This window comes from Ostrinia furnacalis, unplaced genomic scaffold, assembly GCF_004193835.3.
Source record: "Ostrinia furnacalis isolate ACB-3 unplaced genomic scaffold, ASM419383v2 OfSCF7348, whole genome shotgun sequence".
Classification (NCBI taxonomy): domain Eukaryota; kingdom Metazoa; phylum Arthropoda; class Insecta; order Lepidoptera; family Crambidae; genus Ostrinia; species Ostrinia furnacalis.
Window position 1 is genome coordinate 23,788 of NW_021137587.1, and position 120,930 is coordinate 144,717.

A 120,930-nucleotide genomic window follows, 5' to 3' on the forward strand; every position below is an offset into this window, starting at 1 on the left:
ATATACCGCTTAGTTTAAAAGTTATTACGTTTTCTTTACAATAAGTAATTTGAAGAAAAAATATTCTATAAAAAATTAAAAAAAAATCTCAAAAATTTTTTTACCTCTTTTTTGTCGATAAAAATAGGTCTAGTTTAATCTATTTTCATATGTACACTTTAACGTGACTCACACTGTATTATCATAGAACTAGCTTTCCGCCCGCGGCTTCGCCCGCGTGGATTTTTGTCTGTCACAGAAAAACTTTATCGCGCGCGTCCCTGTTTCAAAAACCGGGATAAAAACTATCCTATGTTCTTTCCCGGGACTCAAACTATCTCTATGCCAAATTTCATCAAAATCGGTTGCGAGGTTTAAGCGGGAAAGCGTAACAGACAGACAGACAGACAGACAGACAGACAGACAGACAGACAAAAAAACCATTCAAGATAAATTTCGAGCTGAAATGGGATTGCTCGTGGACGTGGTTAAACAAGGTGCAGGGAATTCCAATGACGGGAACACTGCGAGAAGGTTTTTTGCAAATCCTGGGGCAACTGCACAAATTACGGGAGTGGATGAGGAACTTATAAAGAGATTTGGTGTGATTCTTCAAGTAATATCTTGTGGAGAGTATGTTGATGTGGAAAAGTTCCGTGAATATTGTGCTACAACAGCTCGAAGATATGTCGAGCTCTATGCTTGGTATTATATGCCGGCAAGCGTGCATAAATTACTCCTGCATGGTGCTGAAATAATTGAGCACAACAATTTTATTCCAATCGGCAAACTCTCTGAAGAGGCATCTGAAGCACGGAACAAAGATTTTAAGAAATTCAGAACCTTCCACTCTCGTAAGACCAGTAGGATTGCTACAAATGAGGATATCATCCATAATTTATTAATATCTTCTGACCCATACCTGTCTAGTTTTAGACCTAAGATGAGTCAGATTCGTAATAAACCTCTTTCAGATGAAGCCAAATTGTTATTAAATCATAGTGTAACTAAGGCAAATATTGAATTTGTAGATATAGGAAACCTGTCTGACTGTGACACTGATTAATTTATTGTTTTTTCGATTTTTCATTATGTTATTTGTGAAACTTGATATCTTTTTAATTACAGCAATTTTCAAGTGTACTCTATTTTTTTCTTATCGATAGATGATTTTCCTTAAAATTAAAATACAAACACAAGGTACAAACACACGTACATAAATATAAACACACACACAATATTTAAGTTTTTAAAACATTCACATCCAAATATGGATGTTAAGTTTTGATTCATAACTTCTGATCGGGACCGTTCGGGATCGAGGTAAAATATCACATAGCTTTGTTAAGGACTCGGTAACAATACCTGAAAGTTTCAGCCTGACCGAGCAAGACCGGAAAAAGTTATAAGGTAATTAGTTTTCATTTTCATACATTTGAAACACAAAATGACACATTACGTGGTGTACAAGACGAGACGAGGCCCGTGAATACTATTTAATTTAATGTTATAATGTATTCAAAACACCTGCATACTTTAAAGTGCTAAAAACTAAATTTTTTTAAAAAAAAATCCTATGAAAGGGGAGGTCGATTTCTGGCCCACCGTGCGGCGGGGCCCTACAAACCCCCCAGGATGTACCTACCTACTTATACTGTATGTATACTAAACTAAACTATTAATGGACTTGTTTATATTTTATGGCCTCAAAGTACTTAGGTCTGCCAAAAAAAAACCCGTGCTCTAAGTTAATTATAATCGAAGGTGATTTTCCAAAGCTCATCCTGATCATCATCATAGTCATTATTTCAGCCATCGAGCAAGTAGGTACTTACCTAAATTTCCTAATCGTTCTACGCTATGTTTGTCTTTCGTGAGCCCCATATTGATACAAAAAGTTGTACTACCCGTTCGCGCTAAGTTTGCCGGTCCGTGGAATGCGCGTCCCCTCTCCCAACCGCGATTAAACGCAATTAGTTAGTGATTAAACGAAATTAATGTGTCTTATTTTACGCAAATACACATTTTTTATCAATATTATAATAAATAAAAAATATTTTTAAATAGTTTGCTATAGTTAAGTAAAGACGCTTCACTTCGAGTGACGTCATATCGCCAGCGGCAAACTTATCGCAAACGGATATGGTCAAAATCAAATATTGTTATACTCGTATTAATTCAAGCGAACTAAATATTGAGGCTACAATCGAAATCGAATCATACACGTATTATGATTTTGTTATCTGGTTATGGTCACGTAACCAGATCTAAACTGATCAATATCGTCTCCATTTCTCACGAAGCTATGAAATCTTTTTAAAAAGATGATATTGGTAGTTTTTGTGCAAACAATTTTAAATTAATGAACGCATCCTAACCATTAGTAGAAAATGATTTTTTGATCATGGCAACAATTCTAAGTCTGGCAACATCGAAATTTGTAATGTCAAATTTTTATTGTCGCAAAAATTTCAGTCATTATTTTCGTATTTTATTACGTGATTACAAATAGCCCGTAAAAAAAACAAAATTGGTCTAAAATACAGTCCGGGGGTGAACGCCGGCCGTCCGTCGTTTCGGCTGTGGTCATCAAATTGTGTGTGCTAACGTGTGCAAAGGGTAGCATAAATGAATTATGTCGTTGAGGTCGAAGGCGCTGGCTCTAGTGGAGGTGCTTCTGCGAGTGCCGCCTCTGTTTGTGGTGGATGAGTTCCTGAAGATCAGCCTGGGGCTGCCGGTGACGAGCGGCGAGGAGGTGTCGATCCTGAGCAACATCACGGTGGACCACATCGACCTGCTGAACGATGTTGACGGGACGTATTACGATTCGAACTTCTACAACGCTTTCTTCTTCACATTCCTCAAGTTCCTCATCTGCTGCCTAGGTACGTACCCGCTTACATTGCGACATATCGCTCGGCAGATTGACATTTAGTTGCCCAACGCGGTTTCGACACGGATCTCTGCATTGCCCTAAACCGAAAATAATCACGTATTTCGTTCTGTTAGAATTCAATTTTCAATCTTGCTGGTGTCCTGGTTAGAATTTGACATTGCTTTTAAAGGGGTTCATTTCAAAATAGATGTGAAAGTTTCATGAAGCAGTTCATATTCATAGAAGTCACACTTTCATAAAACAAATTATTTACTTCTGACAATGACATTGTAAGATTCACAGCCAATATTGATACTATTTCTTTCTTATCGAAATAATGAATTCATTGTACTGAAAATTTAAGTTAGTTTCAGTGCATTTGCACTGTAATCGGTATTTAAATATGCCTGCTCTGACCTCAAAACATTCTTAAAAATGTTTATTCAGAATAGGTAATTATTTTAATCGGTTTTAGTCGAATGCTAATAGCAAACACATAGGTCAATGTTTGCTAGACACACGGTTATTATTCTTGTGTTAAATAAATGAGGATGTATTTTTTGAAGTATTATTTTAGCTGATTATCGTCACTTATTTAACACTTAACCCTTTATATGGTGGTAGGAATATAGTTCCCACCATATTTTAAACTTTGTTCCCTTGTCTTGAGGTCCAAAAACAACGCAAAAAATTGTATTTGTTCTGGCCATTAAAGGCATCCATAGTCTTGCTTGAATGAACAGTTCTCTACAAAGAATAAAAGCCCTTGCCTTTCATTGACACTATTATGTTACATGTTACTTTGTAATATTTATGATAACCAACTGATTAACATGTAAGGGATATGGGTCAATAACCCAAAATCATTTTATAAAAGCTCTTTTATAACATTGTTACAATCGAACTTGCCTACATACTTATCTCCTCTCAAAATTGCAGTCCCCATATTTTTTACGTAATTTTAGGTAGTTATTTGATAAATTTTTAATCATACAATGACCTCATCTTGTGAGTTATCGACAAAAAATACCAAACATCTACTTCTTTGCTCCACCTATTCAAAAATTTGAATTTGGTAATATTTCTGTTGACCTTTATTTTTGATTTAAATTTTGAAGGTGTGTTTAACCTTCATTTAAGTATCAGTGATTGTAAAAACAAGTGGAGTGAGCCAACCTTTTAGTTTGTTTTGTTTGTTGATGTTAAATAGAAAATATTTAGCCACCAAGGTTAATATTTGACGTTTTTAATGCTTATTATGAACTTTTTAAAAGCAATAATAAAGTTTCAATCTAAAATCATTAGCAGGTGAATTTTTGAAGTAGAAAATTGTCTGTAACTTTTGACTGAGTGTTAATTTTTACCAAATATTTAGGCTGGGTTACACTAGATCTTACTTTGACTATAACAAACATCAAAAATCTGTCAAACTCCATACAAAAATCACTGGTTATCGTTATAATTACGGTCAAAGTTTGGTGCAACTCAGCCTTATTGTTAGTTTTACAAGGATAAATCCAAAGATTTATAATGTCTTATTTATTTTTCATGGAAGAAAACAAATCATTCACAACTGATAAAGATCCATTCACATGTTTATAGCACTCATTTATCCTGTAATCAATTTGTAGATTGTTGGTAACTAACTAGCATTACTTTAGATTTTAGATTATTCTTTGTTGAATCATGATGATTTTATTTTCTAAATTGTTGTGAAACAAATTATGTGAATATAGCTACGGTGCCAGATTATAAATCATCACAACCCGTGAGTAAATCAATTTGTCACAAATATTATTTTACGGTCAGCTGCTGGTACAGGTGCACACCTATTAATATCCCAGATTACGCAAGCCAGGCTACGATCTTATATCCATTTTTCATACAAACAAATATTTTATACTATCTTTCCGTCCGCGGCTTCGCCCGCGTGGAATTTTGTCTGTCACAGAAAAACTTTATCGCGCGCGTCCCTGTTTCAAAAACCGGGTTAAAAACTATCCTTTGTCCTTTCCCGAGACTCTAACTATCTCTATGCCAAATTTCATCAAAATCGGTTCAGTGGTTTAGGCGTGAAAGAGAGACAGACAGACAGAGCTACTTTCGCATTTATAATATTAGTATAGATTATTATTGTAATTTTAATCGGAAACCAGTTAATTATCTGCAATCGGCATCCAATAGGAAAGCTACACTACACATATTTGGGTATTTAAATTAATGTTATAACCAATTACAGTTATTAACAAAATCTTTTTATCAATATAAACCACAGCTATTTAGTGACACAATATAGTTTCCTCCAGATAAAATTTTTGGTTACCTATACCACCCACCACCACTTTGTAAAATTTAAAAATACATGCTTACTTACTACTTATCAGCTCATAAATAGTAGTAGGTAAGTGTGTATTTGAAAAGTAATTGCTTCTACTTTTAATTAAAGCAACCATTAAGATTGGGGTGATGATAAGTTGACCTCTAGCCACGGTCATATTAATGTTGTGGTTCCGATTTTCAGTAGTGATGGTGGTACACGCCGCACAGTGGTCAATTTTAAGAATTTAGGGGTAGGGTCATTCCATCGTTTCGGGTGTTACGTTCGTACACACATATTCAACAATTTCTTGTATTTTGAAATAGTATTTTAATAATATTAGTGCCTTAATCTGTCCGTTTTTAGTTGTTTTATCTAAATAATAAAGTTTGTGCAGCTTAGAATGTAGGATAACGAAAATATGAGTCGAAAAGTGTGCGTTTCGGGCGTTACGAGATTTTGCCTCTATGTTCTGACTGTTGCTGCATTTACTCGAAATTTAGCGAATTTTCTTAAGGAATCATACCTAAAACTTACAGGACTTCTAAAGTATGAAATTTGCAAACCATGTAACATACAATCACTGTTACATAAAACGTTTTACTATTTTTTTATAATTTTTTTCTTTGTTTCGGGTGTTACAATGGTTCTGTTTCGGGTGTTACGAGTACGAAAATGCAACGCGTTTTATCGATAAAATCGGTGTTTTATTAGTCTCTAGGTACTACAAAATAAGGAGTACAACAAATAAACACAAATAGAGCGAATTGCTTCATCGGAGGATTTTTTGATAATAATTCAAATAATTCCATGTTTTTGATAGCACTTCCATTGCCTAAAAAATTGAAAAAATCCAATGAAACTGCAAATTTCTGCAAATAAAACTGATATTTTTGAATAGGTAACACTTCAGCCTATGACCAAATAACAAAAGTTTTTATTTCTAATTAGTTCCTAAAAACGTATGTTCCTTTTTGTCTGCTAAATATGTATAAAAACGGTAGTCAAATTCCCTATTTATTTATGATATGAAAATCTGCCCGATTTTAAATTGTTAATATGAAAATAGAATATACTGACCTTCACTAATTATCACCATTTTTTACTAAACTCACTATTGGATAGGTATTTAGCAAATAACAAAAAAAAACTCGCACAAATCCGTCTATCTTAAAATGGAAATACTACAACACACAGATTATTAACTTTAAATTAATGAATCTTAGGAACCGATAAGAGTACACTGATGATATTTCTTTATAATGTAAACAACTAACCCTAAAATAGAAATAACGTTTATTTTTCGGATTACCTTCACATTGATAAAGTTGAATTTTCTACCGCTAAAGTTTGAAAATTGACCACAGTGCGCCGTAATATTTGGAGGTGGTTCTGGTGTTGACCGGACATGTTTGGCTTTTTAAGGTCGTATCTGGGCTAATATTCTGTCGTCCGTCTTTTTATGTGGTAACGTGTTGGGGGCCTTGGGGACACCAAAAAAAGCCCAAAAAAATTGCTAGCATATAGGCTTTTTAGTGTCACGCGGACTGTCAGGTTAGTGCGGATCGATCCGCACAGCCGATCTGTATGAACTGCTAGGGAGCGGAGCGGTTCCTCCGGACCGCATTACTCTAAAACGCTCCCTAGAAGTTCATACAGATTGGCCGTGCGGAGCGGGTCCGCACCGGACGGTCCGCGTGACACTAAAATCAGCCATAATGTTACGAATGATGTCCGGCTTTTAGGGTAAAATGTCCGGCCAAATTAGGCACTGAGTCTGGCTTTTGGGTTTTTGGAACTGGAAACCCTGGGTGGTCCCGATTTTCAGGGGTGAGATGGTATTGGTGACCAAGCCGTTTCTCCCTGGATCGTATTCCTAACACGACTTTTCACAAAAACTAAGAAATTACTGGTCTACTGACGGAGTTGATGCCTGAGGTGTGGGAGGGTGTTTTTTGTGACGTCAAACTTCAGCAAGACTTCAGATGTAATAATAATAAAAATAAGTTTATTTGAACTAATTGTTACATCTGGTATAATCACAAGGTACAAGGTGTTGGCGACATAATGATGAGATACGGTTGATCGTTAACGCCTGCTGTATAGATGACCCACGCTGAACTGTCCCACCAAACTCAATGACAGGGGGGCGCTACCATCGTTCAACTATATGGTTTCCAACGTGGCAAAAATCGGAACCAGTGATCCGGTATAGACGGTGGCGCCCCACTGTCAATGTCATGCATAGGACAGTTCAGTATTTTGGAACTATACTAGTTTTATTGAAAAACTGTATGACAGTCGTTAGAAGATGTGTTTCAGACTTAATGCTCTGCCACGTCATAATATGTCAATGTCAGCCTCCCGTGCCGCTCTTATACCTTAGGCCAGGGTTGGCAAACCAATGGCACGCGACATAATATTTTGGGCACGCCACCAATCACAAATTCAGTAATTCAATAGTAAATAATGTGTTTTGATTATGAGCTATCGTATTTGCCGTCATCAGTTAGTGCCACTGTAGAGTAGGTCGTGTCACTCTCCAGTGGTGCCACTTGATAGCATTAGGTGTTAATTTAATGGCACAGGTTCGCCATCCCTGCCTTAGGCACTGACTCAGGGAAGCACTAGGCCTATAGATCCGATAACTTTTGCTTCCGTCCTATAATTTAAAATGGACCTGGGCAAATGCTGGCCTGCAACCTACTTAGGTACCTGGAAAAAATACAACCATCGTTGACATTCAATATTATTTTAAGGTTCAAACAAGGCGATAATTTAAAGATTAGATTATTGCCTACGTGACTTGCATAATGTTTTGGCGGTTCAGTCTTCAGACCAAAGGTCTCTAACCTTTTTGGTCTCGTTTTTGTTATTAGGAGTTATTAGGTGAATCCCCTTCTTTTCGTGGGCAGAGCAAATAAAACTAAACTCATTCACATTGGCTGTCTGTCTAACGTCTGACTTAGGCTGGGTTGCACCATCTTACTTTAATTTTGACCAACGTCAAAAATCTGTCAAACACCATACAAAAAAACACCGGTTACCGTTATAGTTACGGTCAAAGTTAGGTGGTGCAACTTTGCCTTAGTGATGTATCATTCCATTCGATACGCATTCGAAACGCTTTTCGCGTACGAATATACATATTACGATGCATTTTAACCCTTTACGGCGCAAGAACGTATTTTATTATTTTTATATCAAAAACAGGTCGTATGAGGTATATAGAAGATGGGAAAAATAGTTAAAAAAAAAACACTTGAAAAAAAAGTATTTATTTTTGAAAAAAACATGGTGTTGCAGAAGTGCATCATGGTGTAAAATCGTACCAAAAAGTAGGGGGTAAGAGAGGTTTATGTGTCAATGTTTACTACGCAGTTTAATCTTATAATGTACCATTACGCGGTCCATCAGGTCCTCCCATGTGATGATAATATTCTGCTACTATAAAAGGCCCCCTCTACAGTAATGTTTCTTTTGTGACTTGTCAACTCTACTTTGCTACGGATGTGAGGTTCTTGCCAGCAATGCTGGATACCCGATTCACAATCTTATTAACTCTCCAAGCTACCAAGGATATACCAACGCCATCATAATTTGAAACCTGTTCAACTGATGTTCCTCTAGGTTATCCTTTTAGCTGCTTTCCTTTATGGGAGCTTACAGTTAAGAATGCGGTTTCACCTAACGTTTTCCAAGGCTAAAATCTCACGGCAGCTCTTGGATTTCATTAGCCAGGTCATAAGATCTTCTGAACCTTATCTGGTTTACACTAAGCTCTAAGTTTTCATTTTTCCATAGTGTATTTGCCTTTAGGAATAAGCGCGCTTCTTGATATGGTGGCAGAACTGGAACTAGGGGCAGGAACAGCTTGCAATGTATCACATGGCTGAGCTGTAGTGCTGCTATCAGCCTCAAAGTACGGCGGCAAGATGTTCTTGTCCTCTGGCTCCAGTACTTCTGGTTCCTCATCAGAGTTCTCTGTTCATTAGGTTCCAATGTGTATGATGGATCAGCTACATCATCGTTGTCTGAGAAATCTGAGCCATCATCACTATTTTCCCATTGGTCCAGAATATTCTCCAAGTCCTCAGTCGTCCAAGATTGGGTCCTGGTACCTGGATGTGGAAGCCTCGAAGTCATAATGGGTCTAGAAGAAAAGAGATAGATATTAGACACATAGTAAAAATGATAAATTTAAAGCGCAATGATGCATAACTGCATCATAAGAAAATTGTCCTCTAATTCTGTAAATACAATAAAAATCATTTCAAATATATCAAATTATTGAAAACCAATAACTTACCCTCACTCCACACCAATTTCAGATCAATATTTTCATTAACACCAGAAAAACAAAGAATCAAAATCACCACCGAACAAAACAAACCGGATTTTACAAGTTTCTCACTTTAGGTGATCACAAAAATAAAATAGCGCCATCTAGCACAAACAGAGTTAACTAACTCGTAAGGGTGCTTTGCTGCAGATATGCCGCACTACGTTATAAGGTATTTTTGTTACTGTTTGAAAGATTCTATGAGTTCAAGTGGTATGATGCAGAACTGCAATTGAGCGCCGTAAAGGGTTAAAGTAGCACTTGTTTCGAAATTATGCACGCGTTTTATCCACCAATTTACTAATGACCTTGTCAAAAAAAAACTTATTCCGATATGGAATAAACCGAGTAGGTAAGAATCATACGCCCGTATTCACAAACATTACTATGAGATCTCACGGTGCGCGTGAACATACAGGTGACATAGGTACGACGAACCAATCACAGAGCTCTAAACAACGCTGCTTCACTTAAGCAAGCGTCGTTTGTGAATACGAGCATTAATGTAGAATCGTATCGAAACTTGTTTGATTAAAAGGTACTTACCTACCTAGGCTAATAATAATACACAAAAGTAATAAGTCGTTTACATTAAGTTGTTATTATTACAGTTTATTGACACAACATTGTTCATTATGCGGCTGCTAGGTAATTAATTATTAATTTACTATCTATAGATGCATAAAATAATGTTATTTGAATTAATAATAATCGATATTTGTAAAATAAATTGCGTCTCTAAGCAATTCCACGTATTTTTATACAAAACTGAAAATATTTTAAGGCACAGGAGAAACGCACAAAAGTAACTTTTTGGTGCTTAAACCCATTTCACTTTCGCGAAGATTCGAATCCCAAACAAAACGGTCCGAATAATCGGCGATCTCTAAACCGGTACCTTGCGAAAGTTAAGTCGAATAAATAAACCAAAATCGACTTTGACTTTGACCCCGATTCGCTTTGGAGTTTGGAGTCGTGACCTTGTCTAGCCGAGGCCTCAAGACGAATGATATTATTTGTAGTTATTTGAAAATACTAATTTACTAGCGTGCGCACGCGACTCCGAACGCGTGGTTTGCACTAAACAGAACTTGTCCCACCACACTTTCTCACCGCAGGAATTCCTGTAAAGCCAGGATCTACAGCTTGATCTCCAATGAAACCTAACCAGTGAAGTTGAGTAATCCCAGGGAGTTCTAACTGTCTTGGAACCCGCAATTGGTTTGCACTACTTAACAATCAACTGGTGAAGGTCGCGGGAGGTGTCTTTGTCGAAATCCTTGGGGGTGGCCTTTGTCCAGCTGCGGACGTCATTCGGCTGAAACGAACGAACTTAACAATCGCGCAGCCCTTAGAAGCCATTATGCATAGGTTTATCTCGTTCGTTCGTCGTTCGTTTCAGCCAAATGACGTCCACTACTGAACAAAAGCCTCTTCCAAGGATTTCCACAACGAACGATCCTCCGCTGCCCGCATTCAGCTTTATTTATAGACATGAAAAGTAGCCCGAAAAGCTATAATCAATACTTTGAATGAAACTGAGATCAATACTTTGCTTGCATTCAATAGTTGCCCCTAGAGGGATTCGAAGCTGAAACCGCGATTGTATTGCATATACGGGCAAACAGACAAAGCGATCGTCCGACAACTTACCTAACTTACAAACATGTTTATTTACGAAGCAACATTTTTACTAATTGACGTAAACATGTTTTCAGCGTTGCTATGTAAATGTTTTTACAGCATGGTATTTTTTGGTTGTTGACTCTTAAACATTTTATTTTCATAATAATAAAAACTTGTTTTTTTTCTATGCTGAATATCGTCAAGAAAATACATAAAATTCCATATCAACAAATTTGCTGTTTAATGTCTTAAAATTTCTCCCTGCAGCTGGACAGGACCTAAATTTATCCACTAAAAGTTAAAACCAGAAAAAATCCCTATAACCTGATGCAAAGCTATGTTCATTACTCTACCACGCAAAAACTATAGAAATATACGCGGACGAATTCGCAGCAAAAGCTATAGTTAAGTAAATGGTAGGATGTGTAACCATAGGCGCTAATTTCATAGTTACACTCGTGTCACATAGAACTTGAGTGACTGCAACTGAGTAACCTTGCCGCCGCTTGCGCCAGTCAAACTGGTCCTTACACGCTTCCTAAGTTCTAACACTGTCTAGTCTAGCTATAGATCTACCTAGACCTATCTTATGAAATTGATTAACTTTGTCAAATAAATCTTTGGCTGAGATTGAATCGAGTTTCAAATATTTTACGGACCTTAAGGGCTATATTTCACCGGGACACCATGGCGGCGCAACCAGTCGACGCTACCAACAAAATGTATGTACACTGTACAGCTCTATAGAGAGTTACTCACCTGGTGTCTGTTTGGTTGCGCAAAGCTGTATACATTTTGTTGGTAGCGGCGACTGGTTGCGCCGCCATGGTGTCCCGGTGAAATATAGCCCTAAGAGCCCTTTCCACGGCAATCCAGTAATTCAAGATACCGCAAAATTGAACAGTAACTGAATGAGTCCTAAGCCCGGTTAAGAGAGACGTGTTTGAATGACCAATCAGATCTATGAACCAAAGCTGAGCGAAGAGATGATGTGGAAATAACGAAATCTGATTGGTTATCAAACACATAGAAAGAAAGAAAGATACATTTATTACAATGGACATCACATAAATACATAGACATGACAGTGGCACATAATAAAGGAAGAAAAAATAAAAACGAGTAAACTGAGCAGTGCCACCCATTCACAAACAATATGCCCACTGCAACGGGACCCCACTCAGCATATGCCGTTGCCCACGGTGACGAACTGACGAAGGCCACAGCGCTGGTTTTCAATGTGCCCCATGCCGAGTGAGGGTCACGGACCATTTATAAATAAAAAAAGTAAGTATAAAACAAGATTTTCAGAATATTATACTGAACTGAACAAACTTGCTAATGTAGTTGCATAGTAATTTTCATGCTTGGAAAGGCATAGTCACACGTTGTCAAAGTGCTACGGTAGGTAGGTATATGTAACGTGTGACTACGCCTTTCCAAACATGAAAATTACTATGCAACTACATTAGCAAGTTTGTTCAGTTCAGTATTCTGAAAATCTTGTTTTATACTTACTTTTTCAGCGTCGTTTTTTGTCGTAGTTGGGTTTTAGTTTTTTTACTTTTTATTTATTATTTGTACTATTTTGGTGTTAAAGTGTATTTGTGGCGCATAATATTAACAAAAATTAAATTGATGAACTAATAAGTAGTAAAGAAGCTATGAACGAAAAGATGTGAATTATATGCAATCAGCCCTTGAATACAGGTAAAGTCACAAGCAAATGCTAGTAATATATATATATTCAAAATGTACAAGTAAAGCGCTTTCAAATGATACCAAACACGGCATATTTATCTTAACTTTATTTTTTAACTCTGTATGTTTTGTCCGCTAGAGGGCGCCACATTAGATTTTGTGAAACCCCATATAGCCTATAACCAGCGGACAATTACGACGCTTCTAATGATATGTCATTTGTCGAATTCTGATAAGTAGTTTAGAAGTTACGAGGGAACACATGAACATACATACATACNTCGCCGGTGGTGTCGCGGAAGTCTAAGGCTACGGCCGGATACTCGCGACACCCCCACTTGGACGATGACGGAACGCCGCGGAGGTTTTAGTGGGTAGGTATACCCCGTCCTTTTCAGGACGGAGCAGTGCCCTTCTCAGGGTGCCGGGAGTCCCACACACCACCCTGTCCCCCGGCAGTAGTGACGGTGCGCAAAGCATTTCCTCCGCGACAAAAAAAAGGGGGGCCCGAAACGAGCTGTGCCTAGGGGCCCCGAGATGGTTAATCCGGCCCTGCGTGTCGTCACCAGCTCGCCAAGTCAATTGATATACTCGTGTCCGAGAGACGATGCTGGCAGCATTTCCTCTCGCTGGAAAGCTACTTAGCTTTATCGCAAGGAAAGAGCCAGCATAATATAGACTGGCTCCTGTATGACGCCGATTTTTCGGCGCTAACGGCTCATAGCTACATTTTGGCTGTCAGCGCCGTTCGGTTAGCGTGTACTTGTCAGTGCGATTCTAAAACTAGCCTTGTATTTTTAAGGGAAACAATCCGAAAGAGTAATTTTGCATTCTGTGTCCAAGACTCAAGGTTTCAATAAAAAAAACTAAGAAAATAACGTAAGTCTCATCAACAGTTTATTCGTCATCGTTGTCGGAGTGCAGGTAGCGCACCTCCGGGTCATGCGTCGCGCGGCCGCGCAGCGTGGCCAGCGCCGCCCGCCCCCGCGCGCCCCTCGCCCCCGCCGCTAGCCACGCCAGCCCCGCGCCGCATACCAGCACCGCCAGCGTGATCAGAACTCCCCTCCAGGCGCTAGATTTAGCTGGAAATAATGTTAAATCATCATCATCATCTCAGCCATAGGACGTCCACTGCTGAACATAGGCCTCCCCCAATGCTTTCCACGTTGATCGATTGGTAGCGGCCTGCGTCCAGCGCTTCCCTGCTATCTTTACAGTGTCGTCGGTCTATTGCCGCATAATGTTAAAATTCGTTAACTTGTGATTCTGGAAAGGGAAACGTATGAGAAAGAGGTCGACCCATAGACCTCGTAAAGGTATAGGAAGGCGCTGGATTTTGCTAAAAATAATTCCAAACTTACAGCTTGTAGTTGTGGCAAGCATAACGTAGGTGGTCCACCATAAGACGACATCTTAAAGGTATAGGATGGCCCTGGATGTAGGCCGCTACCGATCGGCCAATCGGGAAATCATTGTCTCTCATTGGCTTATCTTCAGGAGTGGTAAATGAAAGTTTAGTCCTACACTCCCTACGCTCTAACGTAGGAGATGGGTTTAGGAGGCCTTATGTTAGCATTATTCTCCCTAGTCACCTCTTACGATATCGAAAAGAGTCAGCATGGTCCTATACTCTACAGTCTACCGGAACCACACGGCTATTAATTATACTAAGGTATAATATTAACTGCTTACTTTAGGGATACATAGCGCTGTCTGGAATTGTCCAAAAATATGTATTTATTTAAAGTGTCTGTAGGTCACCATTCATCATCATCAGCACTCATTTCACACAATATTTCACATTCGACCTCATTTTCATAAAACAGCCGCAGAAAAAGAAACCGCTCAGAACGTCAAGTGTCAAGTGACTGACAGCAAGGAAAAACTGTACATTTTTGACTATTGTAATTTTTCATCAAAGTTTTAGGGTGTCTATCTTAAATTTCTGGATTGTAAATATTCTTCTCCTTCTTTTCCTTTTTGTATGAGTGCGTGTTTTAAACTGTAAATTCTGTAAATGGCTTCTGTTATTTCCGCGTGACACGTCATACAGGGTGGCTCCGGACCACCTCTAAATGTCTATTACTAAAACATGAAGCCTACCAATAAACGATCTAATGGCGTATAGACTAANGGGGATGTTGCCTGGGTCAAAAAGCAAGAGTTTTAATTAGTCCGTCAGTTAACTTATCAAAAAATACTCTACCCGTATTTTTCACTTTTTCAAACTAATGAAAATTTAAAGAGATAAAGCGCCCCAAAGTTCATAAGAAGAGGCCCGTGACGTCAACGCTTGCTTAAAAATGCCGCACGTTGTGACGTCGTGCGCAACTTCAACGCACCATAACTATGTAATTATTTGTTAGATTGACAAATAAAATTATACGTGTCCAATACTTTTTGATATTAAACATTACGGACTAAAAAAATTTTTTTAGGCAACTAGCCTATTGTTTTTATTGATATGACTAAAGAAGCGTGTTCTTGTATGAGTTATTAAATTATCTAAATCGTAGAAGAAAAACCGAAAAAACCGAAAAACCCGGATTTATAACTGACAAAAACCGAGTTCCAAATTGTGTCGGTTATCCGGTTTTTTCGGTTATCCGGTTAACCGGTTTGCATGCCCTAACATACATACAAACATACATACATACATACATAGCCTGTCAAAATCATAACCCTCCTTTGGCTTTGCCGTAGTCGGGTAAAAATAAATAATATCATATCTCCTCTCGCCTCCGAATTTGTGGAAACCAGGCCTAATCGATGCTGTCTAGGGTGATACATCTGCCTAGCAAATGCCTACTCACTATTGTCTTGTAAATGCCCAGGTCATATCCGAGAAGACATGTAAAAGAAACATGCTTGACATAAACAAAATTCCATTGTTGTTCTGTTATGCATATAATCCTAAGTCAATATTATTCAGGCTGACCTTGCTTCGGGCCGAAACAAACGTTTGACGTCAGGTATTGATTAGCCGGCTGGTGTTTCCCTCGGTCCTGTCGGCATCTGTACTTTTTTATAAAATCCTTTGCTTTACTTAAGGTTATGGTAAGGAGTTCGTAGAATTGTCTTTTCTTCTTAGGGTACCCCAGGGGTGCCAACAGGGTCCTGTACCATTACCCTCGTTATCTATCTCAGATTCTTCTGAACCGTAATAGTTAAGCAGTTGAAATTAACACTTTTTTATTATTCTTTTCACTTAACAACAAATACCGACTATCTGGTGAAGGTCGCGGTAAGAACCTGGATGCGGGCAACGCAGGACCGTTCATTGTGGAAAGCCTTGGAGGAGGCCTTTGTCCAGCAGTGGACGTCATTTGGCTGAAACGACGAACAACAAATAAAATAAGAAGAGCCCCATACAAGATATTCTGTCGATTCTTCTCTCTTCGTAACCTACCACTTTTAATTACTGATTGACATTAAAAATACATGCAAATTAACATAAAGGTACCTTAGGGTGAATGACCCTTCTAAGATCTTAACGGCATTTTTGGGAGTGTCCGATTTAAATATGACCTTAAATACGTCTGAGGTTAAAATGAAACAGACAAACGCTTTGCTGCATGACAACATCGATTTTGAATTAATTTAATTCAATATAAAAAAATGTGTATTAGCGGCCGCCCGCGACTTCATAGTTCATACGCGTGGATCCCGTTTTACTCCCTTAGGGGTTGAATTTTGCAAAATCCCGTCTTAGTGAGCACCTACGTCCCAAAAGGAACCCTCATGCAGTGACCTTTCGCTTGTATATTATGTACTAGCTTTCCGCCCGCGTGCAATTTTTTCTGTCTCAGTAAAACTTTATCGCGCGCGTCCCTGTTTCAAAAACCGGGATAAAAACTATCCTATGTCCTTTCCCGGGACTCAACTATATCTATGCCAAATTTCATCAAAATCGGTTCAGTGGTTTAGGCGTGAAAGCGAGACAGACAGACAGAGTTACTTTCACATTTATAGTATTAGTATAGATCTAGATTTAAAGTTTAAAACCCACATGGTTCCGGTTGCATTCTGGACTGGTTTCTTGCTGAGAAAAACTCAATTTGAATTTTAGACTATGTTTCTTTACTATTTCTATGTTGATGGTGGTCAGTAATGACCGTTGCACTATAGTAATGTGTGTTTAATGCCACAAAATTACTACGAGCAAACTGAAAAAGACATTGATGCGAGACAATATTTACAAATGATGATGATGGTTCTACCACTGCTTCGGGACAATAAATGGGCCAGTAAGAAAATAACAATTAAAATGCTCATTAGAACTATAATAATGCCTAGCCTACTAGAACTTAAATTCTTTTACAATTGTACAATTTCTTTTTAGAAATGCTCTTCAATTAGCATACAATGCATGTTTAATAAAACCGGCTTTTTCAAAATGAATGTATTTCAATGATAATGAGAAAAAAATCTGCTGCATCAGATAGAACAGCCAAAATAAATGCAAAAAATAAATATCCTATTAATTTGTTGTCGGTTTTTCTTTCAATGGGAGAGTATGCCGAGCCCATTGCCACTTCATTTGATTAATAATTATCGCAGCAAGTTCTAATTTCCCTAGGGCAGGAGGCCTGCGCCCTTTATGTCCTCCTCCCACATCTACTAAAACTAGAATAATATCCTATTAATTTAATAAATCGTAAGTTTTTTTTTTCTTTACTTTGCCAAATATTATTTTTTCGCAGAATTTAACCTTATAAGCCACAGGAAGGATGCCCTATCAGTTCCTGTCTAAAATAAGTTTATTAAAAATCATATTTAACGCACTTTTACGTCCATTTCTAAAATTCTCTTAATTTATTCTATTAATACAATTAAATTCCTTTCATAGCAAGTTTAGTATATTTCGTTGTGACTACATTAAAATTCATCTTCCAAGTACCTAGTTTCCTTCTTATGAGTTAGCTTACTACGCAGTTGGTCAGCAAAATGTCGAAAATATTTTAATTTGGTTCATTAAAGACGTGTCTGACCATGTTATTTTATTGCATGGTGTAGAACATTCGATGGTCCGAGGTTTCCTGATCCGAGTCCATAGCTAATAATAACTATTAAATAGTAGATATACGAATATTAATAATTTTAAATCTAGTTTTGAGGCTTGTTTTATAATTACCTCCCTCGCAGCTTCTACGTGAAGCGATTTCGAATTAGAATCTGTCACGAATGTTACATTGTCTACTGGAGGCGTTGACATAATTTCGAGACTTCTAGAGTATTCCCAAGATTGCTTATCACTATGAAGTATACAGCAATCAATCAGAACCGTCTGGGGTAGACAGAGAATGTTATCTCCAATTGAACCTAGGTCGTGGGTCTAACTAGTCGTGAACTTGTTATGCAACTGTCTGTCTGCAATCAGTTTCTATTTTAGAATACTTATCCTGACAATCCTGTGGGTAGCTGATATGTCTATTATATTAAATTTCCAACGAGAGGCATCATCATTTCAGCCGCAGGACGTCCTCTGCTGAACAAAGGCCTTTCCCAATGATTTCCACATCGCACTGTTGGTAACGGTTGGATGCAGGCCGCTACCAACCGAGAACTCTATAATTTCTGCTATTTATCTACCTCTATTGATTCCTTCTGGATCCAAGACAGTTAAGATCCCATCAAAAACNAACGGTTGGATGCAGGCCGCTACCAACCGAGAACTCTATAATTTCTGCTATTTATCTACCTCTATTGATTCCTTCTGGATCCAAGACAGTTAAGATCCCATCAAAAACAATACTTGTCAAAAAAACCAAGTCTCGCAACTCAGTTGTTCTACGGTAAAAAGTTGTGAGATCCATGTAATACCAAGTCCAGGCCAGGAAATCTTTAACGTTTTACATAAATATATTGACTTGGCCATCGCATGAAAACACGTGTAAATTAAATTATTTAGTGCGATGGCCAAGTCAATAATTTATGTAAAACGTTAAAGATTTCCTGGCCTGGACTTGGTATTACATGGATCTCACAACTTTTTACCGTAGTAAAACTGAGTTGCGAGACTTGGTTTTTTTGACAAGTATTGTTTTTGATGGGATCTTATTATCATATTCCAAATGTGCTGAAATGTAAAAAAATGGACAGATAATCTTACCTATCATATCGAGGCAGACTTCGAAGTAGTCGGGACAGCAGTTATAGCTGACGAGGCAGGTATACGCGCAGCTACACCCTATCAGGGCCAGGTTGCCACTTCCACATCTGCCCTCGCATGTGCTAGCTGAAAACATAATAACGTTAAGCCGACATGAAATTCAGTTACATACATTTTTCAATGAGTTCACAAGGTCAGCGGTTAGTCTGAAACAATTTTTTGTCTATTGTAACAATAATCTTAGCTACCAATATTATAAATGCGTTTGCATGGAGGATGTCAACATGTTTGTTACTCTTTCACGCAAAAACCACTGAACGGATTTTGATGAAACTTTACAGTATTATTCTTTATAACCCAGAATAACATTATAGGCTATAATTTATAACGATCTGTGACAAACTAAATTTCACGCGGGTGAAGCCGCGGGCGGCTAAAACTAGTCATTCAATAAAGTTACTTTTTTTATTTATTTTGGAGTTCTAGGTCTAATCGTGAAGGAAATGAATAGTCACTACAATATTATGAAGTCCCTAACTGATCTGTTTTGCCTGGTTGCTGGTAGAGAATGGCACATGGCATTAAGTTCGCCTTTTGTACCGCTTATTTTGTGTGTGCAATAAAGATTTTAATCTTTACTTATAATAAATCTGTAGACAGGTCAATTCTGTACATGAAATATATTTTCAAAATAACTATCAGGGGGTGATTAGTGATCGATACTGATGCCAAAAATGCAATCAGTAAAATTTTTGTCTGTCTGTCTGTCTGTCTGTCTGTATGTTCCTTATAGAAACAAAAACTACTCGACGGATTTTAACGAAACTTGGTACAATTATTCTTCATACTCCTGGTCAGGTTATAGTATACTTAGGAATTCCCACGGGAACGGGAATTAGCGGGAAAATCCTTTTGTATGAAAAATCTAAACCGTTCAAGTTATACGCTTGAAATTTGGCATGCAGGTACCTTAGTAAACTTAAAGCTTAGTTACAACAGGATATTGCTAAATTCCCACGGGAACGGGAGTTAGCGGGAAAAAACATTTGTATGGAAAAATCTAAACCGCGTAAGATAGATAAAGGGGGTAAAACGGGATCCACGCGTACGAAGTCGCGGGCGGTCGCTAGTCAATAAATAAATTACTCACGTAACATAGCTGGAGGTGGAGTGACCATGTTTCTCTTGGCTATAGTGCAGTTCTCCCCTTGCAGTATGGCGACATCGTCGATGGCTATGTCACTGGTGAATCTCTTGCCTCGAATGCCTTCCATCACTATCTGGAAGATAAATAGTTTTGTATGAAGACGACTTTAATAACACTGTGGTCTCATAAGTCATCGTCATAAAAAATCATAAAAACCATCATTGGACTTAACGAACATTGAAAAAAAAAAGAATTGGTAAAATTGGTCCAGGTGTTGTTCAGTTATGCGCTATACCAACACATAGTTTCTGAGATTTCGTGAAGAGTGACTCAGTCAGTCAATCTTTTGCTTTTATAAATTTTATAATTATGGATTTATTTTTATTGGCGTTTGTACAAGAAGCGCAAGTGATTATCCGAGACAGGATTTTTTTAGGGCTGTGTTTTTCAAATTCTTTTTTCACATCTGTAATTTCACTAAACCTATTTTGAAAAGGTCATAGAATCAAATCAAAGGTCAAAGATTGTTTTAGTTAAATAACATTTCTGATTTACCTGAAAATTATCATTGAAATCATGAAGCTGGGAGACCCCCCTATACCAAAAGTCCCCCTGGTCTCCCCATTGCTCAAACAATACGTATTTCTTCCTTGTTTCTTCTGGCAGCTTGAGCATGGTCTGAAGAGGAATGTTGTCTGGTTTCTGGTACACCCTCAAGCCTCCGAGGTACCTGAAAAACATTATTTTGTTCATAAATCTTAGGTGCCCATCAATCCCAAATAATTCGTGCATTAGAAAAACCCTTCATGCATGAGCATCTGGTTCTGGTACAACTAAAACTCCAAATACCAATGTTTTTATGTCCTAAAAGATATACCTATCCCCATTTGCTTTTAACCACTCAGTCCAAATTATTAAAGCTACAGACGGAGGTGGTTGGGCCTAGGTTGAATTTCCAAGAGGAACACAGAAAAAAAAATAACTTTATGTGACTTCCCTTTAGTCAGATCATTGGAGACGTGAGTCAAATTGTACAAACAAAAATCTGTAAGTTTTCGATTCGAATGATCCATGCTAGAAGCATATAAGAAGAAGAAGGTTCGTCAAGACGATGCCCACCTGCCAAACATGTGGTAGTAGAAGGAGAAGCACCCATCCTTAGCTATTTCCATGTCGTATATGGGTGAGATGAGACGCGCCGTCTCGTTCTCTAGTCGGGACGAGCTCTCTATGTACATGTAATACCCTGGAAAATAATAAAATAGCTTTTTAATGTGTCCCAAGTAACTGTGCTCAATACTTAGTAGTTTAGTAATTAGGCACTTCAGGATTTCAAATCTTCAGAATCAGAAAAGCAAAGATGCTTGGATCCTGAATTCGAACAACAAATCAGCGAGGAACCAAATATGTAGTCGATGATAAAATGTCAATTCGGGGTCCCATTAAGAGCATTTTCATGTAAAATGTTGCCAAGACGAACCGTGTGGCTCGCACTGTGAAAAAGTTGTCAGATCTCATTCTAACTCTACACGCCCTAACTGTACAGCTTTTTTTTTGCATAACAAGGCAGGTATTTGACCACAATCGCACCTGATGTTAAGTGGGATGTAGTCTAGGATGGTACATATCTGCCCTGTAGTGCCTATTCACTCTCGCTTTGAAAAGGCCCGGATTTAAGTCTTCGGGAAAGACAGCAGCAGGCAGCGAATTCCAGTCCCTAGCTGTTTGTATAAGAGTCAGCGAAACTCTTAGTGCGAGCTGGTGGAATGTCGACAATTTAGGGATGGTAAGCTAACCTGCGTCTGGTTCCCCGGTGATGGAAGGGGGCTGGTGGAATTAGCTCGTGTAAGCTTTAACTATACATATGTGACATGGCAGTAAATAACTGCCGAATTACCTGCTCCTCCTTTCCCAATGGTGTGGTCGAAGGAAGGTCCAGTGTTCATGAAGGAGCTCGGCGTCTTCCTGTTCAACCGCTCCCAGTCGAAGTCGTGGAGGCTGTCTTGGATCCAGCCGCACAGGTCTGGGTCTTCGAAGTCGCAGCTCGTCTTCGAAACCATTGCGGAATCTGAAGAAGACAGGTTCATCTGCTAAGTTTTCTATAGTTTATAACGTTTTCTAATTGACCTTTGATAGGTAGAGGATATTTCTGAAAGAAAACTGGGAAAGTAAGCCTTCAGATTAATTGGACGTAGTTTGTCACATGATACCAAAGAATCGACCAAAGAACGGTGAAACTTCAAGTCAGGTATCTTACGCTGACAACCAAACATTGAAAGAGAGGAGATCTTCTAGATTTGACCAAGCGTGAGAAGAACTCACACACGAAGTGTGTGCACATCATGTAATTTTGCTAATTTGAACAGCACACCAACAATGCCTAACCAACAGAATATTGTTAATACCTATTAATAAAGTTCCGTTGGTTTACAGGACTATTTACATCTCTCGTCCTCACCGCTGCAACTCCTGTGTAGCCAGGATCTACAGCTTGACCGCCAATAAAAACCCAACCAGTGAAGGTCAAGTTTGTCGGAAAAGTTAAACTGTCATTAGACCCGTAACGAAATTAATCAGAAGAGCATAGGAGGAGTTTGAAGTTAAGCTTTGACTTCCCTCCAGTGCAAAGCGGATCGCGGTCCCGTTGGTTTGCTTTAGGTACGGAACCTTAACAAAAGCACCTGAAAGTTTTCATAGAAGTCTCTTACCAACACAAGAAGGCATAGTAGTGTTCCACGACTTTCCATCGCAGTACATGGCAGTTGTCCCGACCAGCTTGAAGCCAGGCAGGCAGAAAAACACTAGGAAGGCGTCCGAGCGAGACGTGATGACCAGACCGTTCGTCAGCTGAGGCACTGGGCACCCTGGCTCTAGAAGTTTATGAATAAAAGTTATTTATTTTTTGCAATTAGGTAGGCTCTAAAAAACCGCTTCTACACTACACATTTATAGAACATAGTAAGGAGCGAATGTGAAGCTTTGATGATTTGTGTTGGAATAAGGATACCCGATTCGGAATACGACGCTAGCTGCGCTGTTCGCAAATCACAGCGCAAGTTTTTAGATGGGGAGAATGAAGTTTTTTTTTAGAGAACCAATGCCTTGGTGAAATTATTGGCTTATAATATGAAATAGGCAATAAATACATATTGTGAGAGCACTAGTCTGGATGCAATCAAAAAATTAGTATTGATACTTGTAGTTGAGTTGGAGATAAAAAATCTGCTCCAGTTTTGTGAGCTTTTGGGTTCGGCTTTTACCCGTGGTCCCCCCAACATGTCCCCCTGGTGGGTCCACGGGTATTTTTTTTTACCCGTTGTCCCACCGTTCTGAACTGTGTTTGCCAGTGGGTCTACGGGTAATTTATTTTAACCATGGTCCCACCGCACTAAGTGGCAAACATTGCATGTCACCTAGGTATCTATAATAAACTAATAATAAATAAACCCACATGTGTGATGTGAAGATATTATAAAAAATGTTCTTGCATTAATTTCGATGTATCCTTTATTCTCAAATAAATGTGAGCTATAATTATTTTCTATAATTAATTATAGATTTTTTAATAATATTATAGATAGGTACCTAGGTGACATGCAATGTTTGCCACTTTGTGCGGTGGGACCATGGTTAAAATAAATTACCCGTAGATAGACCCACTGGCAAACACTGTTCAGAGCGGTGGGACAACGGGTAAAAAAAAATACCCGTGGACCCACCAGGGGGACATGTTGGGGGGACCACGGGTAAAAGCCTATACGATATTTGCTTGGGTGATACGTACTGACACACGTCGGTTTAGGCGTGTCCCACTGCGCGTTCCGGCAGGTGGCGTACCGACTGCCGACCAGCTCGAACCCGTAGTTGCAGGAGAACCTGATGAGCTTGCTGCGACTGCGCCAGCGCAGTCTGCCGTTGGCCAGGCGAGGCACCACGCACTGGCCGGGGACCATTTCTGAAAGAATTCGCAAATAAAAATGAATTGATGTTCGTTAGTCTGTTTAAAACTCGAGAACGGCTGGGCCGATTGAGCTGATTTTGGTTTTAAAATGTTTGTCGTAGTTAGTCCAGGGTAGGTCTAAACGGTGAGCAAATACGCGCGCGATATTGTTTTTCTTTGACAGACAAAATTCCACGCGGGCGAAGCCGCGGGCGGAAAGCTAGTCGGAAATAATTATTATTGCTGTCGGGATTGCTACCATGTACCTTAATTTTGAGTTTCCGATATTTCGGCACTGTTGCAAGCGCCATGGTCACAGAGTAACTGACAAAACTTGCGGGTGAGATGTTATGGGCAGTGCTGAAATATCGGTAACTCAAAATTAAGGTACATGGTAGCAATCCCGTCAATAATATTTAATTATGTTAGTGACTATGAAAGTTTAAAACAATAAATCTGAAATCATTCCTACAAAAAATATGGCTTCATTTGTTGCCCATTAAGACTGTCCTAGGTTTTCTACTTCAGCGGAGTTGTGCTTAAGTGCAGGGCATCCAAAAGGGGCATTTTTGCGGTTTTACGGTTATATCGCGTAAAGGACTTACAGTATCGAAAACTGATCTTCATGACGGTTGAAGGGCATTTAATACTGCATTGAATAAGACCAAATTCATTTGTTTTGAACAAACCGTTCTCGTGCTTCAACAAACTAGGTAGAACAATATAATAATGACCCTCTCTACGTAGACACCTCCAATGACTCGTTACCCGCAGACTCCCAAGCCTTGTAAAGAGTCACCTTAACCAGCGTATCCCTGTCAAGGCTTGCGAGTTGGATTTGCCTATCCTTGTTCGTCCCAGCAGATTCTTACTACGCTTGCTGCACCTCTTCCTTGCACTCTCATGAACGACTCTGTGTTATCTACTGTGGCTGCCCCTCTTCCTTGCACCCTCCTGCACGACTGCGTTGTCCAAGGTTCAATACCTACTTTTCTACCCTATCGGCCATCACTTCACAAGCTATGTGCCCCGCCCACTGCCACTTTATAGCAATTCTGAGGGTTTGTCACTAGCGGGCTATGAGTTTGCCTAGTTTTAACTCTATTTCCGACCTCCTATGTATAAAAATAATATAATTTAGCTTGTTTTAAGTTTGTTTATGTTTAGACCAGCCACCTCCCACGCCCTCTAACGTCGGATGTTTCCCGCTGAATCCAGGAGTGCGTCCGGCCGATAACACAGCGGTCTGCTATCACTGATTTGCCACGGTTTTATAAAAACAAGTCAATAAAAAATATATGCGTCACACAATGCAGTTCTAGAGTATATATTATTTTATTTAAGCTAATTAATTATGCTTGTGTCACGAGTGGGCTCACTACCAATAGTCGAGCGTCAGCAGGGTTCGAACCCGCGTTCCGCGGATCGGCCAATCCGACTCCTTCACAACAGTGAAGAACGTTATTTTCCTAGATACGGAACACCGTATCTAGGAAAATAACTAGTTATAATTAATTTCATAGCTATCGAAAATCTATTTTTGTAATAATAATAATAATTGAGTTTTCAGAGCTTCGTTCGTTTCAGCCAAATGACGTCCACTGCTGGACAAAGGCCTCCCCCAAGGATTTCTATAACGACCGGTCCTGCACTGCCCGCATCCAGGCTCTTCCTGCGGCGGGCTTCGTCGGTCCACTTAGTGAGAGGTCTGCCCACGTTTTCAGAGCTTAAAGGATGTGTTTTTTAAATCCTCATACAACTTTGTGGCACGTGGTTTCCACCTGTCTCATATTGGTAGAGTCTGATACAACAAAATAATTCTCTAGTAATTGGAATGTACTATTCTTTAGGACAGAACTTGTCTATAAGTAGTATGCAATAGGCTGGTACAAGTATGTCCCACATGGTTACTGAAAAACATTTAAAAAGAGAGAGAACAGAGGGTTTATTTATTTATTTATCTTATTTTTGTCTTCAGTTTCAGTTACCTATTTGAAAATATCTTCATTTATTTATTATGTTGTTTTTTTATGTAAGACAAGGCAGGTTGACCGCAATCGTGCCTGGTGTTAAGTGAGATGTAGTCTAGGATGATACATAATCTGCCCTGTAAGTGCCTATTCACTCTCGCCTTAAAAAGGCACGGATACTTAGTGTTCAGGAAGTATATTATTTTGGACAGGATATTATTCGTTACCTAATTATAGAATAACTACCTACTACCACATAATATGTAATAGTACCTACTACTATTTGTACTTATTTAACGATTAATCCATACCCAAATAAATACGTTATTAATCATGGGTCTTACTTTGCTTTTGAACAAAATGTATGATGCGCAAACCAAAATATGCGCAGGCGGTTATCATTAGAGTGTTTTGGTATGTTTTTTTCCTCAAATTAATATGAGCGAAACCACGGGTACATTTAATGAATTAATAATATGAATTAATAATATGAATTTCGTGGTTAATATACAGCTAACGATCTCCCAAAGCTTCGACGCGCGCGTTCTTTATAAAAACTTTTTACCCAACTGAGGAGGGTTATGTTTTTTGCTCAAAAATTGAGAGGGCGAACTTAAACTTAGGGCATTCTCTCCCAGTAAGTAATCATTGAATCCAGCAGAGATGTTACATGATAGTTCATAGTAAAAATAAGAATAAACTTACCTACTTTATGGTTACTCTACTTTTCACGACTTCCAGGATTAAGTTAATTACGATTTCAATTTAAAAGATAAATTTCAAGAAAATAAATGTTCAATCGCTATTTCATTATCCAGAATTTTTAGTCTACCACTCGCAACCTTAGAATAATTATTTTAAGCTCGCAACATTTTGTAACATGTTAAAGTTGAATTAAAATACTTTTCATTTAATACTTAAACAGATGGTTGAAATTCGGATCTTAGATCAATAGGTATAAAAATTAGAGATGAAACGGATAGTTGTTTGGCCGGATACCGGATACCGGATATCCGGCCAGCTGCCAGGCCGGATAGCCGGATATCCGGCGGCCGGATAGTTGGCCCATTGTCTCGTTGCATGTCGTCACGAGTTTAGCACCGCACAGGTGCTTCGAACACGATCAGTGAGTCTATTAGTAGACTAGACTAGTCACACTTTTCTAAAATCGAATCCATCCGAATAGAATGTCAGATTTTGCCACTTGTCTAGGGGGCAGATCAATTCGGGCGATTTCGGTTTCTATCGTGAGTGTGTGATTGAATAGCGAAAATTAAATTACTTTACTTGCTGCGTAATCTGACTGAACTGCATGCATCATGTCATCAGACCATCAGTGAAAAAAAGGTCGCCCATTTTTATTTGGCAATATTTCGACGTTAACAGATATTTACTATTTATGTACATATTCGTCATTAGAGTGAATAGCCCAGTGGGTCTAGTCAAAATGCCATCGCAAACCAATAGGAAGTTTTCACTAATGTCAGTCGCCGCGTCACCAATAATTCGATTCGATCGGAAAATGGCAGCCAAAATGCACATTGAACCACCAACGACGCGGCGATATAAAAGTTCATTCAAAATCGAATAAAAGTTAAAAAATGTCTATGACTTTGCGATTGTTTTTACTTTTTTTAGCTTTTTTTTTTAATTTGTTTCTTCCTTCTTTCTGCTCTCTGTTTATTTATTTATATTATATTATATTTGACAAACGTCTAAAATCTGTCAAACTCCATACAAAAAACTCCGGTTTACGTCATAGTTACGGTCAAAGTTAGGTGGTACAACTCACCCTATTGGTTTTCGATCGAATCGAAGCTTATCACGTTTTAGTAATCGCAATGAAAATGGCGGGTGTTGCGATTCGATTCGATTTTGATTGAGTATTAAATGCATGTTGGCTAAGCCTTTGTATGGTAAATTTCAATCCATTCTTTCGATTATCGATAGGTAGGGCTTTGCGATTCGATTTTTTGCCGTTTGACTAAGCCTTTTTTGCTATCGACCTCTTTTGCGATTTGTTTATTTGTTTGCGACTGGTTTGCGATGGGTTTGCGATTTTAAAGTGCGTTTTGACTAGACCCGCTGAGAAATAAATTAGTTTTTTGAAAGGCCTTAATAATGGCTTTTTTGTAACTTTTTGAACTTTAAATAAAAGCCGTCATTATTATAAGCCATTTTATTGATATTTACCTCAAAGAATAATGTAATTCATTTTATTAATAGGAAATTGTCGTAGTTTTTTAATATCCGGTATCCGGCCGGATAGTGAGTTACTATCCGGCATCCGGCCGGATAGTAAATTTAGGCCGGATATCCGGCCTACCGGATAGTTGCCGGATATCCGTTTCATCTCTAATAAAAATCATCATGAAAATTGAAAATGTAACATAGTAACTACTCGTATTCGTAATAAAAGGTATACCTACCTAATTATGGGTAATAAAATTGTATTTCAATTGTGACGAGTAGAAGTAGGTAACTGCAAGCAAAAGGTCAGTCTAGGGCCGGGAGTGCTGGGAAGGTTGGGAAGTAATTTGCCCAGCTGTGGGACACAGTATAAAGCGCTTTTATAACACAGTCATCCAATCAACTATAACACCAATAATGACACGTTTATAATAATGTTTAAATCACAAACATATTTTTATCACTAAAAATAATTGAATTAGTTTGGTAAAATAAATAACAAAAATTTTAATACTTACGAGCATCTATGACGCTTAATACAGATAAAAACAAAATCCATTTAAACATGTTCACTTGTTACTATCACTAAATTAAAATAAAATGTAAAAATTTAATAAATTATCCGAAATAAAAACTGTTTGTTAACAACATGAGTATGTTCTGGTTACTGGGTAATGATCATTTTGCAAAGTGACTTTTAACTGGGTCAAAGATTAAACGAGCGGCAGAAACGTCACTCCATTTACTGAAACATTCGAGCTTCAGCACTACGAGGCAGAGCGCCCTCGTCCAGAAATTACTATACGTGTACGTCTCTTAATTTAAAGATTTATCCATATCTCTTTTCTCAACTTACTTTATGCCAGGCAGGATATCGTCGCAAATATTCCACTAGTAACGATAGTGTTTCTATGGTAAAATAAAAATAAAATATTATGCAATAAAATTTTTGAATTTGAATTTAAATACTTAAATACCAAGGATTTGCACTACTTTTGCTTCTTAAAATTGTCTGGATGTTTCACATGTTTCTTATTATAGTTACTTGCTGCTAGGATAATGGATTTTTAAACGTTTAATATTCGTATTATTTTTATGAGTATCATGTAGGTACTCGTGTTTATAAATACACAACAAGGGTTCCGATTAGCAAGCCGGGCTCACATTCGATGGTTGGCAGAAATTTCTTAGTACATTCAGGACTAAAACTCGATGTAGGCAGATAACTCCAAACGCTTTCAGGACGGTAGCCTTCTGCGTATGTATTTAATCTTTGCCCACACGGGATGCGCGCGCGCAGCTATCGGAGGAAGCTTCCGATATTCTGCTGAATGCTATCAACCGCTGACTGTATTTTTAACAAACAGATTACTACAAAGAATTTAATCAGTATCTTATCGCAAAATTCGGCATCCCCTATTGTTTCCAGTGAGTCATAGACAACAGGTCTATGGTTTTAATGGTTTTATCTTTCTATAGCATGCGTACTTGCTTTTTAAAATATATTTTATTATATTAGTATTTTTCTAATAAAAGTGCAATTAACTTTATATTTGAAAAATACCTACTGTCTACAAAGCACCCATGAATTTCGATGTTTCGTTATTTCATGAAATGTTTCTCTTCCTCGTACGCGCTATACAGGGTGTGGTTTTGTAAAACAACTTTTTACTAGTAAAAGTAAAGTAATAGTTAACATTTTATTTACATTTTTCTTGTAATTACTTTCATGTGTACTACCATGATGAGATTTTGGCACTAACTAAAAACTTTTCAAAAACTAGAAAAGTTAAGTTTGATTTTAAATGAAAAAGAAATGTAAAGGATGGGTGGGTTAATAATAAAGAAAGTTTTTAACTTGAACATCGTTTACTGACAAACGTTTTTGTGTAGTTTACTTAAGTTAAAAGTAGGTAAGTAATTAAATAAACAGTAGATTAATTACTTATTTGGTAACAAAAATAGTTTAATTTATAACTAAAACTCTATTTTGCCTATTCATCACACTGAAATCATCATTTCAAGGAAATCATTAATTGACTGAAACCATACTGAAACACTAGGCTGAGTTTCACCACCTAACTTTAACGGTAACCGGTGCTTTTTGTATGAAGTTTGTCAGATTGTTTACGTTTGTTAAAGTTATAGTACAGGTTATAGTAAGATGGTGCAACTCAGTTTTAGGTTATAAAGAGGGTTTCCTTTATAAGATTAGACCAGTTGGCGCCACTGCACTGGCGAGTGATAGATAGGACCTTCTGACAATGGAGCCAACTTCGTGATTGCAAATTAAAACCGCTTTAACGCTCACCGTGGCACTACTGCGTACCTAAGTCAAGTGACAGGACCTTAGTGGACCAGTGGCTCCAACTTGTGAAGCCCTCATTTAAAGCTGCCCCCTAGACCAGCGGTTCCCGAAAGGTGGTCCGCGGAACCCTAAGGTTCCGTAAAAAATATTATCCCACGTTTCGTGACCGACGTTGTTCGCGCGCACCGACTTGTTTACGCACAAGAGAGGGGCAGGGCGTGCGGGCGGAGTAGTACGGGGGTTCCGCTAGGAAAAGTATAATCAGTTAGGGTTCCTTGGAAAAAAAATTGGGAAACTCTGGCCTAGTCAAGTGTCAAAACGTGACAGTTGTTATAGATCGTGCCATCCACGAAGACGCGCCCCACCAATTTTTGGTCGAGGGAATCGCGGGGTGCGGGGAATTTGATCCGAGCAATCCGAGCGTCATTATTGTAGTGTGCGTGTGCACTCATGGATATTTTAGCGTGTACCGATAACACTCAAACATTAGCGTAAGAATGGTGTGGCGCGTTTTCGTGGATGGCATTATCTATCTTATATTTTGATTCACGTATACAAGTAGGTATCTACACACAAGGAAACGCCGGAGCGAAGGGATTTCAAAATTACAACTGTTACGTTTTGCCCCTTGTCTATCAGGGGGGCTGAAACGTTAAACGCTTTATTTCGAAGAGAATAATATAAAATGGCAGCGTTGCAATAGACAATGTTTTTCATTGATACTGACGGATACTCGGAAAAAATTGTATTTTAATTATTTTTTTCTTTAAAATAAGCACTTAGTCAAAATCACTAGCCTATCATTTCGAGCTTACCTAATTAAGTATGAAGTGGGTGAATATCAACAAACTCGTTTTTTGCCTAATTCCGGTGGCGAATTTTAATTTCCACTTTCCAAAACTTTTTTGTGGCAGAAATAATAGTAAATAACTTGTATTATTCAATGATATGGTAGAGATCAAAATATTATTAATACTTCTCGAGATATGTCAATTTGAAATTATCAAGAGCCACCGAAATTGTATTTGAGCCACCGGAATTAAGAACCAATCCACCGAAATTTATTTATACAGCGGACTTCGGAATGTTACGGATGATTGTCTCAAATTACTTATTTATTTGTAATCAATTAAGTATTATTATCCAGTAAAGATGTTTATAATTAAAAACAATATTCAGGCCTGTGTTGTGACCCTAAAAAAGCATCAAATCTTCCCACGTGAGTCGTAATAGCCGACTAAGGAATCAAAATACTGGAGGGTGGGCTGCAGCATCTTTCCGGGTATTATACTACCATACTGGAACTACCAACCAGCCTGCTAAGCATGGTGATAACGGCAAAATCCCTCCATAGAGAACAAATCCAAAACTTTCTGGCTCTAGCCGCCAACAGCCCCGTTATTCTAGAGTCATCACAAAGACATCATACATGACCCTCAAACCCAGAAACCAACTCTAGTCCCGGGAGGGCGACCAACTGCCCCAGGTTGGTGTTAGGTTTATCTTCCATAAGTAAAAATATTGGTCCAGGCTAGCCAAGTTTTCATGATGGTATCATACCTATCCTATACTCAGAATTACGCAACTAATTATTCGCTAAAGACCATGCGAACTGGAGATTAAGTATGAAGATATTTCTAGATCTATACCAGCTACTGAACTAACACATTACATATTTGTGACAGGGTAATTTAACGGAAAACTATGCAAACCTAGCGACAATGAGCTAGATGAAAGTAGTACAATTAAGAAACGGAGGACTAAATCCAGCCAGCCTCATAGAGAGAGAAGGCCTAGCAAAAGATGCCAGAACTGTAAAAGCGTACTGAGCTGCACCCTAATAGTACTGCAAAAATCAAAATGTAGTAATCATTTTTAGACGAACAGGCAATTTAATCACATTTGCATTCTCCGATCACCACACAGCTTATGACCGCAGTCTATGAAGGAACACTATCTGCGGTTGCGATCCTCATCAGTGAGGGACCGAGGAAGAAGAAGAAGTCATCACCGAAATAGAAGAATGCCGAATAAAAGATGCTCAAAAGCTGTCGACTGATGAAGCCTAAGCCACGACCAGTGCCAATCCAGCTCCAAAGCCCCACGAATTTTCATCTCGAGTGGCAGAATAGATTGCAACCTACGAGACTAGGGAAATTTTAGCTGTTTCAGGACTATTCTCATCTGTTTTTAAGATTCTGCTTAGTATCGATGTATAAATAGCTATCCAAGTCCTCACGCTGATACAAAGTGTATTATAGAGACGATTTTTTGTAATAAATCGAAAGTATGTATTTGCGAGGACCAAATTGAATATACCAACATGAATAACGAGGATAGCAGAACCATTTTGGTAAATGCCTAAGCTGCTAGGAGAGATTAAGAAGCACTACTAGTAATTAGGCTGAAGATCGAGATTATTCCGACACTTTAGCGAAGATATCCTAGACTTTAGCTTGAGTGAGATTAGAATGCCCTATTAAAAACAACAAGGTATGTACCAGGAGATAATGAAATCACAACTGAGCTTATGAAATCAGATGGAATGCTAGTACTAAAGTTCTCTTAAATACCACCATGTTTATTGGTCGATAAACCAAAAAATAAGACATGGTGGTGGTGCTAGAGACTGGAATGGAATGGACGTTGGCGATGGTCCAGAGTCAGGTGAGGCAGCTTTTTCCTGAAACATGACACTCTCGCTATCCAACATCCAGTCTCCCAGACAACCTCATTTTCGAAAAGACGTTCGTAATACTACGTATACATATTTAATGCTGCATCAAATTATGCAGAAGACTGAGGACTATAATCAGTCATTATTATTGGCCTTTTTGTACCTTCTTCGATTCGGTCAAGACCTTGGCTGTGCTACAGTCTCTTTAATGGCGTCAAATTGACTGTCGATACATGTAACTTCTGAATTTTGTATGAAATTTGTATGAAAACTTCATCATATCAGCCCTCCCCCAAGATCAGAACTCGAAACTTACCTGATTGCTGCGAGGGTTCAGAGTTGGAGACACGATAATCTCTTAAAGTCTTCACTACCTCCCACTTAGAGGTTTTCAAGCTTCTGAGCTAGACCGAGCTCAGTATCAAGATACGGCGAGTACATCACACAACTTCGATTCACTGACGATATTGTAGTTATGACTGAGACCTTAGTAGACCTAGGTACAATGCTCCAGAGCCAATAAGACCAATTCCGGCAATAGATTCGCCACCGGAGCCACCGAAATTGCGCCACCGGAATTGAAAAACTGTTACAAAATTCAAATTATAAAGAAAACTATAATTCAGATCAATAATTTCTGTATGCAGATACAACAAAACACCAAACTTTAATCATGTTAAAGAATCGTTTAGCATCTAAGTATGTAGCTTTCACTCATACACTTGCCAGCGAAATTGAAAAATTTTGTATTCCTGTGCCGCTGATACAAATATTTACGAGTCTGCTGGAAAAACAATACCACAAGTCGCAAGTCTTTATAGCCCGATCAGGAGGACACAGTTGAGTGATGCAGGGAAGAAGAACTCTACGTCTCTCAAAGCTTCTTTGGAGAAGTAAGAGAGTGTCAAAATTGAGCCACTGTAATTGCTTTTTTTCGTGGGACAGTTTTGAAAGGCTATTTAAAACACTTAAAATATGAAATATCACATTTCTTTCATATCATTTGGAAGTCTTATTTAATGTATTTTATGGCTATACTATTTTTAAATTACTAGAATCCCCGAGAAAGAAGGAATAACACAATTTATGAGTAGAAATAGAGTGAGGACGCGCCACCGCTATTAGATTTTGGGTCTTTGAAATTTTTTTTAGTACATAAAATAACTACCTATTGTCCTGAAGACTTTGCTATCGTGTAAAACGCTGTATAAACTATATACAGAAAAAAAATCATCGCTCTAGTTACATTTCTCCCATCGATTCTCAGCTCCGCCGCGTAAAAAACGTGTTTGGGATATTCACCCAAGTAAACATATTTACAGTCTTAAAGTTAGGAAGCTCATTTTTCTCACTCACTTAGAAGTCACAATATCATCTGATCGAAATTTTGGAAAAAACAATATTGGCAATTTTTCAATTAAATAAACATTGACACCGATTTAAATAAAATACCAAATAGGTATGTATTGCAAAAAAAGCACCTAGGGTCATAGGATAGTAAAAGGCCGTACTTTTCTTATAAAAAACAATTCTCAAAACTCGACTAGGTAAATCTCACCCATAGATATTTAAATCAAAAAATCAACCATTAAAAGTCACCATTTGCTTTAAATTGAATCGACTTTAGAGCTCACTTAAGACTGGTTTGATGCTATTTTTATCTTAATCTAAACAAAACCGTCGATTTCTTTTGGCGCGGTTCACATGAGTCATAGCACAACACAAATGGAGTGAACGATATTACGCCCGTATTCACAAACATTACTATGAGGTCTCACAGTGCGCGTGGACGCACAGGGTGATACACAAACCAATCACAGAGCTCTGTTCAACTGCTTTATTTAAACAAGCATCGTTTGTGAATACGGGAGACAGACTGATACAACACAACCAAATAGAGATTGAATTTATTGAAAAGCGTACTAAATTCTCTCAAGCTAAAACATACAATAATCCAGTGAAGCACTGTGTAGCTAGGATCTACAGGAACTGCTATCTTTATAACTTACATTCTAATGCCTAGTTCTACATTAAGTATCTTATACATAAAAGTAGTATTACCTACCTACATACAGGGTACATAATAATGTGTTTCTATTATGGCCAGCCATATTCATAGTCACTATAGTCAGTCAAAACGTTTTATTTTTGCAGCCTCACTTAACTCTTCAACCACACACGTAATCACAGAAAATAATCCAGCAATTCACACTTAGTGGAGGAGGATTATGTCCTCCAGCAATCGTCATCAGGTCATTTATTGTCCTGTAGGCCTAAGATGCGCGCCGTGATAACTTTTATCGACGTCAAAATGTATGGGCAAAATCGATAAAACGGCGTGATAACCGCTTATCGCGGCGCGCATCTTAGACCTACAGGTCTCCACTGCAGAAACACGACTCTCCAATTTACCAGAGGTAAATGATGGATTTGACCGACACTCCCCACACTGACCAGACGGGTTGAGGAGGCTTGATTTTCACATGTTTCTCCCTTAGTCACCTCTTACAGGCGCGGATCCACCGTTGTGGGCACTGTGTGCATGCCCACAACCCTAATTTGCTTGTTTTAATTATGATCTATTGATAAGATCGATAGGCATGTATGTATGTCCGGGCATGTAGTGATTCAACTCTCACTTTGCTAATTTTTGGTGGCTGTGCCCACAACCTTTTTTGAGGGCTGGATTCGCTCTTACAACATCCGAGGAAAGAGTGGGTGTGGTATCTCCAATTCATCAGACAAATTGAGGATTTGGCATACACTCCCCTGAACAACGGATAGTGGACACCTGATCTTCACATGTTGTCGTCTGTTACGACATCCATGGGAAGAGTGGAGGTGGTCTATTCTATTCTGCCAAAACCACACTGTCTCCAGCAATGTTTAAACTTAAGGTTTATTTAGCCTACCCTCCCCACACTGACCAGACAGGTTTGGGAGGTCTGATGTTCACAAATTCTACCCTCAGTCAGCTCTTAAATCCATGGGAAGAGAGGGCGTGGTCCTACTCTGCCGAAGCACTAGACTCCCCAAAATGACCAGACGGATTGAAGAGACTTGATGTTAGCATAGTTCTCCCTGAGTCACCTCTTAGACATTCGAGGGATAAAATGAAATAGGTGTGGTCCATAGAAATATAGAGAGATGTCAACTAATGCGCTGAGTTCGAAACTCGTCGCATTAGAAATTCGCACACACAAAGTAATCCAAATATTATTATGTGCTCATTATCCACTGCGGTATCAGTACTCAACGTTTGAATAATCTTTAGTACTACGCAAGCAATGTAAACTGTTTACATTGATGTCATTGCTGTCACGAGCAATGTGTTCTGTTTTTGGGCATATTGCTGCGACACCAGCCCCGCCCCCTTTTCACATTGCCCTTTAGTTTCTGTGACCTATGGTGTGGTCCTATTCATGCCGGGACCACACGGCTATCCTCTACCAATGTCCACATCACTCTTCATCATCGTTCCTAATCACCAAGTACTGCACTTCATAGTCCCTGCATGGCATGTTGGCTTGCCGTCTCATTCGCTGCCACCACACTCGGCCTCGCTCGCTCCTCAGGGATCTCCTCACGAAGAGCACCAAACAACTGCCGAGGATCACCACGGCTGCGGTGATGAGGACCGGCTTCCATTTTGGAATACCTGGAAAGAAAAATATTGGAATTTATCAAAAACTCAATTTGAAGTCTGCCTTACCAGAACTAACGAGTCTTTTTGTTTTTTGTCTTGTCTAGTTTGCCTACAAAACTGCGACAAGTAAATTATACATAATTATTATCGTTTATATCGGGGCTTCCCCTGGGCCCGTCAATCGAAAATAAACGTAGATAGTGGCAATCAGTACACAACCTACTTCAAGTAGGCTACTTGCTTTTTTTAGCATAACTTTTTTAAGTCATTGAAATGGGCCCAATTTTAGAACTTGACAAGCACCTTGTTATTTTGAAATTTTCTTGAAAAATGAGAATGTTTGTATTCTCTTTGTAGGTTTCTTATCGTAAGTTACTTCAAAATGTTTTATTTAACTCCTAATACCTATCTTCATACTTATAATTTTTAGTCACCATCCTGCAGTAAACCCGCGTACAACTACTAGTGTTCTCAAGAGTTCATGGTCTAAGATTACGCAATCGGCATGCGACAATCTCAAGATAATGCTTGACCTCTCACATTCGGAATACAACAACGAACGTATTGAATGGAGATTCCTTTGCATTAGTAATTCCTAATTAATCATGCATGCATTCAGTGAAGTCCTCGATGAACTGTGTGTATTATGAAATCCAAAATTAACTCAAGAATAGATTCGACTTATTATTGATCCAATCCAAATTACAGACATTATTTTGTGGATGAGAAAGTTCAGGCAAACTCAGATATTATTATTTAATTAAATCTATTATCTATAAAAGCGAAAGGTCACTGATTGACTGACTCACTCACTCAGACACTACAAGCGCTAGGAGTCTCGAATTTTGAATGGGGTTTCTTTTAGAACGTAGGTGCTCACTAAGACGGGATTTTGCAAAACTATCGCGGGCGGCCGCTAGTTCAACATAAATTATGGTACTTACCATCATTAACAACTTGCGGCTGCTTTATTTCACTTGATTCACTTTTCGCATTTTTATTTTCATTTGTTCCACCTGGAATTAAAAACAAAATATTAGTAGGTATCTAAAGTGTCTGAATTATAAAATATTCTCAAAAGAGGTACCTATCAATGAAAGATTTTTTATAGTCATCGCTTCCCCTGGGCTTCCCAGTCCGTCAATCGAAAATAAACGTAGATAGTGGCAGGCAATCAGTACACAACCTACCTCAAGTATGCTACTTGCTTTTTTTTTAGCATAAATTTTTTAAGTCATTGAAATGGGCCCAATTTTGGAACTTGACAAGCACCTTGTTATTTTGAAATTTTCTTGAAAAATGAGAATGTTTGTATTCTCTTTGAAGGTTTCTTATCGTAAGTTACTTCAAAATGTTTTATTTAATTCCTGATACCTATCTTCATACTTATAATTTTTAGTCACCATCCTGCAGTAAACCCGCGTACAACTACTAGTGTTCTCAAGAGTTCATGGTCTAAGATTACGCAATCGGCATGCGACAATCTCAAGATAATGCTTGACCTCTCACATTCGGAATACAACAACGAACGTATTGAATGGAGATTCCTTTGCATTAGTAATTCCTAATTAATCATGCATGCATTTCAGTGAAGTCCTCGATGAACTGTGGGTATTATGAAATCCAAAATTAACTCAAGAATAGATTCGACTTATTATTGATCCAATCCAAATTACAGACATTATTTTGTGGATGAGAAAGTTCAGGCAAACTCAGATATTATTATTTAATTAAATCTATTATCTATAAAAGCGAAAGGTCACTGATTGACTGACTCACTCACTCAGACACTACAAGTACTAGGAGTCTCGAATTTTGAATGGGGTTTCTTTTAGAACTTAGGTGCTCACTAAGTCGGGACTTTACAAAATTATCGCGCGCTGCTAGTTCAACATAAATTATGGTAAAAACTTACCATCATTAACGACTTGCGGCTGCTTTATTTCACTTGATTCACTTTTCGCATTTTTATTTTCATTTGTTCCACCTGGAATTAAAAACAAAATATTAGTAGGTATCTAAAGTGTCTGAATCATAAAATATTCTCAAAAGAGGTACCTATCAATGAAAGATTTTTTATAGTCATCGCTTCATCGTCATCAGTAGGCCTAAGATGCGCGCCGTGACAACTTTTATCGACGTCAAAATATATGGGCAAAATCGATAAAATGGCGTGAAAACCGCTTATCGCGGCGCGCATCTTAGGTCTACTGGTCATTTAGTTTCCACTGCAATAGCATATGTATCTAATTTATAAAAAGCAGGATTATAGGCCTACATCCTTCATCCTGTCCAAAAGGGTTGGAGAGATCTGATATTCGCATTTTCTCCCTTGGTCGCTTCTTACGACATCCGGAAAAGTGGGGGTGGGTCATCTGCGACAAACTCGACCTTCACTGGTTGGGTTTTTATTGGCGTTGACCGCCAGTAGATTCTGGCTACACAGGAGTTGCAGCGGTGGGAACGAGAGGTGGGAATAATCCCGTTTGGTACTCGGTCATAAGGATAAACTTAGATACAATTAATAACTTACTTGTAGCGTCTGCATTTTTAGCTGTCGAATTCGGATGATTCGGAGATGAATGGGGCGATGGTGGGGCGACGTTAGATGCATTCGTATTTCCGACGGTATTATTTAAGACGACTGGCCCATCTGAAAATAGTGTGACGTTAGCGATAAGACTTTAAAAAAAATTAAAACTTTATTATTGTTATTTCAAGTTTATATGTATATAATTTTTCCATAAGTTCTGATTCATCAAACAATAAATGGCATGGTGCAAAATTTTTCCCAAAATAACTCCATGGAATTTGCTAGAATATGCCCTTAATTGATATAACGAGTATTTCAGTAATTACTTTCATAAGAAGGAAGGTAATTCAAATTGTTTTCTTTATTTAGAAATTTAAATTATGCCATGAACAGTGCACTTTTATTATAAAACTAGCGTACGCGTAGATCACGTTAGAGGTTGAATTTTGCAAAATCCCGTCTTAGTGATCACCTACGTTCTAAAAGGACCCCCATGCAGAGACTCCTAGCACTTGTACATAGTTTCTGAGATTTCACTCAGAGTGAGTGAATCAGTCAGTCAGTCAGTGACCTTTCGCTTTTACAGATTTAAATTCAATTTTTGAAAACTTACTTGAATTATTCAATCCTGGCGTAGGAGCACTAGCACCATTTGCTGTTGGGGCTGGATCATTAGCGGTTGAGTTCTGATGGCCACCTTCATTGTCTGGGTTATTTACTTCTGCACCAGACGGCATATTTTTATTGGCATGTACACTTATGAAGTAATAAATTTTATTGATATTATGATCATGATTGTGATATGAGTTTTTGTTCTTTATCTCTCCTATGAAGTTAACTTTAGAAGCATGGGCCAAAGGCAATTTCTCATTATCATTGTTATTGTTATTGTTATTATTATTATTAATGTCTCCAACTATAGCTGTTGCTTTAGTTTTTGCATTATTATTATTTACATCAGCAATGTTTTTAGTGCTGTTGTTACTGATTGTGTTGTCAGGTGATTGGTTATTCGTGTGACTGGCTTCAGGCGTAACACTTGGAAGTTGTGTAGAGTCTGTTAAAATGTATGCGCATGCAAAATAGATGAATTATTAGTAAGAAGATTAATTGTAATTAGTAGAAAATAAGATTACAACGTCTATCATCATCAGGTCAGGTCTTACGAGAAAAGAACCACTCAGCTAGCAACGTTTAAATTAAATGTTAAAGTAAAGTTTCTTCTACCTAAAGCCCGGCCTGTGAGCACGTAGAATTTTGTACAATGACCCCAAGCTACCTATCCTTATCGCTCGCGCGTATTAATATTGCTGTCGCGACAGTGCGACGGGCGCCCGCAGTGAGTGTGCGAGCTAGCGACTATTATAGATACTAATACTGTCAGCTATTTATTGGACTCTATTTGGATTTAGGATCATACTGACCCTTATAATTCTGACGCATTAAATAAACTTAAATGTATAAAAACTCACTTGTATTGTTCTGGAGTGGTGGACTGTTATTAATTGGTCCGTTCGTTGCATCAGGAGCATTATTGGTACCATTGATGTTCTTACCTGGGTAAAAAGGTACTTATTATCACCATTCTTATTCTCTTAGGTGGACGTGACTATTTTAACGTGGAAAATTCTGGCAAAATAGCACTCGCTCTGCATCAAGAGCACACTGACGCTAAGGCCCGCCATACACGGACAGCTTGAGCAGTTAATCAGTGATCAACATACAAGGACCACTCTTGTAGTCAAGAGTTAACAGCTTGTAACTGGCAGTTATAACTGCTCGAGCAGTTGGTATTAACTGCTCAACAAATCACAAGCGCGCGCGCCGTGGAATGAAGAAAGTGGGCGGAGCTAACTGCGCGAGAGCTGTCGACAGCTCGAGCAGTCAGTGTATGGCTGGCGACACTGTTTGACCGCACGATGAAAATTCACCGTGCTGTCGACCGCCCGAATCAGTTGCAACTGCTCGAGCTGTTCGTGTATGTGCGTCCATAGAACTATGCAGTTCACTGTGCAGTCGCAGCTTGATGCTGTCGACCTTGACTGCTTCAAGCGGTCCGTGTATTGCCGGCCTTAATTGCGTCAGAATTAGAAGCGTCGCGTCAGTCTATTAAACTACTTATTAATAATCATTATTCAAAAACTTACTGTTATTATTCTGGTTGTTGGTAATTGTGCCGTTGTCTGCACCACCTGCTTGGCTCGGTGCGTTAGAAGCTGTATTGGTGCTATTAACGTTTTTGCCTGGGTGTAAAAATTCATCATCATCATCATCATTTCAGCCACAGGACGTCCACTGCTGAAAATAGGCCTCCCCCAATGACTTCCAAATCACACGGTTAGTAGCGGCCTGCATCCAGCGCCTTCCTGCTACCTTTATCAGGTCGTCGCTCCACCTTGTGCGTGGACGTCCCACGCTGCGTTTTTCGGTACGCGGCTTCCATTCCAGAACCTTGCTGCCCCATCGGCCGTCAGTTCTGCGTACTGCCACTTCAGATTGCTAATTCGTCGGGCTATGTCAGCGACTTTAGTTCGTTTACGGATCTCCTCATTTCTGATTCGATCTCGTAAAGAAAAACCGAGCATAGCCCTCTCCATAGCACGCTGTGCAACTTTGAATGCAAAAATTAATCGCTTGTTATTCTCATAGGTGAAAATTACTGACTATCGTCTAAAATTCGAGAAAAATAACTGACGCCAAGTGCGTCAGAATGTCAGAATTAAAACCGTCACTATCAACTATTATTACGGTTATTTTAAAACTTACTAGTATTATTCTGGAGTGCTTGGCTCGTTGCATTAAGTGAAGTGGTACCATTGACGATGTTATCTGGGTAAAAAAAGTAATTAACTTATTATAAATCGTGGTCAACTTCTGCAAATGTTATTGGTGGTCTAAACCTCGCTTTATTGTGAAGTGACTATTTTAATTTTGAAAATTCTAGAAAAATAGCGCTCACTTCGCCAAGGGCAAACTGACGCTAAGTGACTAAGTGCGGTAGAATTAGAAGCGTCAGTCAGCGTCACTCTATCAACTATTATTACGATTATTTTAAAACCTACTTATATTATTCTGGCGTGACTGGTTGTTAGTAGTTGTGTCGTTGCCTGCAGCACCTGCTTGGTTTGTTGCATTAGGAGCTAAAGTGGTAGCATTGACGTCGTTACCTGGAGAGCAAAAAAACAACCAATCATATAGGTAAGTACTAAATGATGAAAGATGCTAAAATTATCGTGGAAGATCCGGGCAAAATAGCACTCATTCCGCAAAAAATATGAGCAGTGACGCTAAGTGCGTCAGAGTTATAAAAGTTAGTCTATGCACTACCTATATTATAATTCTACTAGTTTTCTGCCCGCGGCTTCTCCCGCGTGAAAAAAGGGCTGTTTTTAGGGTTTTCCAGGAAGTTTTGTCGCCGTAAAAACTATCCTTGGACTGCAACGAACATTAAAAAAAAGAATTGGTAAATTAGGTCCAGGCGTTGTTGAGTTCTGCGCTTACCAACACATTTTGCGATTCATTTTTATTAGTATAGATAAAAACTTACTGGTATTATTCTGGAGTAACTGGTTGGTAGTAGTTGTACTATTGGCTGCAGCACCTGCTTGGCTCGTTGCATTAGGAGCTGAAGTGGTACCATTGACTTTGTTACCTGGATGAAAGAAAGTAACTATTAGTTTGATCATAGAAGTGAAAGTGACTAATTACACATCATAAATTTTGGTAAAAAGAGCAAACTGGGGACATAATTCTGGCAAGAAGTGATTCCTAAAGGATAACCCATCACCACCCATGGTTCTTCCTGCCTCACGGCGTACGAACCGAATCTCGAGAGAGCGCGCGGGTACTTGCTCTGGGCTCTTTTCCCCGGGCGCTTTGCTTGACTCCCTACAAACTCTGATCCATGTCCCTTCTGATAGTCAATTCTCCCCCTTCTGGGGCTTGACACCACAAATACGGTACTTCGCGACGGGCTGCTATCGTTGGTAAATTTAATGTCATCACTTCTTCTCATAACTTCGCCTGATTGTGTGCCAGGAGTGCGCGAACTCGCGCAGCGCGATCCAGTTACTGCGAATACTCGTGAGGCCCTGGTGATAAACAGGTCCTTGCTCGGCTCTCCGTATCGCATCCAGCATCTTCTGTCGAGCTTCGTCATAGAGGTTACATTCCCAAAGTGCGTGATCGCGGCTCTCTTCGACTTCTTCGCCGCATGGGCATAGTGCAGACTCGCACAGCGTCATCCTGTGTAGGCCTATTCCTAAAGGATAGTAGGTACATCACAGATTTTTTAATCCATCTAGCAAGAATACAGCTTTAGGAAAGAGACATTCGAACACGAAGACTATAATCTGGGCCTTTTCAAGGCAAGCTTGAATAGGCACTTACTTGGCAGATATGTACCATCCTAGGCTGCATCCCACTTAACGCCAGGTGCGATTGTGGTCAATACCTGCCTTGTTATACATAAAAAAGAACTCTGTCTTTAGTAAGATGATTGGTGCAGGGCAGGGTGGTATAGGAAGACATAGGTAGGTACCTGATACGATTGGTGGTACTGGTGGTACTGTGTCTGCAACAATGATGTAGTCTGCAAAAAGAAAGATTTTTTTAAAAATTGTATCTCTTCTGAATGCTCTTATATCATTTCTTCTCTTAGACTTTGTAATAAGTTTGGACAAAAATAGACTGACTGATGTGCCTGGATGCTTACTAAGTATTATGTCGGTTAATATATCCGCAGTGTAATAAACTTATCAGTTAGTTCGAATACCCAGCGACCTAAAATAATCAGAACCAATTTAAACAATCAACAGTCATTCGATCGTCTGATATGAGATGCTTCGAAAACTTTCTTAAATTAATCTCTCTCTTAGATGTTTTTTTTTTCATGTGACATGTATGAAAAAAAAACAGTAGAGTCGTCCTTAATCGTGTATGGATCGTATCCAGGCTATATTAAGTTTAGAGGTGTTATCTAGGTGTTTTAGAAAATACCTAAATTAATACAAACATGTTACACACATGGTTCAATTTAACTATCCCCTAAGACTATTCAAATTATCTTGGGACAAATGGAAGGCAAACGCGCTTGGGGCAGGGCACCGACGAGATGGTCGGACGCGGTGAGGAGGACGGTGGGCGTGAGTTTGCATCGTGCGGTCCACACAGCTTATGACCGCAGTCTGTGGAGGAACACTATCTGTGGTCGCGATCCTCATCAGTGAGGGAACGAGGAAGAAGAAGAAGACTATTCAACTTTCACTGGTTAGGTTCGATTGAAGGCCAAACTGTAGATCCTGAATAATAACAGGAGTTGAGTCCACTGTTGGACGAAATTCTTGCATAAGGAATGCCCCAAACAAAGTACGGTTATCTGCTTTTTTCACCTTCTTGGTGTAAGCAAATAAATTATTGCGCCATACCAAGTGCGCATGCACACGTTTGCTCTATATTATCAGCATAAATAAATATGCAGCTGCTATTTTTTATTTGAGCTTTGCCCTGTAGCCTTGCCATATTTATTATGTAAACTTCCTTTTACATAATTCCCTATTCGCTTACCAATGCTAGACTTTTAAAAATTGCTAGAAAAAAACAACTTAAATGATTTAAGTTAAATCATATTAATTCAGGACTGTAATATTGATTTATTTAATAGATCTAAATATGTATAACCTTACGCAATAAAGTGACTTTAGTTGAATTTTTAGGAAAAGTTGTTTGTTTGAGCAGTATTGTATTAATAATAACAATCAGCCTGTTCATGTTAATCACTTAAAACGGACGGAACGGTTTTCCCAAAAAGGAATATTACCTAGACCGTTACTTTTATTTACTTATCTCAATTAACAACTTCCTACCAATTTTGAAGTAACAAACATTGATGTGTTTGTTACTTCAAAACTAATTAAGTATGTGATTAACAAACAAAAAATTTTTAAGATTTTGGATTGCACCACCTTACTTTAACTTTAAAAAGGTGGTGCAACTCAGCTTCGTTTTTTCGCATCCAGTCCATTTGTGACGGAAGATTTGTTTTTTGTACCGTTTGCAAGCTATGCCACGCTATGCGCAGACGCACAGCAAGGCCGCACGCGCGCTATTTTTAGTGCGGTGATGTCAGCCGGCTTGGACTATTCGATACGTGCTCTTTTTTCGAAGAAATCAGATTAACAAGTGCATTTCTACTCAAGGTCATAACGTCTATAGCTTATTTTAAAAAAGTGCGAATGAGGTTTCAACCTAGCGGAGCGCACATCTCCTCTCGTCTCCTCTCCGCTCCGCTTTGGTGGAAGGAAATATAGCTTGCCAGCTTCACCGCACATTTCTCGTCACCGCACTGCTCCGCTTTGGTGGAAAAAGGGCCATTATGTGCCTCAGTATGGATCAAACAAAAAGGATTGATCCAATTAACTTTCCTACGGGAACGATATAAAAAATCTCAAAAAAATAATAATTGACGTCTCCTCATACCTACTAATTTACTGAAGACAATAAAATTTGTATGAAAAATTTAACGTTTTTTGGAAGATTTGAACTTCATTCTCTTAAAGAAAGTTGTTGCAATTTAAACCGGTTAATCATCCCTTTTGTTTGATCTATAGTTACAGGGACACCCTGTATAGTATTTTAAATATTCTTGCGGATTGTTACATATCCTGACGCATGGACATGATGATGTCTTTCAACTTCCCTCGATTTTCAGTCAAGCGAAGTTATAGATACGGGAGCTCACGCGGACCTCTTGAGGGAATTTGAAGTAAAGTCTCACTGTCTTGTTTCTTTTTCATTTACGTTTAAAATGCATACTAATTGAATGATCAAACGAACTTACCAAGTGAAGTTCGATCTAAATTATCCTGTTTTCGCCGAAGAGATTTATTTTACCATGTAGTACCCCTGTACGACAACCCAATCCGCACACAATATTCAGCGTAGTAGTATTAAAAAACAAAAGAGCGGGCAACCCCACCCCTACCACGCTGTGGGCTCGGTGTCCGAGCGGTCTCATTATATTTAGAGAAGAGATGACATTGACGTTTACCTCCAGGGAAGAAGATATAGAAATCTTCGGGTTGGGAGGGACCTTAAATCTCTTCGGCGAAAACAGGATAATTTAGATCGAACTTCACTTGGTAAGTTCGTTTGATCATTCAATTATCCTGCTTTCGCCTCCGAGATTTATTTTACCATGTAGATGTTTAGAGCATGGATCAATGTCCATGTTAAATGGTTAAGAGAGTAAATGTCAATGTACTAAATACATAATAAAGCAATATTTTTGTATTATAATCGTATTGCATCACTTATTCATAACAATAACAAGTATCACGGTCTCAACAAGATTTTGTTCATTATAGAGTATTATTATATACATTTATTTGTACTTCTATTAACTGTTAAGTACGACTACTGATTGTAAAAAGTTGCCAAGACAGTTGACAGAGCATCCTGTCTATCCAGCACACTGGCTAATTGTATCAACGTTGACAGCGGCGCAAACCGCAGGCAATACTGCCGCGTGTCGCGTGCTGTGTGGGCCGAACACCCTCGTGTCGACACTCCTTTCCTATATTTATCCAGTTTCATCTCAGAACTGAGCTTGACGACGGTAGTGGTTAACACCGAATCGATCACAGTGACTGCAAAGCTAACACTCTGATTGTTGTAAAACATAAGCTCACTTGCATTTTAATTAATAAATAAATAATGTGGTTAATTAAAACTTATTAATTTATTTGGATACAGTTTGACCAGTATTCCAAAACAGTATTAATTTGGATTCCAAGTAACACTGTTGCGAGGAAAAAGTTTGGTTTCTATTTAATAGCACCTTTTAATAGCAATCTTTTGATTCTTGAAACCTGACCTATAAATTATATTATTTATTTAAATAATTATATATTTCAATAAATTATATGATTTCACTAACGATATTGCTAAGCGGTGGTTATTTAATGTTATTATAGGATGCACCCGACTTTAGAATATGCTAAGAAAATAGAGTAAGGTAGGTACAATGATGTAATTGAGCATTGTAAAAATATTTATTTGTCAGTCATTTAGTGTAGTGGTTTCAAAACGGACTACTATGCCGAGAGGTCCCGGGTTCGATCCCCGGCCGGGCAGAAATTGAATTGATACATTTTAATTTCTGTGATGGGTCTAGGTGTTACTATGTATAATATGTACTTATGTATATAAAAACGGTATTTAAGTATGTTTATATCCGTTGTCTAGGACCCATAGCTTTGCTCAGTGTTTGGGACTAGGAGCGTAGTGTAAAATGTCGAAGGAAGGATATTTATTTATTATTTGCGGAGTGTATAGCGGAGTCTGGTACGTTTTGTTTGATCCACGACTGCCAAATACAAAACTTACTGCAAAGGAAAGGTAAGCTTAAATGGGCAATATGGTACTACTGATGTACCTGTTGCCCCAGCATTCTATTTTTTTTTTTTTTTATTATTATTATTATTTTTTTTTTTTATTTATTTATTTTTTAGTGAAAAAACGTATTAACGTCTAAAAAAAAAAGGGTCGCCATTCTAAGGCGAATTAATTGGAATTAATTCATGTTAATCGTGTAGAAATCTCTACGCCAGACGATAAAATATGAATTATGACTAAATATCAAACAAAGTTCAAGAAACAAAAAATAGGTTTATGTCATGTACAGAAACCAAAGCGTCTAACATTTTCTGAGACAATATTAAACCAAGTTCCTACTCCGTGTCTTTATTCAGACACCTTGATTCAGTCAGCTTCAGTATTATGACTGTGATGATTGAATTTTTATAATCATGCTAAGAAAAAATAACAAAATACTAATTCTCAATTTATACTTCATAGAAAGGGAAGAAAGACTCATTCATTATTATGAGTTTGTGGCAGCGTTATCAATTCGTAAAATAAAATCGCATTATTTTTTGGTATTATTAAAAAATGTCCTTAATCTAAACTAAAGGTTACAAGTAGTGGTAGTACTGGTAGGTACCTACATAATACATAGTTTATTTTATGTGGTTGATTCGTTCTTTGACTGACCAAAGTCCACTAGTCCGGTTGTTATTACAAGCGGCCCGATTTATTTTTTGATGCGTCAATAATTTTCTATTACATTGATTACAATGTAATTATTATTGTGTTATATTTATAAAGGCATAGTTATTATCGCTTTAACGCATAATAAGATACTTTGCTTGTCTAAAAGATTTAGCAAGATAAGAAATGATTCAATGTATTTCATGATGTCGCATCTCTTCTTATGAGAATTCTAACGTTATACATAAATAGTTTATACGAACCAATTGTAAAACAGTACATGGAGTTAAAACTGACCTTTTTTTTTTTTTTTTTTAAATAAATAATAATAATGATGATGAAGCCTTACTTTGTAAGACTATCAATAGTATTATTAGCATTAATCATACATTGATTAGTAGGTACAAACCTACATAATAATGTTTTTCCAATACAAGAAAAAAATGACGTCATCTTAAGTACCGATACCGATACAGTTTAAGGAAGCTCTTAGATTTTATCTATTATTTATAGATACAAGCTGGTGAGACGTCATGAATAAAAAAATAAACTTTGTAAAAATATCAGGGCTAAAGAAAGGCCGCAAAGAGACAAACAAAAATGTTGCCTGTTTGTTCAGATACAAAACAAGCATCCGTTAAAATAAGACCATAATTCTATTTGCTTTTCAGTGGCTATCGTGTTTATGTAATAAACATATTATATTAGTAATAAGTTTCTTTAAACCATAAATGAATCTTTTGTTAAAAGTTTAATTGCGGTTAAAATATCATCCCTTTTGAAGTGCTTAAACCACATAAACTTTGTTTAGCATCTTATATAAACGCTATCTAAGTCCACCATCTAGGAACATTTTTTTTTTTTTTTTAACAAGTGGGTAATCTCAGAATGTACTCGTGTTGACGGATGCGATTAAGAATATTCTTAATATCAACGTCTCTGCGCCGACGTGTATAATTATTTGTTTGTATAATTAATTATGTTTACTCGCATGGTTATGATGATTATGAAAAAAATCATCTGGGTTCGATTCGGGAATCGAATAGGTATCTCGGTACAATAAATTCTGTAACCGGATAATATGTACATTGCATTTAAAATAAAAATATTTTAAGCGGCCAGCACATACCTGTACATAGATGGCGCGTCGTCTAGGGACGCGGGTTACCTTGGTGTTCTGGTCGGTCTTTAATGGCGCTTCCCGCGTTGCGCTGGCAGCGCTGGGCATGCGGCGGCGGCGGCGCGGCGCTGCGGCGTAAATAAAGGCGCCTGCGCTTGTGGAAGGCGGCGTGGTTGCGCCGCGGGCGGGTGATAGGTCTTAGCCCATCATACCATACAGCAGGGCGTAGCTTGTCGGTACGGCCTCTGTATAAAGCCTCGATTCACACAGTTATGCGAACGGCTAAAGCTTAATTATATATTCAGTGCAGCAGCCTGGATTAGTTGTCATATCAAATAAATACCTCTTTTCCCGTTTTAGAGGATTATAATGAGTTATAGTTGTCGACCGTCGATGTAATTGGTCGACCGACCGGAAATGTAGAAAGATCTTTGTAAGTTTCCAACAAAAAAAATGTGAGACTGATAAGTACTCAAAATCACAATGTCAGTTAATATGAGTCGTTGCATAGAAAAAACGACATATTGTCATACTTCATATATAAAGTAGGCATTTATTTCCACTTCGACTCGGTTCGGTCAACAAACCGGCCTAAGGTTTATTTAGGATCTTTTATTCTGACCTTATAATAGCAAGTAATGAATCTACATAAATGCACTTTGAATTTTGATCTGATACTTATTTCTTTCTTACTAGCCTTTGTATTTAGACCAATATCGATTGGTGTAATGTATAAAAATACAAAACAACAAAATTATTCAGTTACCCTTTGTAGCATTGAACAATGTGTATGGCCACAGGGTCATCGGTCGTTATAAAAGCAGGCGGAGGCTCGACTGGGGCGAGTGCGTCCGCGGCGCCGGGTCATCAGGCTCCAAGACGGTTGATGGTTCATAAGGTGTAAGGCCAAGAAGGCAAGCTCTTAATGTGGGTAGTTTCGTACAAACGCAACATTTTTCTGTATGAGCTCATTATGTTCTGTTTTTACGGCTTTTTAAAATGGCCGAAAAGAAGATACTTAACTCGTAAAAGTGAATAATATTACAATACCTGGCTATCTCGGTAGTTAATATCTCGTTTTTACTCGCTAGAGCAAAAAACGGCTACTGGTTAAAAAATAACCGAACATAAAGTGGCTGCTGGTTAATATCTCGTATTAACGCTACTGGTTAAAAAATGACCCGCAAAAATGACCGAATATAAAGTGGTTGCTGGTTAATATCTCGTATTAACTCGCTAGAGCAGAAAATGGCTACTGGGTAACATCTCGCATTACCTCGGAGAAAAAAATGGCTACTGGGTAACATCTCGCATTACCTCGGAGCAAAAGAATGGCTACTGGGTAACATCTCGCATTACCTCGGAGCAAAAAAATGGCTACTGGTTAACATCGCGCGTTAACTTGGAGCTAAAAATGGGTCAAAGTTACGCGTCGTGTCACAACGCTTATAATAAAAATGTACGAGCACTTGCACAAAATAGTTGTTACAACCAACCTTTTGTTGGGTCTAATTCTCGTCACTACACTGCACAACTTAAAATAATTACGTTTTTTGTCGGTAAAAACGTCCTGGTGACGTCACTTAAGCATTTTTCTTATACTGCGTGCGGTCGTTGCGCGTGCGCACAAAGGAATGAGACCGCTCGGACACCGAGCCCACAGCGTGGTAGGGGTGGGGTTGCCCGCTCTTTTGTTTTTTAATACTACTACGCTGAATATTGTGTGCGGATTGGGTTGTCGTACAGGGGTACTACATGGTAAAATAAATCTCGGAGGCGAAAGCAGGATAATTTAAGGTTAGGCCAAACCAACGCGATCACACGCGATTAAGCGTGCAGCGATGGCGATCAATGCATTTACGTCTGGTCGCCATCACTGCACGCCGGCTGATCGCGTATGATCGCGTTGGTTTGGCCGAACCTTTATTCACTTTTAAGAAAAAAAATCAAAGCGCAGCGTAGGACGTCCACCCACGAGGTGGAGGCGACCTCATAAAGGTAGCAGGAAGGCGCTGGATGCAGGCTGCTATTGTGGAAATCATTGGGAGAGGCCTATGTTCAGCAGTGGATATCCTATGGCTGAAATAATGGTGATGATGATATGAAAAATTCTTAGAAATGCAAAACATGACGGTTCACTTTTCTGCCAAAAAGTTTCGCCTGAAACATGATACTGAGTACTACCAAGCCTGGCTCACTCCGCGCGGTACATCCGATAATTACTTACCTACAGCGAAGCGCCCCGCCGGCGGGTATTATATCAGTCGAGTGTCACTCGCGCGCTCGTCAGGACGCTGGCATGCGTTGTAGTATGATTATAATTCTATGATCGAAGTATTATTTAAAATTGGACATAAAGAGAAAGAAATATTGTGCGGCGTTCGGGTGTTTAAATTGGAAAAGTAATCTACCGGATTTATCTTTTTTTTTCGCTTCCCAAAGATGCTGAAAGGTATGTTGGCCATGTAGGTAATCAATAATTCTTAGGATAGTATAGGAACCTAACCTACTATGAAGGTTTTCCATAATGAATGCATACTTACCTACATACGTACCTCATTACAAATAAGTAGATTAATTATTTTTTTACTAGACAGCAACCCTAACAGCGTAAGAAGAGTTCAGAGGCACGCGATAGAAAGAGACAAAACTTGTAGGTGAATAAAATTGTAGGTACGTACTGTGCGAGCTGAATTCCACTGTATCGCGTCGTAGCAAGACTCGCATTTATTTAAATCGTCTTGCGGAGTAATCCTTCTGTACCTGTACTATTACTTATTCTGTGGTACTACTAACTAACTATACCTAGTTAATATATTGTCGTCTTCATCTTCAGTCCAAAATTAGATCTTGGATTGACGATTTCAAAGATGTAGGTACTACGTACCTAGGCCCAGTTTTTTGATTCATAGTTAAAATAACAAATTGTTAAATTTTGCTACTAATGGTTAATTATTAACAAAATGCTAACTAATAGTTAAAAATGTACTAAAAGTCAAGCTATTCATTGTTCGAAAAACATTTTTTTCTGATATTTAACCACTTGTCATTTGACATCTGTCAAATTTGACCATTTGTTATTTTAACTATGAATCAAAAAACCGGGCCTTAGTTGGTTGCAGACTTTTGGAACGTTGTTTACTTCCTGACGCTCTGCGTTCTATCAAATCGCCTCTAAATGCGAAAGTAAATCTGGCTGTCTTTCTGTCTGTTTCACGCCTAAACCACTGAACCGATTTTGATAAGGTATGGAAATAGGTAGTTTGAGTCCCGGGAAAGGACATAGGATAGTTATTTCCAGAGTTTTTGAAACAAGGACGGGCGCGGTAATGTTTTTATGTGACAGCCAAATATCACGCGGGAGAAGTCAGTTTTTAAAATAGACTATTTTTATTTTTCTTTCTTCTTTCTCAAAAAACGAGAAATGTGTTAAAGCCCCGCTTGTGGGAGTGTCCTAATTAAGTACAATGATTTAATACTCATACTCGTACCTAAGCTACTTAATTAGAGTCGCAAAATACCAATTTGTTTGAATTCCCCGGATTTCCCCGTATTTACTGCGACTTATCATAAGGAAACTCTCACTGATTGGCTGTTAAATTAAAAATAGGCATTATAAGGAAACTAGTTTACTATTGCATTTGAACCCCCTATTAATGTGGCACTAAGAATAATGTCCATTTTCACCATCAATCCCTAATTTTTAAGTGACCCCTATGGTAACACATAACAGGAATTTTGTTTACATAGGGTTCACTTAAAAACTTTTGAAGTCGGTCAAATAGGTATGGTACCTATACCTACATTTTTGTAATCGGGCGTTTGTTCTAAGTACTCGTATTGTGTAGAAATTTGAATTTAATGTATTGTTTTACGATTTTTGGGGTTGACTAAGTTACAGAACGGAACTGTAGCTACCCACTTAACTTTTGCAGACTTCTGAAACAGACATTATTCAGACGATAGCTCATTAGACTACATTTTCCTGGAAAAATCGTCTTCTATTACATCTTCATAATACCTACTTACTTTTAAAGTTTAGCTAGACTTCTCGCCTAGTCTGTGCATCGTCAAAACTTATCTATTTTCAATATGCCATTGTAAATTAAGATTTTTAAACTACCAATCAGTCTAACACCCAGTCTTAGCTCTTAACAAGTAGGTATTTACCTACCTACCTACGTAATGCGTTTTCTGTCAAAACGTAAGATGTATGAATAATTAATTACTCCGATACCGGATCTTGAATTTGTTTGTCAAAAATTTAACCATTATCCACAAGTCCACAGCTGAAATGTCAACAATAACAAAAACAAAACCCCGTAGGTACCTATTTATCTCACTTGTAAAATCGAACTCGGAAACCATTGCTAACCTGCAAGCTAAACGAAATGGTCATCGCTCTATAATCAATTAGATTTGCAAGACACAAAAAAAGTTAAAGACTAGATTTGTTTATACATTCTAGGTTACCGCACCAAGGTCAAGTGAATCTATTTAAAACACAAAATCTACGCTGTTATTGTTTAAAAAAATCACAAACCTGTCAAAACACTGACTGTCACGACAATTAGGACACATTTGAGTAACATTTTGCTGTAATTTCGACGTAAATTAAACAAAAAAACACGCGTTTTCTACCAGCCGGCGCGTGCGCACATCATCGCGCGCCGTGGATCGATTTTAGACTAACGTAATAACGTTTTTCATGCGATAAGAAACTAAATATAACGACGTTATTGTTTTCCCGTAGGAAACTGTATTTTTTTCCTTGATAATGTACATAAGCAAATAACTACCTACGTACTTAGGCGCTTTGCTTTGGTTCGCCCGCATGAAGTTCAGTTTGTCACAGATCGTTATGAAATCGTCATGCAATGTTATTCTAATTATACAGGGTGTTAGGTAAATGGGTATATGAGCCGACACTAGCCCATGTTAACATGAGCATATAAATGGTATGGTGAAGTCAGAAATTTGATATCATCATTATATTTTTTTTAATTTTCATACAAAATAAATTTTATAAAATCCGATTTGTATGAAAATTAAAATAATTAAAATGAAGATATCAATTTTCTGACTTCACCATACCATTTATATGTCCATGTTAACATGGGCTAGTGTCGGCTCTTAAACCCATTTACCTAACACCGTGTATGTCTTATCAACAATACTGAGAAGTTTCATTATAATGTTCAGTACTTAGTTTTTGCATGAAAGAGTAACAAATATGAAAAGTCATTAATTTCAACAGTGATAATATTTGGATTTGCACCTTTCCTTGTTATTCAAATAAAAAGGGTAGGTAGCACCAAAATTTATTAAAAGTACTTAGTTTACTTATTACTGAGTCTTTTTTTTTAATTAGAGTGAACTTAATAAAACTCTGCAAAACACACAATTCTTTCATATTACAACATTTTGTTTATTCCATTTTGTTGCGTAGACTGCATGCTTGCATTCTACACGCATTGATATGGACGCCACTTGACCCTTAGTTTACGTCTAGAGGTCACTGGAGCACCGACGAACATCCCAAAGCAGAGCATCGTTAGTCATTCATTTGATTCATTAGATAGGTAATTTATTACGTACTATACAAACAGCAGTTCTGATGTAGGCAACATACAGCGTCAATATTTATAGTTGGTGACACCCAAAGTAGCCAATTCGCAAAACGTCTTTGTTACAATTAATTGGATTAAGGTTGTGTTGTTAAAGTATGTGTATGAATATGTTTTGCTTAATAATAATCAAATTAGATTTTTAGAGCGCCCATCGGTTTTTAATAAGAACGAAGACGAAAGTAGTTTTTTAAACTCGGGCTTTTTTATTTTCGATTTCCCGCCATCCGGTATTAATGTCAAAATGACAGTTAAATGTTGTCAGCTGCAAAATAGAATACAAAAATACTTTTTAATGCTCCATTAAAAAAATCTGAACCATTGAACCTAAGATAACAAAAATGTTGAGATAAATTATTTTTATAAAATATTTTCCTCCAGATTTAAAATCGAATATTTTTTTCATCGATAATCACCTTGAGAATCGTTAATTGTCATTTACAATTCGATGAAATCGAATTCATTTTGTCCTATCTCTAGTTTTCACAACTGTCATCCTCCAACAGCGCATGAAGCAATTATAAGCTATAAGTTATAGATCAATGTTACCGTCACAGAGGCGACACTTCGTTTATTCTGCCTATTGAATTGGGTACATTACGGGAACATAGTAAAATTAAATTGAAAGAGGCTTTTGCTTGGTTTTACTTGAAGTCGCAGTCGATTCATTTCTACATGTTTAATACAATCACGCGAGACGGCATTTTTATTTGTTTATTGTAAATTCTCATAAATAGCTATCAATGCACTCAGACTGATGATACATAATGATGATGCTTGATGATTATTGTACCTACGCGTGTATCTTATAGCGTCAGAGAATAAATAAAAAAGTATTTAAACTACAATAATAATTTAATTTCCTTTCAATAATACAAGTTTACTTTCTGCCGTTTGGTATAGTAATTCACAGTTTGATCGGTTTTTGATACGTGATGCAATTTAATTTTTGTGCACTGATTTACTATAGCTCGAATTAAATGGATTCTGTATTGTTGTTCAGTGAATGTTGATTCAAATTTTCAAATGCTTCTTTTTCTTTCACTTCCACTGCTTTGCCGTATTAAATTATGATGTTTTCCGTATCTTAGATGACATAAGTTTCTGATAATTTAAGGTTTTTCATAGGCTGCTCTGAATTGCTAAATATTTTGATTACTGTTGTAGCCGCCATGTCTTCTTATCAATCCAAAAATATGTACATAGTTCCAGGTGGTCCTTGGCTTATCCGGTACATTGTTATATATGTATAACGAAGCATCAGTCTGCTTTTCTTCAACTATCTAGTTGTATAGTTTCTTAGGCGATTCGATATAATATACAAAATGGCATCAATGAAACCTGTTTTGTTCGCAGACTTATGTTCTTCTTTGAGATTTGTAATAATATTCTGGATGTCTAGTTTCTCCATTTATTATTATTCTTTTTGATTAAGTACTAACAAAAGAAGAACGGTCACGCCCCATACAAAAAAAACCCAGACCCGACAGAAACGAGACATACCTCAGTTTTTTTGTCATGTCTTAATTAGTTAAATTATATATTTTTTATATTCGAAATCTATGTATAACACCAAAATATTACCCTTTGTTTTTGTACAGGCGTTATACAAAAACTAATACAAAATGCCTATTTATCACCAAAATTGGTAAATGTATGTACCTAAATGTCTATTACAGCTGCTATGGAATGTATCTAGGTGACCTGGAGATACAGCCGGATTATACAGGGTGGTTATACATATGGAACGATAAGTGATCTCACTCGATTATTTCTAAACTATACAAGATATCGAAAAACTAGTTACTGATTCTGAAAGTGCTTTACGAGCTCTTTCAAATGGTACAAATATCTAATAGGTTACAGATTATGGAAGCTGGTAACATTGAATTTTGTAACTTCTCGTTTCCACCCTGTATAATCCGGCTGTATCTCCAAGTCACCTAGATACATTCCATAGCAGCTGTAATAGCCATTTAGGTACATACATTTACCAATTTTGGTGATAAATAGGCATTTTGTATTAGTTTTTGTATAACGCCTGAACAAAAACAAAGGGTAATATTTTGGTGTTATACATAGATTTCGAATATAAAAAATATATAATTTAACTAAATAAGACATGAGAAAAAAACTGAGGTATGTCTCGTTTCTGTCGGGCCTGGGTCACAGATGACCGTTCTTCTTTCAATGCAAGTTTATTTGATTTCACTTCATACAAATAAGAAAAAAAACATTTTTGCTTTTGCTATCGACAGGACTATCAAAAAATTATTCATCAAAGTTATGAAATTCACTGTTCCTGATGAATCTTGAAACTGTCTCGAATTCAAATCTTCATCACAAGAAAGCTTTTGTTAAGTTCATCATACTCAGAAGTTGTGTTGCAAGCTTTACTTTCATTATCTGCTGTCGAAAATTTATATGACGAGATATTTACTTGAAAACTTCAAATCTATGACCTTCATTTTGTTGAAGCTTATTAAGATTTACCTACTAGTAATTGCCATTTGAATTGTTTGTCATTATTATCAAACAACAGTCTTTTCTTCTCAAACATGTTTCTAATTAGTTTTATAACATGACAAGGGTCCATAAAAATGCATTTTTTTTCTCCCGTGAGATAAATTTCACATGACATAAAATATTACAGTCCAAAATTCAACAGATCGACCATCAATAGCTAAGACTTAAAACTTTTACATCAACCTCGTGGCACTTTTACAAGCATTATTTTATCATAATATTTGCCTTTGTTTCATTTACACCGGCCGTCAAAAAGTACCCCACGCCCACGGGTAATTTTCAATTTTCGTTTAGGGCAATCAGCTTATTATGCTAAAGCTTGCGTTGTGGTTGATATAAAAGAAGAAAAGGATCCAGAATATCCTGAATACCTTGCATAGGACCTAACTGCACCTAATTTTTGATTATTGTGAAAAACCTTCTGTCTCTCGTGATCTATTTCGTCAAATACTAATGAGCAAATTATAGGTTTATTTGAATTTGCGTTGGATTGGGATTTCTTCTTCAAGGCTGCAAATTAATGCTTCTGTTATGAAAACGGGTTCTGAATTAACCGTTGAATACCATCTGCAAATTGTCTTAGGATGTAGAAAAGCTTTGCTATAGCATTCTCTTATGTCAATGCGAATTCCGTAAAGGTACAGTGTTTAAGAAATACGAGTAATAACGTCTTTTATGTTTATTATTTTTCTACATGTAAGATTTATTTCTGTTTTATCCGTTAAATTCGGCATTTAAATTGAGACCGTATTTCTCTTTCAATTTTTTTACAATTGTTTTATAAGACTCAATTTTTTTCTTTAAATAAATATTTTGGTTTCGTACTTTCTTAAATTTTATAGTGAGTTTCTTTAAAGCTGCAGATTGCTTGCGTAATTTATTTTTAAGTACAATTGTTCTTGGACTATCAAAAATTGAATCTGAACTGCTTACTGATTCAGATAACGATTCTGTTACTTCCTGTTCAGCACAATATGTTGATGGCTGAAAAATAAAGAAATATTTTAAAAGATTAAAAAAAACAACTTATAAAACCCCTCTTTTATAGGTAACAATAATACATAATATAATTACGTTATCGCATGGCACTGCAGATTTCTTTAAGTATACTCGTCCCGACTTTATGGTTTTGTATTTGTCGTTTTCTCGGAAATGCACGGAACATATTCGTGAATGATCTGTAGGTAACCACGTTTCTTCGCTGCGATTCTTCTGAACAAATTTAATCCATAATTCTCTTGTTTCATGACACGGCCCTGGAAACCTTTAAATCCAAATTTAGAGCGCTTTCACATTAGGGCGTTAGTAGCGCGACTGCAGCGCGGCAGCGGCGTTTTTATAATGTGAGTGAAGGCATGCATCCGCTGTCACATAGTTTGAAATTGTCGGCAGCGCGTCTGTCGCGCTGCTAAATCGCCTAAATGTGAAAACGCTATAATAAAAAAATAATACTTATATTTATCACATTTTTTTTTTAATTATACGTCAACACATACAGGGTGACTGGAACTGAACCCGCCATAGCTAATACGCGTATAGAGGAGGTCATTTGCTAATTATTGAACCTTACTTTCTATGGCTAAAGTTTTATAGTTTAGGAGATATGTCAATTTTTATACTTTTTTCAGATTTTTCTGAAATTAGACCTAAAAACTGCTCCCATTTTTTTTTCTCGCGTGATTTCAACAGTTTTTTTTAATTTGATATTAATATCGAATATGTCTTTATTCAAATAAAATAAATTTCTGATCCAGATAATGATTGAATAGCTAGTTACAAGCCGTTAAAGTCTAACAAAAGTACAAACCACGATAAAAAAATCTACTTCGAATTCGATTGAAACAAAAATTAATGGTGATAATGGATTGCCAATAATCTTAAAAATATCTCTAACTTCTCTTCTTTCCAATGATATATCACACGTTGTAATTAGATATTGAAATTTGTCAAAAATTCAAAGTTTATGGAAGAAAATGGAGTAATAATACAAAAATTATCCATACAAAGTTGATTTTGAATTTTTTTATACTCTTTTCTTCATAATGTGATTATTATTTTTAAATTCATTTTTCAAAAAACACACAAAAATAGTTATGAAAAGGAGTATAGCAGAAAATATGAGATGTTTGAAGAAACTTTGTATGGATAATTTTCGTATTATTACTCCATTTTCTTCCATAAACTTTGAATTTTTAATAAATTTCAATATCTAATTACTACGTGTGATATATCATTAGAAAGAAGAGAAGCTAGAGATATTTTTAAGATCATTGGCAATCCATTATCACCATTAGTTTTTTTTTAAATCGAATTCAAACTTGAATTTTTTATCGTGGTTTGTACTTTTGTTGAACTTTGGCGGCTCGTAACTAGTTATTGAATCATTATCTAGATCTGAAATTTATTTTATTTGACTAAAGGTATATTCGATATTAGTATCAAATAAAAAAATCGGTTAAAATCATGCGAGAAAAAAAAATTAAGCAGTTTTTAGGTCAAATTTCGGAAAAATCTGAAAAAAGTATAAAAATTGACATATCTTCTAAACTATAAAACTTTAGCCATAGAAAGTAAGGTTCAATAATTAGCAAATGACCTCCTCTATACGCGTATTAGCTATGGCGGGTTCAGTTCCAGTCACCCTGTATAAATAAATAAATATCCTTGGACATTTTACATTACGCTTCTAGTCCCAAACTAAGCAAAGCTTGTACTATGCGTACTACACAACGGATATAAATAAACATACCTACATTATTGTAAATACTTACATCATACCTACATATTAGACTAGGCGCAGACCACCGATTTTTAGTTGGCCGATAGTTGTGGTGCCCGATTTTAAATTGTATGAAAAATGGGCCAAATCAAATCGGTGTAATGTGCGCACTTCCGTACATGCCCATACTGATCAACTGCCCGACTCAATTCAAATTCATCACATAAATTAAAATTGAAATTCATCATTTCAATTACTGCCCGACTGGGAATCGAACCCGGGACCTCTCGGCATAGTAGTCCGTTCCGAATCATTACACCAAACGGCCGACAAAAAAAGGTAGGTTGTGTCTAGTCAGCGAGTAGAAAGAAATGTTTTATTCTTTGATTTTCACGTAAATATGGCTACCGCCGCGGGGTCCCGTTGCAATAAAATATAATTATTTGCGTGTTTTTATAATAATGTTGAACTTTACTTGTGAAAAGTCACTCCTTGACTTTTACTTGTGTTTCTGGTGTTGTTTGAACAGTATCGCATTACACATCCAGGCATATTTTCAGACAGCAAAACTTCACTGAAACATGGTCACGTTGCAGCAAGCGCTGGGCAAAGACTAATTGAGTTGGAGTGCGTGCGCTCTAATTACATACCTACAAATAATTGATTGATTTGAGACGTCTCTCTAGTAATAGTAGGTAATTAAAACTCAATGGTCTAACTAAACCGTCTTTAGGTTATAACTGTGAGCTTGGGTATTTTTAATTACAAAGTACATAAAATGTTTTTATTTTTAATTCTTCTTCTTTTTTGATGTTGGCAATACTCGTCGAGGTCGACTTGATTTACATGCCAGTGTCAAGTTTAATTAATTCGAGTAAAAATAGGATTCAAATGATGAATTAATTAATGTTAATGATGGATGAGATCATAATCCCCCGTACCCTTTGAGTTTCAGCAATAAAGTGGCACTTTACTAAAACCGGAGGCGGAACTTCTTGAGGGAACTTAAAAACTGATGTTGCACAGTGTACACTCATGCACGTTCACGAACACAGTCATATTATGGTCAATAATGGATCATTAATCCACACTTACGATTTAATAGTCGCAAAACACGAATTTTAGAAAATAAAATAAAACATTCGACGCTTCACTTTCCCGCCGAGAAGTCAAAATTTTTTGAATAATATTAATATTAAGAATGGCTCACTTTATAAAAAAAGTCAAGACGTTTATAATTTTTGGTCTGGCAATATCATAAGTTTCTGTCAAAAATCGTTATCGTTGTTTTTTTTTTCTGAATGTGCATTTAAATGAAACCGAGGTTTTAATGTAATTATTTAATTAAAACTGGACTTATTTACTTCGGAATTCGGTACTAAACACTAAACTATGATGGAAATAATCGAATTATTGAATACAGTAGATATTTGTCGTTTCTGCCTATGTGTAAGTGTACAAAGAATGGTCCCGCTATCAGATGAAATTTTACAATCAATATCATCATGCTTTTCGTTGCAGGTAAGTTAACTTTATTAAATAAAACATACTTAATATCTTCAGCGTAAGAACTATACAAATCGCCCATACTATGGGCTACAATTTTGTTATACACCCTTGTGTTGATAAAACGTTTCATGATTTAAAGTAACATGTGTTTCAGATAAATATTGATATTTCTCTGCCACAGCAAGTGTGTGATAATTGCAACAGTAAAATAACACTTATAAGTGAGTTCAGAAAATCTGTTCTAGAAAATGAACAAATGCTTTATAAAAAACTAACAGAAGGCCAAGATGAGTTAAACAAGTTCTATTTGACTTATCAACAAGTGAAAACTGAAGATAATGAAAAGATAATAATAAAAAGTGAAACCGTCAACAGTATAGAAGATGACGGTTACTTTCCTGAAGTTGATGTAAAAGAATTAATAGTTAATGATCACATAAATTCTGAAAATGACCAAAAAGAAGCACATACGAATGAACCCATCAGTAATTCTTTTGAAACTGATATCATAGTTGATATAAAAGAAGAAAAGGATCCAGAATATCCTGAAGAACAAGTCGATACTCACAATTCCATCAACAATACAAATAATACTGTACCCCAACTCCAATGTCTTACCTGTTTTGAGAAGTTTCAATCCCAGTGTAACTTATTAGGCCATTATAACACAGTACACTTGAATAAGCCAAAAGAAAATTCACCAACGGCTACATTTGAAATTGAAACAAAATCAGATAGTACAGTTTACAAATGCAATGTTTGTAGCAAAGAATATGACACTCAAGCGAAGATAAGAAGACATGTTTCTAGCCATTCTAAAGCTAGGTCTTTCCTTTGTAAGCTGTGTGGTGAGTAATGTTAAGATTTACATAGTTGAATTGCAAAAATAATCATGTTTGGTACATAGTTTAGATACATAATTAAGAAGAGACTTTAGTTGCAATCTCTCCCTCTTATAAAAGATGCTCCGCTTCAAGCTGCTACCAACTGGATAGCAAATTACAGTATTCTACATACTCACAGCTTGAAGTTGTCGCTACAAAGCTGCTTCAAGCTGTCTATGTATGGCGAGCCATAAAGCAATTCTGTAGGTATTATTACCAGTAAAAATTCTAAGTATCCATCTATGTGTGTACAAAAAATACTGTCTGGACATACTCATAGTAATTTTAGTCTTATGTAAGAATAAATAATTTTCCAATCAATACTTACAGGCAGAACGTACAAAACAGCATCAGAGATTGTCAGACATGGCCGCGCTCATAACGGCACGGCACTCTTCTGCCGAAAGAATTGTGGCTTCAGCACCGCCTACCCTGGAGCCTTGAAGGAACATGAGAGAAGGCATGTAGGGGACTTTAAGGTAACTTATCTAATTATCTACACTATAGTCTTTTTCACGTAAGATGATCCGTATGACACTTCAAGGTTATCCATATTACGCATACTACATATTATGCAGAATATTTTTGAAAAAATATTTGTATTTTATTGGCAATATGATAAAAAAAATAAACTACTTGTCTTGAAATATATAGTAAAATCTGAGTCTATTGATTATATTTTAATTAAATACGATGTAAAAATATTTTTTATTTAATGTACGCAATGTGTGAAACGGAATAGATTTAGTGCTGGGGTATTTCTTGTATAATAAAATCGATTATTTCCGTGGTTCATTAATCGATTGCAGTGAATACTTAGTTATTAAAAACATCACAAAAATCAACTATATTTTTCGATTATTGACTTTAATAAACATTGAAAACAAATAGTACAAGTTTTACAAAACAATAAAACTTGTATTATTGAGCAGAGACGATGCACAGCATCTGGTGAGAGATGCGTCTACTTCCGGTGTAGTTTTTTACCTTTTTATACCTTAAATGACGTCATTTCCGCAATTATTTAATAGGAATTGATTTGACTTACTTCCGTTTGCCGCCATTTTAGTCACCTGGGGGCGAGCTTGCTCGGAGTTCTTCATAGAGAGCTCACCAGGAGGCCTTCTTGGGATGCTGTGCATCGTCTCTGCTCAATAATACAAGTTTTATTGTTTTGTAAAACTTGTACTATTATTCGGCATGTGACGATGCACAGCATCTGGTGAGAGACTTGTTTATTAGCTCCTGGTGACTACTTACCAATGGCGCTATGTGATGAAAGTTTTCGAGTTTCTGTAACAGAACTAGATTAGAACATGATTAATTTCAGGGTATCTTGACTTTGCTATTCTTATTTGGTCAGCGCTAGACAGTCAAGAGTGTTAAGACGCTGAATAAAGCACGGCGTTGCAGGGGCAAGCATCGGCTTGGAGGTGAATGGCGGACGCATCCCTGGAACCGTTTTCAGGTAAAAGGTTGACCTCCGCAGAATGATGACGCCCGCCAATGCCCAAGATAGGCCGGTATCATTTGACTTATTGGTCGTCAAGGGGACCTGAAGGGACTGATTTGGAATCCTTGGCTTTTTGTTCTAAATCAAAGGGAGTTATTTTGAGGCTTATGTATTTGCTTTAAAGATAATAAGATGTGTAGGTAAAGGTTACTTACTTATTAGTATTTGATGAAGAACTCCGAGCAAGCTCGCCCCCAGGTGACTAAAATGGCGGCAAACGGAAGTAAGTCAAATCAATTCCTATTAAATAATTGCGGAAATGACGTCATTTAAGGTATAAAAAGGTAAAAAACTACACCGGAAGTAGACGCATCTCTCACCAGATGCTGTGCATCGTCACATGCCGAATAATTAATAGTTTTTAATTTAAAGAAACAGAACCAGTACTTTTTAGGAATGGTTTTTTTGAACACGAACCATGGAATTTGAATATTATCAATAAAAAATTGTTACAATATTTGTAATTAAAAAAAAAACACGTTTTTTGTTAAATAACACCTATACAAAATATTTCTCTAAAAGTAGGTTTTACTAACTCTCGAAAAAAATCGATAGATAAATCGCTATGGTTTAGTTATGTGACATCTCTAAATCTTTCAAACTCGAAACGTCATACGGATCATCTTAGGTGAAAAAGACTATAATATTAAGGACAGATTTGATTGTTTATTTGTTTTGAAATGGAACGCGAAAGTTTTAAATCTTATGTTTTGAATAAGCTCTGAAACTACTGGACTGAAACTTATTTCCTGTTTGAAAAGTTACACCCACTTCTTTTATTTTGGCAACGACTTGGTTTTGAGAACCATGGTTTCGCCAATGTCACGTAAAAGTTGCACCTAGAATGAACTCTGGATTAAAATGACAACTTAAGCCAGAGTTTAACTAGGGTGTAAGTTTTATTAATAAGGCCCATTGAATATTGATTTCAAAAATTGTCATCATTAAAACTTCGCCTAGTCAGCTATGACATACTGTTATTATTCAAATTTTTATTCGAAAGTGTTTGGGTATTATGTAAATATTAATTAAAAATTGTTATTTGTTAATATTTTTCACTTATTAATATTGTACTTTTTATACATAATGTTGAAAAGGTAAAAAAAGAATCAATGACAGGTTTTTGCAAAAGAATGCCTTTTAAACCAAGTCCGCCTTATACGCGTGGATCCCGTTTTACCCCCTTTGGGGTGAAGTTTTGTAAAATCCTTTCTTAGCGGCTGCCTACGTCATAACATCTACCTGCATGCCTTTCAACCCGATTCGTCCAGTGGTTTGGGCTGTGCGTTGATAGATCACTATGTCAGTCAGTCAGTCACTTTTGAGTTATTATATTTAGATTAAATATTAAAATTAACAAGTGACAAAGTGGATTTCTCATTGTAAAACGTATTTTTCCAGTACAAATGCGAAAAATGTGGTAAACGCTTCCAAGTGAAGACTTGGTATCTGCAGCACCAAAACGTGCACCTTGGTCACAAGCCGTATGTCTGTCATTTATGCGGTCTTGCCTTTCATATGCAGCGGTAAGCTTTACTTTTCTCTTATACATAAATTTCTATTATCAGGACTTAGAGTAGGCGCACACCGTTGATTTTTCGTCGGCCGATAGTTTAGTCGGGGAGTTGATCAGTATGGACATGTATGGGAGTGCGCACACTACGCCGATTCGATTTGGCCGATTCTTCATACAAATTAAAATCGGGCACAACTATCGGCCAACAAAAATCAACGGTGTGCGCCTACTCTTATTCTAAATGACAAAACACACTTATCAACTTGGAATTAATTAGAAAATCATTGAATGTAGTTTTCTTTTTTTTCAAAAATAAAGGAATGTTTTCTTTGAGTAAAATTTTCTATCTACTTTCCCTTCAGGTGGCATTACAAAATTCCACCATGTATAGTGTGCGTACGTGTTCGCCTCTACCTATGCCTCTAGTTTCGTCGAGCGACCTATGTATAATGATAATAAAAAACAATTACATCAGAGTAAATACGAATGAGTAGGTCATCTTCATAGAAACGCCCGAGCGCGGTTTGTATGTGAGCGCGCGCCAATACGTATGCGGCGCGCACCCACACACTGATAAAATTCGGGGCAACTCCCCGCTAAATTTTGTCAGTGTGTGCGTGCGCGCCGCATACGTATTGGCGCGCTCACATACAAACCNCACACACTGATAAAATTCGGGGCAACTCCCCGCTAAATTTTGTCAGTGTGTGCGTGCGCGCCGCATACGTATTGGCGCGCTCACATACAAACCGCGCTCGGGCGTTTCTATGAAGATGACCTACTCATTTGTATTTACTCTGCTTACATTTTAAGGACCCTCTCCGTCCATTGTACCGCAATGCATCCGCAGTCGTCAAGCGTGAAACGTTACGTGTGCGTCCACTGCTTCTTACCGTGCGATTCGCGGAAATCTCTGACGGAACATATGAAGGTAACTATAAATAACTTGAAAAAATCGAACCGCCTAAGGCCCGGTTTTTTGATTCGTAGTTAAAATAACCAATAGTCAAATTTGACAGATGTTAAATGACAAGTGGTTAAATATCAGAAAAAAATGTTTTTCGAACAATGGTTATAGTTCCAAAATACTGAACTGTCCTATCGATGACATTGACAGCGGGGCGCCACCGTCAATACCGAATCGCTGGTTCCGATTTTTGCCATGTTGGAAACCATAAAGTTGAACGATGGTAGCGCCCCCCTGTCATTGAGTTTGGCGGGACAGTTCAGCGTGGGTCATCTATAGCTTGACTTTTAGTACATTTTTTAACTATTAGTTAACATTTTTTTAATATTTAACCATTAGTAGCAAAATTTAACAATTTGTTATTTTAACTATGAATCAAAAAACTGGGCCTTAGGCGGGAATCGAACCCATGACCTTTCAAGTGCTCTTCCATCTGAGCTACTTATCCACTGGATGAACCAATCGAAATTTTCAAGTTTAATACGCTGTCGCGGTCGCGTTAGTTTGAGAAGCGACTCTACGCTAAATTTTAATAAATATAAAGGTAACTTGATGACGAGAAAGTTTGTTCATTTCAACCAAATAATGTCCACTGCTGGAGAAAGGCTTATCCCAAGGATTTCTACAACGAGCGGTCCTGTGCTGCCGGCATCAATATTACTTCCCACGACCTTCACCAGATTATCGGTGCATCTACACTACGTCTTCCGGCCCCGTGGTCACCACTCGAGAACTTTTCTCACCCCACCTTGGGAACGCTTGGACGTTTCAGCTCGGAATGACAACTTCTCAAAATGACAACCGGGGCGTAAAATGTCCACTTCTCGAAATGACAACTTCTTAAAATGTCAACTTCTCTACAAGACAACTTCTGATATAGTTCCAAAATACAGGACTGTCCTGTCGATGACATTGACAGTGGGGCGCCACCGTCAATACCGGATCGCTGGTTCAGATTTTTGCCATGTTGGAAACCATATAGTTGAACGATGGTAGCGCCCCCCTGTCATTGAGTTTGGTGGGACAGTTCAGCGTGGGTCATCTATAATGTCTATTTCTCACAATGACAAATTCGCAATTGGTCAACTTCGCATAATGTCAACTACTTATTGATATTTTATTTTCATTATTTCTAGTTCTACAGTTCTTTTAAGATTTGTCATTATGCAAAGTTGACCAAATGCGAATTTGTCATTGTGAGAAATAGACATTATCAGAAGTTGTCTTTTAGCCAAGTTGACATTTTAAGAAGTTGTCATTTCGAGAAGTGGACATTTTGCGCCCCGGTTGTCATTTTGAGAAGTTGTCATTCCGAGCTGAAACGACCTTGGGCCACGCCACGGCATATGCTGAGTGGGGTCCCATTGCGATGGGCATCGCTGTTACAACAGGGTGGCACTGCTCAGTTCACTTTCTCTTTCTTTGCTGTGGTTGTATGTGCTACCTCTGTTTTATTTTATATATACCTTTTTAATTAATTCTCCTTTCGTTGCGGGTCCAATGGCAGTTTAACTTTCCCCCGGGACAAACTTGACCTTCACTGGTTGGGTTTTTATTGGCGGTCAAACTGTAGATCCTAGCTACACAGGAGTTGTAGCGGTGGGAAAGAGAGGTGGGAATAGTTTCGTATATACCTTTTTGTGTCTTTGTTTGATGTCCATCGCAATAAACGTTTCTTGGTTTTCACTTTTCAGTGTCAAACTACTTAGTTATAGACTTTGTTTTTAATATCGCTGTATTTCCCAGGTGCATGGGTTGACGGCTGAAAAGAAATTCCTGTGCGACCTGTGCGGCAAGGTCCTGGCCAACGGCGACCAACTGCGGCTCCACAAACGCGGGCATTACGGCGTCAAACCGTACACTTGCGGGTGCGTTGATATACAGGGTGTTTGCTAAAACAACTGCCATTGAATAGGCTAGTTGCCTAAAAAAATTTTTTTAGTCCGTAATGTTTAATATCAAAAAATATTGGACACGTATATTTTTATTTGTCAATCTAACAAATAATTACATAGTTATGGTGCGTTGAAGTTGCGCACGACGTCACAACGTGCGGCATTTTTAAGCAAGCGTTGACGTCACGGGCCTCTTCTTATGAACTTTGGGGCGCTTTATCTCTTTAAATTTTAATTAGTTTGAAAAAGTGAAAAATACGTGTAGAGTATTTTTTGATAAGTTAACTGACGGACTAATTAAAACTCTTGCTTTTTGACCCAGGCAACATCCCCATTAATAATTATTTATTTTATAGTTGTGTAAAATATGTGATTTCAATTTGGTGCTGAAACTACACTCGGCATCAAATAAATCGCACCTCCCGCGACAAGCACTTATCAAACGTATGCATCTCCACTTCCCACCAATATTGGTACCACTTGAAAGCCTAGTTCTAAACTTCATTTCATTAAAGGAAAGGTTTTTGTCCCAAAAATGTGTCTTTAGAAGGATCCAGAGTCACTTCTTAAAAAAACAGGTAGTTACGCTTGAGCCAACTTTTATGGCTATAAAACTGTTAAATTGGGATTTATTGCTATCCATCTGTTAAATAGGACACGTAAGATCATTATTTGGTTTTATAACCACAAAAATTGGTCTACTTGGTCCCATAGGTGAGCCGCAAGTGAGGCCTTTTTTCAAGTCACATTTATGGTACCTGTTAATTGTTTATAAAAAAATTAAATGTGTTTTTCTTTAAGTTTATTTATTAGGCTTTCAAATAACACCAATATTGTTGGGGCACCATGATTGTGTCAAAAGAAAATCTTTAAAGTTCGCGTCGCGGAAGGTGCGATTTATTTGATGTTGAGTGTATAAAAACAAGTACTAAAAATCCCGTTTATTTAGTAGTATACGTGTTCTTTCATTCACTCGAACATCCCGTTTTCAGGGTCGCGCTAAAAACCGATCCGTTTGAATTTGGAATCAGAATTTCAAACACACTATTTTGTGCTTGTGTGTTCACACAACAGTCCAGTTGGTCCAGTTTTGCAGTTTTGCGGGATCTGCATTACTGGATTCCGCAAATTGGATTGCCGTGGGAAAGGGTGCCAATTTGTGCCGGCTTACCTCTCAGGCTAACAACTCACTTATTGAAACATAAAAATTTGCCGAATATTATATTTTATTTAAACTATTTTCGTTTTGAGTACTATCTACGTGTTATTTTCGCAAAGTCGTGCCATTTTCATTAATCCTATCAATTATCCAATTCCAGCACGTGCAACAAGTCTTTCGCGAAGAAGTTCAACCTTCAGGTGCATCAGAATTCGCATTCCAGCGACAAAGCCCATGAGTGCGGGAGCTGCGGCCGCCAATTCAGCCAGCGGAGCGCCCTGAAACGGCATTGTGCCAGGTACCAACGGGACTATTCCCACCTCTCGTTCCCACCACTGCAACTCCTGTGTAGCCAGGATCTACAGCTTGACCGCCACAAAAACCCAACCAATGAAGGTCAAGTTTGTCCCGGGGGAAAGTTAAACTGTCATTGGACCCGCAACGAAATTAATCAGAAGAACATCAGAGTTCGAAATTAAGGTTCGACTTCCCTCCATTGCAAAGCGAATGACAGGTGACAAACAAAGGTTTAAAACCTTTAAGAAAAGATTATGCACCACGGACAATAAATATCAATTAAGGGGGCCTATCTTATGAACAATTGCAATTGTGCCAGGTACCAGCATCATCATCATTATTTCAGCCACTGGACATCCATGGCTGGAAATAGGCCTTCCCTAAGGATTTCCACAAAGACCGGTCCTGCGCCGCTCGCATCCTACTTAGGCAGAGTTACACCATCTTACTTTAACAAAAGTAAAAAAAAATGTACAACTCCATACAAAAAGCATCGGTTATTGCTATAGTTACGATTAAAGTAAGCTGGTGAAACTCAGCCTTATAGTTTTTTTACTATTTTACAGATATAATCACTTGGAGCCCGACACGTCTAGCAGTGGCACCAGCAGCGACACAGCACTCCCCGCGGAATAACTAGAGCCTTTGGAGATAATGCGCCTGACAAGACGCGAATAAGAAAATAAAAATATGTTTTTTTCTCTATCCAGGATGTCTGGAGATCGCTCTATAGCAATAAGACCGCCTAAATTGTATCGTAACTTTTGTATATTGCTTTCTTTTTTTATTTGCTATCTTGTGTGGTGTCTATCTATCTATCTCTTTTGAAACCTAGGACACGGCACAAATGTAGCAGCATCTTTTTACTATTTACCGAAATACTTTTGTGACAACTGCTATTACCTAGTTTAGGTTAGATTAGGTTAGGTTATGTCATTAATTGAATAAAAATATACAATAAAGAAGCAGATTTTTATTTCTTTTTACATTTAATTATTGCGTCTACCTACCTCATACATAACCTACCTACTTAATTCATTTTAGGAACCTAGCTAATACGCCCAAATTCATAGAAATGTAATAATTATTAATTAGATTTATCGGGGTATTTCGCCGAAACAGTAAATTTTGTGTCCAGGCAGGCGAACACATGTTTTTTTATATCTATCTGTATAAAACTATTTTTATGGGAAAGTTCATCAAAAGTTTTATTTGTTTTTGCTACTACAATAGCAGAAACTACAAACAATACCGTAGAAAAACTTAATCAAAAGTCGTTTTTCTAATTTCCTTGTTATGTCCATTACTGTTGTTTGCCAAAATGAAGGCTCATTATAACAAATTGAAGCGTAATTTAATTCTAATAGCACTCTCTTTACATTTGAGAAACGTTTGGCTATTGGAAAATAAAAACGTTAAATGTCAAATACTTAGAGGAAGAAAATAAAGTGAAGTTAAGTTCTTGTCCAGGTCAAAAGTATAATTTCCCTGGGTCTTCGTTTCGACCATTGTTGTAACGGAACGAAAAAACTTAGAATGTAACGCACTGCACCACTACACTCGGCCATTTCGTCCCAAGAGGCCATTGAAGCAGGACAGTACGTCGTTGATCAGTTTCGCGACAAATCGCATAAATAGGTCCCTCCTTGGGTTTTTGTTTACTAAAAAGTCAATTTCTTTGGACGGTTTTTTGCAGCTAAACAATGGATTAATTTTATTGTTTATTTACACAAATGTAGTGTCTGTAGGGGTAAATCCATGATTTAAATAGTAAATGCATAGAGTAAATAGGTTTTTGTCTGTGGTGTCTTTTAGGCATAAATCTAATTTCTTTGGTCCTAATTTCCTTGTTTTCCGTGGCATAAAATGACCTAGGAAATTATAAAAGACCATTAATAATTCGGCGTAAAGTCAAATTTTGAGTATTTCTTTGTTGGAATAAGTTTAAAATTTACATTTTAAGAAATAGGTATCAGAATAGATATAGAAAAACTTGTTTTTAACTCTTAACTCAATCTACTGCATTTATCTTCCTTAGTTGTGTAAAAAGGTCGTAATGATATAATATTCATGCATGTTTGCTTGCGAAAGTACACAAAAATGGGTTGAACAAAAAAAAAAGCAAACCACAGAAGAAAACTTAGAGAAAAAAATATTTATAATAATTTCCTTGGCTACCAAAAATTTATGACCTCATAACTTTGTTTCTAAAACGAATTATGACACCCCTTTTAGATATATTAGCTTAGTTTTTACTACTTAATGCAATGGGAAACAAAAAATAGTTAAAAACAAAAATAAAATTCGTGCCAAGGAAATTAGGCAAAATTGACCATTTTTGGCGAAATACCCATCGACAACATAGTTTCCATTACCAATACCACAGAATAAGTAATAGTACAGGTACAGAAGGATTACTCCGCAAGACGATTTAAATAAATGCGAGTCTTGCTACGACGCGATACAGTGGAATTCAGCTCGCACAGCACTACGTACCTACAATTTTATTCACCTACAAGTTTTGTCTCTTTCTATCGCGTGCCTCTGAACTCTTCTTACGCTGTTAGGGTTGCTGTCTAGTGAAAAAATAATTAATCTACTTATTTGTTATGAGGTACGTATGTAGGTAAGTATGCATTCATTATGGAAAACCTTCATAGTAGGTTAGGTTCCTATACTATCCTAAGAATTATTGATTACCTACATGGCCAACAAACCTTTCAGCATCTTTGGGAAGCGAAAAAAAAAGATAAATCCGGTAGATTACTTTTAGAATTTAAACACCCGAACGCCACACAATATGTCTTTCTCTTTATGTCCATTTTTAAATAATACTTCGATCATAGAATGATAATCATACTACAACGCACGCCAGCGTCCTGACGAAAGCGCGCGTGACACTCGATTGATATAATACCCGCCGGCGGGGCGCTTCGCTGTAGGTAATTATCGGATGTACCGCGCGGAGTGAGCCAGGCCTGCCAATACGGGATTATTCCCACCTCTCGCGTTCCCACCACTGCAACTCCTGTGTTGCCAGGATCTACAGCTTGACCGCCACAACCCAGAGAGCAGATATTTCTGCTCTCTGGCCACAACCCAACCAATGAAGGTCAAGACAAGTTTAACCGGGAGGAAAGTTAAACTGTCATTGGACCCGCAACGAAATTAAATTAAGGTATGGAATTAAATTCCATTACCAATAGGAACATTTCACAATTATGAGACATAAAATAGTTTTTTTTTTTACTTTCTTACTCTCGTGCCCTACGGTGCCCTTGGCCCGCGGGCACGTGTGGTCCGACTTCATTTTTTTGGCTTGCTTCCTCTATGTCGCGCCGCGTCAAATTTGTCAATTTGACACATGCATGATTTGACATTTAGTTATTTTGACAGACACCATTGCATAGAGAAAAGTAATACATCACCATTGTTTTGAGTGTTTTCTGTATTTCTTGTGTAAAAAACACAATTTAATCATTGTTTTTGCATAATATAACATTTACCAAACCTAAAAAATGGAGGAAAAGGAGAAGCAACGAGGAAAACATTTTTGTTGTCTCGGTTGTTTGGGTCGATCAGATGAATGTGTGATTCAGAATTTTAAAGTACAAAACGAAGCTTTAAAATCTGTTTTTCAGGTAAAAACATCAGCTATTGGCATGATTATAACCTAGACTAGCTATATGACATTATTTGTGTGGTCTTGTATTCAACACAAGCCACAATTTGAAGTTTAAAGTTCTTCGATTTTTGGTCGTAATATTGCTGATTTTAACTAGAATGTGGATATGTTTTCAGGATGATAGTATCAGTTTATGCAGTATATGCCTACGGGTCGCCCAACGTGCTGAGTTGTTTATCCAAAATGTCCAAAACAACCAAATCCTACTGGAAACTTTTCATAATGTGAGTCAATTGATCAATTCAGAATATCAGTTGGTCTTTAATTATTTAGTTTTAATAGACTGCCTATCATACATTTTAATACAGTAGGTGCAGCAGGGTTCATACTGTGCACCTACCATGAGTTTATGTTAGGTGTGCTCGCTAGCGAGTACGTCAAAAATCTCTATGAAGATTTTGTTTCTTGAAAGTAGCCGCTAGGGGCACTGCACAATATGTCATACAATTAATGTCATTTTTTTACGTAGTCGCTAGCCAGCACACCTAACGTAAACTCATGGTAAGCACACTGATCAGTGTAGTAGCCAATTATTCTATAGAAAGTTAAATTAAAGCTTTTTATTCAGAATTTTAGCTTTATAAATTAATAATGACTGCAATCAAGTAAAACTGATATGATTCCGATTCCTTCACAGAATATAATAGACGCATCATTCCAAAAAGCCTGTAACCAAACACAGCCTCTTGTAAGCTTGACATACTGCACACTGGATGATATTGAGGTAGATGGGACGGACTCGGACGTCAACGAAGTGTATTCTGTGTTCTGCAGTAGAAGCCACAAGGTCAAAGTTAAGACGGAGATGAAGGAAGAAGAGAATGAGTTATTGGAACACCTTGAGGGGGAATTCGTTGATGACGATGGTTTGTGTGAATAATTATATTGCCAGTTATAATTTATAACTAAAGAAAAGAGTACATATTCAATCTAATTTGTGAAAATATTATGTATGATATTAATATGTCAATGGACATAGCAACAACCACCTAAAAATCCTAAATATTGTTAAATGTCCCCTAGGTAGATTGCAATACTTGAAAAAGAAAAATATTGGTCTTCTTTGAATAAATTTCATTTAATATGAGAGCAAATATGTTGAAAAAAATTAAATAAAACTTAAAATTGAATTTTTACATCCAGAATTCCAAGCTCCACTCCAAGATGTAAAGGAAGAAGATGAATTTCCGCTAAATACTTTGTTGAAGCTGAAAATGGAACCTGACAGCGAAGATTCAAACCTCACTAGTAGAAGAACCAAGAAGAAAGCCAAGACGAAACCTGCCAAAGCTGATATTCGAATTAAAAAAACCATATCTAATTCTATACCAAAATTAGGGAAGAAAAAACGCAACAAACTATGTGAGTGTTATAAAGATCTCTTGTCATCTCATTTCACCAATATAATCTTTATTATTATACAGTGTGAGTCACGTTAAAGTGTACATATGAAAATAGATGAAACTAGACCTATTTTTATCGACAAAAAAGAGGTCAAAAAATTTTTGAGATTTTTTTTTAATTTTTTATAGAATTTTTTTTCTTCCAATTACTTATTGTAAAGAAAACGTAATAACTTTTAAACTAAGCGGTATATCCTGATAAAATAAAAACAGTAATAATGCTAAATAACAGGCGATACTAAAAAAATACATAAAATACATAAAAAAGGCCAACAAATAATAAAAAAATGATACTTTTTGAAAAAAAACTGCTTTAAAATTCATGTTTTTTTGGTTATTTGATAAATTTCTCCAAAAAATGCCCCTATAACAGGTGGTTTTTATTACTTTGTATTATTCTCTATCGTATTATCTTTGTAAAACCAAAAATCGCATGTCTCTATCCCTATCACAACATTTGCTATGATCGTTTGAACAAAGGCCTGCCACAACATTATTCTCCGCTACAGGTAGAGACAATTTTANAAATCGCATGTCTCTATCCCTATCACAACATTTGCTATGATCGTTTGAACAAAGGCCTGCCACAACATTATTCTCCGCTACAGTTAGAGACAATTTTAATTTTAAACAAAATGCTTATTTTACTTCGAAATCTTTTGTGTTTATTTGAAATCTAACTTGTCTTTATCAAAATAACAAATCTAGAGCCATTTTCAGTTTCGTTGTTAACGAAGCGTTGAATGGCGCGCCCAGAGAGGCTTAGTTCAAACGATCATTGCAAACGTTGTGATAGGGATAGAGACATGCGATTTTTGGTTTTACGAAGGTAATACGATAGAAAATAATACAAAGTAATAAAAACCACCTGTTATAGGGGCATTTTTTGGAGAAATTTATCAAATTACCAAAAAAACACGAATTTAAAAGCAGATTTTTTTCAAAAAGTGTCATTTTTTATTATTTGTTGGCATTTTTTGTGTATTTTATGTATTTTTTTAGTATTGCCTATTATTTAGCATTATTACTGTTTTTATTTTATCAGGATATACCGCTTAGTTTAAAAGTTATTACGTTTTCTTTACAATAAGTAATTTGAAGAAAAAAAATTCTATAAAAAATTAAAAAAAAATCTCAATAAATTTTTGACCTCTTTTTTGTCGATAAAAATTAGTCTAGTTTCATCTATTTTCATATGTACACTTTAACGTGACTCACACTGTAGAAATTCCTAGCATTATTCTATAATCCCAGTTAAGTTCCAGGTAAGTTGCCAACAGAAACAATATACATGTCCAAGAAAGAGTGTATGGAGGAAAGGAAGAAAATGTTGCAGAATCATAAATACCTTAACTGCGTGTATAAGTGCGAGGATTGTATCAAAGGATTCACGTATAAGGCCAGCTATGAGAAGCACATGGAAAAACACAGTGAGGTTTGTTGATATATTTTTGTAGGGGAAACAGTGTCATTGACCAAATTTACTAATTGCACTGAAAAAATGACGATCATGAAGAGACTGGTTTCTGTAGTTAGAGGCTGAAGGGAAGATATGGTTAAATTAAAACATTTATTTGTTAACTAGCGGCCGCCCGCGACTTCGTACGCGTGGATCCCGTTTTACCCCCTTCATCTATCTTACGCGGTTTAGATTTTTTTATACAATTGTTTTTAGGGTTCCGTAGCCAAAATGGCAAAAACGGAACCCTTATAGTTTCGTCATGTCCGTCTGTCCGTCTGTCCGTCTGTCCGTCTGTCCGTCTGTCCGTCTGTCCGTCTGTCCGTCTGTCACAGCCGATTTACTCGGAAACTATAAGTACTACAGTGATGAAATTTGATGGGAATATGTGTTGTATGAACCGCTACAAAATTATGACACTAAATAGTAAAAAAAAGAATTGGGGGTGGGGCCCCCCATACATGTAACTGAGGGATGAAAATTTTTTTTCGATGTACATACCCGTGTGGGGTATCAATGGAAAGGTCTTTTAAAATGATATAAAGTTTTCTAAAAAACATTTTTCTTAAAGTGAACGGTTTTTGAGATATCAGCTCTCAAAGTCGTAAAAAGTATGTCCCCCCCCCTCTATTTTTATAACTACGGGGTATAAAATTCTAAAAAAAATAGAGGTGATGCATGCTAATTAACTCTTTCAACGATTTTTGGTTTGATCAAAGTATCTCTTATAGTTTTTGAGATAGGTTGATTTAACTGTAATTTTGGTTATATTTGCTGCTACGGAACCCTTTGTGCGCGAGCCCGACTCGCACTTGGCCGGTTTTATTTTTCTCGCTAACTCCCGTTCCCGTGGGAATTTTGCAATATCCTGTTGGAACTAAGCTTTAAGTTTACTAAGGTACCTGCAGGCCAAATTTCAAGCATCTAACTTAAGCGGTTAAGATTTTTCATACAAAAGGATTTTCCCGCTAATTCCTGTTCCCGTGGGAATTCCTAAGTATACTATAACCTGCCCAGGGGTATTAAGAATAATTGTACCAAGTTTCGTTAAAATCCGTCGAATAGTTTTTGTTTCTATAAGGAACATACAGACGGACAGACAGACAGACAGACAGACAAAAAATTTACTGATTGCATTGTTGGCATCAGTATCGATCACTAATCACCCCCTGATAGTTATTTTGAAAATATGTTTCATGTACAGAATTGACTTCTCTACAGATTTATTATAAGTATAGATAGATAGATGAGTCATTTTGGTTCTCAAAGGATCAAGCGAAAATGGGTTTTTTATTTTGTGGCTGAAAATATACCTAAAAATTGTGGCACCATGCTTCCCATTACCCAATTAACCTTTTTAATTGATCTAAAGTGCCCGCTGAAAACCAGCTTCGTGACTTGACGACCTGTGCAATGTTACGATTTTCGCTGAGCGGGTACCTTTTCATCATGGCTCAATAATGTTAACCTCTGTACACACGCCCACACTGTTAACTATCCATTTCCGTTTTTGCTCTCGCTCTAATCAAATGGCGATTCTTTGCGATAGAACTAGATGACATGACTTTCAATGGGCAGTTAACACTGTTGGCGATAGTACATGTATGCACCTAAATGTTAAATGCTGAATAAAGATATTCTGTTCTATTCTAAAGTTAGATTTAATACTAACCAAAAATCCTCTGTTTTCAGGCGAGTGGTGAATACATCTGTAATATTTGTAAACAAAGAATGCCCACAGAAGACAAGTTGCATAGTCACCAAAGATATCATCAGGTGTATGTATTACGTTATTTTTCATTTTAGTTCATTTTAAATGATTTTAGTTTCATCCGGCTCGAAGGACCGTTAGATGCATTTGATTATGTAATGGAGATAGAAATAAATAGATAAATATCGGATAGTCTAGTGAAAATGGTTCCCCGAATGCTAATTCCGTTCGGTGGACCGACGATCTATTTCTTGCGCCGCTGCTTCTCAGCACTGGCACAGAATACTGGCACTGGCCCATATTACTGCCCCAAAGCAGTGGTAGGGTTGGGACGTGTAAAAGTGCTCTTTGAGAGCCTACTTACAAAAAATAAATGATTCTGATTAGGTGCTTGGGTACAGGCAGGACATGACCGGTCATTGTAGAAATACTTAGGGGAGGCCGTTGTCCAGCAGCGTTAACTTTGGCTGAAACCTATCATATTGTCATTAACATAAAGTGTATTTTAACCTGCAGTAGGTACAAGTCCTTTGTTCAGTAGCGTTACCTTTGGCTAAGACGTACCATATTATTATTAACATAAAGTTCACTTTACTACAGTAGGTACAAATGCCCGGACTGCGAGCTAGTCCGCATGTGCCCGGGGACGATAAGGGAGCATTACTTCGCGACGCACGCGCAGGGCTACGCCCAGTCCAAGTGTCCCCACTGTCCTAAGATGTTCAAGTAAGTTCTGTTATCTATACTAGTATTATAATACGAACGTCTGTAAAATTAAGTAAGTATAGTATAGTATAACAGACTATGATTTTATGCTTTAATATAGCCCCTATTATTACTACCCTATAACTAAAATGTAACTAAATAGGCATCTAAGGATGCCAGAGTTTAGTACATAAGATGCCAGTATTTAGTTTCACAAGCCGTCGTCAGTACTCCGACCGACTTGAAATGACCGTGCGTTTGGCAACAAACGACCGAAAATCGTGAAATACAGGGTGTCCCAAAAACAATGGATAACCCTGTAACCATCGATAGGCCTCGCCATGACCTCCCTAACGTCCATTTTTAACCCCAGTAAAAATATCACCGTTTTCAAGATTTTTAAGTTTTTGTGCATTTTTAGAAAATTGCCACCTGCGATTACTTTTTTTCATGCCATTTCTATAAATGAGGATACTTTTCAATCTAGTTTTTTTCCTTATCACAAGGGATAGTTGGGCTATCAAAATAAAAGATCAAAGTTCAACAAACTAGTTTGAAAGTATGAAAATTTTAAGAAATTGCAGAAGAGAAGGAAAAATTAATTCATTGCCTCCACTTGAACCCTGCGACCATGTATATTGTATAGGGTACGTAAGAGTTACACTTGACGTTTATTCTTATTTTTTTGGTTCTATTCTACTCTGTCCAGTGTCTACGCTATAAAGATTATTTTAACCGACACCAAATAAACAGGATTTTTTTTATTGCGTTTGTTTCCCGCAGCAACAATTTTTTAACCGATTCAAAAAAGAGGGTTTAATTTTTTTTTCCGTTTGTTTCCTTAGACGGCCGCGCGCGCTTCGCAAGCACGTGTGCCAAGTGCACAGCACGCGGCCGCGCGTCACGTGCGCGCACTGCGCCAAGAGCTACGCCAACAAGGCCGTGCTCAAGACGCACATGATGCTGTGAGTACTTGCTGATCACCATTACCATCCTCATCACCATCGTCACCATAATCATCATCATCATACGGCACAGGACCGGTCTTTTTGGAAATCTTTGGGGGAGGCCTTTGTCTAGCAGTGGAGGTCATTCGGCTAAAACGAACTAACCCAATTTAACTTGCTGCACCAGAATGGTTTTATTAACCGACTTCAAAAAAGAGGAGGTTCTATGTTCAACTGTATCTTTTTTCCATTGTATGCATACTCGTATTTATGTATTTCCTTTCTCTTTGGTACGCACAGTAGCTTAAACGGCTCGATGGATTTTAGTTTGTGACGTCGTAAGATTCATCTAAATTGTGAGAGTAACACTTAGTATAAATAATTGCTTTCCAGTTCATTTATTCAGTTTGTTTTTTTTTTTTTAGTTTACGCAGTTGGTTTATTTATCTTTACCTTCATCCAGGTTGCACCCCAAGGAAGTATCAGCGGTGGAAGCTAGCAAGCGCTACGTTTGTCGAGACTGTGGCAAAGGTTTCCACTCGCCGTCCCATCTGAAGAAGCACAGCTTGACGCACTCCATCAGAAAGGATTTCTACTGCGTTGAGTGTGACAAGTGAGTTAAATTGTTACCATTTATAGCAGTGGTTCTTAACCGGTGGTCCGCGGACCACTGGTGGTCCCTGGAGGCATTCCAAGTGGTCCACGAAGACATCGTAATAAACAAGTGACGTGACGTGATGAGTCGAGACAACACAACGCAAACGGCGCACAGTGGTCGAAAAATCGAACTCCCCTTTCATAGGATTTTGAAAAAAGTGGTCCCTGACAAGATAGAAATTTGGTAAAATGGTCCCTCGTGACTTAAAGGTTAAGAACCACTGATTTATAGTAACGATTTTGAAACGTCATGTGGCAAAAATCAATAACTATCAACCCAGTATTGAAGTAGCGCCCTCCTGACAGTGTAATAGTTGGGACGGTTCAGTGTGTGAACGTCTACATCATATGACAGTTTAATGACGTCAAATAAGTCACGTTCATGCCTAACTTATACGTCTGTGACTCTGTTTTATTTTTTTAAATATTTATTTTGGGGAGTCATTACGTTTTTAAAGGTTTTTTTGAATTACATAGTCAAATAATTTCCCTTTTCAGGAGTTTCAAATCGGATGAGACACTGAAGCACCATTTAAAAACTGCGTTGCCGCATGTCAACTATTCAGAGTTACCGTAAGAGTTTTTTTTTATGCATAACAAGGCAGGTATTTGACCGCAATCGCGTTAAGTGAGATGCAGTCTAGGATGGTACAATTATCTGCCCTGTAAGTGCCTATTCACTCTCGCCTTGAAAAGGCCCGGATTATAGTATATTTTATTTATTATTGAAATTTAAATGTTTTTTTATTGCATGTTACATTACAAATAGTGGTGTTGTAAACGTACAGGTATACATTTTAGTATTGTTTTTATCTTTTAGATTGCCATGCCAGCACTGTGACAAACGGTTTGCCATAAGGAGGGATTTGGACAGGCACATGAATAGGGTACATCTAAACATCAAGCCATTCCAATGTGACAGTTGTGATAAGGTAAATAAAAATAACATTCGTTGTCGGTAAGAAAAAAATGAAGGTAAATTGATAGTTAAAGTTGAATCTCACTAGTAAGTGGTGATCAGGCCGAAGGTAGAAGTCAAGTTAATTGAATTTTCATACTGGCTATCTTACCTGCAAAATACAACAATACTATTAACATTGTTGCTATGGCGACAGACTTACTCTGCATAGTGAGAGCTAGCCAGACGGACTTGGAACAAGTCTTATCACCAACAACCAAAATTTTGCCCTGATAGGAATCCAATTCGGAACCTCGGGGTTTGTGGTGTAGCGACCTTACAGCTAGACCACAGAGGCGGTTAAAGTTGTTATCCCAATCATAAAATCATATCTACCTATGACTCATGTTTTTCAGTGAATGTGATGATGCTGATGAATATAATTTTCCAGGCGTACGTGAACGGCTGGTCACTCACAGAACACAAGCGACTGATCCACGAGGGCTATAAGCGACCCTTGAAGTATCCCTGTAAGCTGTGCGACAAGATATTTGACGTAAGTATTATTAGTCACTCAGCATAGAAACCAATAAGGACAAAGTAAATTAGAAAGCCGTGTTCACATTAACCAGTAAAAGTTAATGATACAGTACAGACAGTACAGGCGTGTATTTGTCAATTTAAAAAATTAATGCCTCCTCATCTATTCGTAACAACAAAAGTATTTTGTCTATAGTCTGGTCCGTGAGCACGTAGAATTTTGTCCAATGACCCCTAGCTACCCATCCTTATCGCTCGCGCGTAATTATGTTGCTATCGCGCTCGCACACTCACTGCGGGTGCCAGTCGCACAGTCGCGACAGCAAATAATTACGCGCGAGGGATAAGGATGGGTAGCTTGGGGTCATTGGACGAAATTCTACGTGCTCACGGACCGGGCTTTAACTGTGTAAAGTATTTAAAGTAACATCGTTATAAAGTTTTATTTATTGTCTGAGTGTATTTAAACTTTAAATGTAGATGTAGCGATGTTAAATACCTTTCTTTAGAATCTAAATAATTGTGTTTGTATTTACAGCGCAACTCGATCCTTAAGAGCCACATCCGAACGCACACGGGCGAGCGGCCGTACCAGTGCGAATTATGCTCGGCGGCCTTCAGCCAGCGCGGCGTGCTCGCGACACACACGCGCCTCGTGCACCTGCGTCTGACGCGCGACGGACGCCCCAAGCCCTCGCTCAAGTAGCACGATCGTGGCATTTAGGTTGTAGCTTCGTTACATTAACTGTGAGCGACTAAGAGAGAGCATCTCCAAAATAAATTATTTGATTTGAATAAAACTTCACGATGCTCACGCGCGATGGACGCCCCAAGCGTTCGCTCAAGTATGATATGACACGATCGTGGCATTCAGGTGTTAGCTACTTTACGCCAACTGTGAGCAGCTGAGAGCATTCCTTCGTACATCTGCGTCTGACGCGCGACGGCCGCCCCAAGCCTTCGCTCAAGTAACGCACGATCGTGGCATTCAGGTGTTAGCTACTTTACGCCAACTGTGAGCAGCTGAGAGCATTCCCTCGTACACTTGCGCCTTTAGCGCGACGGCCGCCCCAAGTCCATATGTTGTCCCGAAGTGGTGGTAGGGCAAGCTATATTTGGGACGTGTATAAGTGCCCTACAAAGGGCCTATGTACTGAATGTACTGTACTATACTGAGTACCAAGCCTTCGCTTAAGTAGCACGATCATGGCATTTAGATTTTAGCTAAATTACGCTAACTTTTAGCAGCTAAGAGCTTTCCTTTGGACAAGCTTGCCCTAAGCGCCACGGCCGCTCTAAGCCCGCGCTCAAGTTCAGTGGCGCACGATCGTTTGACTTAGGCCAACAGCCATAAATATTCATGCGAGGACTGCTTAAGCTCGTACTTAAGTAGCTCACGATCGTGCAATCTAGGGTTTAAAGTAGAGATGAAACGGATATCCGGCAACTATCCGATAGGCCGGATATCCGGCCTAAATTTACTATCCGGCCGGATACCGGATAGTAGCTCACTATCCGGCCGGATACCGGATATTAAAAAAACTACCAAAAATTCCTATAATAAAATGAAAAACATTAATCTTTGAGTCAAATATCAATAAAATGGCTTATAATAATGACGGTTTTTATCTAAAGTCCAAAAAGTTAAAAACAAAAAACCATATTAAGGCCTTTCATAAAACTTATTAATTTTCTGGGCTATATTCACTCTAATGACGAATACATAAAAATGTCGAAATATTGCCAAATAAAATAGGCGATCTTTTTTTTCACTGATGGTCTGATGACATACAGGGTGACTTTGAAATCGTTGGCATCCTTTTAATATAAGACTACTCATGATACATGGTGCTCTTAAAAAGAGTTTAAAACTATTGTACAGCACTTCATCCTATACATTTTGTTGCAAAATAACACTTAATACATTGAAATAAGATGCCACAATATGAAGATTGATGTGCTGTCGTCTGTACAAGATTTCAAAATTTTAAATTTTAATTCATTTTAAATGACTCATATTTGGGGAATCATGAGTAGAGTCTCATTTTAAAAAGGATGCCAACGATTTCAAAGTCACCCTGTATAATGCAGTTCATTCAGATTACGCAGCAAGTAAACTAATTCAATTTTCGCTATTCAATCACATACTCACGATGGCAACCGAAATCACCCGAATTGATCTGCCCCTTAGACGAGTGGCAAAATCTGACATTCTATTCGAACGAATTCGATTTTCGAAAAGTGTGACTTGTCTAGTCTACTAGTCTACTAGACCTACTGAGCCCCGATTACGGTAATATTTAACGTCTACAATCCAGACACGCTTCTTCGATTCTGCGATACGATTGGTCAAAACAGCTGACGTTGACTGACAGCTGACTGTTTTGACCAATCGCATCGCAGACTTCGATTCTGCGATGCGATTGGTCAAAACAGTCTGCGTCAAGCGTGTCTGGATTGTAGACGTTAAATATTACCGTAATCGGGGCTCTGATCGCGTTCGAAGCATCTGTGCAGCGCTAAACTCGTTACGACATGCAACATGACAATGGGACAACTATCCGGCCGCCGGATATCCGGCTATCCGGCCTAGCAGCTCGCCGGATATCCGGTATCCGGTATCCGGCCAAACAACTATCCGTTTCATCTCTAGTTTAAAGGTTTATTTCTATGAATTTAAAAAAATATTTTGTGTTCATTTTTATTAATTTTTTAAACTTGAATGTAATAAATGGCAGTTGAATATTTTGTTACTTTTAGATACATAATGTTTTGTGCAATAAAGTATGTACCTATCTTAGATTTATGTGCAGGTAGTATAAAGTAACAGAATGGTAATATTTTGGGTTTAAGTGGGAAAATTAATACCTATATTGTATTATTTATTATTTTATATGAAACTTGCTCTATACAACAAAAATTTGAGTCAAAAAAATACATCACACGCAACTTGTTGAACTTCACATCGCTCTTATAAAGAATTTAAAAGTTATTGTTTTATTTTAAACTTGTTCTTTTCTTTTTAGATATAAGGCCCAGAACAGACGGTGAAAGGCACTGCAACGAAACTGCAACTTTCTGATGATTCTTATGAATGAAACTGAAACTTTCAAACTGGGCGCGTCATGTGTGGTCTCTCAACGGACGCTATGGCAGAAACTTAGACGCAACTCAAAAGTAACTAGCAGTTGCAGTTTCGTTGCAGTTGCGTTTCACCGTCTGTTCTGGGCCTTAGAGTTACCTACTTTTGCATTGAAACTTTTCCACTTTATACGGTGGAGTGGTCATAATAATTTGTTACATTAATTCTTAATAGGTAATAAAATAAGCATAATAGATAAATGTTTAAAATGTAAATATTTATAAGTAAATGAAAGTGATATTTAATACGTAAGTTGAATATAATAAAATAACATGCTACGTTTTTATTTCTTTTATTTCCTATTTGGTGAACATTTATTATATTGATTGTTGGATTAGACCAGAGGTACTGGATTCGATTCCCAGACGGGGTATAGATAGAAATCTATAATTTTATTACGATCGTAAAAAGTAATATGGCTCCGGTATCAATATTACAGCAGCATGATTGGAAGTTTTATTCATTTTATTTTAAAACAACTAATTTTTTTCGTCGTCTCCACGGGTTTCAGTCTGAATTTCTATATTACCTTATAATTTTTTGTATTACAACTTTATCAATCTCATTAAACTAATATAAAATATCCTAAATTCATCTTAAAAGTTACATCCTAACACTTTCCCACTTTGTTACAAAAATAATCATCAAAGTTGAAACTGCTTACCATACTTTTTGAAAACCTATATTTCGAAAGACTTTTTTCTGAAAACCCATCTAACATAGACTTATTATTATATGGAATATTGATAATATTGTGTCATTCAATGGTACATAGACCACCTCGGATTCGAACCCCATAAGAGTCAGGATTGAAATTATAAAATAAGATTGGATGTAACGTTTAAAAGGCGACAAGGCAACACACATATGTAAACTAAAAAAATAGACAATTAATAACCACGTTTTAAATTTTGGGATATAAATTCTCGTGCTTACCACACTAACTACGTCCCAGTGAGATTCAAACTCGCTGCAACGAAATAAAAGCACTACTTTACAGTCCTATCTCACATATGACCTAGCGTCCCAAATTCCCCAGTTTTAGTATTATAGGAATCCCCTTACGAGCGGTGTCTCCCACGGGAGCGTGCGACATCCGTGGGGGGGGATGTGACGAGATCCGGCCTCGCAGCGGGATTACCACGTCCCGACGCGTCCCGGGATATCATTGTGAGCCTTGTGATATTCCCACCAAATCCAATTGAGTAGTGGACACCGCTAACTAATAATTCCCAGATTCAATATCTGAATAATCTTCATTCTTACCCTGAAAATCGAGTAAGTAGGTAATGAGACACAGAAAAGTAGTCATAGCTTGAGGTAACTCGGGTTGAGGTTTTTGTTTGTTTCAATTTAAATGTAGAGAAATCAAATGACAGAATACACCTTTGACACTAAGGCCCAGAACAGACGGTGAAACGCAATTGCAACGAAACTGCAACTTTGTGATGATTCTGATGAATGAAACTGAAACTGAAAGTTTCAAACTGGTTGCGTCATGTGTGGTCTCTCAACGGACGCTATGGCAGAAACTTAGATTCAACTCAAAAGTAACTAGCTGTTGGAGTTTCGTTGCAGTTGCGTTTCACAGTCTGTTCTGGGCCTAAGAATGAAGCAAGTTTTAAGGTTTTTTTTTGTAATGCGGACCTAAAACCATGTGTAATTTAGGACTGGCTCATTAAAATTTACTGTCCCGAAGCAGTGGTGTTGTTAAAACTGTGTAAAAGTGCTATTTAAAAATGAGTTTTTAATGCCAGACTAAGTACCTAAATTTTTGGTAGGACAGTCCACTGCTGGTAGTAGCTTTCCTCAAGGAGTACTGCCACAAAAGACAGCAGGATTCTATCAAAATGATCTGTTAGAGATCCACAGGAGAACCAAAGTGACTGACATATCCCGCAGAATCGCTAAAATCAAGTGGCAGTGGTCGAGGCACATAGCTCGCAGAGCTGATGGCCGCTGGGGCAGAAAAGTTCTTGAGTGACGACCACGAGCCGGAAGACGTAGTGTGGGCAGGCCTCCCACTAGGTGGACCGACGATCTGGTGAAGGCAGGGCCGTCTTTAACCTACTAGGGGCCCTGGGCACTTAAGGATCAAGGGGGGCCCATATCATCATGGGGAAAGGTCTTTTGAGTAGGGCCCCCCTTGGTCGCAGGGCCCTGGGTACTTGCCCAAAGTGCCCAGTGGGAAAGAGGGGCCTGGGTGAAGGTCGCAGAAAGTGCCTGGATACAGGCGGCGCAGGACCGGTCTTTGTGGAAATCCTTGGGGGAGGCCTTTGTCCAGGAGTGGAAGTCATTCGGCTGAAACGAACGATCTGTTTTCTTCAAAACTTTATCTCGAGAGAGGTCTGAGGACGAGCGAGCGCGCATATAGTTGTCACCTCGCCAGGAACCGATTACGCGCGGGAAGCGTGCTGTCTGTTGCGTCACCAACTGGAGCTGGACGGTCTAAATGACACTGCTTTTTCCAAGAAATTGCAGTAGGTACGTGACCTAGCCTACCTAGATATTCGCTAGTTAAGTATTAGGTACCTACGCAAAACTTTGATGTTCACTTGTTTCTTAATAAAAATCGATGTTATCACCAATGTTACGTTTTATCTCCCATAATATGTAGTTGTACCTATTATACAGGGGTATCGCAAAATAAGCACGTTACACACACTAAAATCGTTGATGAGCCTAACAAAATACCTATACCAAATTGCGGTATAGGTAATAAGGCCCTACAATCCAGACTTTTTGACATGCCAGTGGATTTTGTGCGTTGAATGCCAGCATAGTGCCACCATGCCGAAATGCCTTTTTATTTTCCACTAATACTTAATTACACGTTATTCATTCATTATAATAATATTATTATTATGTCCCATCGGAGAATCGAACTCAGAACCTGTACCTAAATAGTAGGTAATTAAACAACCAAACATCTGCTAGGTAATATGTATAACTTTTTATTTTTAATAACTAATTAACCTAGTTCAATACCTAAACAAATCAAAAGAATCCCAGTCGTTAAACTTTATTCCACTACATTTATTTTAATATCAACGGAAAACAACACGAAATCCGTCAATCCGTTTAACATATTATCGATTAAACCAGCCCATGTCAAGTTTGGCCTGTATCGATCGCGTGACCCACTTTCGGTTGCATTCTGACCTTTACAGGGCCGTATGCAAACGCGGATGAAGGTAAAGGAGCGTACTTACTTTATTGGCAATTCAATTAAAATCTTATCAAGGAGTGATATTTTTTATATTGGATGATCCATAAGACTTATACTATCCGGCTCGAAGGACGACCTTTAATTAAACGTTAAATATAAAATCATTTACAATTCAATTAAAATCTTGTTTTAGTCTTATTTTTATTTACAGTAGATGATCCAAACGTCTAACAATATCTGGCTCGAAGGACCATCTCTAATATAACGTTAAATGACAAAATATTTTCATGACTACGAAAATATCCTTCGAGCCGGATATTGGTAGACTATTCCTTTTAGTACATTCTTTAACCGCTTGAGTCCCAGGACGGCATTAATTAATGTCATAACAATTGATTATCTATTGTGTCTACATTCGCGGAGCTTGAAGGATTAATATTAATATTAATAAATGACCTTTCATGTCTGCAGTCTCCTTTTTAATAGAGTGTCGTTAATCGAATATAAACAATCAATCATTTCACACCGCAACGTACTTAGTCGTTTAAAATTTATATAAGTAGTAAGGGAATTTATAGGAACTCCGTGTTCCGTCCGTGCCGAAAGGGTCCATTGACAAAATTTAAGTAAGCTTTTATAAGTAATAGTGAAATAGACTAATTTGGACCATATTCAATGTAGGTATACTATTTTTCAAACTTTTCAAAGTGACCCAGTGTAGGTAAGTATTCTACATATAACGTAGAGTTTCATCCTTGACCATTTTTTAAAACAGACAAAAAGAAAATCACTTTTGGCTAAGTATTTTCAGAGAATACATACCTAGTAACATTTTTCAGGTTGTCACCAACAGGATGTGAACCCGCCACAACAAAGCGTGTCATATATAACGACCATTTTTCTCGCCATTCATGCAGCTTGATCCTGTTACTTCTTTTGTTTTTCCAGTTTTTCCGAGGATTGGGTAAAAAGGCTTTTTGCTAAGGAATGCTATCATGGAGACTAAGCTGGGCTATCCGAGCAGATCAAACGATTGGGGCTCTTGAGATACATTATTGGAAAGCAGGTAGGAGACCAATCTACAGATTGGTTTCTTAGATTAAGATTTGAAGATTGCTAAAATCTTTGGATTGAAGATCGAATATGGAAATCGGGCGTAAAGCGGTTTGTATGAGATACAAATAAATACCTTATGAATTATTTAAAACAATATAAATAACGCAAATATTTGTATTTATTATGTTTTACTATTCACCATAGAGAACGGACATACCTGATAGAAAATGACGATCAGGCTGACGGAACTGTGGAAGCGAGTTTCACTCGGAATCCTCAACCACAGAAACTGGCTATCTTACTTCCAACTCCCGAAACATAACAATGGTTTTTAAATTAGTTAAAAAGATGATTATTTGGTGTGAACTACCTACTCATATTTTTTTATTGTTAGAAATCATAATAAAGAATGTTGGTGCTCATCACACTAACATTTATTTTGTCCTTAGATGGATTCGAAACCACAACCCTTACAAAAACAATAGTAACTAACGAATACTGCCAGAGAAGTTTGAGATTTTATTACAGTACGGATGACAGTATCTAAAGGGTGGAAACGATAAGTGATCTCACTCGATTATTTCTAAACTATACAAGATATCGAAAAACTGGTTACTGATCCTGAAAGTGCTTCACGAGATCTATCCAACGGTATGAATAATAGGTTACAAAATAAACTGGATCTGGCTGAAAACAATGAATTTTCGGATAGATCCAGTTAATTTTGTAACCTATTACTGATACCGTTAGAAAGAGCTCGTTAAACACTTTCAGGATCAGTAACCAGTTTTTCGATATCTTGTGTAGTTTAGAAATAATCGAGTGAGATCACTTATCGTTTCCACCCTGTATATCTATACTATCTGATTATATACTAATCTATAGTAATATTATAAATGCGAAAGTAGGTAACTCTGTAAACCACTGAACAGATTTTGAAGAAATTTGGCATAGAGACTTAAACTAGAGACCCGGGAAGGACATAGGATAGTTTTTATCCCGGATTTTGAAACAGGGACGCGCGCGTGACAGACAAAATTCCACGGGCCAAAGCCGCGGGCGGAAAGCTAGTAGTTAATAAAGCTAAACATTGTGCTAATATAGTTGTAAATATACATACAAATGTTGTTATAAGCTGATGTACTAACGAACTCTACAATGCCATCAAAATATAATTAAAAATCGGCACGCCCTGCAAACAACAAACAAAATACCGCAACTGTATGGAATCCTACAAATGCATTGATGTAAATATTTACGAAATATTTAACAACTTTTATATAAAAAGAAACTTTACACGAAAAGTAACAAAGAAAAAACTTGATTGAGGCTGTCAAGAATGTGGAGTTAGTAGAAATGGTATTATTAAACTGTATTTTTTATTTTAGACTCTTATAATGTAGAGAATAAAGTTGAAATTAGCGCTTGTAGATGCTTTATTTCAGGCCTTATTCTACTGAAAGATGTTCAAATGATACCTACTAAGGGTTTTATGTGAAAGTTCAGTATTTACTATAATGTGAAATATTGTGTTTGTTTATCAAAATAATAATGAGTAATTTGTGTAAAATAGCGTGTTTTATTACTTACCCTTTGTCTTAAAATAAGTAGTCTAATAAATTCAGCGAACGACTTAGGAATTTTCGTATACAAGTAGGTACTCTTCACTTTCAGTTGAATGATAGACTTTTCAGACAACTTTTAGAACGCCAAAATTAGGGATTTATACAAAAATAATCAGCTTACTTCTAGGGAATACTATTTTTTATGCTAAAACTAGCTTTCCGCCCGCGGCTTCGCCCGCGTGGAATTTTGTCTGTCACAGAAAAACTTTATCGCGCGCGTCCCTGTTTCAAAAACCGGGATAAAAACTATCCTATGTTCTTTCCCGGGACTCAAACTATCTCTATGCCAAATTTCATCAAAATCGGTTGCGAGGTTTAAGCGGGAAAGCGTAACAGACAGACAGACAGACAGACAGACAGACAGACAGACAGACAGACAGACAGACAGACAGACAGAGTTACTTTCGCATTTATAATATTAGTTGGGATAGTTGGGTCATAAAATAGATAAGAGTTGATAGCACTAAGTTATTGATAGGTTCGACAAAATGAATTCAATAAATGATTCGTGTACAAGCTTTCGTTGAACCTCTACTGTTTGTCTTTTTAAACTTTAAAACGATTTTATTATCATTTTGAATTTTCTTTTCAAATAATAATAATAAATAAATAATAATAAATTAAATTGTAGATCCTACATGATTAGACTACTCAAATAAAGAAATTTAGGTATTTATGTAATAAATCTATGTAGTTAGATAAATTTTCACTATGTAAATTATAAATTATCGTTTCCTTATAGTTATTATAAAAATTCTAGCTTATAGAGTTGCATCTCAAAGTACCCGGCAAGCGAAAGGTCGTGGATTCGATTCTCATCTTAGACAGTTTGATTTTTCAAATTATTTAAATATATTTTCACAGTACTTTTCAAATCATCATTTGAATATCAACATCAGGTCATTTAGTCTCTACTACATGAGCATAAACGACCCTCTCTAATTTACCAGAGGCAGTTTGACTTGCTCTAAGTCACTAATTTCTTTTTTAAGTCTGTTAAAACAACCTGTGTTTTGACCTTTACCCAAAGCGAGAACCCTTCGAGAACCCAAGGTAGTTTCCAGGATCAGCTCAGAACGCATGCGCGGCAGCCAGGATGCTGCGTGCGAAATTTCCCTTTGTTTGCGCTTCTCAACCCGGGAGACAGGGCGGGAGCGGCGGGAGAAAAACGCGGGAACAGCTCGTAAGTACCAACTAACTGTTTTGCTTCTGTATCACTAGATTTAACTTCTGTGGATATAAATTTACTTGGTGAGAAAGATCTTTATCTTATCTGCCATGTCAGATTGATTTGAATTTGATTGTCTTTTTTTTGGGGAATGAAAGATGAATGTTATTTCATTCGTGTTTTCACTTTTCAATACAGTAGATGCGTGTACTTGCGTAAGTTCTGTATGTTGATGTAAGTTGAAGAAAGTAAATAATCTTATTAATAATTTTGGTTGTGGTTTTTAAAAACCCTGAAAAAATCATGAAGTTTCAGTAAAAATGCACTCTTATAAAGTGTTCTTTTCGAATTTTTCTCTTTGTACCTCTTATAATATTCAATATTTGACTGCTCTACTTTTGGTTATTCATTTACGTATGTACCTATTTATGTAGGAACTTAGTAGTAGTAAAGTTTGTGTTCGTTCGTTCGTTTCAGTCAAATGACGTCCACTGCTGGACAAAGGCCTCCCCCAAGGTTTTCCACAATGTACGGTCCTGCGTTTGTTTAAATTTTTGAATTTTATTTTTAACTAGCTGACCCGGCGAACTTTGTTCCGCCCTAATGGCAATAAATAAGCAGACTTTTTTTTATTTCGAACGGGATAAAAAGTATCCTATGTCCTTCTCCTGGCTCTAAACTACCTCCCTGACAATTTTCAGCTAAATCGGTTCAGCCGTTCTTGAGTTATAAGTGGTGTAACTAACACGACTTTCTTTTATATACAGTGTGTCCGGGCTTGTAGTGATCAAACTTTAATGGCGTAATCTATAGACAATTTTATCGATGAAAATACTNCAAATGCTTATTTTACTTCGAAATCCTTTGTTTTTATTTAAAATCTAACTTGTCTTTATCAAAATTACAAATCTAGAGTCACTTTCAGTTCCGTTGTTAACGAAGCGTTGAATAGCGCGCCCGGAGAGGCTTAGTTCAAACGATCATTGCAAACGTTGTGATAGGGATAGAGACATGCAATTTTTGGTTTTACAAAAGTAATACGATAGAAAATAATAAAAAGTAATAAAAACTACCTGTTATAGGGGCATTTTTTGGAGAAATTTATGAAATAACCAAAAAAATACGAATTTTTAAGCAGATTTTTTTCAAAAAGTATCATTTTTTATTATTTGTTGGCATTTTCTAGGTATTTCATGTATTTTTTTAGTATCGCCTGTTATTTAGCATTATTACTGTTTTCATTTTATCAGGATATACCGCTTAGTTTAAAAGTTATTATGTTTTCTTTACAATAAGTAATTGGAAGAAAAGAAATTCTATAAAAAATTAAAAAAAATCTCAAAAATTTTTTGACCTCTTTTTTATCGATAAAAATAGGTCTAGTTTCACATATTTTCATATGTACACTTTAACGTGACTCACACTGTATAGATATTAATATGAATGAGGATCATTTCGATTTTTAGCTGTGAATGCAGATTTATAGGGCTAAGAAATCCTTAATACACATTGCAAAAATTTTTGTTCTACGACAAAAATTGACGAAGTTATGGCCAAATTACTAAAAAAGTTCACTGACCGCCCGGCGCGGGGACGATGACGTCATTATATCCGATCCGAACGCTGCCGGCGTACTGCGTGGATAGAAAATATTTTTTTCTAGCCAAATTATCAGTTTTAGAGAAAAACTTGTAATGACATTTATTCATCAGAATAAAGTAAGCTATCGATAGGTAATTTGTCGAATCCAGCTCGGCTGGGCAGCGTTCGGGAAGCTTCGCGATATTTTCACGTCCGAAATACCGCAGTGTCTTAAGACAAAAGTCTGTGACCAGTGTGTGTTGCCAGTGATAGTATACGGATTTGAGATGTGGTCGCTTACTATGGGCCTCATAAAAAGGCTCAAGGTCACCCAAAGGGCGATGGAGCGTGCTATGCCAAGCATAGTTTCCCTGCGTGCTCGAATCAGAAATGAGGAGATCCGTAGAAGAAAATCAAGTGGCAGAGCTGAATATGGCCGATGGGGTAGAAAAATTCTCGAGTGGCGACCACGAGCCTGAAGACGTAGTGTGGGCAGGCAGGCCCCTTACTAGATGGATCGACGATCTGGTAAAGGTCAGAAGAGGTGCCTGGATGCGGGCGGCGCAGGACCGATCGTTGTGGAAATCCTTGAGGAGACCTTTGTCCAGCCGTTGAACGACATTTGCCTGAAATAAACGAATGTTATGTCTTCGTCTAACATAGAAGATGTAAAACAAAATGAACAAGTAAAATGATCGAACACCAGGCTTCTTTTACTAATTTTTAAAATTAGAAAACAAAGCGCAACGTGTTCTTATCATTTAAAACTCAAAGGCACACTGATGCTCAATTACCACGCTGCCGTGTCCTAAAGTTGCAGTGCGCATTAGCCACGAAAATAGTGACAAGACAGCAATATCTCACTAACACGTTTCATACCTTGTTTATAACGACTAGTCTTAGATAATAAAACATAGAAACATTGCACATCACATATTAATAAACAACAAACATAAAATTAAAACTAAATTTATTTTGTTGAGAACGCTAGGAATATTTCCGGGAGCGTTATCAGCGGCACATCAGTAACTCTGACTGAGCTGAGTGATCGACGCACGCAACGACGCTTAGAACACCTTATTCAACTTTTTGAACATAGCCGCATTATAGTTTAGGAATGTAGGTTAACGGCATTTAAGTCTTGTAAAAATGTAAAAAACACATAGATTGTTACATTTGGTTAGCATTCATGGTGAATTTACTAGTGCAATTTTAATAAATAAATTCATGTAATACAAAGCTATAATGCCGTTATTGGACCTTTGTTGCGTTTAAGTCTAATAATTTTACTTAACGGCGTTTTAGTCTTGAGGAGTCTATTAAAGCTTTGCAAACAGCAGCTTAGCACTATTGTCGTTAAAGTACCTTAACGGCTGTATTGACTAGAAATTGTAAATAACGGCAATAAAGCTTTGTAATTTTTCTTAAATTTTTAATTCTAATAACAATTAAAGACGCTTAACCGCGTTTAAGCTAAGAAATGTAATGTAACTGCATTTTAGTTATGTAATCTTGCAGAGGCCAAGCAGTTAGCGGCTTTCTTATTTTTTTTATCTCAGGAACTAAACAAGATATAAACATTTCGATAATAGTGCTAGATTAAGCATTTTTTTCTGATTCGGATGGTATTCAAAAGTCAAAATTGACAAATTGTGGGTTAACGGCATTATAGTGATTGGACGGCAGCATTAAAGTTTGATCACTACAAGCCCGGACACACTGTATATAGATTACATTGAAATTTTCCAGCACGAACAAATGGCTAAACAGATTTCGATAATATCACACAGATATTGCCAAGATGCCTAGAGGTTATTAATTATTTTTTGCTGGAAAATTCAATCCACAATCTTTTTGAACATCACAAAAAAATACGTTGACACGGGTCGTCGTGTCAGTTTTGTATATTTTTCCTCCTCCGCAGGAAGCGAGACTTGAAACCTCAGATCATAGAAAGAGAATAGATATGAAGTCGCGCGTAACTACAACGAGAACCAGTGTCCCCACATTTCCCCCACCACAGCTCCCACACACACATTCAACTGTGTAAAAACAAAGCGACTGAGAGTCTACGACAACATGTGCAACCGGCTTAAAAGTGCTGTGATTGGCCAGAAAGCGTGCCTTATGGCCAATCAATGGCCGCGTGACGTGACGCACACTTTGAAAACTAGTGAGAGAACAAAGATAAAATGAAGTCAACAAGATATCGATACTTTAAATCGCTAGGGGCAAGGCTCGAAACTGGTTTCTCAAAATGCTTATGTATGAAAACCTTTTTATTATTATACGTTATTATTAACTACTATCACGCATTTACTTTTTAATTATGGCGATCTGCGTACCGCATATGTTTATCAAAAATAATGCCTATATTAGGCTTTCAACTAGCTCTTATAGTAATTACATAGTTGACAGTTACTAATTACTTCTACTGTTATTATTTTTTTTGTAAAATCTTATAATCGCAAGTAACACATCATTTTTTTATTTAAAATTACAAAATAGAAAATTATAATTTACTTCTATTTATCGATAATAGGAAACCGCATTAGAACACGAGCACGGCACTATGTTACGACCGGCACATGCGGCCGTACTGTGTATTTTCACACGACAGTGGATATCGGAAGAAATTAAATACATTGCGCAGTAGTTGAGCATGACATAAAGTGGTTGCTAACTAAATCGTCAATGTACAAGTGTGTTAGAATTTTTATCACCACTGATTTCGATATCGCAGTAACTGTTACGGCACTGAATTCGTTCGTAAAAATGTTTAGTTTTTTTTATTTATAAGCAAAATACCAATGGATTTGCAATACTTACATGTAGTAAATGACTCCATTGTTCCTGTAGTTCTTCGTTTCACTTGTTTTATTGCACGTAACGACGCATTATCCAAAATATCGGAGAACATTTCCTTAGTACGACTGAATCGCGACTAACCTAGCTACGCGGCCGATGTTCGTTTCTGGGCATATCGCGGAGACACGCGCCACGCCCCCGTTTCACATCTATTCCCTTCTATGATCTGAGCTTGAAACGTTCTCTATCTTGACATATTTCGTTTCTATTTATATTTTCGACTTTCACTGACATTTTAGGCTCTATATTATGCCTACCCTCAGTTTGTTTACTGAAGTTATGGCAACCTTGAATTTATCTACTTTCCCAATACTTAATGAAGTTTAGTAGAAGTACAATGAAGCTTCTTAGTTTAATGAACCTTAGGTCCAGAACAGACGGTGAAACGCAACTGCAACGAAACTGCAACTAAGTTTCTGCCATAACGTCCGTTGAGAGACCACACATGACGCGACCAGTTTGAAACAGTTTCATCAACTTTAAAATATGGTATTATATTTTGGGGAAATTCTACGGACAGGGAAATAGCTTTCAGAGCCCAAAAGAAATGCATACGATCAATCTGTCAAATTAAACCTACTGAAAGTTGTAAACCTTACTTTAAATCCTTAAATCTACTAACCCTCCCATCAATTTACATTGAGGAGGTATGTTTATTTGTCAGAAGAAATCCTCCTTTATTCTCAGTACATAAAAGTATAGACCTACATTATGCAATAAATGATTTTGATTTGATTTGATTTGAAACTTTCAGTTTCAGTTTCATTCATCAGAATCATCAGAAAGTTGCAGTTTCGTTGTAGTTGCGTTTCACCGTCTGTTCGGGGCCTTACAGTTTTCAGTTGTATTTATCCCTTTTAGACACTTTCGCCATCGTCATCATCCTTATTCATCATCAGGTCATTCAGTTTCCACTGCAGGAGCCTGCTCTCTCTAATTTACCGGAGGCAAGTGGCAACCTTCTAAAAAAGAATTCAATCATGGGAGTAGCAAATTGACTCATTGACTATTTTAATATTTGTCCAGCAGCTCAGCAAATGTTAGTTCATTTATTGAGGATGACGTAAACGTAATGTCTTTACATTCTGTTTTAAGTAATTAATGTTAGTCACTCCTTTTTAGCTGCTAAATATCATATCAATCTTGTAGCAAAAAGGCTGAAATCTTGTTTTATGCCAAAAACAGCTCACGAGGTTTTCATACGCCCTTAACGATGCTTGTTTAAGTGAAGCAGCAAATCGAATGCACAGCGTTGAATAAAGCTCTGTGATTGGTTCGTGTGTCACCCTGTGCGTCCACGTGCACTGAGACCGTTTCGATCCATTTCTTTGTGAATACGAGCGTATATCTCTTTCCATTAGGTTTGATAAAGCTTTTGCAATCAGTTTTCCAAATTCAATACCATAATAAGCTTTGTCATGGCTTACGGGTTATATTACATAAACTCTACATTTTTGTTGCAACAGTAGGATAACCAACTACATTATAAAATGCCAAAATGCCATAGAATAGTATCATAGTTCGACGACATCATTATTTACCTGGGCCCAATAGCTTAACGTACAGAAGTACATAATAATATCATAATCCTCATCAGCTGGTTTCAGGAATGCTAACCCCGGTAAATCTTAGTTCTATCTTTATTCCAGGATTTTCTTCTGTATTTTCTGTCCTCCATTTAGTTACATAAATTGTCATACTAATGAAATGTCAAAGCTTAATAAGCAGGACGATTATCCACGGCACTACATCATCCCATCTGCCACAACCAGACCCTTCCTTTCCTAACCATTCTGCATCTCCACACCAATTGTAGACCTAACAAGGATTCACTTCACAGCTATGAAATAGGTCAGAAAAGACTTAGCGCGCCGCGTATCATTTGCCAGCAATCACCGGCGCAATGTCATCCGACAGTCTCCCTCACCGATCAACTACATCATCCGGAGGGGGCCCAATTGTCGAGCAGTACGCTCATAAATTCTTTCTACTGCTGACAGTTGCACAGTTCACATGTATCCCATCCTGTAGTCCTGCCATGCTGGCATCCAAAACCACATTCGAACTGAAGCATGAGGCGGGTGCGCACGCGTTTGACAGCTCGGTCGCCATTTTTAACAGTTTGACGTTTGGCAGGCCTTTCGGCTGACGTTGACTATAGCTGTGTCGTGCGATGCGATCGGTGCGGTGATGTGCGGTGCTAGTTTGTGATGTGTGTGTGATTTTTTATGTAAGTTTTTGTATTATTTCCAAAAATAACTTCACTTTTCATCAATGTGGCCAAGGATTCGTTTTTTTGTTACCTATAATCATTTGTTGCACGCTAAACGTTTTTTTAAATGTCCTTACTCAAAAATCACATAATTATGTTGTTTATTAAATGTTACTAATAAAATATTAGGAATATTTGCAAAGTTGAAGTTGATTTTCCCGAAAAGTTGGTCACCCTACTTTCTTTCGGTGCGTTGTACAATTTTCAATTAAAATAGTTTTATAAAACCAGACAACCTGATTAAGCTCTAGATTATGACGTGTATAATAATTTTGTTTAAATAAAATTTAATTAAAAGTTAGAAAGTGGTAGGTACTTAGCATTAATTGCACTTGAATTCAAGTTTGGCTACCCACACCGCGGTCTTGTCTCTACTCGGGTGACCATGGTCACACTTTACTTCGGAGACTATGTATAAAGTTGGTACAGTCTCATCTCACTTAACACCAGGTGCGATTGCCAGTGAAATACCTACCTTGACGTGCATTAAAAAAAGTTTTTTTTATAATTTTAACGTTCATCGTAGGAGCTTTAGGGCGCCTTTATAAGAAGGGCGGCGTTACTTAACTGCTTAATTTACAGCGACTCTACCATTTTTTGAAAAGAGGATAGCATCCTGTAGTACTGTAATTTTACGAATTTATTTTTAATGGGCCCTACCAAAATGATTATTAGTTTACTGCTTTGCGATTTGGCAAATTTCGCGTGGATATGTGATTGCTTCACTTCATGATTCTCAAAAGTTCTAAAGTAGCGTAACATAATAGTCTTAAATGACATAATACTAAGGCTGGATTGCACCATCTTACTTTGACTTTAACAAACGTCGAAAAACTGTCAAACAAACAACAAAAACCACCGGTTATTGTTATAGTTACGGTCAAACTCAGCATAACGTTCCACAAAATTGCGGCTACCCCCATACTACTCTAAAAAAATATCGTGAAAACCATTGTAGGTAATGTTGTCGTGCCATAACCGTAAAAGTCGCCTTTTCTCCGCGTTTCCCATAAAAACCATGAAATGTAGATCCCATGATAGTGTAATGTGGTTCGTATTGGAAAGAGCTTTCAGTTGGCTGGTTTATTTTGTAACAAAATTTTGGGGTGTATTTTTTGTAACTTTAGGAGTTGTTTTTTTCATCTTGTGGGTTGTAGCAACTGATTGCTTCTAAAGATACTATTTGAGCCCGCAAAGAAAGGCGTCTAATAAATAGGAAAAAGTAAGGAAAATCTGAGGTCACGGCCTTAGTGTCAGATCAAAAAAGTTTTATTGCCCTCTGAAGTACGGAATCATAATGTTTTTGTGCTCAATCAGATTGACTTTATGTCCAGAATGTCCTAATCACATTGGGAATAGTTACATAGTCAGTGATGTTTTAATTTGTAGTTACTTAAATTACGTCTCTCATGGGACTAAAACACATGTTACCAAAGAATGTCAATTTTATTAGACTTTTGTTCCAAATATTGCCAGTTTCTTCAATAAGTCCTACCACCTCCAGTCCAGTAACCTTTTCTTTTCTATTAACAGACAAAAGAACTTTTCCACTGTTTACTACAAGGATAATTTTTAAACAAGTCACTGATTTCCAAGTAAAGACGCTGTTTTAATTAAGATGTCCGCCAAGATTATGATAATTAATGGTTACCCTGCAGGGGGCAGCTAAGTCCCTTAAGGATCTCTACATAGAGATAGCTAATTTACGTTGTTGCTATAAAATAAGATCTTTACTACATTTTAATAGTTATTATAGTCATAATAAAAGTAAGAATATTTGTTTACATAATCAAATCTCTAGGTACATCTATACTAATATTATAAAGCTGAAGAGTTTGTTTGTTTGTTTACTTGAACGCGCTAATCTCAGGAACTACCAGTCCGATTTGAAAAATTCTTTCAGTGTTAGATAGCCCATTTATCGAGGAAGGCTATAGGCTATATACCATCACGCTACGAGTAATAGGTGCAGAGCAACAATGAAAAATGTTGCGAAAACGGGTTTTCACGCGTATGAAGTTGCGGGCACAGCTATACCTATTAATATAAAAAGTATCTATAAGGTGACTCTCCGCTTTCATTAGTAGGCATTTTAAAAATAAATTGATAATATTATGTAAAGAACATTGATTTAATTAATGATTACATGACTAAATTAGGTAATTAAGTAGGATTAAACTTACAGTAATTTTAATCAAAATCCGTTCAGAAGTTCTTCACCCCTTCACAAACTTTCACCTTTTTATCGGTAGTACATGTATATATATTTTAAAACATTCATAAGTATCTCGGGCCGCGTTTCGCGGCGTGTGTGTGGTAATGTTTCCATACAAATGAAGAACCGTAAGTGGTTTCATACATAGATACACACATATAAATTGTATGAAACCATAACGCTACGTTCACGTTGCGTTGCTGAGAGTGTATTCTTTATAAAAAGAGACGTTTCCCATGTTTTATTTTGCGTTATTCTCGTTATTTCAATTCAAGACACGTATCTCATAAACATTATGGTGTCATGATATTCCATACAAGACCCATAACATGGCTGAAGCATTGTAACTGGCACTGTAATTTCAGATTAGGGTGACCACACTAGAATTTCCGTACGAGCTTTTTTGAGAGTAACAGTGTCGTGAAGATTACAAGACTTTTTAAATATTTAGATTTTTTAAATAATCTTATAAATGTGATATTCATCATTTCATCATCATCATTTCAGCCACAGGACGTCCACTGCTGAAATGTGATATTAAGATCAATAATTTTTTTCTTTCTTTCTTTCAATATTGTGATTTGAGTTTGGGATACGATCAAACTGGAATATAATTTATAATGTTTCTATCATAATAGGATGGATAGTTTTATGTTACACTTATTTTCAAAACTTACTTATTATCGAGGAAAGATTGACAATGATGAATTAACTGATTTGATGCTTTCATTACTTTTAAAAGTTTTATTTTTAATTTTAATTTTACGAAATACGAAGAAGTTAAACGATAGTACCTACCATATCTTCCGGTTCCAATTGTATTCCGGTATTAACTTTTAGAGACAACAACTACTTGATGGATTTTGATTGACTCTACTGAGGTGTTTTGACAAAACTATTGTTGTTGTTGATAATGATGATGACTATAACTTAAATAATAAACTAAAATCTCATTGTTACAGATACATAATTGGCGGTAACTCCCATCTAGTCCACACAGTACATAAAAATGTTAATACAGTTCAACTAGTGAGTTAGTTAAAAGTATTAAAAGAAATTATCGTAGATTAAAGAAACTGAAAGAAAGATAAAGAAGGAAAAATGGATACGAAGAACGATGGACGCACAGATGACATTGAGCTCAGTGCTCAGGGCACGAGCACCAAACCTAGGTGAGTAAGATTTATTAAGTTTTTCATTTTAATACAGCTAGTGTGACAAAAGTACAGTATAGATGGCACCTCAAAAACATTTTCATGTAAACCAGCACTGAAAACCAGCGCCGTGGCCTTCGTCACCGTGGGCCACGGCATATGCTAAGTGGGGTCCCGTTGCAGTGGCCATCTTGTTGGTGAATGGGTGGCACTGCTCAGTTTACTCTTGTTTTTATTTTTTCTTCTTCCCTTATTATGTTCCACTGTCATGTCTATGTAATTGCCTGTATTTGTGTGATGTCCATTGTAATAAATGTATGTTTCTTTCTTTCTTTTTTTCTAAATGTCCCTAAAAAGAGGCTGGCATTGTAAAAAAGTTAACAGATCTCATGTAGAGCCAAGCTTCTAGCTCTACAACGCCCTAATTAAACAAATTCTATACCTAAATCACAATACCTAATGTGGCATGGGCCGTTTCGTTATCGTCATATAGGCGTCAGGCGAAAAATGTAGGTATTCATTGTTATTACTTTTTAGTTCTAGTAAGTAGTAAATAACAAAACGCCCAAGATAGAGTATAAAACCACCTTTTTGTGGCCAATGTGCCTGTTTTGACCACTGAATGTTGATTTACTATAAAAAATACTGTAAAATTAAAATGATAATTAAATAGTCATAAAACGGTGTAAAGAATAAAGATAGCCAAAACCAGTTCTATCCTAATGTTTATTAACTTTTTCTTATTTTATACCTGCTCAAATTTTTCTACAGCAACGTCGCAACCAAATCTGACCTTCCCGAGAGAGGATCCTGGGCCAGCAAACTCGACTTCATCCTTTCTGTGATCGGCTTAGCCATCGGTCTGGGCAATGTGTGGCGGTTTCCGTACCTCTGCTACAAGAATGGCGGCGGCGCCTTCCTCATCCCCTACTTTCTCACCCTGATCCTCGCTGGGATCCCCATGTTCTTCATGGAGCTGGCCATGGGACAGATGCTGACCATCGGAGGACTGGGCGTGTTCAAGATTGCGCCTATCTTTAAAGGTTTGTGAAGTTTTTACTTTTCACTAAATTCTTTGCTTAGTTTGGGACTAGATCGCGTAGTGTAAAATGTCCAAGGATATTTAATTATTCTAGTAAGGCCTTACTTTCGATTTCTTCCAATACATCAGCTATGTTTGTAGTTTACCCCTTTGTTACGTGCACGGCAACAACAACACAGTCTGTTAGCTTTGCACGAATAACTCAAGGCGTTCTCAACAAAACCTATACCTTTACTACTTAATTATAACCACTAGTAATTTTGACTAGTACCTATCAGAGGCAATAAAGGTTTTAATTAAGTATCTACTAAGTTGACAATATGACTCATATGGAGGTAGTTTTTCAATAATTACATACTAATGAACCTGTATTCACGACAATTTAAGCATTCTGCAAACTTATTTGGGATGAAATGTAAAATTCAAGTTTTCTAGTTGTAATCAAAGAGAATATCCTGTTGGATAAATGAAAAACATTGGCTGCTTATCACAATCTTTCGACAATCCGTTCCTTTAACCCCCTTGTAACTCGCAACATTACCAACCTCTAAAACAAATGACCGCAACTTCTCAAGCCCCAAAACAATCGCTCCAATCCGGGTAACCGGTTCATTCGACAATTAGGGACCTTCCCTTTTTGTTGAAGAAGTTATTATCTTTGTGTTCCGAACAGACGGGCTCCAATGATGTATGGGACAAAGCAGGGGTTCCCAAAGTGTGCGCCGTAGAAAGTAAAGAGGGGAGAGTCAATCCTGTACGTCGCGTTGGCGCTTGAAAACCGTTGATACCTTACCCCTCAGACGTCTTTACACTCTTTACCCGCTTGTCTTTCGACTGTATCTTTTTCAAAGGGTAGGGTGCCGTGACAAAATACTTTTGTGATTGCGCCGCGGAATGAAAAAGATTGGGAACCCCTGGGTGAAAGGGTCGTGGAATGCTCGATATTGTATTTGTCGAGGGATGAAAGAGGGTAAAGGTCGCGGAATTCTTAAAACAATGTAATGATAGTAACAAAGAAAACCGAGACATACCTACTTTATTTAAAAAGGCATTAGTTTATTATGTTTCTTTAGGAATTTTCTAAGAAAACAAGACCGTACAGAGACAATAATATAGCCCTTAATTCGTGTAAAATAAGTCTGTCCTAGGCGATGTTTCATATCTAGGTATCTACACTAAGGAATGATTAATTTAATTTAGATTGTTTGTTTGTATTGAATAGGCCCCAAAACTACTGGACCAATTTGAAGAATTCTTTCACCATTAGAATTCTACATTGTTTCTAATGAACATAGGCGGTACGAAATCCGCTGGGCCAGCTAGTTCTATCAATAAACCAGTGATAAGGTCTTGGTGTAGCTTTTAAATTTTCTGCTCAATTTTTACCTTATTCTGTCCATTTGAACTTTTTTTGCATGTCACTTTTGTTGTGAATCTCTTTAGAAAGGTTTGAAAGCAGTTTTGTTTGGATTTTTGGATCAATTTACATAAAATTATTTATTTTACTCAGGTATTGGTTATGCGGCGGCTGTGATGTCCTGCTGGATGAATGTGTACTACATCGTCATCCTGGCTTGGGCTATCTTCTATTTCTTCATGTCGATGCGATCAGGTAATAACATTTACTTCTTCTCCCTTTTCTTCTTCTATTCGTGTTTTAGAAAGTAGAAGTCCAAGTGAAGTATCCTCGTGCTTTATAAACTCTCATGGTGTATAAAATCCGAAGTTAGAGAGTACATTAGAGAATGGATGCGGGCAGCGCAGGACCTTTCTTTGTGGAAAACCTTAGGGGAGGCCTTGGTCCAGAGAATGTTTAATTCACTAAAATCCACAATCAAGAAAAAACCCTCTTTCATATAGTTCTGGTCCTGTAACTTTAACACAATCCGATCAAGTTGTTGTTGATAAAAAAAAAGTTAAGTGCGCACCTGGCCGGAATGGCGTGTGAGGCGGGTCGCTACATTCCCTACAATATGGTCGAGTGAAGCGATGGCTGGTTCACACGTCATGTCTGTGAACAGGCGCTGCCTTCGGGGACTGGTCAAGACAAGATATACCTAAATTAAATTTTTTAACATAACAATTAACAATCAAGCTAGACAGTGGCACAGCACTAAATATAAATATATACAATTTATTTAAAACTACCACACGGTTTTGTAATGGTGCCTTGCTTTTCTCTCTAGAGTTTTTATATCAGGCACTTAGCCAGAAGGATATCTTAGACTTGTCATGCTCACTAAAATGTCTCTGGGGTAGTGGCGTGTGAGGCGGGTCGTTATATTCCCTATAATATGGTCGAGTGAAGCGATGGCTGGTTCACACGTCGACTGTGAACAGGCGCTGCCTTCGGGGACTGGTCAAGGAAAGATATACCTGACATAAAATATACATATATGTATCAAAACGCAACAATGAGGATCAGTACTGTTGTAGAAAATTCAATAAAACTAGTATCTACGTTAATCTTTAAGACATAAGAAAGATATATCTTTTTGAATTATCCAAATCGGACCATTACTTCGTTCGTTTCAGCCGAAAGACGTCCACTGCTGGACAAAGGCCTCCCCCAAGGATTTCCACAAAGACCGGTCCTGCGCCGCTTGCATCCAGGTACTTCCCGCGACCTTCACCAGATCGTCGGTCCACCTAGTGGGAGGCCTGCCCACGCTACGTCTTCCAGCTCGTGGTCGCCACTCAAGGACCATTACTTACGAAGATATTAAGTAATAAACATAGGCCGTTTTTGCCGCTAAAAGTCAACGTACGCAAGGCCGCGTGACGTCATTATATCCGAATCGAGCGCAGCCGGCGTACTAATGGGATGGAAAATATTTTTTTCCGGCTAAACTATCAGTTTTAGAAAAAAACTTTTAATAACATTTATTCTTCAAAATAAAGTAATCTATCGACCAGTAATTTTTAAAAATAAAAATTGTGAAAAATAAGTATTGCTATGTCCAAAAACCACATTTTCATAGGATTCGATGCAATGCGGAGACGCGGTTGGGGTGAGTGTAACTTAATGATTGTTTGTATTGAACATAATAATACATAATATGATGCTAATACCCAGTTTCTGGCCTGGGGGGGGGGATAAGTCATACCCAGCTTATAGCCTATTAACCTAGAAATAGCACGGCACTAAATAAATATATTCAAAACTGCCACGCGGTATCGTGCTAGATGGGCGTCTTAAAGGCCACCTTCTATCAACGGGAGCGCGTGGTAAGTAACTTGCTTCTGAATGTATTGTAACTTCCTACTTTTTTGTATTTTTAAACCGGCAGACAGTGGTGACTGAGTTTGTTGCGGCGCTTCTTCTCAGCACTTGCCAAATGTTTGTCTCTAAGCGCTGGTAGGGCAAAAAAAGAATGAGACATGTATAGGCTCCTTAAGAGCATTTGACGATTTGCAAGTACTAATTTAATTAGTCTAAACAAATAAAGAACATTTTGATTTTGATTTTTTGATTTTGAATGCGACTCTCCCTCGCTCTCACCCGCACAACTCCCCGCGATCACCCTGTCGGTACGTACCAGAGCGTCAACGTGACGTCACGGCAGCCAGGTGCGCAGTTAACTTGACCAGGTTATAAGCATGACCTACAGGAAAACTAAATGGTGTTTAAAGTCTTCACTACCTTTAGATGTGTCACTACCCTCTGAATTTTCTTCTCCCCTTAGAAGTGCCATGGCGCAACTGCGACAACTACTGGAACACGGCGAACTGTGTGAACCCTTACGAACGCAAGAACCTGACCTGCTGGTCCACCAGTGACATGACGCAGTGCATCCTGAATGGCAGGAACGTCAGCAAGACTGCGCTCTCTGATCCGGTGAAGGAGTTCTGGGAGTAAGTATCTTCTGTCTAACAACTGTGGTGGTATTCCTCTAAGTCAGACATCACTGCTGAGATCAGACATCAGCTAATCGCTGGCTGGCAGTTGCCATGCAAACGGTGTCCGCATTATACTTTCAAATCCAGTTTCGCTAGTTGATAAATATCCTTGTAAACTGCTAAAGTATTGACATCTAGTACAAACTTTTAGCAAAGTATAGCGGGGTTTGACAGAAAATAACAGTAATTTGTACACCACAAAATGTCAGAAAAAAATAAACAAAGCTTGTTGAGAGGCTTAACTATTTAGCTCCCCTTGTCCAATTAAAAAGAGCAACATATTTTTGGATAACATTTTACCTTTACAAATCCGATTATACTATGGGTGTACTCGTACGTAAGCAAAAATCAGTTTGAAGTGAAAAAGGGTGACTTTTATGTAGCACCTCTCTGTAAAATATTTCCCATAACGTTATTCATGGGTTCAGCAAAATGAACTGACGGCTTCATGAATATGAAATCATACGCCGATGAATATGCATGTGTGTTTAATGGAACAGGTTTATGTGGGCATGACGACATCAAAAACCAACGTGTTATTATTTTAAGTTCATTCAGAAATTCTGCATAAACTTTCGATTTCCAATTTGTATACGGTACGAGGTTTAAGGCTGCCATATTTTTACAGTCGGATTACGTTTATGGAAGGAAATTAATACAATTTAAATTATATCCTTATTTTTGGAAAAATTTGACAACTTGATAGGTATATTGTCAGCGCCCTTACGTCACTTCGTTATAATAGAAAGGGTTTTCCTTTGTTCGTTTAGAATCTAGATGATAAAGGAATAAATTATTGCAACTTTAAAATTTACTCATCTAAACAACAAAACGATTCCGGATAAGGCGTGAAAACTGCACATAGAAAAATCAATAACGATATTCTGATTCCGCTGCCCCTATCTTTTGAATTTCTTCCTTCTTAAAAGATGTAGACGATCTTTTTCCTGCTATTTCTGAATGTCAACATTCTTCTTCCCAGACGCCGAGCCCTCCAAATATCCAGCGGCATCGAGCACATCGGCAACATTCGCTGGGAGCTGGCCGGGACCTTGCTGCTGGTGTGGGTGCTGTGCTACTTCTGCATCTGGAAGGGGGTGCGGTGGACCGGCAAGGTCGTCTACTTCACCGCGCTGTTCCCTTACTTCTTGCTGACGGTGCTGCTTATCAGAGGTAGGTTTTGGTATATCATTATTGTCGAATGTTTGCTGTCTGACCAGCTGCTTCACTGAGATATTAGTAAAATTGTCACAGTATAATTCGTCGTTTGTAGTCGGATTTTTATTGCGAAAACTCCCAGTGAACGTTAGTTTTACAATTTAATATTTATTTAGCCACGAAACACTGAAAAAGCTTTATTCTGAAAGTCACTAAATTAATACTTTTTCAACAGAGGTTAGATTAACGCTCCTGTTATAAAATTAAAAGAATCTGTTTGTGCTGATTGCTATATTTTGGATGCCTTTTCCAATTTTATAGTCCGCATCAAATAATTCGTGACAGGACAGCCAAACTCAAAGTGACCAAAAAGTTGATAACTGCACAACAATATTCCAATAGTAACAAAGACGTGTTGCGAACATAAAGTTGGGTCCCTTAAAATGTTCGATTTGTAAGTATATTCAGGTTCTGTAAAACCATTGATATCTCAACAGGTATCACCTTGCCTGGTGCGATGGAAGGCATCAAGTTCTACGTGATGCCCAACATGTCTAAACTGCTGGAGTCCGAAGTGTGGATCGATGCTGTGACCCAGATCTTCTTCTCATACGGCCTGGGTTTGGGCACCCTCGTCGCTTTGGGCAGCTACAACAAGTTTACCAACAACGTTTACAAGTATGTCACTTGGTATACCTAGATGATATTACTACATACTAAATCAGCTAGGGACACTTTTATATGTTATAAATGTAAAGTTTGCTTTTGTATTTATGTTGCTAAACCCTTTCCAAGTTTTGCAAAGTCATAAGAAAGGATCTAAAATTCATTGAAAGAAAAGAAAGAAAGAAAGAAAAAAATGTTTATACATTGCTGTACATTTTTCCCCAAATGACGTGCTTCCTACTTTTTTTTTATTTAGATGAATATTTAGGACGGTTGTTCTATAGGACAGTAGACAGGAAGACGGATCTTGAACGAAAACTTACAAGCTAAAGAAATACTAAACTAAATGCAATTCAACTGTTGTGGAATTCATATTGTCATTACTTTCAGGGATGCTTTGATAGTGTGCACCGTCAACTCAAGTACGTCGATGTTTGCCGGCTTCGTCATCTTCTCCGTGGTCGGCTTCATGGCGCATGAGCAGCAGCGGCCTGTCGCAGAGGTGGCTGCTTCAGGTAAATATAAAGCTGCCACTAGTTTTTGTGTCTCTACTATGAACTGACATAACATTTTATTATACATCTATCAACATCATTAGATTAGTTAAGATAGATAGAGCTTATGATCATCATCATCATCATTGCTGTACTCAAGCCAGCGCTAAGGAGCACAAAATTCGATCTCACGTTTCTTGTCTTTCATTACGTTTGCCGAGTCGTATTTTCCATTCAAGAACCAGTTTAATATACCTTTCATCAGTCCTGTGACTTGCAGTTCTCGGAGTTTAGACAACGTGATTAAAGAGATTTCATCAAACTTTATGTTGAATATAGTTTATGCATCTTGTTGTATTTTTTTTAACCGACTTCAACAAAAGGAGGAGGTTCTCAATTCGGTTGGTATCTTTTTTTCCAAATACATTGTTTAATTTTTTGTCTGTAGGTCCTGGTCTAGCCTTCCTGGCGTATCCTTCGGCCGTGTTACAACTACCAGGCGCTCCGCTCTGGTCGTGCTTATTCTTCTTCATGCTGCTCCTCATCGGTCTGGACAGCCAGTTCTGCACCATGGAGGGCTTCATCACGGCCGTCATCGACGAGTGGCCCAAACTCCTCAGAAGAAGGAAGGAAATATTCATTGCTATTACCTGCGTGATATCGTATTTGGTCGGGCTGTCGTGTATTTCGGAGGTATGTGGAATATTGAGAATTTAAAATGGAAATAGGTACCTACATAATGTGAAAACATCGCAAAATATGGGTTTAATTTGAGATATTTGTACCATACAATATAAAATTCAAATGAGAAACAATCAAAATGGTCTCTACTCTGCCAACAACATGGCGTACTTAGTTCAAAACCCTTGCGGTAAAGTTAAGGCTCTTTTTTCTCACCATTATAAAAAAATCCAATAATCAACACTGTCAAGGTGTATTTGTATGGTAGACACCATCTCGCTTTATACATATTTAGAGGCAGGTAGTCGTTTTATTATAGAAAAGTACGAGCATAATAGTAGCATTTTATTGCAGATACGAGTAGTAAATAATTCATGGTCTACTAGTCGTGTTTCATCATTGATTATCCCGATAGTCCCTCAACATGACCTGATGTATATTAAAATTCCAGGGAGGAATGTACGTCTTCCAAATCCTCGACTCGTACGCCGTCTCCGGTTTCTGCCTGCTGTTCTTGATCTTCTTCGAGTGCGTGTCCATATCCTGGGCCTTCGGCGTCAACCGCTTCTACGACGGCATCAAGGAGATGATCGGGTATTATCCCACCATCTGGTGGAAGTTCTGCTGGGTCGGATTCACGCCTGCTATTTGCATTGTGAGTAAAATTTTAATTACAAAATATTATACGTCCATTAAATTAAGTTTTATTTCAGAAAAAGGATAAATTACTTGTACACTATGAGAGTTGCGGCCTGTGCTAGTTTTAGGAGTTTTTTTATTGGCTGTCCGAGGATAACACCGTTGAGTTATTATCGCCTTGTTTCAGACGGTATTTAAGCTATCTTCTGGGACTTACTTGATCTTCACTGGTTGGGTTTTATTGGAGGCCGACTGTAGATCCTAGCTACACAGGAACTGCAGTGGTGCGAAAAAGTGATTGGATTACTCTCGTTCATAATCGTCTTTCGCTTTGTTTCACAGAGCGTGTTCATCTTCAACCTGGTGCAATGGAAGCCGATCAAGTACATGACGTACGAGTACCCCTGGTGGTCACATGCATTCGGTTGGTTCACGGCGCTGTCTTCCATGCTGTGCATTCCTGGATACATGGTCTATCTGTGGCACGTCACTCCTGGGACTCGAATGGAGGTAATTTTGTTGTATTTGTACCATTATGACACTGGAGACATGAGTTTTGTTTCAATGTTTTTTCTCCTCTAAGTGCCAGTTTTTCACTCTTCAATATTTAGTTCTGTTTTCTACTAGGTCTGGGAGATCACAGTCTTGTTATCTATTCGGTCCTGTACTTTTTTTCATACAATATCCGGTGTTAGGATACTTTCTCGGTTTAAGTTCGAAGTTTGAATTACGTATTATTCTACTAATTTGTGGCAGTGGCAATAATTTTTAATCTCTATACTACCGTTTTACCTCCAGAAATTCCACAAAATAGTACGCATCCCCGAGGACGTACCTTCCCTCCGGACCAAGATGCAGGCCGAAGAGCTGGCCAAGCATCAGCAGCCCTAGACTCCACGTCGACTTAACGCCACAGATCTCAGGACTGGACACGAAACGATGGGGTTCTAGTGGAGACGGATCAATTATATTCTTGCATAGTTCCACTATATTCGTCATATAAACAATATAGTGCGTTTATTGATCATTCATAGCTTTGTATTTTATTAGTTACACTATATTCGGCGATGTTATTATTCAAAGACTATGCAAGAAAATAATATGGGAAGCGAAGGGCAAAATATATTCTAAAACATCACGCACAAAATAATATTGTTATATAACTATGTTTAAATTTCGTGCCATATTATTTTGTTAGTTATATTGTTTGTAAGTTGTTTTATTTTAGACAATTATTTAGTAAGGTGTATTTATGCTTGTTTTGCTTGTAAAACATTTTACTTTATCGAAATATGCCTAAGACATAATATAAATTGTGAGATTAATAATTATACATGTTAGATTATAATTATATAAACAAAATGTAGTGTGCCAATGACTTTTAGTGTATAATTTAATGATTTGACGACTTTTTGGGTGCGTCGCGACGCGTTCATGTATGTTTATAGTTTACGTTATATTTTTAAGTGATACTTTAATATATTTAAGAGTTCGGATGATTGGTGTATAATTAATTAAATGTTAACTATCTGTTATGTCTTCCATTTAAATCTTTTAGATAATGTAACGTTTATATCGACGCTAAAGTCGCTGCTTATTTTGTTTTCGGAAACTTTATGTACCTGAGTTCAAATTATATTTTAAAAAAAAACCTCACCTTTAAGGTTTCATTGAAATATTTTACCAGATTTTATCAGACAAGAATGTTGTCAATTGTCAAAATTATTAGTTATTATATTATTATGCATGTGAAATGTATCTTGCGACTATAAACCTCTGTTATCCTTAAAGGATTTAGCCTCATATCGTGTATGTTTAGTGTTTGTAGAAGATATTATCAATATAGCTTAATTGTATCGAATATTGCTTAAACCTAAAACGCAACAAGACGCGTCTTTAACTTGAATCTATATGGTGTTTTAAAATATTATGTCTAAGAGGAATATTATAGCATACATATATTTACAGAACAGCTTTCGATGTATTTATTCTTTTTGCAACAAATATACCTTTTAAATGCATTTTAGTTGAGTTTTCGTAAGTAAGTAAACTACTCAGAAGTTTGATTTTGGTTGTTCAGCTTTAATAATTGTATAATTTTGAAAACATTTAGTTTTACAAGATATTATAGTATATTTTGTGAACATCTAGGATCTAATCCGATAGAGTAGTAATCTACATTTATTTATAAGATCAAAATTAAATCTTAACTCTGTGTTCTAATCGAGACCAACATCTATACAAAACAATAATTGATAAACATTTATTCTAAATCTATCATTATACTGTAGATTTTCTAATAAAATTGCTGTTGCCAAAATATTTGAGAAAATTTTATCTATGTCTAAAAATCAGGCGATCTGTTTAGAGATTGAATATATTTACACTGAAAATCTTCTACTTATTCCCATATATTTGTTAAAATACGTTTTTAAATGTCCAAACATTATTTTTAAATATTAAAAAGCTTTCTACTCTACTTTATACAACAAAATATATCAAAATTAATATTTACGTGTTCAATATTTAGAGGGTTTTTGTCTATTTATAATGTCAATTTCAAATAAAAATATAGTAAACATTCGTAATTCATTAAATGTATGCATTTAGACGTGTTTATAATGTTTATGACAATATTATAAGAGAAACTATATAATCGTATATTATAAGGTAAAATATAAATAATATAATATAATGATGTGACTTTATCATAGGGCATATTTAGTCAAATTAACATTTTAGGTTTATTTTATTAAACTGTTTATTAATGCAGAATATTATAGAATGTGAATTGGGTTATATATATAATTTTAAAATACATATTATTTATTTGTGCGTTATTTAATGTGAGTTTATGTTTGTGAATGTATCTAAGTCTGCATATAAAGTGCTATGATGATTGTGCTTCCATATATTTTAGATATAATACTAGCTTATTTAGTTATAATGATAATTTTAGTTGCATATCGATGTGTACTTCATCATAAAACTGATTTTACTGCACTCAATTAACAAAACTTTTTGGAAACATAGTATATTAAAGTTCAGTCAAATTATCACAATAATATTGAAGACCACCGAAAGAATAAATTATACATAATTTTGAGTACAGTACAATGAGATTTTCAATTATTTTACTATTATTTTCATAAAAATATAATTTTTATAAACATATTAACATTCCATGTCATGTCAATTTGATTTGTATTATGATATAATTATATCAATATTATTATACTACCTACATATCTGATGAAGCTGCAAGAAGAAAATTATATGGTATAAAACGGTTGTCATGTACGTTAGATCGTAATTTATTTATTTCAATAAATAGTGAATAGTATTAGGGTTTTTTAATTTCCATTTAACTTGTGCTAGTGTTAATAATGATCGTTAACTTTTTAAATTAATTATCTTACTGTGAATTTGAACTCTTTCCATAGGTCTAGTCCACTTGACTCCCACGTTCACTTTAGCCTAGGGGCAGACGACCGATTTTTAGTTGGCCGATAGTTGGGTTGGGCTGTTAAAATCAGTATGGACATGTTTGAAAGTGCGCATATTACACCGATTTGGTATCGGCCGATTCTTCATACCAACAAGAATCGGGACAACTATAGGTCGACTAAAAGTCTGTGGTCTGCGCCTTAGGCTTAAGGTCTTGGGTACGATTCCCAGATGGAAGACACAAATATAAATGAGCATTTTCAGTCACCGATTGGACATACGGTCTAATGGCCGATGATACAAAGCTAAAATTATGGCATCTTATGTACTTGTCATAGGTGCGAATTTCCAACAAAAAAATTACGCTCTGTACCCAATTTTTAAATCCTGTTCACGCACACACTTAATTTTCATTCATTATATGCTAAGTATTCAATAAAACCTTTGTCGGTGAAGGTCAGCCGATCCTCAATCGGAATGTGAATTTTATTGTCGATTATATGTATGGATTATACACGGTGTTACTAAAATTTTAGTGTTAAACTCGATAATAGAGACATTACAGAGAACTGAACTGGCTTCTATGGTTAGGCATATACAGGGTGGATTTTTTTAATGCCACCTGGAGGGAAAGTACTTACTTTTAATACTGTAGATAGAAAATTTAACTCAAAGAAAATATTCCTTTATTTTTTTAAAGAAATAGAACGGCATTCAAAGATTTCCAAGGATCTACATCCTGTATTTTCGTCCACGTCTCGCTTCGCATTTATATGGCCACATCTTCACCTTATAGAGTCGTTACAAACTGGAGTTTTACTCACTTATAATATACTCAGGGTACTTGTATTGACACGAAGTACTTGTAATAAGAAAAGCAATGTATAAACTTAAAAAAATCAGGCTTATTCGATACAGCAGTGTAGGTCATGATCACATAAAAAAGATGAACAATTAATTAATATCGAATACTTTTATGGGCAGAAGCAATTGAATCCTTATTCGGAATAATATAAAACTGCCAAGATTTTAGGGTCCCCGAGCAAAACTGCTCAAAATTGCTAGTAGTTTTCGTTAGTCATGTTTTTTTTTAGGAGAACTTCAGAAGAGAAGGTATTCAATTTTACTGACCCATAAGAATTTTATGAAGAGCGTTTTCTCGATAAAAAAAATTTCACCAGTAAGCTACTTGTGAAAATGTGGCTACAAATGCACATAACAACATCGAAAATTACTTGTATGGGATCTCTATCGTATCTCTCCATTGTATTTTCATTTTGTAAAATGTGTATTTTCAACCATATTTAAAGTATAAAGCGAGTCTACCAAATCTCGTCAAAATTTAAAGACGTGAAAATTGGTGGAAATGCCTACCTATGAGAGAGAGAGAAAGAAAGTTTGTAGAAAGAGTAGAGAGAAAAACAATTGATTTTATTGCGGTTTCAATAACAGTTTAACTTTCCTCCGAGACAAACTTGACCTTCACTGGTTGGGTTTTTATTGGCGGTCAAGCTGTAGAATCTGGCTACACGGGAGTTGCAGCGGTGGGAACGAGAGGTGGGAATAGTCCCGTGCCGTATTCATCTGTTTAGTGTGTGGTTGACTAAAACAGAGTATTAACTAAAATAGCAATAAATATGACGTAACAATAACCGTGTAGGATGCCCATAATTGACTAAACCATCTATATATCAACCAGTAACCTAGAAATCAAGGTAATATTTTACAAGCCACAAAAATATCCTTATATCTTTTTAATTCATATTATAAAGCTAAAGAGTTTGTTTGTTTACTTAGCTAGGCTAGGAAGCTTGAAACATTGAATTTTCGGACAGATTCTGTTTATTCTGTAATCTATTATTGGTACCGTTTGAAAGAGCTCGTGAAGCACTTTCAGGATCAGTAACTAGTTTTGATATCTTGTATAATTTAGAAATAATCGAGTGAGATCACTTATCGTTTCCACCCTGTATAACAGCACCCTACAGCCAATAGGGGCGGAGCAGTAAAGACAAATGTTGCAAAAACGGGAAATATTATTCGAACTATTTTAACGCGCACGAAGTCGCGGGCACAGCTAGTCTAAACATAAGGCTAGCATAGCGACTAGTTACATCATAATAATGTTAAGTTAGTAATATATCAGTTAACACACACGTACTAATATGCCTAAAAGCGTGGGTCGCAAGTAATGAATCGGTCAAACATGGCTGGCATACTAATATGCGAGATTTGGCAATATTGAAGCATTACAGAATGTATCTTTAAAACTGGTTAAAATTTGGTAAATTGGTACCTTTAAGTTACCTATACATAGAGAGAACTTGACATTATTATTAACTGTAATCTAATGGATACTCAGCAGTTTTTGACAGAATATGTAGTAATTACTTATTAGTCTATGATTTCCTTGATGGAACGACGACATCAAAAGTTAGTCCTTTGTCGTATCTCTAGCTGTTTGTTCGCGATGATCTCAAAAGTAGGTACTTTGCGGATTTTCATGCGGTTTTCACGAATAGATAGAGTGGTTCATAAAAAAAGAGAAGAGAGAAAAATAGGATAGTTATTAGAATATTTAATTTTATCTACGGGATTGCTACCTTGTAGGTACCTTTTTATTTACGAGCCTCCGATATTTTATTATTTCGGCACTGTTACAGTTATTTTTATGGGTTTTAAGAGGGGTAAAGGCATAAAGTCTTTGCCACAAAACATATTCTGCTTAAAATGATAGTATGATACTTTTATCACAACTTCTACGCGTAAACAATACTTTATTATTAACTCAGTAATTAACTGTGAAGGTGACTAAAAATAACTTAAGTTATGAGCGATAAATGTTCATGACCACTCTACGTTTAATTAGAGTCAGTGTTGATTGTTGGTATTATTACAGTACATAACACCGAAATGACTACTTATACAGGGTGCCCCAAAGAGAATTAAACTTGTAGTATTAGTAGGGAATTGGGTTCTCTGGCTCACGGTCGTCCAACGTAATCGGAGTTTTATTTTCAGTCAAAGTGAATTGTTCAACTTTAGAGCGCTCTCGAAAGGCATTTTGCAGCGCTTAGACTGAAAACTACTAACATTTCCCAAAAAGTAGTTTCGAAATATTTGACAAAGAACATCCGAAAGTATGTGACTCTTACTAGACTCGTAAAAGGCATAAAGGAAGGCTATCTTCTGTTAGTCTGACTTACGTGCCATCTTTGGGACAGTGTGTGTAAATAGTGAGACAAATAAGAGCAAAAAACTCTACAGACTGCTGACTTTTAGTCGGCCGATAGATTGGAGTGTCTGTTGATAAGTATGAACATATACGGAAGTGCACAAATGACACCGGTGGTATCGGCTAATCCTACCAATATGATAAATGCGAAAGTTTGGATGTCTGGATGGATGTTTGTTACTCTTGCACGCAAAAAGTGCTGAACGGATTGTGATGATTAGTTTCTTTGTAACCCAGAATAACATTATAGGCTATAATTTATGACAATCTGTGACAAACTAAAATTTCACGCAGGTGAAGCCGCGGGCAAAAGCCGTCTAAAAGTCTACAGGGTGTTAGGTAAATGTGTATATGAGCCGACACTAGCCCATGTTAACATGGTCATATAAATGGTATGGTGAAGTCAGAAAATTTATATCTTAATTTTAATTAAGTATTTTATTTTTCATACAAATCGGATTTCATAAAATTTATTTTGTATGAAAATTAAAAAAATTAAAATGATGAAAGATGATATCCATACCATTTATATGCCCATGTTAACATGGGCTAGTGTCGGCTCATATATCCATTTACCTAACACCCTGCATAGTCTTTAATCTGATGCTGATGTCCTAAAGCTTTATTAAATTGACCTTACAAAGGATTGAACCCGCGACTTGCATAACAATCTCAGTGCAAGCCATAAGCAAATAGATAACAAAAACCTTTTCGCGCCATCGGATATGGGCTATAATACAAACATTGACGTAAAAGCTCCAATTATAAAGATAAGAACTTAATTCCAATAAATAATTGAAACCCCGAATCGCCCTACTACACCTAAAGATTCATTTACAAAATAATATTATCTTATATTATTTTGTAAATGAATCTTTTGTAAATGAAATCTATCTTATATTTTTTTAAATACTTACATAATAATATTATCTTTATCGAATGCACGCTATCCCAAATCACTCTAGCTCGAATGCTCGTAATATCGAATTACACGTCATTCCTAATACATATTATTATCTTGAGCCCGAAATTGCATAGTTGCCACTTTATCGATAGTTTATCGATATTTCAAATATTCACACACTATCGAAACTAATAAGGCACGACATTGGTACGCTAACAATACCCTTGTTTTCCTCAAGCAATCTCTACTCTACTTATCTGAAAAGTGTTTATGTTGCAGTCAAATCACTTTTGACTGCATAAATCAGTCAAAAGTGGTTTTGACCGATGCCCTTGGTCAATATCACTTTTGACTGATTTTTCCAGTCAAAAGTGATTTTGACCAAGAACGTTAGTGAAAACCACTTTTGAGTGCACTTATGAGTTTTGAATGTAACATTTATAAGATTTTCTATCAAAATCTGCTTAGTAAAGCACGCTGGAAAGTGGCTAAGACTTTTTGTGTCACATCTTAAAACTTCTGTGTGGTCAATATTAAAAATCATTTTTTTTAAAACACCCAAGGTTTTTAGAAAAAAGTGTCTGATATCCAAGATTGGAGCGCTCACGTTACCATATGGTTGCATTTCTACGAACCTCGGCTTGGACAAACAAACTTAAGCGATAAACGACACCGGGTGCCATTAGTAGTGACGAAATGTGTGTGTAAACGTGCTATCATTGATGGACCATAGAGACGGTAGAGCGTTTTGTAGTGTTTTTAAGAATGAAACTACTAATATGCTTTTGTGTTTCTAAGCAAGAATGGTGAATGGATGCATTTTTGTTGCTCTTACACGCAAAAATACTCGAAGGATTTTGATAGACGTTATTTTATTTTAATGTAGTACACCACACAAAACTGCCAAAAAACCGGTATAATTGTTAGAGCTATCTTTTCATGAAACTCAGGAAAAAGGAATATTGTTTGAGATAGAATAGTTTGTAAAAGAACTTTTCAAAACCAATTTCAAGTGTAATTAAGTTAATTTTGGAGAAAATTGCTAGAGAAAAACTCTGTTAGACACCTAAGACTCATTGTATAAAAATTGGCAATAATGCTACTTAACACTAGAGTGCTCGCGCCCCTAAATACTCCTAGAGTGCTCGCGCGGGTGACATATGTCCCCCATTATGATATGGGTTTATTTTTGCTAATCTTATTTAATACAAGTAAAACAATTTATAATATTAAACATCAACTATATTTCTTACTAAATAATTTAAAAAAAGTGAGAAATTCTTTCATTAACTCTTATTATAAACCAAAAGAAATACTTCAATATTTTTCAAATATTTTAGAGTCGAAGAGACCAAAGTAGTTTAAATAGTCGTTTGACCCGTTATTTTGGCAAAAATATCACCTAATTAGAAAGTTAATCAATAGATTGATCTTATTCTGTGATATTTTGATCACAACTCGGGCACGATATGATTTGATGATCTGGACAAAAACGCCTATTCCACTTGTTACATTTGCTTACGAGTGCTTCGATTTCTTGCTCTTGTGCAAAAAACACATCGTCCTTTGCCACAATACTGGCAAGCTTTGTGCTAGTTGGTGTTNTATTATAACTTTGAGCTTACATAAAAGTAAACTTGATTTTAAACCGCGACGATAGGGGATCAAACAATTCCTCAAGTGCTCGCGCGGGGGACATGCGTCACCCAAACACTTTAAATGTTTTTTGCACTCACGTTGATGCGTCTAGCAAGATGGCGTTACTACTAAAATGTGCGACAATACATGCTTGAAGAATACATGAGAAGGCAGCACTGTAGCTCGATACATTGAAAAAATATTTACAAATTTTACACCCTGGGTGACATATGTCACCCGCGCGAGCACTCTAGTGTTAAGAACAAAACTTACTATCCTAAGATAATGCACAAATCTTGTTCTTTGCAAGGTAAAGTCAACACAAGACAACAAATACTAAAGTTCAAATTTCAATGTTGTCAAGTAAGTAAGCGTCCGTAGGGACTCAGCTTAGTACTTATCTTAGGACATCTTAAAACGTCCTGAGGCATCCCACTTTACGTCCAGACTGTGGGAGGAGCGGCAAAGATTACAAACTTACAGAAGGAAAAGACGGAGTCGTATTCTGCCTACGCTAAAATGTAAAGCTAGTTTTTTTATATTTTTAGTAGAATTTTTTCTCATCTTTCTTTGGCTCGTTCTGTACATATAAACTGGTTGGTGTTAATGCTTTGTTTTGTTATTAATTTTGTTAATTATTGTTCAAGAGTTACGCGTTCTGTGTTTAGTGTGAAATAATTTGTCTTAGTATGAGCATTTGAAAAACCACTTTAAGCATATAAAGCACA

The 120,930-nt window shown here is 37.2% G+C and overlaps 7 protein-coding genes and 1 long non-coding RNA gene across 18 annotated transcripts; 4 read left to right on the forward strand and 4 right to left on the reverse strand.

Annotated features, from left to right (window-relative positions):
• The first annotated feature begins 418 nt into the window (after window positions 1-418).
• On the forward strand, window positions 419-1,538 carry LOC114364123 (uncharacterized). The gene has a single exon (XM_028320129.1). The coding sequence runs from the start codon at window positions 446-448 to the stop codon at window positions 1,043-1,045; it is 600 nt and encodes a 199-aa protein (XP_028175930.1). The 5' UTR covers window positions 419-445; the 3' UTR covers window positions 1,046-1,538.
• Window positions 1,539-13,722: 12,184 nt separating this feature from the next.
• On the reverse strand, window positions 13,723-28,877 carry Scr-c (scavenger receptor type C). The gene is made up of 9 exons (XM_028320061.1): window positions 28,718-28,877; window positions 23,884-24,054; window positions 22,808-22,969; window positions 21,997-22,167; window positions 21,219-21,345; window positions 20,655-20,829; window positions 20,103-20,232; window positions 18,953-19,078; window positions 13,723-13,952 (listed from the first exon to the last, which is right to left on the reverse strand). Exons 1-9 carry the CDS (start codon window positions 28,764-28,766, stop codon window positions 13,738-13,740), a joined length of 1,326 nt encoding a protein of 441 aa, XP_028175862.1. The 5' UTR covers window positions 28,767-28,877; the 3' UTR covers window positions 13,723-13,737.
• Window positions 28,878-36,479: 7,602 nt separating this feature from the next.
• On the reverse strand, window positions 36,480-54,264 carry LOC114364086 (uncharacterized protein DDB_G0287625-like). 5 transcript variants are annotated; one of them, XM_028320079.1, is made up of 12 exons: window positions 54,075-54,264; window positions 43,904-43,954; window positions 42,911-43,015; window positions 42,426-42,530; window positions 42,130-42,192; window positions 41,511-41,606; window positions 40,836-40,919; window positions 39,977-40,084; window positions 39,364-39,474; window positions 38,746-38,817; window positions 37,775-37,846; window positions 36,488-36,842 (listed from the first exon to the last, which is right to left on the reverse strand). In XM_028320079.1, exons 1-12 carry the CDS (start codon window positions 54,121-54,123, stop codon window positions 36,646-36,648), a joined length of 1,113 nt encoding a protein of 370 aa, XP_028175880.1. In that variant the 5' UTR covers window positions 54,124-54,264; the 3' UTR covers window positions 36,488-36,645. The 5 variants fall into 5 exon arrangements, with proteins under 5 accessions (XP_028175882.1, XP_028175880.1, XP_028175883.1 ...); XM_028320080.1 differs by having other exon boundaries at window positions 36,489-36,842; window positions 39,364-39,483; window positions 41,511-41,565; window positions 42,155-42,192; window positions 54,075-54,255; XM_028320078.1 differs by having other exon boundaries at window positions 36,489-36,842; window positions 39,364-39,483; window positions 54,075-54,253.
• Window positions 54,265-57,382: 3,118 nt separating this feature from the next.
• LOC114364100 (THAP domain-containing protein 4-like) lies at window positions 57,383-61,564 on the reverse strand. 5 transcript variants are annotated; one of them, XM_028320104.1, is made up of 4 exons: window positions 60,879-61,347; window positions 58,759-58,948; window positions 58,618-58,668; window positions 57,383-58,251 (listed from the first exon to the last, which is right to left on the reverse strand). In XM_028320104.1, exons 1-4 carry the CDS (start codon window positions 60,953-60,955, stop codon window positions 58,234-58,236), a joined length of 336 nt encoding a protein of 111 aa, XP_028175905.1. In that variant the 5' UTR covers window positions 60,956-61,347; the 3' UTR covers window positions 57,383-58,233. The 5 variants fall into 5 exon arrangements, with proteins under 5 accessions (XP_028175905.1, XP_028175906.1, XP_028175904.1 ...); XM_028320105.1 differs by having other exon boundaries at window positions 57,383-58,194; window positions 60,879-61,346; XM_028320103.1 differs by having other exon boundaries at window positions 57,383-58,194; window positions 58,510-58,668; window positions 60,879-61,346.
• Window positions 61,565-61,670: 106 nt separating this feature from the next.
• LOC114364106 (zinc finger protein 585B) lies at window positions 61,671-71,077 on the forward strand. The gene is made up of 8 exons (XM_028320110.1): window positions 61,671-61,924; window positions 62,067-62,760; window positions 63,127-63,275; window positions 65,711-65,835; window positions 66,639-66,756; window positions 68,539-68,660; window positions 70,007-70,144; window positions 70,710-71,077. The coding sequence occupies exons 1-8, from the start codon at window positions 61,796-61,798 to the stop codon at window positions 70,777-70,779; spliced, it is 1,545 nt and encodes a 514-aa protein (XP_028175911.1). The 5' UTR covers window positions 61,671-61,795; the 3' UTR covers window positions 70,780-71,077.
• LOC114364107 (uncharacterized) lies at window positions 63,827-71,303 on the reverse strand. Its single transcript, XR_003656826.1, has 3 exons — window positions 71,292-71,303; window positions 68,495-68,496; window positions 63,827-64,131 (listed from the first exon to the last, which is right to left on the reverse strand). It is a non-coding gene; the product is annotated as an uncharacterized LOC114364107 (long non-coding RNA).
• Window positions 71,304-73,574: 2,271 nt separating this feature from the next.
• Window positions 73,575-83,564, forward strand: LOC114364121 (zinc finger protein 2). Of its 3 annotated transcripts, none has more exons than XM_028320123.1 (13): window positions 73,575-73,784; window positions 73,945-74,052; window positions 74,466-74,694; window positions 74,972-75,190; window positions 76,486-76,666; window positions 78,383-78,466; window positions 79,002-79,127; window positions 79,952-80,071; window positions 80,517-80,666; window positions 81,209-81,283; window positions 81,531-81,642; window positions 82,060-82,164; window positions 82,687-83,564. In XM_028320123.1, exons 1-13 carry the CDS (start codon window positions 73,662-73,664, stop codon window positions 82,852-82,854), a joined length of 1,800 nt encoding a protein of 599 aa, XP_028175924.1. In that variant the 5' UTR covers window positions 73,575-73,661; the 3' UTR covers window positions 82,855-83,564. The 3 variants fall into 3 exon arrangements, with proteins under 3 accessions (XP_028175924.1, XP_028175926.1, XP_028175925.1); XM_028320125.1 differs by having other exon boundaries at window positions 76,486-76,661; window positions 78,383-78,468; XM_028320124.1 differs by having other exon boundaries at window positions 76,491-76,666; window positions 78,383-78,468.
• Window positions 83,565-98,764: 15,200 nt separating this feature from the next.
• Gat (sodium- and chloride-dependent GABA transporter) lies at window positions 98,765-114,049 on the forward strand. Its single transcript, XM_028320134.1, has 12 exons — window positions 98,765-98,987; window positions 102,207-102,416; window positions 103,170-103,441; window positions 104,951-105,052; window positions 107,127-107,295; window positions 108,323-108,513; window positions 108,996-109,176; window positions 109,555-109,679; window positions 110,107-110,351; window positions 110,791-110,994; window positions 111,321-111,488; window positions 111,777-114,049. Exons 2-12 carry the CDS (start codon window positions 102,346-102,348, stop codon window positions 111,867-111,869), a joined length of 1,821 nt encoding a protein of 606 aa, XP_028175935.1. The 5' UTR covers window positions 98,765-98,987; window positions 102,207-102,345; the 3' UTR covers window positions 111,870-114,049.
• Window positions 114,050-120,930: the final 6,881 nt, after the last annotated feature.

Excerpts from the sequence above, each read along its gene's own strand:
- Gat (XM_028320134.1), top strand. The coding sequence starts at position 102,346 with ATGGATACGAAGAACGATGGACGCACAGATGACATTGAGCTCAGTGCT. Across the intron at positions 110,352-110,790 it reads GGCTGTCGTGTATTTCGGAG|GGAGGAATGTACGTCTTCCA; the intron begins GTATGTGGAATA and ends TTAAAATTCCAG. Across the intron at positions 111,489-111,776 it reads CTCCTGGGACTCGAATGGAG|AAATTCCACAAAATAGTACG; the intron begins GTAATTTTGTTG and ends TTTTACCTCCAG.
- LOC114364123 (XM_028320129.1), top strand. The coding sequence starts at position 446 with ATGGGATTGCTCGTGGACGTGGTTAAACAAGGTGCAGGGAATTCCAAT.
- LOC114364100 (XM_028320102.1), bottom strand. The coding sequence starts at position 60,955 with ATGCCTGGATGTGTAATGCGATACTGTTCAAACAACACCAGAAACACA. Across the intron at positions 58,949-60,878 it reads CAAGGAGTGACTTTTCACAA|GTTTCCAGGGCCGTGTCATG; the intron begins GTAAAGTTCAAC and ends TTGGATTTAAAG. Across the intron at positions 58,669-58,758 it reads CTGCAGTGCCATGCGATAAC|CCATCAACATATTGTGCTGA; the intron begins GTAATTATATTA and ends TTTATTTTTCAG.
- Scr-c (XM_028320061.1), bottom strand. The coding sequence starts at position 28,766 with ATGTTTAAATGGATTTTGTTTTTATCTGTATTAAGCGTCATAGATGCT. Across the intron at positions 22,168-22,807 it reads TACTATGCCTTCTTGTGTTG|ATTCCGCAATGGTTTCGAAG; the intron begins GTAAGAGACTTC and ends TGTCTTCTTCAG. Across the intron at positions 21,346-21,996 it reads CATTGGGAAAGGAGGAGCAG|GGTATTACATGTACATAGAG; the intron begins GTAATTCGGCAG and ends ATTATTTTCCAG.
- LOC114364121 (XM_028320123.1), top strand. The coding sequence starts at position 73,662 with ATGGAGGAAAAGGAGAAGCAACGAGGAAAACATTTTTGTTGTCTCGGT. Across the intron at positions 78,467-79,001 it reads GTCACCAAAGATATCATCAG|TAGGTACAAATGCCCGGACT; the intron begins GTGTATGTATTA and ends ACTTTACTACAG. Across the intron at positions 80,667-81,208 it reads TACTGCGTTGAGTGTGACAA|GAGTTTCAAATCGGATGAGA; the intron begins GTGAGTTAAATT and ends TTCCCTTTTCAG.
- LOC114364106 (XM_028320110.1), top strand. The coding sequence starts at position 61,796 with ATGATGGAAATAATCGAATTATTGAATACAGTAGATATTTGTCGTTTC. Across the intron at positions 66,757-68,538 it reads CTCTGACGGAACATATGAAG|GTGCATGGGTTGACGGCTGA; the intron begins GTAACTATAAAT and ends TGTATTTCCCAG. Across the intron at positions 68,661-70,006 it reads GTCAAACCGTACACTTGCGG|CACGTGCAACAAGTCTTTCG; the intron begins GTGCGTTGATAT and ends ATCCAATTCCAG.
- LOC114364086 (XM_028320078.1), bottom strand. The coding sequence starts at position 54,123 with ATGTTACTCAAATGTGTCCTAATTGTCGTGACAGTCAGTGTTTTGACA. Across the intron at positions 42,193-42,425 it reads GTCACGCCAGAATAATATAA|ATAACATCGTCAATGGTACC; the intron begins GTAGGTTTTAAA and ends TTTTTTACCCAG. Across the intron at positions 41,607-42,129 it reads AGCACTCCAGAATAATACTA|GCAAAAACGTTAATAGCACC; the intron begins GTAAGTTTTAAA and ends TTTTACACCCAG.